General features: G+C 39.0%; 6 protein-coding genes and 3 long non-coding RNA genes across 15 annotated transcripts; 3 read left to right on the forward strand and 6 right to left on the reverse strand.

Moving 5' to 3' along the window:
- Positions 1-28,743: 28,743 nt before the first annotated feature.
- LOC107760841 (prohibitin-3, mitochondrial) lies at positions 28,744-31,989 on the reverse strand. Of its 6 annotated transcripts, XR_001642478.2 has the most exons (4): positions 31,058-31,989; positions 30,090-30,152; positions 29,912-29,987; positions 29,234-29,823 (listed from the first exon to the last, which is right to left on the reverse strand). XR_001642478.2 is itself a non-coding variant. In XM_075224750.1 (2 exons), the coding sequence occupies exon 1, from the start codon at positions 31,899-31,901 to the stop codon at positions 31,062-31,064; it is 840 nt and encodes a 279-aa protein (XP_075080851.1). In that variant the 5' UTR covers positions 31,902-31,989; the 3' UTR covers positions 28,744-28,762; positions 31,058-31,061. The 6 variants fall into 6 exon arrangements, 3 of the variants coding, with proteins under 3 accessions (XP_075080851.1, XP_016434437.1, XP_016434436.1); XR_001642477.2 differs by having other exon boundaries at positions 29,234-29,987; XR_001642476.2 differs by having other exon boundaries at positions 29,912-30,152.
- Positions 31,990-34,466: 2,477 nt separating this feature from the next.
- Positions 34,467-40,405, forward strand: LOC107760842 (uncharacterized). Of its 2 annotated transcripts, none has more exons than XR_012696400.1 (3): positions 34,467-34,530; positions 35,757-36,288; positions 39,800-40,405. It is a non-coding gene; the product is annotated as an uncharacterized LOC107760842 (long non-coding RNA). The 2 variants fall into 2 exon arrangements; XR_012696401.1 differs by lacking the exon at positions 34,467-34,530 and adding an exon at positions 34,537-35,548.
- A 13,626-nt stretch (positions 40,406-54,031) lies between these two features.
- On the forward strand, positions 54,032-59,892 carry LOC107760843 (lanC-like protein GCL1). Its single transcript, XM_016578953.2, has 5 exons — positions 54,032-54,255; positions 54,535-54,725; positions 56,842-56,953; positions 58,198-58,668; positions 59,308-59,892. The coding sequence occupies exons 1-5, from the start codon at positions 54,073-54,075 to the stop codon at positions 59,647-59,649; spliced, it is 1,299 nt and encodes a 432-aa protein (XP_016434439.1). The 5' UTR covers positions 54,032-54,072; the 3' UTR covers positions 59,650-59,892.
- Positions 59,893-61,469: 1,577 nt separating this feature from the next.
- Positions 61,470-64,199, reverse strand: LOC107760840 (disease resistance protein RPM1-like). The gene has a single exon (XM_016578949.1). The coding sequence runs from the start codon at positions 64,197-64,199 to the stop codon at positions 61,470-61,472; it is 2,730 nt and encodes a 909-aa protein (XP_016434435.1).
- Positions 64,200-65,772: 1,573 nt separating this feature from the next.
- On the reverse strand, positions 65,773-67,345 carry LOC107760845 (uncharacterized). Its single transcript, XR_001642479.2, has 3 exons — positions 67,182-67,345; positions 66,973-67,035; positions 65,773-66,064 (listed from the first exon to the last, which is right to left on the reverse strand). It is a non-coding gene; the product is annotated as an uncharacterized LOC107760845 (long non-coding RNA).
- A 3,257-nt stretch (positions 67,346-70,602) lies between these two features.
- Positions 70,603-80,637, reverse strand: LOC142165734 (disease resistance protein RPM1-like). The gene is made up of 3 exons (XM_075224096.1): positions 79,584-80,637; positions 76,431-78,333; positions 70,603-71,434 (listed from the first exon to the last, which is right to left on the reverse strand). The coding sequence occupies exons 1-3, from the start codon at positions 80,635-80,637 to the stop codon at positions 70,603-70,605; spliced, it is 3,789 nt and encodes a 1,262-aa protein (XP_075080197.1).
- A 1,928-nt stretch (positions 80,638-82,565) lies between these two features.
- LOC107802042 (disease resistance protein RPM1-like) lies at positions 82,566-84,820 on the reverse strand. The gene is made up of 3 exons (XM_075224097.1): positions 84,797-84,820; positions 83,584-84,713; positions 82,566-83,487 (listed from the first exon to the last, which is right to left on the reverse strand). Exons 1-3 carry the CDS (start codon positions 84,818-84,820, stop codon positions 82,566-82,568), a joined length of 2,076 nt encoding a protein of 691 aa, XP_075080198.1.
- Positions 84,821-90,994: 6,174 nt separating this feature from the next.
- LOC142166215 (uncharacterized) lies at positions 90,995-93,230 on the forward strand. The gene is made up of 3 exons (XR_012696402.1): positions 90,995-91,239; positions 92,173-92,231; positions 92,870-93,230. It is a non-coding gene; the product is annotated as an uncharacterized LOC142166215 (long non-coding RNA).
- A 1,594-nt stretch (positions 93,231-94,824) lies between these two features.
- Positions 94,825-98,020, reverse strand: LOC107802041 (disease resistance protein RPM1-like). Its single transcript, XM_016625479.2, has one exon. It carries the CDS (start codon positions 97,915-97,917, stop codon positions 95,185-95,187), a length of 2,733 nt encoding a protein of 910 aa, XP_016480965.2. The 5' UTR covers positions 97,918-98,020; the 3' UTR covers positions 94,825-95,184.
- Between the last annotated feature and the right edge of the window lie 46,159 nt (positions 98,021-144,179).

The raw sequence follows: 144,179 nt of genomic DNA on the forward strand, positions 1-144,179 counted from the left end.
TAACAAATAAGCATGCATGGACAAATACAAATAATTATCAAAAAAATGCAACAAAATCCTCAAAATTGCACACAAAAGGAAAATTATTTTATTTTGAATTTTTGGGAGTAATTCTCATATAGGGCAAAAATCACGTGCTTACAGATGCCCCTCTTTGTCCGAAGACACGAAGAGTTTTCGTGCAAAGATAAAGTGAGTGATTTTTGCCCATCCGAGTACTCCGTGTGAAGCATTTTTTTTTTGAAAAAGATTTAATCGAACCTTTGCTTCAAAGGTTTCCTACATATCCCTGGTTAGAAGGGAATCAGGTTAAAATGTAATTCGGGAAGTTTTGGTAGCTGGGACTACCATGGAACTACAATTTTGCTGTTACTGCTGCTGCATGCTGTTGCTACTGCTTATCGATCTCCTTATTACAACGTGCCAAAAGAAAACAAGAAGTTAGACTAAACTAGGAATTACAAAATCTTATCTATCTTCCACTTGCTCTAGTTGCCTTGCTTTCTTGTCGGCTTGTGTTTCTTCTGGTGCTTTTCTTTCGAAAACTGCTGGGGATGACACTGGCCTTTTGCTTTTCTGAACACAAGTTTTATCATTCCGCTCTGTCTGCTGGGGACGCTGCTTCCTATATTAGAGCTTGTTATGCTGGGGATTTTTGTTGTAACCCTCCTCATTACTGACTTTTGTTTGATCTTGAAACGTATTCCCCTGTTCTGCAAATGGGCTCCTGACTCCACCTTGACTTTTGAAAGATGACACAACCTCCATTCTCCAGGCGGGCTCCTGACTTCTTCAACAATCTTAGAATTTAACGCCCTCCATTCTCCAGGCGGCTCCTGACTTCATCAACAACTTTGAAAATAAAATGCATTTGGCAATGATTTATGAAAATATATATTTTGGCAATGTTTATACAAGCAGGACCACTCGGGTTGAAATAAATTAAATGTCCTTTTGAGGAAGGATTAAATTCAATATCCTATTCGAGGACGGATAGACCCATCATATCCTATTCGAGGGCGGATGCACCCAAAATATCTTATTCGAGGGTGGATGAACCCAAAATGTCCTATTCGAGGGCGGATAGACCCATCATATCCTATTCGAGGGCAGATAGACCCATAATATCCTTTTCGAGGGCGGATGAACTCAAAATATCCTATTCGAGGGCGGATGAACCCAAAATATCCTATTCGAGGGCGGACGAACCCATCATATCCTATTCGAGGGCGGATGAACCCAAAATATCCTATTCGAGGGCGGACGAACCCATCATATCCTATTCGAGGACGGATGAATCCAAAATATCCTATTCGAGGGCGGATGAACCCAAAATATCCTATTCGAGGGCGGATGAACCCAAAATATCCTATTCGAGGGCGGATGCACCCAACTTCAAAACTTGAAATTGTCTTACCTTAAAACTTGAATTGATTTCCTCTTTCCTCCGAGAAAATTTTCGACAATGGCAGAAAATTTTCTGCCCCAGTTTTGGTGCTCTTCCTTGTGGCATGTTTTTTCGCCATTAATAAGATTTCCTTTTCCTGCTTCAAATCAAACAAAAATTTGTTAGTTTTAAAACATGGTGAGTGGTCGTGCCACTCCTGCTGGGGATGGTTTTTCCTTTTCTCCCTTCCCCGCTCTGTGTTTCATTACGCTATCAAAACTTGTTGGGGATTATTTTGCTGGGGATGAATTTTCCTTTTCTTCCTTCCCCACTCTATGTTGTCCGACCCTCTTGGAACTTGGTCGAAAATATGTCGGGGATGCTCCTACATCTCGATGATCTGTTGGGGGCCCTCTTGGAATTAGGTCCACAATTTCTCAACTGTTGTTTTCCTGTTTTTCTCCAACTTCCCCTGTAAATTTGGTCCTCTTGGGATCTAGACCCATTCATCATTTGGTCTTGCGACCAACTTCTTTTCGCTTTATCGCCTTATCTTTGGCCTGTCCTATTCGCATTTTGCTTTGCATCATTTTGGCAACTAGTAGTAAGCTCTGAAAATACTTTTCAAAAACAAACTGCTGGGGAGGCAAAGTCTTTAAATCAAGAAATGAAAAAGTGATAATCTCAAAAAATAGAAAAAGAAGAAGTCTTTCTGAACAAATGCTGGGGAAAAGGAAAGAAAAGAACTTATCTGAATGATATAACCGATCCCAACGATCATGTCGCGCATTCCGGATTAATCAACCCAGTCTATTTGTATCAATCAACCCTTCGGACGGCCTCATGTTGCTGGGGATAAACAGGCACCTAACTCTTTGCCAAATGCGGATCCTTTCCGCCAATCTTGTCTTGTCGCCTCATAGTGCCTTTCGAGGGATTTCCACTAATAAGACTCTCTCGTTTCTCTCAACTCCCGTTGTTTTATGGTGCCTGTGAAGGTTTTCACCGGTAAGACTCTCTCGTTTTATTTCTCTCATCTTTCGTCGCCTTATGGTGCCTGTGAAGGTTTTCACCGATAAGACTCTCTCATTTTATTTTATTTTTCAGCTGGGGATTAGAGTGTTGCCGATATGACTCTCTCTGCTGGGGATTCTTTCGGCTATCAATTCATTTCCAGCTTATGATCCTCTTCTCTGCTGAGGATCAGAGTGTTATTCCCGACTTCCATTTGCATGACTTGGCACTTCTCAGAGACTGATCGGGAGGTCTTTTTTGGACATCAATATGGGTTTTTGTGTATGGTTAAAAAAAAGGGTATCAAAAGTTCAAAATAATTTTGATGGGTAAAACAGTACAACTCTTGGAATCAAGCTTTCTTCCAAAATTACAAACACAACTTGTGCCCCAGTTTTTCTTGCTTGGGGATTTTTATTTTTTGCTACACTATGACCGAGCCGTGAGGCGCCTACGTATCCTTCTTTGAGGAATCAGGTCAAACGTAGCTCCCAATTCCCTTGTTTTTTCTTGTTACTTTTCTTTTGTCTTTATTATCATTATTTTTCTCTTCTCTTTTCTTTCATTTTTATTACTGATTCCTAAAGAGGGGTATGAAAGAATAAATAAGGCTCAAAAGGGGAAGCAAAGGTTAAAGTGTTTGGATAGAAGAAAGAATTGTCTCCGTCATTTCATTCTCCGATAAATGCCAAGTACAAACAAATAACAATTACAAGAAATCATACATAATATCTCGTAACTGCGTCAGAATTGATAGTCATGTCGACGCATTTCCCTTCGATATCTGTTAAACATAAAGCGCCATTGGGCTTGATTTTTTCAGATTGCGATAATCAACACACACCCTGATTTTTCCATCTTTTTTGGCACTGGCCACCACATTAGCCAACCAATCAGGATATGGAGCGACCCGAATAACCTTAGCATTCAGCTGTTTGGTTACTTCTTCCTTAATCTTCACACTCATGTCGGTTTTGAACTTCCTCAATTTTGCTTGACGGGAGGAAATGCCGGGTCAGTGGACAATTTGTGAACCACTAGATTGGTGCTTAAACCCGACATGTCGTCGTATGACCATGCAAAATGTCTTTGAATTCAATAAGTGCTTTGATTAGTTCTTCCCTGATGTTTGTTTCAATGTGGACGTTTATCTTAGCTTTCCTGATATCATCCGCATCCCCTAGATTGACGGCTTCCGAGTCATTTGAGTTTGGTTTGTTTTTTTTTTCTTTCCAAACTGGCTCAACTCTCTGTTAATTTCTTCGAAGGCTTCATCCTCATCGTATTCCGACTCATCATCACAATCTTGTACTATAAGTTCGAAATCAGATTGATTTTTTAGACTAGGTTGAAGATCCGTCGTGCATGTCATGTCATTAGAACCAGTATAAAGAGAACTGTTCAGAAGAGAAAAAGAAGAAGAAAAATTAAAACAAAATAAGGAATGAAGAAAAAAAAACTTTCACTTTATTAAAATACGGGAAAGCAAGGTTTCACACTTTGGCGAGCACAAAAAAAATCTGGATTACAACCCTGGAATAATCCAGATAACAAGAAAGAAAATCAGAGCCCACTACCAAGACTCCCTTCGTATAGGAAGAGGAGTTGCCATTCAATTGTTGATTTTTGCTTTCAGCCCCACAAACTGTACATCTGCCCCACTGGACCCTTTTCCCAACACCATAACTGGCTTGTCATCTACCTTATCCAACTATACCACCGCTTTTCCACTGGTCGACTTTTCTTTTGAATCGGCACGGATCATCGTCACTATTTGTAAGGGTTTCTTTATCTCCCCTCCTTCGTGCACTAGCTCGATCATGTGGGTTTCATGGTGTGCCGGCAACGGGTTCTGATTGATGTTGGGTGCCTCTGGTGTCTGAACCTCAATCTTGTTGGTGTCAATAAGATTTTAAACTGCATCTTTCAACTTCCAACACTTCTCGGTATCATGTCCGGGAGCCCCCGAACAATACCCACAGCTTACCGAGTGGTCCATATTTTTGGGAAGGGGATTTGGCAATCTGGGCTCAACAGGACTCAACAAGCCTAACTACCTTAATTTGTGGAACACAGCAGTATAGGTTTCTCCCAACTCAGTGAATATTCTCTGTATTCTTTCATTTCTGAAAGCCTGATTTCCCCGGAAACCTGCCCATGGAGGGTTCCTGTAGGCCCTTGGCGGCGGATAGGTGTTTTGTGGAGGTGGGTATGTATTTTGTGGATGTGGATATGTGTTTTGGGGAGCCGGCGCGCGCCATTGCGGGCGAGCCGGAGGCTGAGTGTATGTCTGGGCTTGGTGTACGGAGAAGTGTGGTTCTTGTGGCGGGTAGTAGGGTTGTAGAGGGTAATTTGGAGTGTGAGGGTAGTTTGGGTGAAGGGGTCTGGGTTGGTAGCGAGGGGAAGGACCTCTCGATCTGGACCAGTTGCCTGCCTCTATTGTCGCGACCTCTTCTCTCTTTTTCTTTCCAAGCGCACCTCATGTGCCGCTCTGAATGGCTTGAGTCATTGCCTTGATTGCTGAGTAACTCAGGATCTTATTGGACTTAAGTCCCTCATCTATCATAACTCCTATTTTCACTACTTCATTGAAGGATTTGCCAACTGACGTCACCAAATGACCAAAGTACGTTGGCTCTAGAGTTTGCAGAAAATAGTCCACCATTTCGTTTTCTCTCATTGGAGGATCAACTCTGGCTACCTGTTCTCTCCACCGGAACCCAAATTCCCGGAAGCTCTCCCGGGGCTTATTCTCAAACTTTAGCAATGTGAGACGGTCAGGGACCCTCTCAAGGTTGTACTGGAAGTGACCTGCGAAAGCCTGTGCTAGATCGTCCCAGGTGTACCACCTGTTCGGATCTTGTCTTGTATACCATTCCAGTGCTGACCCACTTAGGCTTTGGCCAAAGTAAGCTATCAGTAGCTCGTCTTTGCCACCAGCTCCTCTCATCTTGCTACAAAAACCCCGTAGATGTGCCACAGGATCGCCATGCCCTTCGTATAAATCAAACTTGGGCATCTTGAACCCTGCTGGCAATTGGACGTCAGGGAAAGGGCATAGATCCTTGTAGGCCACGCTGACCTGGTGGCCTAACCGTGCATGTTCCTGAAGGATTGCTCCAGGCTTTTGACCTTTCGAATCACCTCCTCATGTTCTGTGTTCTTAACCGGTTTCTCATCTTCCTCTGGTATCCCAAATTGGGGTGTATATGTGTATGGCTCAGGAGCTTTAAAAGTGGGTTCAGGAGGAAAATATTAGGTGTCGTGAACTTGGAACAGTGGTTCACTAGACGATCTTTGTAATGTGGCTGGGGGAGGTGCCACAAAGACAGGAACATTTGGTGGTGGAGGGTTCTGATTGGGTGGCAGAGCTTGGGGATCATAGGCATCTCTCCCCTGATAGTAGTGGTAGCTTGGAAAGCTTGTTGAAGGGCCGGGGGAAGGGTATTCCGGCGTGTGTCCCGGTGGGGGAATAGGAGTGACAGGTGGTTCGGGTCCCTTTTGCACCTTAGCCATGGCTAGCTGCATTTCATTCATTTCCAATCTCATTTTTTCCATATTGGCCATCACCTCCTTCAGCATCTGATGTGCCGTCTTTTCCGACTCAACACTATTTTCTGAGCCAGTCATGCTTTCTGGTATATGCCCTTTTGATCTTGTTTGATAATGGTATGGTGCCAGTACTCTTTAACAACTAACTGATATTGGAATTGGACAAACAACAAACTTGTTAGCGTTAGAGTTTTAACAGATATTGCAATTGCACGTTGGGGGATGCAATGTTCTAAGGCAGTTAACCATTTCTAACATGTTTTTGCTCCTACCGCATGCATCCTCCCGGCTTGTTTTATTTGTGCCTTTTTCAAGTGTTTCGGAAACCCTCTATTCCCTCTTTTTTTCTTTTTTCTTTTTCTCTCTCTCTCTCTCTCTTTTTCTTTTCTTTTATTCACTTTCTTTTTTTCCTTTTTAGCGGTGGTCGAACCTTATGTAGATTGCCTACGTATCATGTCCCCGCATGAATCAGACCTTGCGTAGTTCGGACCAATAAAAGATAAATAATAATAAAATATTTTTTGGAATTTTCAATTTTCATAATAAAACAAACTTGATTACAAAAGTTTAAAAACTGACCATACTAACAGACTTTGGCAAAAGACAACAAACGGTCTCAAAAATCAAATAACCCGCATACTCTAATCAAAGAATTACAAACTCAAAAACAAACAGCCAGATGCCTTCCCCTATATGCCAATTTTAACCAAATGGTTGTTTTTCAGACGTGGCCCCTTCTCAATTTCACATGAATTTTAAGGCCATGAGGGATTATTTTACGACCTTTCACAAACTTGTTTGTTCTTTTACAAAAATAGCCCTTCGACAACTGTGCGAGATAACTGGTCACAACCCAAAAGAATGACCAAAGATGGTCGTTTATGCAAAGTCAGCCTTCCGACGTCCCTTTCGAGAACATTCGGCTATTTTTGACAAAACGGCGTGACCAAACTTATTTATGACTCTTTTCTTGTTTTTTTTTTCAAATTAGAATAAAAGACTTGGTATTGCAAACACGGCCTTTCAGCGCCTCAGGGACGAAGATCTTAAGGCTGTGAGGGTCAAAAATCAAAATATAACCAAAGGTGGCTGTTTATGCAAAATCAGCCTTCCGGCGTCCCGTTTGGGAACATTTGGCTAATTTTGACAAAATTGGCGTCACCCGACATATTTATGACTCTTTTTTTTCGTTTTTCAAATCAAAATGAAAGATCCGGTAAACACAGCCTTTTTTAGCGCCTCGGGGACGAAGAATTTAAGGTTGTGTGGATAACCGGTCAAAATTATAAAAGAATGACCAAATGTGGCTGTTTATGCAAAGTCAGTCTTCCGGCGTCCCTTTTGGGGACACTTGGTTATATTTGACATGAGCGACATTACCCGACTTATTTATGACAAAAATTTGACATTTTTTTTGGCTATTTTTGCAAAGGAGATGTTGGACATCATCCGACTTATTTATGACAAGAATTAAAATTTTGACATGTTTTTTTTTGTGCTATTTTTGCAAAAGGGGAGGTTGGACCCGATGAGGGCTGCCTACGTATCTCACATCCTGTGAGAATCAAACCGGCGTAGTTCGGACAATATAAACTAAACTTGTAAACAAGACTCCTTTCTTTTGTTTTTCAAATAAATCAAACTAAAAAAAGACAATTTTTTTATTTTATTTTTTTCAAAATTTCGGCAGGGTTTTGACACTACTTGGACATTGGTTTTATTTTTCTAAAAATAAATAGTTATCTCCCTACACTGCTATTTTTTTTTCTTTCAAAAATTCCCGATTTCAGAAGCCGGTCAGCATGCGGATCTGAAGCAAATAAATGTGCAAAACAAACAGGATGCATCAGGATGATCTTTTTCATTTCAGGTTGCTTGTCCTAGACGGACCCAACCCATGTGTTGAGTCCCCTAAGTCAAATGCAACATGATGCAAATAAGCGTTCCTACTAGGGATCCGGTCATGAGGTTTTGTTATACTAGGTTTATCCTAGGTGTTTGTTCTAGACCTGACTTACCCGAGTGGACAACTCGAGCCGAGGATGGGAACTGCGTACTGGTAACCAAAAGATCATCCGATTTTGCAACTCCTCCGAATCCTCGTTCTATTTTGGAATAGGACACTAACAGAAAGAAGTCACGACCAGCGTACACTCCTCAAGAGAGAGAAGAGAGGGATTTCGTAGCAGTTTATATATACAGTTCAGATAATATCAAAGCGGTAAGAGTAACATTTTGCACATTTAGGCTAAAACATGTAATAAAATCATATAATAAATGAAGCCAAATAATAACAATTATTCTAAGCTCGAATTTTTGAACCCTGAACCAGAGATTCTGGGTTACCTCCCCAGTAAATATTCAGTCCCCTAAGTCAAATGCAACATGATGCAAATAAACGTTCCTACTAGGGATCCGGCATGAAGTCAAGTTATTCTAAGTTCAACCTGGGTATATGTTCTAGACAGTGTACCCGAGCGGACAACTCGAGTTGAGGAAGGAGCTCCTTTCCGGGAACCAAAAGGCCAGTCCGAACCTCTTTTATTTCAGGGTATGACACTAACAGAATAGGGAGTCTCAACCAGTAAGCACATCCCCGGAGGTAAGAAGAGAAGGGTTTCGGCACAATTTATATACAATTCAGATAATATCAAAGCGGTAAAAGCAGCATTTAGCACATTGGGGCCAAACATGTAACAAAATCAGATAAAACCAAATATAACAATTTATCTAAGCTCGAATTTCTAACCCTGAACCAGTGGTTCTGGGTTAAATCCCCAGCAGAGTCGTCAGAGCTGTCACACCTCCTTTTTCGCCCGCGTCGCCTCAAAAGGGCGCGTAAGGGAGTTTTTTCCAATTAAAGGACAATCAAAACGGGATTTATTTATTTATTTTAGAGTCGCCACTTGGGAGATTTATGATGTCCCAAGTCACCAGTTGAATCCCGAATCGAGGAAAATATTGACTCTGTTTACAATCTGCGCACCAGAAATCCGGATAAGGAATTCTGTTAACCCGGAAGAAGGTATTAGGCATTCCCGTGTTCCGTGGTCCTAGCACGGTCGCTCAACTGTCATATTCGGCTTGATTATCTAATATAATACATGTTGAACATATGTGCGAATTTTAACTTTTAACCGCTTTTATCATTATTATTATTTTAACAGAGAATTGCAACATCGTAAAAATATATCTCGAACCACGTCACATCAATGTACCCGTGGCTATCGACATATTTCGACTCTGTTGAGATTTGAATTTGGGTCACATAAATGTGCACCCGAGTTTAAGAAAATAAATTGTTAAAGGCGCGCCTAAAGCGACTAGCGTATCATTATTTTGGGTAAGGCCGTGAAATTTGCTAAACGACCGATCCCGAAGTCTATACAATTATTAACCATTTATTGAGGGCCCCGCAACTTGTGCGTTTTATTGGGTGAGGCTCATCTCATTTATTTTAAAAGGATAATCCTAAAGTGCCTACATTTTTTCTATTAAATTTGTCTCTAAAAAATGAAAGAGAAAAGGTCTTAATTTATTTACATGCTTACGAGTTGTTATAGTCGGGTTCCGAACGCAATTTGTTAAATCAGAATGTAAGCACAATATGGACAGCCCGTTGGCCAACGTGGACCCAGGCCCAACGTGTATGGCACAAAACTGGACCTGGGTCATCTCATTCACATGTTACTACCTAGTTACATTATACTAGGCATGCTCACAGTTTGTCAAATTAAAAAAAAATTGGCAATCTAATTTTAATCCTAAACCATTTACATGCTGAAATTAACTAATAGTATCTAGCTAAACAATATTCCTACAAGTTCCGAAGTGGTCTATTCGTTTAATGAGCTAACTTTTGAATGTTTAAGAATAGTCTAAATCAGCTAACATGTTTTTTGAGATATGATAATCATCAAATAATAACGAACTATCTGAACAGAGTTACTACACCATTTATTTATTTTTTAGCAATACATAGACAGTTCGTCCACTAAGCTACTGTCAGATGTTCCATTATATATTAAACAACTACATGATTCTGATTAGAGGAAACTAAATAATGTATATACACTTCATTTCATATTCATGCTTCATGTTTCAGCTTACAGTAACCAGTGTGTTAGTCGTGTACCTGATATTGGAAGTAAAAGAAGAGGAAGATCAGCAGAAATGCACAACAGCAACAACAATAGCAATAGCAAATTGAACACCTAGGGACAGATCTTAAAACCAACAGAGATGATTCCACAACCAGTAACAGATTCAAGAATAACCCAACAGCAAACAATACCAGAAACCCAAGCTAAAACCCAAGAATTCAATGAAGCAGCACTCCAGAACCAAAAGAAAACCCAAGAAGACCAATCTAAAAATCAGTAGTACCAAATACAAACCACAGAAGCAGTAACAATATTCTGATTCTCAGTAGTAAAGAAAGGCTTTTCTTTCAGTTTTTAATTCTCAAAGACTGAATTTTTTAAGTTCTGACAAATCAGTTTTCTTTTCAACTTAAGCTCTGAATTTATGATGATCAAATTCTTCTCCCTCAATTATGTCCAAGTCTGCTCTATTTATGCCTCATCAGATCCCTTAATCAATTAAACAAATAATAAAACAATCCACTTTCTCTTACCCACTACTACATAAAAAATGCAATTATTATTTTATTTAATCAATTTTTCTTAAACCCCGTAATCCTACTATGTCTTGTTCCCCATTATTGATTAAACAAATGCATTATTCCCCACTACCACATGTCTTGTCCCCCACTATATTATTTTAATATTATTAGCTTAGTGGACAGAGCACTCAAAATAAATAATTGTTCAGATTTTCAATTCCAAAAATACCCATCTGAAATTACTGAAATTACCATTTTACCCCTGGAAATACTGTAATTTACCATTCTAACCCCATCAGCTATAACCAATTTACCTAATCAATTCTAACCAAAATACAACAGCTATAACCAATTCCTAATCAAATTTCATGAACAAACTTAGGCTAGAAACTCAATATTTTTGACTGAACAATATTTTTAACAACAAACATATTTTCAGATTCAATAACAGTAACAAATTGAACATAACAAATAAGTAGATTCAAATATCTAAACTCAATAATCAATTGGACTTCAAATTAAATTAACAACATTACAACCAACAATTTCTATATTAAACTAAACAAGAACATAAAACAAACTGAAGAAATAATCAAAAAAGATAAACAACAAACAAGAAAAGAATCAAACATATACTGATTTCAGATCCGAGAATATTAAACAAAATACGGACAGAAATGAAACTTAAACCAACTAACGGAAATGACCAACGACGAACTCGAACGAAAACGGAAAACTCAAACCAAGACTGCCAACGACCTAACGGATCTCGACTTCAATGAAAAACCCACCTTCTCTTTTAACCTTGACGAACTCAAACTGGACCTCACCGAACGACGAACAACAACGGACTCAAACAAAAACCAAACGAAACCTTGACAGAACTTCACCAGACTTTAACCGGACTGCTTCGCTTTTCCTCCGTGTGTGTGCGTGTGGTCATGGAAGCAGCATCAACTATGTGTGGTCGTTCATGGTTGAGCCGGGGACGAAGAAGAAGGAGCAGCAACGCAGCAGCACTGTTGCTCGTTAATGGCGGACGGGGGAGGGCAGCAGCAATGGTGGTTTGGACGTGACGACGACGATGAGGCTGCTGGTTGGGCGAAGCTAGAAGGGTCGTTTGGAGGGTGGTCGTCGTGGTTGAGCTTAGGACGAAGAAGAAGGAGGAGCAACGCAGCATCACTGCTGCTCGTTAATGGCGGATGGGGGAGGGCAGCAACACTGGCGGTTTGGACGTGATGACGACGACGGGGCTGGGGATGATGGAGTTGGTTCGTTGCTGGAATGAGGAAGAAAACGATGGTGGTTTTGGCAGTGGTGAGCGGAGGAGGGAGTAGGGGGTGGTTTTGAGAAGGAGAAGAATAGAGGGGGGTAGTTTAGGTTTTTTAGGTTTAGGTTTTCCAAAAAATGAAAAATGAAAAATGGAAGAAGGGGGGTTGGGATTTGTTTGGGTTATGGGGCGGACTGGGTCGGGTCGACCCAGTAGGAGTTTATTTGGTTTGGGCCTGGTTGATTTAAATATTTTTGTATTTTTTATTAATTTAACAAATAAGCATGCATGGACAAATACAAATAATTATCTAAAAATGCCACAAAATCCTCAAAATTGCACACAAAAGGAAAATTATTTTATTTTGAATTTTTTGGAGTAATTCTCATATAGGGCAAAAATCACGTGCTTACACAGCCCGATCCAAGAGTATCCTCACAATACAGGCCCTTGGCCTTACTCAGTCAAAATTCACATAAACCCCTGGGGCAATAGTAAACATGATGCTCAGGCCAAAATATTATTTAAAATACCATTTCAAGTGTTAGAGCAGAGTAAACATGGCTGAGTTTTGAAAACAGTAGAAAATAACATGACTGAGTTCAACTATATAATCAAACAGTGAGGAAATATCAAACAACAATCCCCGAAGGGTTCAATTAGCTGGCACTAGGCCCAAAGATGGCATTCAGACCAAATAATGATGATAACAATTATTTTTCAGTTAGATACGCGGTAAAATCATCAATCGGGATAGACCAAGTCACAATCCCCAATAGTAAAAGACCCCACGCTCGTCATCCAGCGCGTGTCTCACCTCAATACAGCACTACAATGTGCAAATCCGGGGTTTCAAACCCTCAAGATATCATTTACAATCATTACTCACCTCGAACCGGTGAAATCTCTAGCTCGCGACGCCTTTGCCCCTCAAATCGGCCTCTACGTGCGTCGAATCTATCCAAAAATTAGAACGAATACGTCACAATATGCTAAGGGAACAAAACCCAAGCGAAAACAATCAATAAAGGGCACGATTCCCGAAATTACCAAAGCTCGAGCCCCGGGACTGCATCTCGAAATTTGACAAAATTCACAAAACTAGAGTCCTTATGCTCTCACGAGTCTAACCATACAAAATTATCCAATTCTGATACCATTTGGCCCTTCAAATCATCATTTTACATTTTTGAAAGGTTTCACCATTTTCTTCCCAAATTCCATTCCAAATCACAGACTAAATTATGAATTCAATGATAGATTCATGTACTCTAGCCAAATCTGAGTTAGAATCACTTACCCCGATGAATTTCTTGATAAACCTTCGAAAAATCGCCAAAATCCGAGCTCTCTAGGTCAAAATATCAAATAAAACCCCAAACCTCGTATGTATAGAGTACCCCTCAGATTCCAGCCACTGGGGGCCGCATCAAATCGACCGCGGTCCGCGCTAGCCAGTGCGGTCCGCGCAAAAACAACCGCGGCCGCATAGGCCTTCCTCTGCAGTGATAGACTTTAGTATTTTGACCATAACTTTCGCTACAGATATATAAATTGAGAAATCTTTAACTTTCTGGAAACTAGACACGAAGAGATACAACTTTCGTTTTTAAAACACCTCAAAATTCCTTATAGATCAAAAGATATGAGCTTCCAAAGTAGGACCAGCGGGAAGGTTCTTCACCGCGGCCGCGCCCACTTTTGTGCGGTCCGCGCGACGCCTACCGCGGCCGCAGACGCTTTTGTGCGATCCGCACAACACTCACCGCGGGCGCACTTATTTTTGTGCAGACCGCGTGAGTGAGTTCCGAGGCCTGCAGCCCCTGTGGACCTACTACGACTATGATTTTTGCACTAAAACATCCCGGAACCTACCCGGAACTCCCGGAACTTCAAACCAATTGAACCAACACATCCCATGACATCGCTCAAACTTGCTCAAAACTTCGGAACGCTCACAACAACATCCAATCACCAATTTAACATAGGATCCAAGCCTAAGAACTCTTAAATTATGCTTTCGCTCAAAAATTCTATCAAATCTCGTCCGAGTGACCTGAAATTTTACACACACATCCCAAATGACACAACGAAGCTACTACAACTCTCGGAATTTCATTTCGACCTTTATATCAAAATTTCACCTATCAATCGGAAAGCGCCGAAATCTCAATTTCGCCAATCCAAGCCTAAACCTGCCACGGACTTCCAAAATGCATTCCGATCACACTCCTAAGTCCCAAATCACTTAACGGAGCTAACCAAAGCATAAAATTTTTAATCCGAGATCAAATACATATAAGTCAAATCTTGGTCAAACCTTTCAAATTTTAAGCTTTCAACTGAGATTGTTCTTCCAAATTCATTCTGATTAACCTGAAACCCAACACCAACGATTTACATAAGTCATAATACACCACACGGGGTAAGTCATGCCCGAGAACTGGCGAGCGAAGTGCAAAAGCTCAAAACGGCCGGTCGGGTCGTTACAAACATACTCTTTATTTAATACGACCCCACTATACATACCGATCTATATATACATTGAGATTCACCGACTATATTTCAACTGTTCAGCTATATACAGTTAAACCTCTCTTAGCCTCATTTGTTCCAGATATTTTTGAATGTTCTAGCGAATTGTTGTTATATAAAATATATATTATAACAGAACATGAAATTTGATTCCGGAAAAATTTGGATTTTATAGTGAAGTGTTGTTATATAAGAATACAGTTATAGAGAGGTTTGATTGTATCATATTTTTGCAGATATCAGAGTTTTTTCCTTTGTGTTCCGTGAGAGCTATTAGAGCAAGATCTACTTGTTGAAGAAATGAATTAAAACAATAACAAAAATATTACTAGTAGAACTTTCATAATTCCTGAAGAGATGATTTACTAATAGATCGAAGGATAATTAAGTCATTCGATTCAATAGAAGAAAGTATTATGGTCGATCCAACAACAACAACGTATGCAATAGAAATAAGCGGAATAAAGAAAATTGATGATAAAATTTACGGATAATTTCAGAGACTTGCCTCCAAGTTTTGCTCAATCACCATGATTTTCTTTGTGGTTCACGATATTACGCCTACCTCCCTTATTTTGATTTTCTTGTAACTATTCTTTAAATCAATTTAAAATAAATATAAATAAAATGCAATTTGATAGATTTGCCTTTTTTAATATTAATTTCTTTAAAATCATTTTCCTTATCATCATTTTAAACTCTGTAAATTCGATTGCCACGAAAAACTAGCAATTAATTGAAGCTTAGATCTAAGCTTGGTTCTCCTTTTCCAAATCCTACTAGATTTCGTTGTCCAATGGTTGAAAAAATTCATTTTCCTTATATATACACGTCTTTCATGAATGAGAAGCATATAAGACTCAAATTTGACGTCGTTAACAAGCAATTTTGGAAGATTTATCTCTATATGTTGAATCCCTTTTCTTCCCAGTTCGTGGATATCCTTACTAAAATATTTTTCGATCGTTCTCATCAGCTTTGTAACGAACCGACCGGTCATTTTGAGCTCTAGCGCATCAATCGGCGGTTTGAGGCCATTGGCAGCTTTACTTCAGGTATTATGACTTGTACGCGTGGTCGGAATTAAATTTCGGGAAGTTCGGAGATAATTTGTTAAGGAAATTCTCATTTCGGAAGCTTTAAGTTGAAAGAATTGGCTAAGATTGAATTTTTGAGTAAACGACCTCGGAATCGAGATTTGAATCCAGCAGATTCGTATGGTGATTTTGGACTTGGGCATATGTCCGGATCGGGTTTTGGATGACACGGGAGCGTTTCGGCGCCTATTGTGGAAGTTAGCCTTTTTGGAAGAATTTCATAAATTTGGCTTGAAGTGCATTCCAATATTATCGATGTCCGTTTGAGATTCTGAGTCTGAGAATAGCTTCGTATGGTGATTCTGGTATTGGGAGCGCGATCGGAAGTAGATTTGGAGGTCCGTAGGTCATTTTGGAGTCATTTGGCTAAAGTTAGGAATTTAAAGGTTTTTGAGAAGTTTGACCGGAGGTGGACTTTTTGATATTGGGGTCGGATTCTGATTCTGGAAGTTGGAGTAGTTCCGTAATGTCAAACATAACTTGTGAGCAAAATTTGAGGTCAATCGAACGAGATTTGATAGGTTTCAGCATTGAATGTTGAAGTTTGAAGTTGTAAAGTTCATTAAGCTTGAATTGCGTTGTGACCCGTGATTTCGATGTTGTTTGATGGGATTTGAAGGCTCGACTAAGTTTGTAATGTGTATTGGAATGTGGTGGTATGATCGGATGAGGTCTCGGGGGTCTCGGGTGGATTCTGGATGATTAACGGATCAAAATTTGGAGTTGAAGAATAATTGAGGCGGTTGGCATCTGGTGTAACCGCACCTGCGAGCTTTCGGTCGCAGGTGCGGAGCCGCAGAAGCGACCTAGAAGTCACAGAAGCGGAGCAGGGACGCCCAGGTGAAAGACCGCAGGTGCGGAGCCTTGACCGCATCTGCACAAGCGCAAAAGCGAAAAGAAAGGTCGCAGGTGCGGCAATGGGCGCAGGTAAGAAGGAGCATCCGTAGAAGCGGACACGCAGAAGCGGCAATGAGTCCTCATGTGCGGAAGTCGCTGGGCAGAACGCATTAAATAACGGTTTGGCCATTTTTGCTTATTTTCTCCATTCTTGGGCGATTTGTTGGAGCTTCTTGAGAGGGGCTTCCACCTAACAACTTGGAGGTAAGTTAATCCTACTTATTATGAGTTAAATACATTGATTATGTGTAGATTGTAACATGAAAATTAGTAGGAATTGGATTTTGAGGAAAAATCTAGAAAATTGTATTTATGGATTTTGACCACGATTTTGGACATGAAATTTGGGATAGGTTATATATTTGAGTTCGTGGTATCATGGGTAAACTTTACGAAATCCAGGCTCGTGGGCCTGAGGGCGATTTTGTTAACTTTTCGATCGGGGTTAGGAATTTGTTATAAAATCAGATTATAATAAGTATTGAACATGTATTAATGAGTTTGCATAATTATTGGCTAATTTTGGAGCGTTGGCATCAGTTTGAGTCGTCGGAAGGGCTTGAGAGCCGGTTTTGAAACTTCGGAGTGAGGTGAGTCTCCTTTCTAATCTTGTAAGAGGGAATTAACCTCATATGTGAAATAATTAAATTTGTACTCCTATTTGTGGGGGGCTACGTACGCACGAGGTGACGAGAGTCCGTGCATAGCTACTAATATGTTTAAGTTCGGGTAGTCTAGGACCCAAAAGCATGCTTTACTTGTAATACTTGAAACCTTGTTGTCAATTTAAAATGCCTAAGTCATATCGAATTGGTAAAAGAATTTCTAAAGGAATTAAATATTATTTTCTAGACCGTTAAAGAGAAGTTGCCATTTCTTTGGTAATTATTTCCCTGATGAATTCTTGATTGACTATTTGGTGTGTTTATTTATATTTGACCGTGTCATATGTATGATTCGCGAGCGAGGCAATAGATGCATTTATGGTTCGCGCCACTCGACCCTCTAGCAGTGCACATTTTATTATTATATTGGATCGGGCCATACGACCTCGACATGATTTGCGCATGCTTGTATTGCTTGACTTGCAAATTTAAAAATAAAGATATTGCCTCCCTTGCTTGAGATAAATGTGTAAATGATGAAAAATGAATTTGGAAATTCCCTATTAATAAAAAAATTATTTACTTGCTTCATGCTATTGAGTTACAACTGTTTTTATATAAATCCTCGATTTACTATATTATCGGTATAGCATTGGACCACTAGTAAGTGTCGAAGTCGACCTCTCGTCACTACTTCTTCGAGATTAGCGGGATACTTACTGGGTACACGTTGTTTTCGTACTCATGCTACACTTGTTGTGCATTTTTGTTGCACATGTGGCCTAGTTTGGCGCAACGACATGGTTGATGCAGAGACTAAGGTGAGTTGCACTTCTCGAGACGACCCTCAGCCAGCAGAGTCTCCTTCAGAATATTGTATTGTATTTTCTCTACTGTCCAACTTGTATTCCGGACGGTTATTGTATTAAATTGTTTCCTAGAATTGCTCATGCACTTGTGACACCGGGTTCTGAGATAACTATGGGATTATTCAATTTTTAAGTTTATTAAAGACATCATTAATTATTCAGTGAATTTCATTATTTATTGTTTAATGTATAAAAGAAATAATTTCAATAAATATTAAAATGAGAATTTAATTAACTTTTTGGTGTTGGCTTGCCTGACAGTGATGTCCGGCGCCATCACAATCCTTAGTGGATTTTGGGTCATGACAAGCTTCCTTTTTGGGGAGTCGTTCTTATTAAATTTGACGTCGGCCGCCGGAAACTATTGGGTTGCCGCAAAAAATGACGTCGCCGATGAACTGATAAAGGTACAGATGAAGAGAAGCTACCCGAGATCTTTCAGAAGTAATTCATTTACTTTGTTTAATGGGAAAGACACGTACAGGCCTAGTTGGTCAAAAGAATGGTAATAAGCTTTACACATGTATCTATATTTTAATCAACTAGTAGTGTAAGTTCATTTTTAAGAATTTGTTAAGTAAGTTGTGGTGATAATGTTTATTGATGGAAAGAAATTAATATTAAAAAAGGGCAAATCTATCAAATTGTACTTTATTTATATTTATTTTAAATTGGCTTAAAGAATATTTACAAGAAAATCAAAATAAGGGAAGTAGGCATAATATTATAAATCATAAGAGAGGTTAGTGTGATATGGGCGAAATTTGGAGGAAGGTCTCTGAAATTATCCGTTAATATTAAGATCATTGTCAACAGGATTAGACCCCTCATATCCAAATTGAAAAATGTGGTCCTTTATAAATTAAAGTTTCCCTAATAAAGCTAAATTTTCCTGATACATCACACTTACAATGGCTCGTATTACCACGATATCAACCTCTATACATCAATATTAATTGAAAAAAATACCCCTTTCTTTATACCAACTAGTAGAATTTGACAAGTACTTAGGCTTCCCTATTTTCCACAAAAGACGATTAAAATTGAATTTCAATTAATCCTTGATAATATGAACTCCCGATTGGCAGGGTAGAAGACCAAATTTATGAACATGACTGGAAGAACTACTCTTGCTAAGTCCACTCTAAATGCCACCCCAAACCCAGCCATGCAATATATCCAATTTTTCCTTTCTATTACAAATTCTATAATTGATATAATTCCAGCTTTGCCCCTCTTAAAAAAGAGAATGAGTGCTTGTCGGATGTTATTTTTGAGGTTTTAATTTGCAACAAAAGCAAAGAGTGGATAATTTATAAAACATCATTAGATCTAGTCCATGTATTAATCTTATTATTTTACTAAGAAATTAATTTTCTTGGAGTTTTCTGCCTCCTCCTTAAAACGGTAAGCTTTATATTTGATTGCTTATCTTTTTTTTTTTTCCTTACATTATCTTACCTGGGTGTTGTTTATATTTTATAAAAGTGAGCCATTATGCCGTATGCCATAATCCTTTTTACTGATACAATTATGTGGTCTGGGGATGCAATTTGAACATACAATTTGTTGTTGGAATACATACATTTTAGTTTGAGAAATTACATTAATAGAAAAAAGGTTGGAAAGATATCGACTGTGCTCATAATTGATGTCGATAAAACTTGACAAAATGACAGAGTTAACTTACTTATTACTTTTAATTAAGCTTAAACTCTCTCAATATTTTATTAGTTGGATCGTTGTTGTAAATAAAACAATCCTTAAGATGCAGAAGATTGATCTAACAAGTGAGGACAAAAGAAATATTTCATAGAATCCCAATAATGACTGACACTCTAAGTTTAAGTAGGCAACATCCTTTAAATTCAAACTTAGCTTCATATATATCCCACAAACTCAAAAAAATTTCATAACCATTTACTCATCAACCTCTTTTTCACCTATTTTCGTGGTTGTTCAGTCACATCTTTCGACCGAACAACCTTATTTACCAAAGCATTATCACGCCACTTCATAGTTTAGCGATTCAACCATTTTTCTTTTTTCGCATATAAAACATCAATCACTGATTTGAAATGAATGTATCTTATATCATTTGTTTCTCTCTGCTTGTACAATATTGATCTTTTTTGAGTTTGTGGGATATATATATATATATATATATATATGAAGTTTAGTTTGAATTCTCTATATGCAAAACTCAAAAACTGACCAAGCTGAACAAAAAAAGAAAGTAACCAAATATGCCACTTTTTAACTAACCCAGTTAACAAAGAATGAGGCGAATGCATGGATACTTGTATCCAACATAAACTCAGCCAGCACACACACATATACACAAAAGCACATACAAAAACGCCTGTCACTATATTTATATTGTCCTATTTTTAGCATGATAGTCTACATATTATTTTGGATAACCTTATCTGAATTTTTTTAATTTTCGGATGCGGATCCAAAACTTATAGTTAACGACGAAGAGATCTCGTTCATCCTAGCACACTTCTTGATGTTCAAAAGAATGTCTGAAGATTTCATATAGTAATTACAACAAAAACAACAATCCAGTGAAATTTCACAAGTGGGTCTGCGACCGGTAGGATGTACTCAACCTTATCCCTACTTTAGAAGGGCAGAAAGACAGTTTTCAATAAACCCCTTACCAAAATAATATTCACGATAATAAAGCGGAATAATAATGTAGCACCGAGATACGGTAATTAACAAGAATAAAAGAGTAACAATGACACCAAGATTTTTACGTGGAAAACCCTTCTGAATAAGGGGAAAAAACCACGACCCCGAGAGGAGCAACTGATATCACTATAGTAAGGAATTTTACACTTTGTAGGTCGGAGATAAATACTCCAAAGACCACTACAACACTCAAAAGAAATAACCCTCTTTTGATATTCCCACCTCACTACAATATCGCTCACTCTCTATTTTCCTCACAGACTATTTTCTTATACCTTGTCTGTGAAACCTCACTCTTTCTTTCTCTCTTTGTTGGTGTGTAGAAATGAGAGTTGAAGCTCTCCTTTTATAGCCAAAGCTTCACCCTCTAAAGCCTACAATATTTGACAATTTACACACACTTTTCACAATTCAACAAAGTTGGCTACCAAACCAAACTAATTCAACAAGGTTGACTACCAACCAAACCAAGTCAACAAGGTTGGCTACCAAACCAAAGAAAACTCTTATTAGGCACATGCCTAATATTTCTTCAATGAGATGGACATCATCAATCTCCCCCTCCAGTCTCATTCATCCAGAGGAGGAAGCACTGTCTTCTAGTTTGAGTGCATGCCGACAAGTTCTTTGCATAGCTCGAACTTGTTCCTTGGTACCACCTTGGTCAGCATATCTGCAGGATTCTCATTTGTAGAAATCTTCAAGACTTTTAGAGATTCATCATCTACCATTTCTCGAATCCAATGATATCTCACATCAATGTGTTTAGTCCTTGCATGGTACATAGAGTTCTTGCTAAGGTCTATTGCACTTTGACTGTCACAATAGACGACATACTCCTTCTGATGCAATCCAAGCTCTTGAAGGAATCGCTTGAGCCATATCATCTCCTTGCCAGTTTCTGTAGCGGCAATGTACTCTGCTTCAGTTGTTGAAAGTGCAACGCACTTCTGCAACTTAGACTGCCATGATATAGCTCCCCCTGAAAATGTAAACAAATATCCAGTAGTGGATTTTCTGTTGTCAATGTCACCCGCCATATCAGCATCTGTATAGCCCTTCAAGATTGGATCAGATCCTCCAAAGCACAAACAATCTCCCGTGGTACCTCTCAGGTACCTGAGTATCCACTTGACTGCTTCCCAATGTTCCTTTCCAGGATTTTCAAGAAACCTGCTGACAACACCAACTGCGTGAGCAATATCAGGTCTAGTACATACCATTGCATACATCAAGCTTCCGACTGCTGAAGAATAAGGAACTTTAGCCATGTTCCCTTTCTCCTCCACTGTTGTAGGACACATCTTCTTACTCAACTTTAGATGACCAGCAAGAGGTGTGCTGACTGGCTTAGCATTCTTCATGTTGAAGCGTTCTAGTACACGTTCAATGTACTTCTCCTGAGATAGCCACAACTTTCTACTTGTTCTCTCTCGAACTATCTTCATCCCTAGAATTTGTTGTGCTGGGCCCAAGTCCTTCATATCAAATGACTTGGACAGATCTCCTTTCAACTTTGCTATCAACCCCTTGTCTTTTCCTACAATTAACATGTCATCCACATACAACAACAATATAATAAAGTTATTCTCAGAAAATCTTTTGAAGTATACACATGGATCAGAATAGGTCTTTAGGTATGTTTGACTTTTCATGAATGAGTCAAACTTCATGTACCACTGCCTTGGTGCCTGCTTCAATCCATAAAGACTCTTATTCAATTTGCACACCATGTGGTTCTTTCCAGCTACTTCAAATCCTTCTGGCTGCTCCATATAAATCTCCTCTTCCAAATCTCCATGAAGAAATGCAGTTTTCACATCCAACTGCTCCACTTCAAGATCTAGGCTAGCTGCTAAGCTCAAAATTGTTCGAATAGAAGTCATTTTGACAACAGGTGAGAAAATTTCGTCAAAATCAATACCTTTCTTTTGTTCGAAGCCTTTAACCACCAATCGAGCTTTGTATCTGACCAGCTTGCCATTTCCATCTTTCTTGAGTTTAAAGACCCATTTGCATTTGAGTGGTCTTTTACCCTTTGGAAGTTCAACCAGCTTGTATGTGCCATTTTTCTGTAGAGATTCCATCTCTTCTTGCATAGCTTTCATCCACTGGTTCTTTTCTGGATGGGACAACACCTCCTTAAGACTTTCTGGCTCCCCCTCATCACTGATGAGGACATACTCTGTGGAAGGGTACCTGCATGACTCTACCCTTGGCCTCTCTGATCTCCTCAGAGGTTGAGGTTGTTCTTCTCCCTGAATGGGGTGCTCCACTTCCTCGACACCTTCATCAAGTTGCTCCCCCTGCTCAATAACCTCACCAGGTTGCTCCACCTGCTCGGCAACCTCGTCGGTTGTACTTTCTGCACTTGTGGGATTGTTAGAAGTAGAAGGAATAGTAACAAAGTTAGGAATTATACCATTCTTCGCCTTTTCTAACATGTCAGCAGCAGTTTCAACTTCACTTTCTCGGAAGACTACATCTCTGCTTCTGATGACCTTCTTCTTTACAGGATCCCACAGTCTGTACCCGAACTCTTCATCTCCATATCCGATAAATATGCAGGGAACAGATTTATCATCCAGCTTTGTTCTCTGCTCTTTTGGTACATGTGCAAAAGCTCTGCAACCGAACACCTTCAGATGCGAGTAGGACACCTCCTTGTTGGTCCAAACTCTCTTTGGGATTTCAAACGCCAACGGAACTGATGGACTCCTATTGATCAGGTAACAGGTTGTTTGAACTGCTTCACCCCAGAATGACTTAGGCAGTTTAGCCATTCTGAGCATGCTTCTCACCTTCTCCACAATGGTGCGGTTCATCCTCTCGGCTACGCCATTGTGCTGTGGGGTTCCAGGAACTGTCTTTTCATGTCTGATCCCATGACTTGAACAATACTCTTCAAATTCCCTTGAAGTGTACTCACCTCCATTGTCACTTCGGAGGCGCTTTAGCTTTCGACCCGTCTCCCTTTCTACTAGAGCATGAAATTTCTGGAAAACTTGAAACACCTGATCTTTGGTTTTCAAAATATAAACCCATAATTTTCGTGAAGCATCATCAATAAAAGTAACAAAATATTTGTTACCGCCCATTGATTCAATTTCCATTGGGCCGCAAACATCAGAATATACTAAATCAAGTATATTCAATTTTCTTTCAGACGATGTCTGAAATGAGACTCTGTGCTGCTTACCAAATAAACAGTAGTCACAAGGTTTTACAGTTGTACCTTTGGCATAAGAAATGAGTGATTTCTTGGCAAGAATCTTCAATCCCTTCTCGCTCATATGACCCATTCTTTTGTGCCATAAATCTACAGAAATCTCATCTTGTGCCGCGTTCAATTCACCTTGGCATATTTCTGCATTTGTCCTGTACAACGTGCCACGAGCAACTCCCTTTGCAATCACCAATGATCCCTTAGTGAGTCTTCACTTTTGATTTGCAAAATAACTCTCGTATCCATCTCGGTCTAAAGCAATTCCCGAGATCAAGTTCATCCGCAAATCAGGTACATGCCGCACATCCTTTAGAACCAATGTGCATCCGACATTTGTCTTGATACAAATGTCACCAATCCCCGCAATCTTTGAGTAACTTGTGTTACCCATTTTCACTGTGCCGAAATCACCTGCTACATATCTGCAAAAAAGATCTCTTACCGGTGTGGCATGGTGAGATGCCGCTGTGTCAACCACCCATTCCGACTCTGGACCTGACAGGTGCATGCATTCCTCTTCCTCATTTATAAAGAGGACAACATTATCATTATTTTGCACCATGGCGGCTGTGTTGTCGTCATTCTTCTGGCCACTGGTTTCACCTTTGCCCTTCCTTGGATTTGGGCAATCTCTTTTGAAGTGACCTGATTGATTACAGTTGTAGCAATTTCTGACTCTTGATTTGGATCGGTTCTTTGACTTCCCACGAGCTCCGGATCTACCATAGTTGTTCGAACTCCTTTGATAACTCCTGCCTCTACCTTCTGTGATGAGAGCCTGTCCTTGATTTTCAGGCTTCTTTCTCATCTTCTCATTGAGTAGAAGAGCCGATGTGACATCTTTCAACTCAATAGTAGTCTTACCGTGCAGGATGGTTGTTGCCAAATTATCGTACGAAGATGGCAATGAGTTCAATAGCAAGATGGCTTTATCTTCTTCCTCGATTTTCACTCCGAGGTTGGCAAGCTGTGTGATTATTCCGTTAAACACATTTAAATGTGACAAAAAATTCGTACCTTCACTCATGTGTAGGGCGTATAACTGCTTCTTCAGGTACAATTTATTTGTCAGCGTTTTGGACATGTATAGGCTTTCCAACCTTGTCCAAATTCCACGTGCAGTGTCTTCATCAATGATGTTATTTACCACATCATCTGATAAGTGCAACCTAATTGCACTAGCAGCTCTTTCATCCAAGTCAGCCCAATCCTCAGCTTTCATGGTATCAGGCTTTTTGGAATCAACATCTAGAACCTTGTGTAATCCTTGTTGGATGAGCAGATCTCTCATCCTTCTTTGCCATGTTGAGAAACCGTTATCTCCGTTGAATTTTGCTACCTCGTACTTTACTCCAGACATTTTTATTTTTCACAAAGTATAGTACTACAGACAGTGAATAGTATTTCAGTGAACGAGCAGAACCTGTGCTCTGATACCAGTTGTTGGGAATAAACCCCTTACCAAAATAATATTCACGATAATAAAGCGGAATAATAATGTAGCACCGAGATACGGTAATTAACAAGAATAAAAGAGTAACAATGACACCAAGATTTTTACGTGGAAAACCCTTCTGAATAAGGGGAAAAAACCACGACCCCGAGAGGAGCAACTGATATCACTATAGTAAGGAATTTTACACTTTGTAGGTCGGAGATAAATACTCCAAAGACCACTACAACACTCAAAAGAAATAACGCTCTTTTGATATTCCCACCTCACTATAATATCGCTCACTCTCTATTTTCCTCACAGACTATTTTCTTATACCTTGTCTGTGAAACCTCACTCTTTCTTTCTCTCTTTGTTGGTGTGTAGAAATGAGAGTTGAAGCTCTCCTTTTATAGCCAAAGCTTCACCCTCTAAAGCCTACAATATTTGACAATTTACACACACTTTTCACAATTCAACAAAGTTGGCTACCAAACCAAACTAATTCAACAAGGTTGACTACCAACCAAACCAAGTCAACAAGGTTGGCACCAAACCAAAGAAAACTCTTATTAGGCACATGCCTAATATTTCTTCAATGAGATGGACATCATCAGTCTACATATTATTTTGGATAACCTTATCTGAATTTTTTTAATTTTCGGATGCGGATCCAAAACTTATAGTTAACGACGAAGGAGATCTCGTTCATCCTAGCACACTTCTTGATGTTCAAAAGAATGTCTGAAGATTTCATATAGTAATTACAACAAAAACAACAATCCAGTGAAATTTCACAAGTGGGTCTGCGACCGGTAGGATGTACTCAACCTTATCCCTACTTTAGAAGGGCAGAAAGACAGTTTTCAATACACCCTCGACTAAGCGGCTTTTAGGATTCTCCTCCTCTCAGTTTGATTTTTGTGCGTGCGAAGTGGGAACCGGAGGGGGCTTTCAGCTTTGTGGGTCGATTCCGGGTTCTAAGTCTGATTGGTTATTAAGTGGGCCTGATAACAATTTTACTTTTAGTCAAGTTATATATTTGACCGGTAACCGAAAATAATTATACTATTTTCTAGCCAAATATATAAAAAAATATATACTGATATACATATATTATATATTAATATACGAAACATATATAATTTGCTGGCTATTATTTTTGGGAGCATCAGTACAACTGTATAATGTATTTTTCCCTTTTACACTTTGGACGAAACTGGTCCAATAAGATGCAGCAACTCCTTGAACATTTTAAACTACTTTTCCCCTTTAATAATTTCCTCTTCCACATATTCGCTATTACTTTTTCTTTTTTCTTTTTTGGGTTTAACAATCAGGAGATTATAAGGCCAGCTTTTGCCGGTAAAAGTTTGTTTTGTTAAATACATAGATGTCACTAGGGTTACTTGTGGGGCGGATTGAGCGGTTATTTACTCTTAACAGTTTGGCTTATCGGTTATCGACTTTTAAATGTATTAATCCGCTAGCCACCCGATAAGATATCAGGCGGATTGGTATCGGTTTAGCTTTTATCGGGCGGTTATTGAGCGGTTTATCGGCCTAATTCAATCAAAATAAAATAAAAATTTTAATAGTGGGAAAGTAAACGTTAAAAGTTCCAAACCAAACACCGAAACACATGTTTTGAGTTCTGAAAATGAAAAAACTCAAAATCAAACCAACCAGAGAAAGATGCAAATACTGTTTTGGTCTCTCGTGAATATCTCAAAGGCTTGTGTCTGAACGCATAGGTACAAATGAAGAAAAAGACAAACCCATTAGTATTTTCTTTTACTTCAAATGGGGATTTTTGACCTTTTATAATTAACACTAATAGTAAATGGACATTGGCCTTAGTTCATGTGAAAGATTTCCAATTGGCTGTTGTTAAAACAAATGTTTGTCATACTTAGAATTCTAGGATGCCTCAAAATCCAGGCAAAGTTGATGAAGTAGTAGTGTAACTTGTGTTGTTATCTTGTTTCAGACAACAAATTTGTCTTTTGTCACAGTTAGATGACTCCTTTTATTTGGTTTTCTTTTATTCTAATTCACTTTGATAGAGTACCGGAGGAAGAAAGGTTTTTGATTATTTAGTAACATATGGATAAAAATAAATTATATATATATATATATATATATATATATATATATATATATGATATATATATATATTCTTAACGGGTTAACAGATTATTCGTTAAGAAAATTGAATAATCCGCCCCCAACCGATAAGCCGTTAATAAAAAAAATTCAATCTGTTCCCCGTCCGTTAAACCGTTAACTCGATACCAATAAACCATTAAGCTTCGATTTCGGTTCGATTTTCGGTTTCGATTTGGTTTTGAACACCCCTAGATGTCACGAGAGAATTATTTGAAGTAGCTAACTTCAACGGGAACTAAACTCTAGCTTTTAATTTCAACACTAATATATCAATGGACAAACGATTGGTTTTATCATTAGTTTGGATATGTTCAATCTACCTTTACTAGGTAAGGGTACGGTTTAAGTACACATTACCCTCCCCAAAATCCCCTTGTGATAATATACTGGGATTGTTGTTTTTGTAGTAGTTTGGATATGTTTACCAGTTAATGGCCAAATTGGTGAAGTGGAGAAATGTCTAGTTGCAAATCTTAACAATGGGACTTCAATTGGTACTTAAGAACGCCTTTTTAGTAACTTTCAAGAGGTCGTTTGGTTGGAATACGATTTATACCGATATAAGTTATGTCGGTATAAGTTATATTGGGATAAGTTATGTTGGGGTTGTTGTTTATTCATTGTTTGGTATGTTGTATTAAGAATGACAATTGCATAATTTCTAAGAAGAAGGCATAAGTTATACCGGTGCTAATTACCCCTTCTTCTATAAGATATAAGTTATTCCAGTGTTAAAATTAACACCAGGATAACTTATACTTGATTTGCTAACCAAACAAAATATTAAGGTGGTATTAAATTTTTACACCACCCTTATACCTTTTTATACCTCATACCAAACGACCCCTAAGAGTTATGAGTTTTGCTTGATTTCGATATATGTTCCGAGGAACATCAATTCTGGTCTCGTTTAGCTAATCATTGGTCCATTGAAATCAGCTTCTTAATTTGTGTATTTGAATTTGATTGTGTAAACTCAAAATTGAAGACGTTATATTCACTGGAGTTACATTGTGAATCAAGGTGCTTATCTTATTATATATGCTTTGCTTTGCTTTGCTATGCCATTTATTTTCTTTTTAATTTTTCCTTCATTACTTTGGTTTTAACACAAGAACTAGATTGAGGGCAAGTGCATATTTTTCTCTTCCCTTCCTAGTTTCCACATGGGGTTATTTTTCTCCTGACCACCCGTGTCCAGGGCTCCTCCCCTGAATACTGTTGATTCAAACTACGAACAATATCAAAAAAGAGCAAGTCTCGTCCGGACTTTATACAACTCTACCTGGTGATTAAATTCTGCTTTAGTTGATGCGAAATGAGCAGATTATTTGATAGGTCTTGCCGGTATGAAACCTACTCTTCCAGAGTGAAAACTTGTCATCCTATTGTCAAGATTTTTAATTTAGTTTAGAGTCGAGTGATGAAGCACATGATTCTGCCATTAGTGAGAAAGCAAAAGGCAAGTAAACTCTATAGCCCTAAACTAAAAGAGCATGTCAAGTTCATTCAGCTTGAGGGATAAATTAAGCGAGGAATTGGATAGCACTACATAAATATGAGGTGCGACCTCCTAAACTAGTTTGCAAATACCATCGGTGTGTAATAGAACACTAAAATGTGCTGGAAATAGAAAAACAACACTCATAAAGATCCTCTCCATGCTAGGGAACAAGGAAACAATTGAAATCACAAGGCAAATCACAAGCAACATTATTTGTATATTGTAGCTTATCCTCCTTATTAAAGGAAAAAAGGAATTGCCCCCATTGTTGTTAGAGCTAAAGCTACTAACGTAGAAGGCATCAACGCTTGAATAGGTGACTTCCTCACCTGATTGAAATCCTCAGGAGTGATTGAATACCTCAAACAAGAAAGATTAAGCTGACATTGTATATAACAAGTATTTGGTGAAGCCACCAAGCAAACACAAGACAAAATACTGCAGACTGTAGCATAATCACAAAACTATACTTTGATCATTGCTACAGCTTAAACCTCTTCCAAATATCTTTGGTTCTAACGGAAGCAACATCTCCTAGAGGACCTTACAACTAGTATATCTGCCCAATTCACCAGTGCAAAAATAAAACTTTGAATGCAATACAAAAGAAATATCCCCAAAAATTGTTCATGAAAATTAGTTTCAAGGATTATTCAGCAGATTGTGCCCACTTCTTTTTCAACCCCACCAAAGAAAAAAACAAAAAACACAAGCTGTAGTTTTCTGATAAAAATTCAGCAAAAACTCCAAAAAGGGCAGCCCGGTGCACTAAGCTCTCGCTATGTGCGGGGTCCGGACCCCAAGGGTCTATTCTACGCAGCCTTACCCTGCATACCTGCAAGAGGCTGTTTCCACGGCTTGAACCCGTGACTTCCTGGTCACATGGAGACAACTTTACCAGTTACGCCAAGGCTCCCCTTCTGAGCAAAAACTCCAACATTCCTAAAATTAACTAAAATTAGTCCTTGCTTGCTGTTAATAATAAGTCCTTACCACTCAATGGTCCAAGGGAATAAACTGGTGGTCTTACATATTCACTCCATTTCTCTTCCATAAAAGTCAACTTTTTCCCTCCACGTGAAAATGGTTTATATATCCCGAAGCACCTTTCATTTAGCCATTCACATATGCCATAAGTCAGTAAAATACATGAATCTAATCAATTTGCACTAAAAGTAGGACCTATTGTAAGGATAAACGAACTATACCCCAAAACTGAAATGAAGCCATTACTTTGGTCATAATCGGAAGAACAGATGAAGGTAGACTACCTGTACAAAATTTAGAGTCATTGTAGAGCTAAAATGAGCTAGTTAGACATAACCAGAGTAAAGCAAATAAAGCAGTCAACTTGCACTAAAGCTGGGACCTATTGCAAAGCAAATTTGTGTTACTTCTCCAAAGGCTACCATGATACTATCATCTCGATTCCCATGTTAACCATTAGTTTGCTCTTAGTGATTAAAAGGACTAGCCTAATTATTCCAAAATTGATCAATATGACTATACTCGGCCTCAAATTACAGAATCTCTCGCATTGATGTAGATGATCTATTCACTCTCACTCTATAGCAATTCTCGCTAAAAGACATTCTTAAGGATTTGCTTATAAAGCAATTAGTTACATCAGCATTAAAATTCCTTCCTTATCAGTGTGCTAGCTTCTACCTTATTTTAGAAGTATAATCTCTTTGATCATAAGAAAATAAGTACAATCTCCATCTTTCGTGCTCTTTTCATGACTGCTGAACCTATAACCATTGCAGCTCTACTTGATCGCAAACTCAGCTATATTTAATAAGCATTCAACAGATCAAAAATCCAGACAAGCTTAATGTATCAATGTGTAGAAGCACCAAGTTACTGCATCGCAGCATTAGAAGCTAGGCATATAACAAAAGAACAAGGACATCTGAGATTTTAAGCCTTCGCAAAATAGATGGAACTGGAAAAGGATAACAACCTCAGAATTTGAATTCGAAAGTAAATATCCCAACATTACCATACAATTGATGAAACAAAAGGCACAATTTCGCAGCTTTCTGGAAGAGAAATGTCCTTATTTATTCCTCCTGATTCAGCATGTTTAAACCGTGACTATCGAAGCAAATTAAATTGTACGATATGAACTACATATAACACAACATAAAGCAAGTAGCAAAATCAAATTAGTTACCTATTCAACGTGAGGCATTGAGACCGAGAAGCATGTTGCCTTGCTTAGGCAAGTAAGCCACGTTCGGAGTCTTAGCCATGGTAGCAGCAACTTCCCTAGACGCCTCGATTCTCCTGAGTTCAATTAATCCCATACCAGCAGCTGCAGTGGCATCCGAAATCAACTTAGCCGACTCACTCTCTCCCTCGGCCCTAATAATCGCTGCCCTCCTCTCTTGCTCAGCCTTCATCACAACAAACTTGGACCGCTCCGCTTCCTGCTGAGCCACCTGCTTCTGCTCCACAGCTTTAGAGAACTCCGCACCGTATGACAAGTGTGTAATTGCCACGTCATCGAGCACGATGTTGAAATCCTTAGCACGTCGGATCAAGCTCTCGCGAACTAAAGCTGATACTTGTGGACGCTCCGTGAGTAACTGATCCGCGTTGAATTGAGCTACGACGGCTTTCAAAACCTCGTTGCCGATCGAAGGGAGGACTTTCTCGTCGTATTCGAGACCTAGGGTTTTGAAAATGGCGGGAAGGCGTGAAACTTCGGGGCGTGAGAGGACCCGGAGGGTGAGGTGGACCATCTGGAGATCCTTTGTGCCTGAAACGGAGGAAAATGTGTGGGGCCTAGTACGGATATCGAATATGAAAGGCTTTTGAAGCCATGGGACGAGGAAATGAGTTCCTTCGCCGACGGTATCGTCGATGACTCCACGGAATCTGTCGAAGAGGACGGCGCGTTGTCCACCGTCGACGGTGTAGAGGGAGGAGTTGAGAACCGTGGCGCTGATGCCTAGACCGAAGGCGGCGCGTGCAACGTTCGTGAGGAATGATACTGCTGCTTGGCTGCTACCCATTTTTTTGGTTTTTCACTGCGAGATTTTGGGGTTTTTTGGGGAAGATGTGAAGGGTTTTTGCTGAAAATGGAGTAAAACCCTAAACCCTCAATAACAACGGGTAGGGTCCGGAACAACCGGGTCGGAGGCCCAGCACGTAAGCGCTGTCTATATTTTGGTTATTACAAAGAATATCCACTAATTGTTCAAAAACAAATCACATTCATTTGCGCCTTCTATGCTTATTTTAGCATGATTGTTAGTTAGAAACTTTTTTCTATAATCTAAAAGTTCTTTTCCATTAATTAAAGGGATATGGATCTTGAGATGATTTGAAATGAAGAATATGATCATTAAGGATTTATATAGACCGTAATTTATTTGACATTGAAAAGTATTTATTGTTACAAGTAAAGGGGTCAAGAGAGGAAATTGTGAGAAGAAGTATTTTAAATAGATAAGCAATCAACCTTTTCATCGCCATGTATTGTTATTATATATATCACAATAGCTCGTAACTATACAGTGGTTGGTTTAAGGATATGTAAACAACTAAATATTGTTGTGATTAGCTTCAAAGTATCAGTGATGAATACCTAATGTTGTTTTAATTTATCACGAAAGAGACTAAGAAGACAATCAAATAACTTCATTAATTGAAGGCAAATCTAAAAATTGCATTAAGTAATTTGGGCGAAGCGATAATTAAGTCATTTGAGGACTTTCCAGAAACTTGATTGTTTTCCTTATTGCACAAGCTTTATAGAATTAACATTCATAATTTTCAGAAACGTATACTACCTCTTTTTTTTATAACTCAAATTTAGTCTGCAAGACAAAAATTACCCTTATAAATAACAATAATCAACCCATGATATTTTGGATACGGAATATCTCCCGCCTTTCATCTTTTCAGAATTTCACTCTTGAAAACACATAACATTCAATTGTTTCCTTCCTCAAGAACTACATTAAAGAATTCTTGAAAAAAAATAGGTATATGTGGACTTCTTACACTTGTAAAATCAGCTTTATAAAAGAAAAATATTTCTGACTTTAAAAAATGTACCATCGCAATTGATGGCTATTATAGCTCCATCAGGATGCTTTAGGTTGCTCCAAAGAAATTTGCGATGGGACACCTACCACAAAGTATGATTGAGTGTTTAATAATATTTATGTAATTCTTTAAAGTACTTATTAATATGGGATACACGTGCAAACACGCGGGCCCAAGAACTATTTTAAGTAAAAAGACATTTGGGGCCTGGCGATGGAAGTTTGAGCCCTATGTATCGAAAACCTAGCGAGCTCAAAGACTTTCGGCCCAATTTCCAATTGCTCTTTAGAGGTTTTATCCCTTGACAAAAATGAGTTCCTTTTTGCTCTCTAAGGATGACTTTATAAAATTAGTGGCCTAAAACTAAATTTTAATAAGACGTCTTATATTTTTTTTATTAGCACGCATACATATACATCTATTGAAGAGTTAGTATTGTCGCTTTATTCATACTTGTTATTTGTAATATAACATTCTTAAATAACATGAAAACTTTCACTTCACATAATATTATTATTATTATTATTATTATTATTATTATTTGTATTAGTGAGGGATAATTTAAATAGATAAAATGTTAGACATGTATTTACAGTATGTTACTTTTGATATTGTTGTAAAAATATATTTACTAATATGAAGATTTAAGTAGTTTAATTCAAAGTTCTAAATATTTTTACTTTTAAAGAGTAGACAATCTTTTTTTTTTTTTTTTAAATTGAAATCTTTGTACTTTATTAAAAAAAGTTAGTGCCTAAATCAAGTCTTTACTATTTTTCTACTAGAGCCATTTTTCTATCCCTACATTCTCAATAAAATTTCATAGAGCCACAATTAAGATAAGATAATAATAACAAGTACATTAAAGGCACTGACTATGTCATTTAGTTACCAAATATAAATAAAGCTGGTTGAATAGCATGTTCAAGGGGTAGTGATCTGCCAATTGTTAATCATCAATTAAGGGCGGTTCAACAGAGCTGGTGGCCTAAAATCAAAATATATTTGAAGACCTTAAAATGTCTTTCATAAAATTAATATAATATTGCCACAAAAAAAAATCCTACTTGCTTTAATCTAGTGGTGAGAGATTAACGTATGATGTGTGAGTTAGGCGCACATCATATGGTATTGAAGTCTCACCTATCCAAAAATGGTAGAGGGGTGATCTCATTATCCATCTTGTTTTGAACCTTGCGACATTTGTTTCAGAAATTTCTTAGTTTAAAAAGATGAGACACAAAAAAACTTATTTTTGATGTATGGATCAATTAAATATGACAAAAGTAATAATTAGTTGAGAGAATTTGAGTTGAAATTAGAAAGTAAAATCGTGAGAAATATAAAAAAAGACTACATATAAAAGAGGAAAAATAAAATTGATGAGAATATAAATTTATTTTTTAATTTAGCAAGAGAAAAATTTATCTTATTAATTCAATCAATCTGCCAAAATTAAAAATATTAAAATCTGAAATTTCTTATTAATAATTATATCAAAATAATATCTAAAATATTATAATATAGTAGTGCTTGCCCTAGAGCCGCCCATTGTTGCTCTCCATTTCTTCCTCCGGCGAAATCTGATTTGTAAGTTCCCCTTTTCATCTGTCTTTATATTTCCTACTAATCTCTTAGCGTCACTTTTAATTGTCAATTACAGAAACTGTGAAATGGGTTGTAATGTTCCGTGTGTGTTTGCTCTCACTGCATAAATGAAACACGAACTCCAAAATTTGATACTATCTTGTGAATTCTACAATTTAATTTGCTCTGTTGTTTGCTTTCTCGTGATAATGGCTGCACATTAGTGATCTCTCTTTTTTCTTTTTCCGGAAAGTAGTAATCTTTTCTACATATATTTCTCTTAGAAGAAGGAAAAAAGAGAAAAGAAAAGCCACAAATATGACCTTTTTTTACTATGGTGTGTCCCAGCCAGCTTGTGTTAGCATAGAGGCAAAGCCAAGATTTCAAGCTTATGGGTTTGGGTTCTAATCGTTATAAGTTACTGGGTTCTAAATAAATAATTTTCACATATTCAATAGATTTTTTAAGGCAAATATAGAGTTCGAACCAAAGCTTTCTAGCTCCGCTCCTGGTCACACATAGACTATTATACTGCTACCTCCCACAAGTATAGGTGACGATAAAATATGAAATTCTTTTGACTTTGTTGTGAGTTTTCAGCTCTTCTGTGAGAGTCATGAATTTTATTATTAGAGTAATTATTCAGCTACAAAGATGAATAGTTACTATATTACATTGATGAATATCTAATAGTGATATGTGTACTTTTCTTTTAGCTAATTTTGGGGTACTTTGAAGAATCTAAACAAAGTACCTATGCACGACGTTTTGACACGGTAAATGATCCATGTAACATAACTAGTTACTGGAGTGTGATTGGATCGTCTGGCTAGTGTTATAAAGGATAAACATGTCATTATAGAACATCATCCTTATTTCCGCTACTCAATAAGTTAAATGGGGTACTGCATCTGAAACTACTAATTTGGTGGAGAGTGCGTCATCTTTTGCTCGTCATAGACTTGATATTCGGAGAACCAAGAGATATTTGGATCTATATTCTGAAGAGTAATTAATCCTTGTATGTGCCCATGTCAATTGAAAAACCTTGATTTTGTTTATTCATCTATTAACTGCTTCTCAATTAAGGGAATATTTTGTCAAGACATAAGTGTGAAAGTGAATTTATTTCCTAAATTTCGAACCATTATGTACTTGTTAGATTGTTTGGATACAACTATACATGACACACATGATGTTTTATATTCACATGTCATTCCTCTGTGAAGAGCTAGTTGGATCTGGTGTCGGCGCCAAGAAACACTATTCAGTTCTGGGAATTATAAGAAAAACGGATGCTGAATAAATTGATCCAAGAATAGATCTCATTATTGGTATCCTTCTTTATATGATGAATCCTCAATAGAGCTACTTCTATCTTTTACTAAGGAACTTTTGACTCCACAAATCTGAAAGCAACAATATAGGTGGAAGACCTCATTCTTCGTTGTGCTCGTTGCTATCCTTCTATTTCCTCATCTTCAATTTTTAACATCTTAAACACATATTCGGTTATTGAGGGTTCCACCATGCACCCAAGGGTGTTACCTAGTAGTCGATGAAGTGGGAGGACAATTGTGAGGTCTCAAGTTCAAATCTCAGCGGAGGCAAAAACACACTAGGTGATTTCTTCATATTTGTGTAGCCCTTGGTGGGAAGAGTTATTCGGTACTTGTGCCGGTGGGAAGTAGCAGGTACCTGGTGAAATAGTCGATTTGCGCATAAGCTGGACCGGGCAACATTGTCATCGAAAAAGAAAAGGTTCGAACTTATAGTCTTGTAGCCCCTTTCTCTATGTTCCAGAAACTTTTCCTTTAGCCACTTTTATTTGGCAGGTAATGGCAGTATTTGGTTAGCAAAGTATTTTATTTTGCATCTTTTGTGAAAATGCTCATTCTTTACCACAGCTTGAAGAGATTAAAGTGAGTATTGTATGATTTTTTTGTCTTTGTTTTTCCCAAGATTATTTTGTAAATGACATGGAAGCATAAAAAAATGTATACATACAAAAGAGAAGATAGTGGAGAGCTGAAAAGGAAGAAGGTGTTGCATCAACTCTCTCACCAACACTAGATCTTGCAAACAATTTTCCTCCTAGAAAGCCAGAGCAGATATCTTTCTTATATATGCAATTTTCTATCTTCGGATTAACTTACTTTAATTTTGCAAACAATGTTTGCTCTCACTGCATGAATGAACCATAGACTCCAAAATATGACACTATTTTGTGAATATTACAATCTAATATGCTCTATTGTGTGCTTTCTCGTGATAGTAGCTGCAAGGTAGTAAATTTTTTCCCCGGAAAGTAGTTATCTTTTCTACATATATTTCTCTTAGAAGAAGGAAAAAGTAGAAAAAGGCCACAATTATGACTTTTTAACAATGGTGTGTCCCGGCCAGCTTGCGTCACACATAAACTATTACACTGCTAGCTCCCACAAGTATAGGTGCCGAAAAAAATATGAAAATTTTCTGACTTTGTTACGAGTTTTCAGTTCTTTTATGAGAGTCATAGAATTTATTATTAGGGTAATCATTCAGCTACAAAGATGAATAGTTACTGTATTACATTGATGGGTATCCATAGAGGTATGTGTACTTTTACTTTTGCCAATTTTGGGGTACTTTGAAGATTCTGAACAAAGTACCTCTACATGCCTCTTTGACACGGTAAACGATCCATGCAACGTAACTAGTTACTGGAGTGTGTATGTCCAGTTCTTTAAAGGATAAATATGTCATGATAGAACATAATGGATATTTCCATTAGTCAATAAGTTAAATTGGTCACTGGATCTGAATCTACTAATTTACTGGAGAGTGTCATATTTTGTTATTCATAGACTTAATTTTCAGAAAAGCAGAAGATATTTGGATTTATATTTTCAAGAGTAATTAATCCTTATATGTGCCAGTGTCAATTAAAAACCTTGATTTTGTTTTTCATCTATCAACCTTAATTGTTAGATTTTGATACAACTATATATGCCATGATGTTTTGATGTGGTTCATATGCGAATAACTAGTTGGATCTGGTGTCAATGCCAAGAACGACAGAAACACTATTCAGTTCTGGGAATTTTAAGGAAAAAACGGATGTTGAATAAATTGATCCGAGAATAGATTCATTTATCGGTATCCTTCTTTATATGATGGATCCTCGATAGAGCTACTACCATCTCTTACTCCGGAACTTTTGATTCTTCACTAATCTGAAAGCAACAATATAGGTGGAAGACCTCATTCTTCGTTATGCTCATTGCTCTCCTTCTAGTTTCACATATTCTTCTATTTTTGACATCTAAAAAACACATTCGGTTCTTGAGGGTTCCACCATGCACCCAAGGGTATTACCTAGTGGTCAATGACGTGGGGGGACAATCGCGAGGTCTCAAGTTCAATTCCCAGCAGAGGCAAAGAAACACTAGGTGATTCCTTTACATCGGCCTAACCCTTGGTGGGAAGAGTTACCAATACTTATGATGGTGGAATAGTCGATGTGCACATAAGCTGGACCGAGCACCATTATCATCGGAAAAGAAAAGGTTCCAACTTATATTTTTGTAGCCCCTTTCTCTGGGAGGTTATGGTAGTATTTTGTTAGCAAAGTTTTCTTCATTTCGCTTCTTCTGTGAAACTGCTCATTTCGTTGGAATTAGGGCTCATTGTTGTACCACAGCTTGAAGAGAAGTGAGTATTTTATGATTTTTTGTCTTTGTTTTTCCCAAAATTACGGTAATGAGTCGGAAGCATACAAAAACATATACATATAAGAGAGAAGATAGTGGAGATATAGAAAGGAAGAAAGGTGTTGCATCAACTCTCTCACTAAGACTACATCTTGCAAACTATGTTCTTCCGAGAAAACCAGAGCAGATATCTTTCTTAAATATGCAATTTTCTATTTTCAGATTAACTTACTTTAGTTTCTGAAGAAATTGTCCTCAAAATACTAATTGCTCATGGCTCTTAAGTTCATTCATGAAGTCTTAGCTTAAGGTCTTGTTGACTACTATATTCCTTTCTCCCCTCACCTTTTAAGGTTTAATTATGCCTCCTTTTTGCATTTTCGTTTTTCCTCTGTACAAATCTCAAGCACTTGTCATCCATTTCATAAATGGAAATGTGTGGGGGTTAGGGTGGGGGTTGGGGTTGTTGCTACCTTCCTCTTTCCCACTTCAATTGTGCCATTGATACTCTTTGTTCATTTTGCGGTTTGGCTGATCTGTTGCTTGCCCTTTTCTATGCTTCTTGCTCTTAACTTTTCTATTCACTTCATTCCAAGTCAATATCTTTTTGTTGCAAAACAAGTGCAAAAATATATAACAGGCATCTTCTTTTTGCATTTCATTTATGTTTTCTTTATGAGAAAAGCAAAAACAGTTCATTGACAACCAAGCCCTCTCTAATTAGGTGAACACACGATCTTGCAGCTTAACAAACCTAAGGTTACTCTGAGTCTATTTTTTTTTTTATTTTTTTTTTTGCATTTGGTCCAATATACTCTAACGAGTCTTTTAGTCTTGTTAGAGACTTATATGCCAGTAACATGTAGAGAACCTCTCATGCTAGAGAAGTTAAATTTTTTAAATATAGGATTGACACGGGATCAAATGGAACTACATGAATATTGAAAATTATATAGTTGTGCCCACCTAGATTAGAATAGAGGCATTGTTGTTTTGTTGTATTCTCAAGAAGGATTCTGGGTGAAATCATTAACATGAAAATAGAAAGGTCTTCGATGCATGAGCAGTTTGCTCCTAACAGCTTAGTACAGTCAAGGTCCTCAGGAAGGCCTTATAACACATCAGGCTACCACTCATTCTTTTGGTGCAACACTGTATATTGTCTTTACGGTCAAGAAATGTTTTGGCGCTATGGGCTGAATGTGGACGTTGTTGAGTATTAGATAAAGTTTTCACGGAAGACACTGGGGATTTTGTAGGCGCAAGGACTGGCAAGGTTTTTGGAGGTCTACCGTGCTTTTTATTGTTTGTTTTCTGTGTAGTAACTCATAGATATATTTAAATAAAAATACATTTCTCTGCCTGTGTTTTTAGCTACATTAAACTGTTAAGTGGTAAATCTTGTCAGTGTTTTGGCCCCTTCTAACTTGCAAAGGTTCTGTTGAGCTTTATTATTGAGTCAATTTTTGTCCTTTTCGTATATTATTAGGGCATTTTGTTGAATTTGGCACAATGTTGGGTTAGAAACTCCGCACAAGATATTATGTTTTGACCCGATTTTATTCTGGTTGATGCTGCAGGGATAAGGACTATGGCATTAACTTATATTAAATCATTGCGAAACGTTAGCTTCCCCAAGGAAGTTATTCAAATAGGAGGCTGCAGAACATTTGCTGTTGGCGGTGGTAAGAAGAAGGGTGGAAAAGGTGGCGGAGCTTCAGATGCTCCAAAGGCATCATCGATTAGCAAAGAAGTCAAGGCCAGTACAGTAGTCGGGGCGAATATTCTTAAGGATGGAGCAGATCCAAAAGTGTTGGCCGACTCAGAATACCCGGATTGGCTGTGGCACCTACTGGATAAACGCCCGGCACTTAGTGAACTAAGGAGGAAAGATCTCGAGTCTCTCCCTTACGATGACCTCAAACGTTTTGTCAAGCTGGATACCCGAGCTAGGATCAAGGAAAATAATTCTATTAAGGCCAAGAACTGAAATTTCCGCAGGAAGTGGTGTATGTTTTGTAGACTCCAATGCTTAGTAATAGGCTTTACCTGGAATTATAAGTTGGTCTGCTGTTATAGAAGACATTATTTAAGATTGAGTAGCAGCTTTTTATCTGCTTTGTTCTTGATTTCCTTAAGTTCCTGCTCTACTATTTTGAACATGATTGAATTTTGATATATTTTTCGAAGAATAAGTTCCTTAGGAATCTGGAATAAATTACTCTGATCTTAATAGACTAACGGTCCACATGAGATCTTTAATCTGATTAAAGTTCGATTTTACAACTATCAAAAAGAAAAAGGATAATATTTTCTTTCAAAAGATTGACATTATTTTTTTATTAGTTCATTTAAAAAGGATTGATACCTTTCAATATTTCCTTAATTAGAAGTATTTATAGCCACACAAATGCTATGGTAGATATAAGACCACAAGTTAAAAATTATACAACCACACAAATACTATGGCTTATTTAAGATTTATATCTCGAAACTCAAAGTCTTATCTTGTTTATGTCAAGTGAAACTAGGGCAAGCTAATTATTATATTGTACATATGTTGCTCATGTGGTATATTATCATCGTAAGCCAAGAGAAGAAGTAAGGAAAAAAGAACACAAAGATAATTTTAGTACTGATTAAATTATTTTTAATTTGGCGTCAAAGGACGTGTGTAAAACAAGTACACCACATATGATAAAGATTAAAGTTCATGTTTACTTCGAGATTACGATTTTTCCACGTGATTTAGTGCCCGTAATTCTTTATTGTTTATTTACTAAGTATAAAATAATTAGTGATGATAGGGTAGGAGATGTTTAATACGATAAATGTGTTCATACATTGTATTCACTTTTTTGTACGTTGATTTATCAAATATTTTCACTATTTGATTTTTTTCCCCAACATAAGTAGTATTTTTTTGTGCGTCAACTTTATCGTATATTTTCACCCTTTAAGTCATCGTCCTTAAGATCTGGTAACAAGGACTCTTCTTGTCTTTTTTCGAAAATTATTTTCATACAAATATAAATTTTGTAGTTTACTTTTCCAATTTCATCACATGAAATGCATGATGTAACGTATCAATTTGACACCTCAAACCCGAAACATAAGGCTACTTTATAAATATCCCAATTCCCACCCACCGTACTTTCATCACGTGCCTATTTCAGTGTATGGTATCCTCTCTCGAAATGATTACACCGTTTTCTAAAATAGCCCCACACGCCTACAACTTTATCATATTCAACAGATTAATAAATCCGTATGATCACGGAGAAATTCAAAAATAGCTAGATTTATAACTGGTCATTCAAAAATAGTTCAGTTTCAAAAGTAATTGAAATTTAGTCACTTTTCATGTAAAGATAAATTTGAGCGAAAATACTGTTCAAAACTCGAAAAATACGCCAGTATATTATGCTGGAGTTCCAGCATAAGTATACTTGAACTCCAACATATTATACTAGAGTTCCAGAATAGGTATGCTTGGAGTTCCAGCATAAGTACACTAGAACTCCAGCATAATATACTGGAGTTCCAGCAAGTATACTGGTCCAGCATAATATAGTGGAGTTTGGAGCACCGGGACTCCAATCTCCAGTATATTATACTAGAGCCAGCAAAGTATACCGGTCCAACATAATATGCTGAAGTTCATACACAGGTGCACCGAACTCCAGTATATTATTCTGGACCGGTCTCTGTTGCAGCAAAATAGTGGCTATATTTCATTGACTTGGTAAACGCGGACTATTTTTGAATAATCAATCCGAAAACTGGCTATACCGTGCTATTTTTACGTATGATCAATGCTTACTGGTTTCCTCGTGGGTAGGACCATTCAAAACTGAATCATAATCATTAATCAAACCGTAAAAATAACTTATTAGCTTATTTGTTTTGGATTATTGGTGTAATAATTAGTGAACAGATTAAAATTTTATAATTAACGGTTTAATAATTTGGGGGCGGATTACTTAATATTCTTATTGGGTAAACCTTTAACCCGTTAAAAATTTCCATATTTACACTTTTTACCCCTATTTATATAAATTAATATTTGGAACCTTAAATCCCTAATTTATCAAATCTCAATTCATTTCTTTTCTCTTCTCTCTATCACCTAAATCCCTAATTAAAATCTCCCAATCTCGTATGTATGATTGGTTATGAAAATGGTATTTAAGTGATTAGATAAGTTAAAAGCAAAACAACATTGTTTGACCAAAAGATATCAAAACGTTTTTGATTACATCAATTAATGATAATGATGAGGTAAATCTTAGCCAAGCATAATAAACTTCAGATCTGAAAATGAGTTGGAAAATAATGAGTAAAATAAAAATAAGAGCGGTCAATCTTTATCGATGTTTGTCATTTCTTCTTTCATGAGATAGAGATGATGACCAATCACGCATCCTTTTTGGAAAGAAACAGAAGGAGAAAGTAAATAGAGGGAAAAAAGCCCATTCTCTTCGAGAATTCCCCTCCTATATATAGTCCTGGGACCCTTGCTATATTCCTTGGCCGATGTGTCTTCACACTGCGACCTTTTTGTTGTTACTTGAATATTATTTTTAACTTGACGTATATTGTAGGTACTTAGATTGAAGTAGGTCATGATGTCTCTCACTATCCCGCCACTTAGGCGGGATCCTAGCTGGGTCGACTATTATGGTCAGATTTTGACCTATACAGTTAGTCTTTCCATCCGTCGGGGTTGTCTATTGATGGGCCCGGCGGGCCGATTATGATTCTGAACACTTAGGAGAAATCTGACTGTTCGCGCCTTGGGCGTAGTTTTTAGGTCGGGGCAATGGCACGACGCTCTAACGATGCCTTTGGACTGTTGCGACCGTTCGGAATCAAAGCGTTGTTCGTGGATACTGCCATTATGACACACGTTTTTTGGGGATTGAACCGTTTCATGCCCTATCAGTTTTGATTTTCGACTCTTGGGTTTCCCGCTTGGGGAATTTATGCCCCTATAAATAGAGGAAAAACACCATTCGATTGGCACACTTTCTTGCCTTTGTTGAAAGAGTTTTGCAGATCTTCCTCTTTTCGGATACTTCAAATTTTTTATTCTCTTTGGTTAGCCAGAAATTTTCGTCCCAATCTTTTCTTTTTTCTTAATACTTTTGTCCTATTAAATCGATATAAATGGTTGGTAGTTCTTCCCGCACCGACAATCCTGCCGCAACTCCGGTGCTGGAAAGTGATATTCCTACTCCTGAAAGAGGGGAAGTGGTAGAGGATGAGGGGGTTCCGATGGTGGCCGAAATATTGCCTCACCCTGGGAAGCCGTGGAACGATTTCCACAATCCTGCCGGAGAAGAGCCGGAACCTGCTCCCTCTGTTATGACTGAGGCAAGGATTGCGGAGCTGAGGGCCAAATGGGGGATCCGTCACCATGTTGAAATGATGCCGGCAGTGGGAGATAATATTATACATTTCGATCGTCCAGGATATTGTGTGTTCTATGCCTATCCCTTTATTGTCGGGCATACGCTTCCTCTCCCCCTCTTGGTGGTAGATTTTTGCCGTTTCTACGAGGTGTGTCCGGCTCAACTTTCACCATACTTGTATAAATTGTTCCTTATGCTGCTCAAGTTTACGGAGTTTGCTGGTCAGGAGATCATTCTGAGACATATGCTCAATATCTTCGCCCCTCAAATCATTCGAGGCACGATGATCCACATGCGCTATCGAGGGACAAAGAATCTGGTGGTAAAGATGGACGACAGGGCCAACCGTCGCTTTTATGAGAACTATTTTTATGTGCGGAATGAGCACCTTGTGGCGGATCCTGCGGGGTTTCCCGAGAGATGGAATTTTGCACGTAAGTTTTCGTATCTGTTGTCAAAATAATAGTCGACCGCTTTTCTTCGAGCGATATTGAACTATTTTTACTTTTGCAGTCGCGAGATTACCTCTTGCGCCTGTTGACTATATCCACGAATGGGTGAACTCCATTCTTCCTCATACGGCGGGAGTTCGCGAATGGTCGTCCTTCTATGAGAAATATGGACGTAAGCCCCTTACTGGTAAGTTGTTTTACCGTAGTCTCTGTTTTCCACTTTGCAATTTGACTTTGTTGCTTATATGACATTTATCATTAGCAGGGAGAGTGCACGAAGGGAGAGGGCTCCTCCACTTGCATTTCGTCAGTCGACAACCTCTGCTCGGACCGTACCAAGGCCTGCTACCCAACCTACGGCGAAGGCTGCTTAAGTTGAATCTGTGGCTGTAACCGTGTGCACGAAAACTATTATTCAATCTGGGGTTTCGAGTTCTATTATATGACCAACGGGGGAGTCTTCCTGTGCTGAGGATGGTGAGGGGCTATTAAAGAGACGACGAGTGGAGTCTGAAATGGCTCCATCAGCCATGGTATGTTCAGAAGGCGACATCTCCTTGATGGAGTCTGAGATGGGAAACTATGTTAACCCGTCTGCAGAGGTAGAGACGGTCATCATGACCAACCCATCTACAGAGACTCCGGCCATTATAGGTGACCAACAGACCACTGCGATAGGGAGTCGGAGTCCCGAGGCCGCTGTTGTTACTTTGGGCGGGTCTTCGTCTTCTGGACCAGGTTGTGCTTCTTCTTTGGCCGTAGGGAAAAAGGCGTCGTGGTCGATGACTACGAATCTAAGTCTAATCTTGATCCTGATGACATCAGCATGTTTGAAGAGGGCCTTACTCGTGCGGTGGTACATGCGGGAGATACAGAAGACCTGGTATCGCAGTTTGACCTTTTGTGTTCTACTGCCGAGAGTGAGGCTCTCAAGGACGTCCGTGATGTTGATTTGATGCATGAAGTGGCCGCTATGGGACTAAAGGTAAGTTTCTCCTTTCTTTTATGTTCTTTTCATCTATGACGATCCTGGCCTTAACCCATTTTTTCATTTTTCAGCCGTACATGGTGGAGATTGAGAGTGCTCATAGGGCCGACACTCAGGCCAATATTTTCCTGACGATGTTGGAGAAGTATCGGCGCTACCGCAACAAGTGCCGTAAGATGCGCAAATGGTTGAGAGCGAACGCCGGTGATCGATCCCTTTGTGAGGAATTGGAGAAGAGGGATCAGGAGTTGATGCAGGCTATTCGCAGGAGTAACAAGCTCGAGGAGCAACTCCGTGAAAAGGACAAAGAACTTGAGTTGGGTAAAGGGGTTGCCGCAGAGTGCGGTCAATGCAGTCCGAGATAGATCATAATGCCATTAGGATCGAGGCGATGAGTGTGGAATGGGTGGGAAAGTTAGCCAAATTGGAGAGAAAGGTTTACAAGTTGGAGAATATCGAGAGTGCATGGGCGTCGGCTTCAGCGAGGGAGGTGACTTTAGAGGATACCATCCACGTCCTTTAATCTGAACATGAATCTGATAGGGCGACGACGATGCTTAGGGAGGCGAGGATCGAAGAATGTATTGGTGAAATCGACTAGGAAGCTTCGACTTTGGGGGACCGGGTCGCTACTCTTGAGGCCTAGAATGCGCAATTGTTGGCCCAAGTCAAATCTGCCTCTGCCGTTGTTCCTCGTCATCTACACGAGCTTTGGGTACATGTCTAAGCCTAGGAGGACATATATAAGAGTTTGTGGGAAGTGGGTAGTATTTCTGAGGCTGCATATGAAGGAGCGCGAGTGAAGGCACAAGAGGCTCGTGTTAACTGTGGATATGATCTTGCGACGTCGGAGGTCGACGAGGATGTTGATGCTGAAGAGAGACTTCCTGGAGATGGTGATGAGCGGTGATGACGCTGAGTGAGAAAAATTATTCATATTTGTTTGTGTTGTTCTCTTTGTTTTTGGTTTGTTGTCTTTGTGTTGTTATATTTTCCTTTGGACTTGCCCGATTTCAGCGGTGCGTAATTTGTGACTATTTGCGCGACTGCTTTAAATAAAAAGAAATTTTCATTGGTATATGTCTTTTGCACTTCTCTTCCTTTTGCTTTTCATAACTTTGGCGTGAAATTTTGGCTTTCCGTATGGCGAATTCCTGACTTTTAGGGAATTTAATTTCAGCCGGACTGAGTAGGACTTCGTCGTGTGAGTCCGAAAAGAGTCTTGTTTGATCTGCCTATTTGGGCGAGGTCGACATGTGACTTATTACTTTATGCAGATTCACTCTTGATTCAAAACAAGATTATTTAATGTATTCGTTATTTTGGACAAAGCCAGTCATGACTTGGGTCGTCCAGGTGGGACCAAACTATCATTGGTTCGAGCGTATTTGCTTTTTTTTTGGCAATAGCCCTTGGCCTTAAGGGTATTATTTCGAACTTTCGTTGAAATGTTAACCCGTCGTTGTTCGATCGAGGTCGAACTCTTCTCTTTGGCGATAGACCTTGGCCTTAAGGGTGTTATTTCAAACTTTCGTCAAAATGTTAACCCATCGTTGTTCGATTGAGATCGAAATTTTTTCTCTGGCGATGGCTCTTGTCCTTAATGGTGTTATTTCGATCTTTCGTCGAAATGTTAACCCGTCGTTGCTCGATCGAGGTCGAACTCTTCTCTTTGGAGATGGCTTTTGGCCTTAAGGGGGTTATTTCGATCTTTCGTCGAAATGTTAACCCATCATTGTTCGATCGAGATCGAACTCTTCTCTTTGGCGATGGCTCTTGGCCTTAAAGGTGTTATTTCGATCTTTCGTCGAAATGTTAACCCATCGTTGTTTGATCGAGGTCGAACTCGTCTCTTTGGCGACAACTCTTGGCCTTAAGGGTGTTATTTCGATCTTTCATCGAAATGTTAACCCGTCGTTGTTTGATTGAGATCGAACTCTTCTCTTTGGAGATGGCCCTTGGTCTTAAGGGTGTTATTTCAATATGTCATCGACATGTTAACCCGTCTTTGTTCGATCAAGATCGAACTCTTCTCTTTGGCGATGGCTCTTGGCCTTAAGGGTGTTATTTTGATCTTTCGTCGAAATGTTAACCCGTCGTTGTTGGATCGAGATCGAACTCTTCTCTTTGGCGACGACTCTTGGCCTTAAGGGTGTTATTTTGATCTTTCGTCGAAATGTTAACCCCTCATTGTTTGATCGAGATCGAACTCTTCTCTTTGGCTGTGGTTCTTGGCCTTAAGGGTGTTATTTTGATCTTTCATCGAAATGCTAACCCGTTGTTGTCCGATTGAGGTCGAACTCTTCTCTTTGGCGATGGCTTTTGGCCTTAATGGTGTTATTTCGATCTTTCGTCGAAATGTTAACCCGTCGTTGCTCGATCGAGGTCGAACTCTTCTCTTTGGAGATGGCTTTTGGCCTTAAGGGGGTTATTTCGATCTTTCATCGAAATGTTAACCCGTCATTGTTCGATCGAGATCGAACTCTTCTCTTTGGCGATGGCTCTTGACCTTAAAGGTGTTATTTCGATCTTTCGTTGAAATGTTAACTCATCGTTGTTTGATCGAGGTCGAACTCGTCTCTTTGGCGACAACTCTTGGCCTTAAGGGTGTTATTTCGATCTTTCGTCGAATGTTAACCCGTCGTTATTTGATCGAGATCGAACTTTTCTCTTTGGCTATGGTTCTTGGCCTTAAGGGTGTTATTTTGATCTTTCATCAAAATGTTAACCCGTTGTTGTTCAATTGAGATCGAACTCTTCTCTTTGGCAATGACTTTTGGCCTTAAGGGTGTTATTTCGATCTTTCGTCGAAATGTTAACCCGTCATTGTTCGATCGAGGTTGAACTCTTCTCTTTGGTGATGGCTCTTGCCTTAAGGGTGTTATTTCGAAGTTTCGTCGAAATATTAACCGGTCGTGAGTCCTAGTTTTTTTTGGAGAGTTTCGGGTATCCTCTAGGGGAGTCCCAGTTTTGCTCAACCTCTGCGTTTCCTAGGCGAGTCCCAGTTCGCTTGATTTTGTTTGCATCGGAGAGTGTAATGTCGGAGGGTATAAAATGTTTCTATTTTGCTCACGTTCGTTTCATGCATATATTGGAGTTTCCCTGTCTAGTCCTTTCGCTTTCCGGTCTAGAGATGTCCTTGGCAGGAGGGACGATGAATTATACTTTGAACTCGGTGACGTCTCCCTCTTCGACTCAGTCCATAGCTCCCCGGGAAAACCCTATTGGGACAACTCCTGGGTGAGGGAGAGAGAATACGGCTTAAGGGGCGTCATTTTCTTGAAGTTGGAGTGTCAGGTGGGCGGTATTTTAGTTATTTTGTAGTAGTTTCCCATTCTCTAGTTGAGATATTCCTTTGCTCACTTGCCCGCGTGGCACTTGTGTTCCTGTTTGAGCAAACAACAGAAGGTGAGCCAAAATGATATTTTTCTTACCCCGATCCGATGAGTCGGTGAATGAGGGTGGATCTATACTATTGCTCGCTTTGCCTGGCGTTTAAATGGTTGATGAGGTGGTGGTTTCTAAATTCGGTGGCCGTATTCAGCTCTCTTTCCCCTTTTTTTTTGTGTTCAAGATCCATGTGGGTTGGGCTCGCCTTAGCTTGTTCATGGACCGCCTGGTGTGTGGGAGAGGATGTTGGTTGTAACTTCTACTTGTATGTATCATCATGATCTAGATTAGCACACGAGGTTTACTTACCGCTCTTTTTGGTAGGTGATTATGTTTCCGGTTTTTGATCTGGAAGAGACTAGGAAATTTGACTAAGAAATCCCCATAGACGACGCCAAATTGTTTGACCAAAAGATATCAAAACCTTTTGATTAAATCAATTAATGATAATGATGAGGTAAATCTTAGCCAAACATAATAAACTCCAGATCTGAAAATGAATTGGAAAATAATATGTAAAATAAAAATAAGAGCGGTCAATCTTTATCGATATTTGTCATTTCTTCTTTCATGAGACAAAGAGGATGACCAATATGGCATCCTTTTTGGAAAGAAACAGAAGGAGAAAGTAAAGAGAAAAAAAGGCCCTACTCTTCGAGAATTCCCCCTATATATAGTTCTGGGACCCTTGTTATACTCCTTGGCCGATGTGTCTTCACACTTCGACCTTTTTGCTGTTACTTGAATATTGTTTTTAACTTGACGTACACTGTAGGTGCTTAGACTTAAGTAGGCCGTGATGTCTCTCGCTATCTCGCCACATTGGCGGGATCCCAGCTAGGTCGACTACTGTGGTCAGATTTTGACCTATACAAACATTCTTAAGCTAAATTGAAGAAGAACCCGAGTGCAGATCGCCTTAAGCTTTGTTAGCTGAAGATCGAAGTGGAAAATCAAGGTCAAGCTAAACAACTGTAAATGCATGACAAAGATTCAATCAACTGGATAGGTATCTATACATACATCCGTGGAGATGTGATGCTTTACTCTAATTTTTTCCTTATCTCTAATTCTTAACTTTTTCTTATTGTCTATTTGATTTAGCTGATAAATTGCTCGATAACCGCCCGATAATCGCTAATCCCTTTCCAATCTGCCCGTTGTCTTATTGAATGACTAGCGGATTACTACATTTATTAATCGATAACAGATAAGTCAAAACGTTAACGTAAATATCCATGCGACCCGCCCGATAAGCACCCCTACTCGTGGGGCAAGTGCCCATTCAATTTTATTTAAAATTTTGGATTCAAACTTTAGGAATCGAACCGCCTATACTAAGGTGCATTTTTCTCTCCATATTTTTCTATGTTATATATATTATCCCTCTATCATAAATATTGTATTTGATTTTGATATTTACTTACCTGATTAATTTAAATTTATAGTGCATAATATTAACTAAAAAGAAAAAGTATCACGAATTCTCAATTTCTAAGACTTAAATTTAAAACTTCTAAATAAGAAAGAAGTTATCTAGTTCATCGCGTGCCTGGAAAAGAAGTTGTATTTGATCAAATATCATTGCCTTAAGAAACACTATAAGTCTCATTTTGTTAAGATTAAGCCGTGTTAATTTAAATACACATCTTAAGACTTTTTATTTTGAACACACATCTGAATATTAAGATCAAAATACTAATTCCTACATATATATTTTTCAACTTATAAAGCTTATCTTTAATTTTTTTAAAAATTAATAAATATAAACCCTAAATAAAATACTAATGAATTTAATACTATATCAACAAAATATTTTGAAAAATAATATTGTAACTCGTGAAAGTGATGTCTAACACTGATGGATTAGGTGGCAGTGGTGTTGTTTAATGTGGCGGTCATGAATAATAACTAGTAGTGATAGTGGTTGGTAATAGTGATTAAGGAAATGGTCGATGATGACAACTAATAATTATGGCGGATGATAGTGGTGGTTGACGATATATTGCAATTGCTAATGGTGGTGATCCTCGGTACATAGTCATTATTGATTGCGAGGTAATAATGGCTGAGAATAGTAATCGTAAACGGTGGCTAGTGGTGATTCCTTGAACCGAGGGTTTATCGAATGACTTCTTTACCTCCTCAGGGTAGGAGTAAGGTATGCGTATACCCTATCCTCCTCAGACCCCATTTATGGGACTCAACAAGATTATTATTGTTGGTGGCTAGAGGTGATGATTACTGACTGCGACAACTGAGAGCGGTGAAGGTTGACTGTGGTGATTGAAGGCGATCACAGTAGTTGATAATGGTCGGTGCGACAACGGATAGTGGTTAAGGTTTTAAGTCTTAATTTTTTAAATTTATTCAGACCCATTAAGTTATCCTAACATAAAAGAAATAAATACACTTCTTATGTGTGGTCTGATTCTTTTTCGTAAATTTAACACGTGAAGGAAGTAGATGACACTAATAGCCTGTTTGGCCAAACTGGAGAAATCAGCTTATTTTGAGAAGTGCTTTTTTCAAAAGTGCTTTTGAAAAAAGTACTTTTGGAGAGAAGCAGTTTGTGTTTGGCTAATCAGTCTAAAAAATACTTTTGAGAAATAATTTGTGTTTGGCCAAGCTTTTTAGAAAGTGCTTTTAAGTGTCAAATTACGAATAATGACATGAATAGATGTATTTAATAATTAATATTATAAGTAAATAAATAATCTCAAAATTTTGTTATTACATGAAATAATTAAAACAATTCATTTTATTTAAGTAAAATATGAAAATAAAATTAAAAAGTACTTAATTCTTTTAATATAAGTTTAATATATTAAAATTCCTTCAACAAATATAAAAGCATTCACCCCTAAAGTCACTATATATTAGAAAGTTTTTCTAAAAATAATAAAAATATTTATAAATTAATATCTTAAGTATTAGGTTTAAGGGTTATTTTGGTATATACTATATTTTATTAAGGGTATTTTAGGTAAGAAGAAAAGCCAAAACTGATTCTGCTTCTGCTTTTGGAAAGAAACTACTTTTTTCTGCTTATCTGAAACTGCTTCTGCTTCTTCCCAAAAGCACTTTTTTCCCCAAATAAGCTTGGCCAAACACCTCAAGTTAGAAAAAAAAAAGTATTTTTGGCCTCTTGAGAAGCTTGGCCAAACATGCTCTAAGACAATGCAGCAAATAAATTAGGCCCAAGGAACCCCCATCGAATGTTGCCCAGGTGGCACGGTGTCACCCTACCTGTTGTCCTTCATGTAGGACCCACTGCAAACTCTTGCAAAGGGCCTAAAATGCCCCTTTACTATATGAAATAGGACAAGCTAGCCCTCCGTTAAAAGTTGATCTCTTTCTACCCTTGCCGTCAATAAATGGGCTCGTATATGCCTTCCATCACTAACGGAAGACTCGTAAAGCACGTGGAATATATGTGAGGGCAAGTTAGACCTATTTCGAATTGTACAGGGGCATATATGAGGCAGTTATAATAGTCATTTTTCAAACACTTCACAATTCCATATCAGTTTACTTAGACATCTATTTGACAATACCAAACTAAATATCACAGCAAATAAACTAAGTCATAGACACAAAAATTCAAATGAATGGCAATAACTTCATAAATCCTAGTAGCTCAAAGAGGTCGAATCATAACAAAAGACAATGTCGGAATGTTCTAGTAGCTCAAAGGGGTCGAATAGGAGGTGTCATTACGGACTTACTGCCAATTATTTCATGGCATGGACACCTTTAAATGCTGGGAGAAGGTTTTTCAAGTGCCCGAAGCATGAGGTAAGTAAATTTTTAATGGGTTCTTTTAATTATTCCGATTTGCTTGTAAATTTATTTTATTTATTTTTGGTTTTTAGGATGAAAAATATTTCTATTGGGAATGACAAGATGAAGAGCTTCCTCTTAAAGTTTCAAATCTCATACGTGGTTTAAAGAAGGAAAAGGAAGCTCTAATCCGTGAAAGAAATGCTCTCCAAAGAAAAATTTGATCTTGAGAATGTTATGATGCTCGTCGATCATGGAGGAATAGAAGCCTTGAAATTGGAAAGAAATGTTCTAATGAAGAAAGTGACCGATTTAGAGTACTTAGTTGTGCTTGATACTAAATTTCAGAAGAAGATGTGAATTTTCATGTGTGTGATATTGTGATGTCTTGTTATGTTCTTTGGATTAATGGGAAATGATATGTAATGTTAGTGTTATTGTGGCTTAATTGTTATCTTTTATTATGTACTGAAGCTTTTATGTTTTTGTGCAAGGATTTAATGCAATCATTGCCGTTCATTTGTTGTGTCTATGACTGAGTTTATTTGCTATGATAATTAGTTTGGTGTTGTCAAATAGGTGTCTAAGTAAACTGATATGGAGTTATGAAGTGTTTGAAAAATGACTATTATAACGGACTCATATATGCCCATGTACAATTCGAACTAGGTCTAAGTTATCCTCACATGTATTCCACGTGGCTTTATGGATCTTCTGTTAGTGAAGGAGGGCATATAAGAGCCCATTTGTTGACTGCAAGGACAGAATAGAGACCAACTTTTAACGGAGGGCTAGTCTCTCCTATTTTATATAGAAAATGGGCATTTTAGGCCCCTTTCCGTAACTAAAATGTGAGTGATTAAGACTAGGGGTGTTCATAAAAACCCGAAAAACCGACCCAAACCAAACCGACCAAAAAAATCGATACTTTTTGGTTTGGTTTGGTTTTGGTTTTGAATTTTAAAAATTGATCAAATTTTGTTTGGTTTTAGTTTTAATCAGAAAAAACCCGAACCAAACCGACTATAGGAGTAACTATTTCAAATTTATTATTACACTTATATATATGTATATTATTATACAAAGTTTCAAAAAATTTATGGTAAATGTTAATAGTTTGCACTTTTATTATAGTTCTTTACCTTTACATTCTAGTTTGATTGGTAGTTTTCTTTTGTTTAGTGTAAGAATCTATTTCGTGTTAAAAATAACATATTTTTAATTGAGTCCTTAAATTATTCATCACTATATTTTGGTAAATAATAGATTTCTCAAAGGGCAATTGATTTGATAGTGTTACATTGAAAATGTGGTCGCCAGAATATGTGTTTGGTAGTGTATGTCTTATATTTAAGAAAAAATCGACAAATAATCGAAAAAATCAAAAAATCGACATAAATCGAATGGAGAAAAATCGGCTTAATTGGTTCGGTTTGATTCTAATATTTGAAAAACCAACTTACTTGGTTTGGTTTCTTTTTAGAAAAAAATCGATCCAAACCGAACCATGAACACCCCTAATTAAAACATTAGGCCCATGGAACCCCATGGAATGTTGCCCAGGTGGCACGGTGTCACCCCTACCTGCTTTCCTTCATGTAGGACCCACTGCAAACTCTTGTAAGCCTCTAATAGCCGTACATCTTCACAAAAACCAACGCTCTGATTTTGATTACTCATTAGCATTACCGCTGATTACGTGGCACGTGTCCACCGCATCACAGTGCCCCCTTTTCACCTTTCCCCTGCAACAAAACGTTTATAAAAGAAGAGCATAATTTCTCAGTACCTAATTTTTTTTGTTTTTGTTAAGAGAAAGAGAGAATATGTCGTCTTCGGTAGTGCAGTTTGCTTCACAGGAAAACAGTAGTAATAGTAGTAGTAACCATCAACATGATCAAGATGGAAATGAACGGCTTGATTCTGATCACCATAACCATCCTACGGCTCACAATGTTTCCCTCCCTTCTGAAACTTTTCTCCAAGCTGCCATCTCTCTTAAAGACCAGGTACTGTGACCAGAAAGCTTATGAGTTCGGGATTTTAGTCATTTTAAGTTATTGGATTCTAAATTAACTATTTTTCACATATTTGATTTGAGCTACTGTAACGAAAACGGAAATAAACCAAAATCAAGGAAAACGAAAAAGCTTTTAATGTTTGTTTTGCTGAAAAAGAATGTTTTGTTTTGCCGGAAAGTTCCTGGAAAGTTTCGAAGGAATTTGCTGTATTTTTTAGTGTGCACGGCGTATTTTAGCACTGTAATGCTAACTTTGGTGTGAATTCAGGTAGTAGAAATGACATGGAAAGGAAATGGAAGGAGTGCCGGTGGCGTTACGGATCCGACGGTATATACAGGTTTGTTAGGAACGGCGTTTACCTGCCTGAGGTCATACGAGGCTACCGGTGATCCGAAAGACTTGGAATTGTGCTCGGAGATAGTTGACGCGTGTGCAGAACTTGCACGTACTGTCACGAGGTTCTTACTTTTTGCTCTTTTCATTTTGTTAAATCAATTTAATCCTAATACGGAACTAAATGGGTAATTAATGGATGTTAATTGGGTTTAGTAACGTTTAAAATTGCTCTGGAATATCTTTTTTTTAAAATAGAAACAAGATTGCTTGAGGAGTTGGTGTAGGCCGTAGGGCCTCTCTGAGCAAATAATTGCTCTAGGGATGTACGGAAAGGCTGAATACGGAGTTGCTACTGAGTTTTCAATCTTGCTTTTTATGGTGAATTGATAATGACGAAGCATGCTAGGAAAAAATGTACTGTACTTACTCCCTCCGTTTCAATTTTTAATTTAGAACAAGAAGTTTAAGAAAAAAAAATACTCACTACTGTTCAAAATAAGTGATTTTTTGGTCTTTTTTTTGTGGTCCAAAATAAGTGATTTTTTCAGATTTCAAGAATGAATTAATTATTTTTTTCCTACATTGCCTTTGGAGTAATTAATGTTAAGTATGTGTTAGGAGTGTTTATGTGAAGAGATAATAAAGGTTAATATGGTCATGCTAATTAATGTTAAAAGGTGAATTTCTTAACATGTGTGAAAACAACCATAAAATTACTTATTTTGGACCGGAGGAAGTATGATTTTTGAAACTTGTGGTCTTAAAAGTCTAAAGGGTAAAAGTTTTATAGGGCCATACATTTGTGTGTTACAAAAGCTTTTCATTAAGAGTAAAATTGATAAAATGAAGAGTTCAAAGTTAAAATTATTTTCAAATTTAGAAATGTGTCATTTGTTTTGGAACAGACTAAATGAAAGTACCTCAAACGGAGGGAGTATTATTTTTTTTGTCCCCTTTTTTTAAAGGCAATAAATATTTATTCAACAACTAAGCCAAAATAGAATTAAATAGGGGAACATTTCTGGTCTAGTATAGAAAATATTATATGTCCTATTTTTTATTTTTTTTTTATTTTCGTGTTACTCATTTCTATTTGCTGGTCCAAACATGTGACAGACTAGTGTCATGACCCGCCACATCATCATGCCATGTAGGTGCCACTTGACATATATTTTTGCCATATGGAATGGTTACATAAGTTAGGGATTAGATCTTGGTGGAATATTTTAGAACTATGGAGAATTTCCTTGGAAATGTTCTAGATATTTATGCACTTGTAGGAAAGTTCTAGAGAAATATAGAGGTTTCCTTAGGAAGACCCTAGAACCCTATAGAATTGTTAGGAAAGTCCTTAGAAGATTCTAGCTACGTAGAATATTCTAGAGAAGTGACTTATTTGTAAATACGGAAGGACTTGTAGAACAATTATTATTTACATACTAGCCCCTAGGTGATTAGTATAAATAGGGGGCATTCGTTTGTAATTCATCAACCAAGCAAAACAATCAAATTCTCTCTACTACAAAAGCTTCCTTTAGCAATTCTCATGTGTTCTAACTTTTCTTAGCGATCTTGAGTGTAGTAAGGCTGACTTGACAACGTGAGCAAGTTGTGCAAGATCGTGAGCGAGTTGCCAAGTGTCGCACGTATACTTAGTTACAACATCAAATATGTTTTTTTCCAAACAAAGTCATAAGAGAATTTAGTTGAAATGAAATAATGTTTTCTTTATCAAAAATTAAATATTGATGACTGGTCCCTTAATGACAAGTATGGTTTATTTTTATGGTCATCTGGAGAAAAAAAGGAGGAAAAGAAAAAAGAAAATAAAAGTGAACAACTGGGGTATGTATAATGTTTTACAGGATTTAAAATTAAGGACAAAAGAATCACATCTGGGATGATACTGTAGTTTTGTCTTGCAAGAATTGTCTCCATCATTCTCTAGAGCTTGAAAATCAGATGCTTTTTTGTACAGAAATATCGACTTTAAGATTTCTCAAAAAACATGTGCTAAAAAATTGATGTAGATGTATAACTTGGAGCAATCAAGTCTATATCTTTGTGGAATGGTACAATATTTGGCACATACCCACTGTGATTCTGAAAAAAAGCTTTATGTGCAAGTCGTAGTGGATTCTTTTACCAAATCTTTATTGAAATTTGAAGGTCGTTAAATATCTAATAGTACTTCAAATAAAGTATTTCTTACTATCTTTTTACTTTTTTGGGGACCAGGCATGTGACTTTTCTGTGTGGAAGAGGAGGGGTATATGCTCTTGGTGCTGTTGCTGCCAACTATTGTGGGGACCTATACAAACGAGATTTGTATTTGAACCATTTCCTTGAGGTACCAGCAAACCTTATTATGATTTCCTTGAGGCAACAATACTTGTTTATATGAAAAAACTTCTTTAACTATCCAACGGGGCAGTTCATTGATTTCATATGAGTTGCTTCACTGAATATGGGGATATACGTACATAGAGTAATGGTATGTGATTGTAGTTATCTTTCATTGATCTACAGCCAGGGACGAGACATGTGGCCTGTCTTTTTCAACTAAGGGAAGCTAGTGTTAGGGACCTGCAAATTTGATACAAATTGTTCTGAGATATGTTTGGCCAAAATATTATTGTATAATGTATCATCGTAATTTCTCATTTTATCTAGGAGACCAAAAGTTTGTGAATGGTGTCACATCCTACTTGTTGAGGAGTGTTCATTGTGTTGAATTATTTCTTAGCTATGATGATGATTTAGCTCAGAGACCTGTTGTTGCTTAGAGTCATTTGCTTTTACCTATCGAGTAAAGATATCGTTTTGTTTCATGAAATTTGTTAAAAGGAGCTTGTCCTCACCATTTATCTACTCCACAACATTTTATTGAATCGCAAAATGACTTTACTGGCCACTTTTAGCGGAAAATTTAAAGTGAAGATTCGTTGAACTGCTCTTCATTGAACTGTATATCAACAACACATTGATATAACCAATATCAGCAATATAGCTTACTTGTTTATAGATTCTTGTTTAACTTTAGGATAACAAGTTCATAAGACAACTGCATAAATTATGAGTTTCAAGAACAACTATGTTCCTTTAAGTCATCAACTATTTGTAAGTTCAAGAAGTTATTGAAGGGATATTACAGTTTGCACAGCCTACTTCACATAATAACAATTATGCCTTAGTTCCAAACAAGTTGAACTATTTGGGGTCAACTATATGAATTCTTGTTGACTCTTCACTTAAGCTTATCTCAGTAAGAAAAAAATTTGACCTAGTGATGAGGAAAAAACATTTGTTAAATCCATGCTAGCGATAAAGTATTCTATATCTGCTTGGGCAGTCAGCTAATAAAATATGCTTGAGAATCCTCAACATTAGCACTTGTTTGTTCTCGATATGGAAGCACATACTGTCAATTGTAATTGCTTCAGCATCTAATGCAGTGATGAATTTCTTAATGTTAATGTTTATTACTTTAGCCTATATATCATATAAGTCCAGATATCCCTCTGCTACTGCAGTAGTTTAGCTCAGCCTTGCTCGGAGCAACATTTAAATCTTTCTCCAATTTGTTATTTTCAGGTGGCGCAGGAGAGAGCCCTTCCTGTTGGACCTGAAGATGGAGGTTTTGGAATGTCATATGATCTCCTTTATGGGCGAGCTGGCTTCTTGTGGGCAGCATTATTTATCAGGAAATACCTAGGGGAGGAGACAGTGCCAGATGAATATCTCATGCCTGTCGTCGAAGCTATATTAGAAGGAGGGAGAGCAGGGGCAACTGATAACCCAGCGTGCCCTCTGATGTATAGATGGCACGGGACAAGGTATTGGGGCGCAGCTCACGGCCTTGCTGGTATTCTGCACGTGTTACTTCATTTTCCGGTCTCTCAAGAAGATATTGAAGATGTTAAGGAGACCTTAAGGTACATGATGAGCAACAGGTTTCCCCACAGTGGCAATTATCCTGTCAGTGAAGGGAATCCAAGAGACAAGCTGGTTCAGTGGTCTCACGGTGCTACAGGCATCACCATTACTATGTGCAAAGCATCTGAGGTTAGTACCTATAATACTCGAGCAGAGTTTTTGGTTGTTCGGTAGAAGTTATAATCAGTGATGTATTCAACGAAAATACTTAACCTAAGTTAATAATGACAAGCATGTTCGTATTCCCTGTTCTTTCAAACTCGGTTTTCCAAGCTTCTCCAGACCAATACGTGGATTTCTCATAAGGTTCTGAGATTGTAAAAGTGGGGAAGCACCTCGTCTCTTGGGATCCTCCGACCCCAAGTGTGGAGCTAGGTGGATGCAGAGGTCTATATGAATTCCTTTTGCCAAAAAATTGTATTATGTACATAGGGTAACAAACCTCCTTTTGCGTTTATAAATTGTTGATTCTTTGAAATAATGAAGAGTGGCGGTAAAAATGTGGTGTAAAAATTGCTTTGGCATTGATTAATATTTTAGATGCGACATTGTAGCATTTTAGGTGGGTCAAAAATTGCTTTAGGTCTAGGTGTGGCATTCATGTATTTTTTATTTTGAATCTTTTTGTTAGAATTCCTAACTCTGCTACTGCTCCGACCCCTATTGAAAATCCACAAAGATAAAACAAAAAGTATCATATTGTCACAATTTGGTGAGTCTGAGTTGTGAGAAACGAAGAATGACCTCAGGTTTTCTCTTGTGCTGCAGGTACTGTCAAATGATAGGGAGTTTCGTGATGCTGCCATAGAAGGTGGAGAGGTAGTGTGGAAAAACGGATTGGTGAAGAAAGTAGGACTTGCTGATGGTGCGTCTGGAAATGCTTACGCCTTCCTTTCACTCTTCCGTCTAACCGGTGAAAGCATATATGAAGAAAGAGCAAGATCTTTTGCAAGTTGCTTATATCACAATGCGAGGACAATCATGAACGAAAGACATCATAATGAAGCAGATCATTCCTACTCTCTTTTCCAAGGATTAGGCGGCGTTGCTTGCTTCTTGTTCGACTTACTTACGCCTGAAAATTCCAGGTTCCCAGGCTACGAACTCTAATCTTTGGCTTGTTTGAGTTTCAACAGATGGGTTTACAGGAAAAAAAAACCATGTACTCTGGTAGGTTAATCGTGCAAGTTTACATGGTCAATTAGGAGGTGGGAAATGGAGTTTCTTGCTTGCTTCCTGGCGTGAGCAAATACTAGTAAGCTATGTGATAGTATGTTGTATATATTTGACTTTCATTTAACACTTTTTAAGAACTCTAATATGGAGATGCAATGGCCACCATGCTTCATTGTCCATGACCCCTTTTTACATACTCTTACCTGCCCTTCTGCTCCTCCTTTGATTTAGTGGTTTGTTTTTTCAATAATAGCTTGAAAGTACATGAACTTTTGAATAGGAGGACAATAGTTAATGCGAATTATTATATGGTAACGCGAATAACCAGGTTAAGGATAAAGTTGCTTCTAAATGATTACACCTGAAAATGAGAATCTGAACCTAAGAATGAGAAATGAGAAGTAAAGAGTTATTTTTTGAGCTCCATTGATAATCTTCAGGAGTCTGAATCTGAATTAACAAAGAAACATGGTGCTAATCAGTAAGACTTTGTTTCTCTTCTTTTGCATAATTCCAGTCCTATCTGTTAGGACCGAAAAAATCAGGTGTCATGCGGAAGCTAGCAAAGCAAACCTTGAACGACGATAAACCACACAACAAAGAGAAATATACTAAAAAGAGACACAAATATTTAATGTGGTTTGGTCAACTGACGTACGTCCACAATGGAGATGAGCAATCCACTATATAAAAAGAGAGTATAAAATATCGAGAGAACAACCTCACGAAGAGGCAAACACAAGTGACACACTAACATTTGTCCCGTAAAGTTCTCCCCCTTAACACGACTCTCAAACCCCTTATGGCTACATTGTGGATGCTACTGAATGAGAAGGAAGGATCCTCAATTTATAGAAGTCCAAACCTTTTCCTACAAGAAAAAGACTGGCCAAATATGAAAGATTTGTAATTTCCTTCTAGGAAAAGAAAAACTCAATTATGGTAAATATGTTGTCATTTCCTTCATGAGATAGAAAAATCAATTATGGTAAGAAAATCTGGATAAACGCCTAACAATTCTCCCCCTTGACCTGAATTTTTTTACAAAATAAACTTGATCCACCTTTTTCATATAGCCTTCAACAGGCCGCATCTCCAAATCTCCACCATTAAGTTTGTCTCAACGTGCGTAGCACACTAGTCAAATTTCTCAGAAAAAAATCACGATAATCGTCAAAATATGTTGCGGCTAGAACTGAACCCGCCAAGATGAACCTGTCTTGAACTTCGCTCTGATACCACTTGTAAGGACCAAAAAAATTAGGTGTCATGCGGAAGCTAGCAAACCAAACCTTGAACGACGATAAACCACACAACAAAGAGAAATATACCAAAAAGAGATAAATATTTAACGTGGTTAGGTCAACTGACCTACGTCCACAACGGAGATGAGCAATCCACTATATAAAAAAAGAGTACAAAATATCGAGAGAACAACCTCACGAAGAGGCAAACACAAGTGACATACTAACACTTGTCCCGTAAAGTTCTCCCCCTTAACACCACTCTCAAATCCCTTATGGCTACATTGTGGATTCTACTGAATGAGAAAGAAGGATCCTCAATTTATAAAAGTCCAAACCTTTTCCTACAAGAAAAAGGACTGCCCAAATATGGAAGATTTGTAATTTCCTTCTAGGAAAAGAAAAACTCAATTATGGTAAATATATTGTCCTTTCTTTCACGAGATAGGAAAACCAATTATGGTAAGAAAATCTGGATAAACGCCTAACACTATCTATCTTCCAGTTTTTCTACAAGTCTACTATCTGAACTCTAGGAATATTAGCAATTTTCCAGTAATCCCCACTTTGACTGTCCTCAAGCTGCAAAGTCATCAACATCTTTTCAGAAACATTTTGCAACACAAGACGTTGAAGCTTGCTTAAATGCTCAATCCCAAACGGAAACTCCTTCATTACCATACAGTTGCGCAGTTGAAGCTCCTCAAGAGAAGGCATTGCTCCTTCTTCCACTTTAATTATTCTCAATTTCCTGCAGTGCCAAATATATAATTCTCGCAGTTTCTTGAATCCGCCTGCCCCGAACCTCAACTCTTCGCCCTCATAAGCCGAGTCTAGCACAAGGTTTACAAGGTTGGGCAAATCTTGAAGAGTTTCTAGTGCATTGTCCTCTAACTTGCTCAATTTTAAATGAACTGTGGCCAAGGCTTCAAGAGATGTTACCCATATTGGAAGCCTCTCCAAACGCCCTTCGAAGGTTAATGTTCGAAGGGATGAGTGCGTAGAACGAAGGGGATAGTGCAAATCAATAATGTCACTCACCCCATAAGATGAGATAGATAGTTGTTCAAGATTGATCAACTTGTCAAGGGAAGAACAAAGATCCCTTGTGTGTTTTCTTCTCAGCTTCGCGATCTCTAACTTTCTTAGTCTTGTTAACTTTCCCAATTCAATCACTGTGCTTGTAGTGGCATTTATAAGAGTCACCACTTCTAAGGACGCAAGGGTTTCTATGTTCTCAGTAGCTGAAAAACCATGCAAAAAACCAGCACCACGTCGATAAATGAGGACATGGCGAAGATGTTGAAGCCTTGGAATCTCAACAGGCAATTTGTTTACTGATGTCTCCCTTAGGTCCAAGAACTCGAGGTTCACAAGCTTCTGTATTGATCCTGGGAGATGTTTTATCTTAGTGCTCTTTAAGTTCAAAAACTTGAGATGTACTAGTTCAAAGACTACTTTTGGTATTTTTACCAATGGGGCTTGTGTCAAGTCTAAGACCTTGAGTAGCTTGAAACTTCCACATAACAGCTTCAACAAGAATGAACTAGTGACAGAATCTGGTGAACCGAACGTTATTAGTGAGTGAAGATGCTTAAACCGATCAATATTTTGTATATCGTTTGCCAATTCATCAGTGATTACCAGATGTCTGACTTTGTGAGGCCTTCTTTCTTCCCCATTAGCTATAGTTACCATGGCACTTTCCCTTGACTTAGAAAGAATGATTTCATACCACAGGTTATGAATGCTGAATATTGCTAACCTTCCATCAGGGTATTTTTTAGCAACTTGGATCAAGCTTCTGTTTGCAAGTTCATTGAGATAGCTTCCAGCAACTTGTGCAATTGCCTTTCCTTCTCTTTCAAGAACAAGTCCTTCTGCTGCCCAGAGTCGAGTCAGTCTCATCTTATCGATGACATGATATCTTGGAATTATGCTCAGATAAGTGAAACAAGACTTGAGATAGAAAGGCAAGTCTTGATAACATAGATTGAGTATCCTTTTCATGTGCTCGGCTTCACTATAACTACCTTGTAACTTGTCAACAAGGCTGTCATAGAACATCTCCCATGCCTCTTTTCTTTTCCCTTTAGTAGCCAAAGCACCAGCAATCACCAAAATCACCAGTGGCAGACCTCTGCATTTCTGTATAATGTCTTTGGAGATTTGCATTAAGGATGAAGGACATAATAGGCTGCCTGAAAATGCCTTTCTGCAGAAAAGAATCCAAGATTCTTCTTCAGCCAAAGGCTTCAAATTATAAACATGACTACCAACATCAGTTTCCACACAAATGGTATGGCATATATCAGCAAAACGAGATATGATGATAATCCTGCTGCCACAGCTTTCTCTAGGAAATGCACATTTGAGAGCTCTCCAGGTGCCAATATCAGGGAAATCATCAAGGACAATTAAGTACCTTGATGACTTAAAGAATAGTTGAAGGAATTGTGCCAACATGTTAGCATCCATGGCTTCAAGTGCTCGACGGGAATGGTCATCTTGTGGATCAAGCATGCTCGTGAATAGCTCCTTAACATCAGAAAATTTTGGAATATCAATCCACAGAGTATGATGATTGAAATGCTTGTTGACTGTTGCATCATCAAAGATTTTCTTGACTAGGGTGGTTTTCCCTATACCTCTTGTTCCAACTACACAAAGCAATTTCCATTCTGGATCATCAGAAAGAACCCACTCGAGTAGTACTGATTTATGATTTTCAACACCTATAAGATCTGCATCATCAACAAGAAGTACTTCTTCATGGTTATTACACCATGTAATGTTGCTACTTTCTGCACTTGTTATAACACCATATTTCTGAAGAAACGTTTTATGTCCTTCAGAAATGACGATGATTCGGGCCTTTATACTTTCCAATGCTTTTAAAATATTATCATTTTGAGCTTCAAATAACTTCTCAGACATTAATGAATGATGGAATTTTCTCCATGGCCATGATACCTTTTCTGGAAAACTGTTGCACATGACAATATGATTTTCAAGAATGTCTTGGACATCATGTGCAAGGTCTAGTACTTGCTTGATCCATACTTGTAATTCACCATCTTCTTCTTCTTTAGCATCAGCTACTCTTGAGAAAGTCCTCATTTGTTCAAATGCATCCCTGATATGAACAATTTCTTGCTGAATTCCATCAAGAAATTTTTGTCCGCAATTGAGCAATGTTGAAAGCTGATGTATCAAATAAGATATAGCACTCTCTGCCATTTTTTTAACTCAGTATATAGCTTCTTTTGCAAATTTGTGCAAGATGTTGGTATAATTTATGGTGGACTTTGGTGATCAATCTATACAGATCAAATTTTGAACTGGTTTATGCTCTAGAACTGCGTTATGTAAATGATTATTGCAATGTGCAAGCTTATGAAACATTATCCTAGTTATGACTAATTCACTACTACTAGTTGGAGGATTTTTCCTTTTCTATATTCATGCTGTATGAGCTGACTTTGAACACACTTAACGTGGCAGCAATTTTGCACGGTTGGTTCATTGACTATGGCCGTATAGAGACATCTACTGTCAACTTAAATGTTCACTCTAGAATCTCCGTTCTAAGCCTCTGATTGCCTTTTTTTCACTCAGTGTATAAATTCTTTGAAAAATTATCCAAGATGTTGATGTAATTAATGTTGGACTTTCGAGACCAATTTATACTAGATCAAACTTTGAATCCGTGTAGGGACTAGAATTGCGTTTCACAGATGATTATTGCAAATTGCAAGTTAAGAAACATTTTACCACTTCTTGCTATATTTTTTAGTATATTATGTTTTAGTTATTACTAGTTTACTAAATGGACTATTTCTCTTTTCTAAATTCATGCTGTATGACTTTTAACACACAGAACGTGGTAAGCAATTCGGCAATTGATTCGGTCGACTACTGGCTGTCTAAAAATACTGATTGTCAACTCAAATGTTTACACCAGAATCTCCACACTAAACCCCTTTTGTTAGTCCGGAGCAATCGTGGTATGCTACAAAAATTGAACTAGGAGATGTCTACCGTGAAGGAATCAATTCTATTATCTTTGTGGGGTCAGTAGTATAGCATAAAAGTATGCAGCAGAATTATATGGCATCAGTTATACGTGGTCTAGATCATCTTTTATTCTATGGGGAGCCCACAGTGATTCTGGAAAAAGTTGTACGTGTGAGCCATAGTGGAATTGGTTCTGGTTGTGAGTTTGAAGCTATAGTTTTTAGTCTCTATAATTCTTTACCAAGTCTTTATTTTGGGGTAATTAAGTGTCTAATAGTTCAAAAATGTCTTATCTTTGTTCTTTATGTGATTTTTCTATGTGAAAGAGGACAAGTGTATGCTCAGGCCTGATAATTGTTGTTTAGGTATTGTTCCTTTTGTTTTTACTACCAAGAGGATATTTTTTTTTTGTTAACAAGAAATTTGTTAAAAGACTTAATTTCACTTGGAGTAAAGCTGAATGTAAGTGACACTTCCTTATTGAGATTGGTAATCGAAGATAATGCGAATTTAACAATGTCTGTTACTAATCGGTTTCTCTCTGCAGTCAGCAAATCTTCATTTTATTCTGAGAGTGGTTACAGGCTGAAAACTTTGAAGAGCTTTTCCAAACAAATGACTTGTACTTAGTTAAGGCTGGTCGTGTCACGACCCATTTTCTGAACAAGCCGGGACCGACATTCGATCACTAAACATGACCGAGCGGACCATCTCCGCTTATCAAATCTATTATAATCTCAAACTTTATATGCCACAAAACACTACTGTAACCAAATACTTTTAAATGATTTAAATATATAAAATAAGCCAACTTCAAAACTTTATTCGTAGTAACCAATAAAATGCTGCTAAGTTATTATCAAAAATATCTGAATCTTAACCCAACGACTATGTCTATGAAGCCTCTACTGATAAACTGACGCACTGCTCAGGACATGAGATTTCCTGGTCAGTTCTCTAAGTAACAAAGAAATAACTAAATAAAGATGACTCTAAGGAATACTCCACGAACAAAAGCGGAGCTCACCAATAGCACCGGAAGAGAAGGAAGTCCTAACTCGTAGCCTGCTCGCCTGCAAATCCAGTTCCTACGTTGTACCGCAGATCAACGTAGGTTCCCAAAAGAGAACGTCAGTACCATCCATTGTACTCAGTGAGTCTCAACAACAGGGGGCGAAACTTTAATAACATATACATTATGAGCAAAGGTTCTAAATGCATGTAAAACATAAAACTTATAAGAATAATTCTAAAATAATTGCATAATAGCAGTTCATGAATATTCTAAAAGAAATTCTTTTCTTTTTCTTACTCATAAAAAAAATACTTCACTTTATACTTTGGGAGTTCCAACTATCCTGCCTTAATTCTATCTCAGTCACCGTGTGTTCGGCACGGGTTCGATCCCAACCTGATCGAATAGGCCCAATCCACGAGGTGCCACTCACTTCATGGTTCTCAGCGCTCATGTCTCATACCTTAGTATGACTAAGTAAATTCTCAGCAACGAGACCCTCGGCTCATGTGCTCCCTACTTTGGCACAAGTAGTTTCAGGAAGTCAACGCCTTGGTCAGGACCCTAGGCCTGGACGATGACCCCTTCTCAGAATAAAGGATACCCCCAAAAATCTTTTCTTTCTAAAACTTCTTCTTGTGACTTTTCAAGTCTAAATCTGTTATACATACTCATACTGGTATCCTTAAATGTAAGACATGACACAAGAATGAAATAAACATTCAAAAGTATTTATAAAGGTTCTTGATCTTTCATGAGTTTTCAACATGAAAATGGCATATAAGAATAATATAAAAATCTGAAATTTATGCATATAGATCCAAATAATCATCTAAACTTTAGCTAGAAAATAATTCTAAGCTAATAAGTACTTACTACTCCCATTAAGTATATATTAACTCTTTTATGCAATTCATCAAACACCTTGTGTGCGTGCTTTTGTGAGTTAAACCACTTTAGTAAAGAGTTATGTCAACTCACCTCAATACTCCTTGAGCCGATACGTAGACCCCAGTCCAATTTATACCCATCAAACAATTGATTCTACAACAACCAGTGCATTTTAATTAATTTCAAAGTTTCAGACCTAAACATAGGATTTACTGTTGATGCAGAGAAAGAAAGGAATTAACTATTTAATCTTACCTATTACTACTGTAGGGTAATTGACAATAAGAAATTTTATATACCTGAGTGCAAGAATTAGTGAATTGTAAAGAACCCTAGAAATTGGATTGTCTGAGTGAATGGTCGCGGGAACTTATTGCTTCGTCTCTGCCCTTAGTCTAATTATTGAATTGTTGCTTTGTATTTTTTTGAAACCCACTTCCTTTGCCCCCTTTTCGTGCCAGGCTTTAAGCCTTTTTTTCTTATCTTACGTCCAACCTATTCTATGGGCTTTAAGCCCAATTTTAAGTCTTTTACTTTTTTTTTTTTTAACTTAACTAATAATTAATGATACCCACTTTTAATAAGTAATAATATTAAAATTGTTAATATTTTTCTAATTGTATATCCAATTATTTAAGTATGTGTGTACACACACATATATATATTTACTATAGGCAAGAAAAAAATAATAATAATATTTTAATTATATAATTAGCGTGTCTTGAAACTTTTATTAATATAAGGAGCGTTACAGGTCGGGACCAAATCCTCCTTGTAAAGAACTTATAAGATCGTAAGGGGTAGCATTTGCTGGATCAGTTCTTTCTTGCCTCCTGGTGTGAGCAAATACTAGTAAGGTATGCACCACGGTCTTGTATATATTTGAAGTTTATGTCACCGCCTTTTAAAGAACTGGCCGTCCTTTTCTGTGGCCCTTTTTACCTACGAACTCATGCGAGTTGTGGTTTGTTTTTGCCAATAATTGCATGAAACTGCATGAGCTTCGAAATAGAAAGTGTATTATTTCTTTTGAATCCTTCAATATATTAAAAAGAAAGATGAATATGACTTATTATATGGTAAATACGTACTTCTAAACCAAGGAAAAAGGAGCTTCTGAAATTATCAGACATTTTGTTTTTACGTGCAAATTATTTGGTAGCTCAGTCTACAAAAGTTATTGCTTGGATATTTTGTGGAAGCATTTTTTCCCATTTGAACTAGGAGATTTTAGAAAAACCCAGTGTAAGAAGAGAAGAAATGTCTGCAACTTTACAAGCTCAGTTCAGGTAGTATATGAGGATAGGAGAGATGGACTGAAAAAGAAAATGTAGACAGCTGAATGGACATGAATCTTGATCGTACTATTAACTGCTATGAGAGCGGGTTGTTGAAGGAAGCTAGGAATATATTGCAACTGGTGCAGGGTGACACAGGTTTAAATGATCGACTTGGGATTGCAACAGATAAAAATCACATTGTTGAGGCAAGTCAAGTACATGATGATCCTACAACAACAATGCACATTTCCAATACAGAGCTAGCTAAAATGGTAGAGAATGCCCAAGCAGCTATGATGATGAACACAACTCCAAAAAATGGGCAACCACAACCTTTACGCAGTAACACGTAGCAGCAAAATTCCAAGAACATTGGTGATCGTCTCACTATTTCGAAGGACATTTTTCGTGTTGATAAGCAAAAGGCAGAGGCACACAGTTCAAATGCACCTACAATGCATTTTTCCAACCCTCAAGTAGAACAAATCATCAAAGATGCTCAGAATAAAATGATGAAAAATTCTACTGTTGTGAAACAACCTGTGGTCACTTTGAACACCTCCGTATATGATATCCCTTCTCAATCTGCGGAGTCGTTTGGGGAATTAGAAGGTGAATCTAGACAGTTTATGTTGTCAACGGGGAATAACAACGAGGTTATACAAACAAACGTGAGGCTTAAGGCTATTACATCTAAACTGTGGCAAGATCAACGAGACGAAGATGAAGAGGAGGACTGGGGCGATGGTTTTGCAGGATACTCAGCTGAAGAAGGTGACGAGGAGGTGGATCAGGAGAGTGCAGGTGAGGAGCTTGACTCTCTAGTTAAGTCAAAGTCTCATGGGAAAATTGCAGCAGTCCCCACGAGCAAATTAAACCTCCATGCTCCTGCATTTGTTCCCAGAATGTCTCCTAGTGCTGCAATTCAAAATGCCCCAGCTGGAATTTTGCCTCAACATGTAGCAACTTCTTCCAAGCAGCTTACTATAGGTGCTAAGAGCTGTTCCCCAAATACAAGTCCAAGTCAAGCTGCAACAGCATGTACAAGGCAAACTGTTAAAGCTGCACATCCTACAGCTGATCGGGCAAAAACTGGGCAGCAGCAACTGGTCACCACTAAACCAGTTATTTCAGAGGAGGAGAGAAAGCTTTTGGAAGCTATGGTAAGTTCCATACCTGTAAATCCTATTACATCTAGCACAGGTCCTGTAGGTAGGAATAACAACAAATTACAACACATTGGACAACAACAAAGTAAGGCAATGGTGGCAACCGGAGAATCTGCCTTGGTGTCACTAGATACGATTCAAAATGAACCACAACCTGTGAATTTAGGGAGAGAGTTTTTTGAACAAGGAGAAGAAGATGCAATGTTACAACAGTGTAGAGAAGAGGCGGCAAGAAAAGGGGATTTATCACCAATGCATAGTGGAAAAATTTGCAAATCTCATACAAGGAAGAATAGTTGGGATGACAAGGTTAGTGATTTTTTAAATGTTAGGCGAACCTCCAATGAGAGTTGCCAAACAAAAGAAGGCCGCCCCAACTACATCAACAAAGTCCAATCGTTCAAAAAAGAAATCATGAATTTTGAATACATCTTGAAGAATTGGGATTGTGATGAAAAAGAGTTACAAATTGAAGAAATTACAAGTTCGGACAAGAAGGGACAACATTTTAATTCCTTCATCATTTTATTCTACCATTATGTTAGTATACTCATTTGTAATATCATCACAGAGTATGTTATAAACTCTGTGATGATCATTAAATATTTGGTTCTTTCCAGTTCTTTCTTTTTACATGCTTGTTAGTAAGCGAGGCTTTTTATTTGCCTCAATAGGATTAGTAAGGTAAGGTTTAGCCCGGTTTGTGTTGCCTTGGTCCTATGCCTTTGGAAAATATCCACACGGTTATGAGATTATATGCCCTCGTGAGACGTTGTCGACAGCTACACCATGAATCCTCTACATGAGGCTGTCATCATAAGGCAGTGTGAGGCGCAGAGGAGTGATTATATAGCCAAGGCATATGGGTAACAATACCGGTGTTATTGTCCCCCTTATTTGTACTTTTCCTATTTGTTGTATTTTTCTGTTCTTTTATTAATAAAAAACTTAGCCCTAGGCGCTTGCCTAGCGGATTGCCAAAAAAACAAAAAAACATTTAATATTTATATACATATATACATAAAAGAAAAGTTTGTAATTTTTCGGCGGAAGGGATGCGAATGAACTCCCTTCCGCCCTCCGTCCCTGTTTGTGAGTCAGGAAGTTCAGAATGAGAAACCCAAAGATAAGAAAATAAGAAGTAAAGAGTACTAATATTTTGAACTACTATAATCTTAAAAGTTTGAATCTAAATTATCAAAAACATGTTACTAATCTCTTCTCTTGCATTATCTCATTCCTAATAACCTTTCAGCTTTTCTGCAAGTCTTCTAGTCTATATGAAGTCCGTGAATATGAGCAACTTTCCAGTAATCCCCACTTTGACTGTCCTTAAGCTGCACAGTCATTAACAACTTCTCGGACATTTGTTCCAGCGAAAGATACTGAAGCATGCTCAAATGTTCAATCCCTAAGGGCAACTCCTCCATTAATCCGCAGTTGCGCAATTGAAGCTCATAAAGAGAAGGCATTGCGCCCTCTTCCACTTTAATCTGTCTCAGTTTTGTAGAGTGCAGAATACGTAAGTCTTTCAGTTTTTTGAATCCACTTGCCCTGAACCTCAATTCTTCGCCTTCATAGGCCTGGTCTAGCACTAGTTTTACAAGGTTGGGCAAATCTTGAAGACTGTCTAGTGCATTTTCCACTAACTTGCTCCATTTTAGATGAATTGTGGCTAAGGCTTGAAGAGATGTTACCCATTGTGGAAACCTCTCTAGACATCCTTCGAAGAGCAATATTCGGAGGGATGTGTGTGTAGAAGAAAGGGGATAGTGCAAATCAATAATGTCACTTACCCCATAAGATGAGATTGATAGTTGTTGTAGATTTATCAACTTGTCAAGGGAAGAACAAAGATCCCTTCCATGTTTTCTTCTCAGTTCCGCGATTTCTAATATTTGTAGTCTTGTTAACTTTCCCAGTTCAATCACTGTACTTGCAGTGGCATTTATAAGATTCACCATTTCTAAGGACACAAGAGTCCCTATGTTCTTAGGGGCTTTGAAACCATGCAAAAAATCAGCACCCCAGCGATAAATGAGGACATGGCGAAGATGTTGAAGCCTTAGAATCTCATCAGGCAATTTGTTTACCAATGTGTCCCTTGTTGCGGAAGCCAAATGTATATAGTGTGAATAAGTCACAACTACTATACCAAAAATTATGACAGCCACCAAATAATAAATAAGACAATAAAGCAACAATAAAGGGAACACCAGAATTTACGAGGTTCAGCTAATTTTGCCTACTCCTCGGACACAACCAATATTTTATTTCACTCCAAAAATACAAGTGAAATAATACTAAAGAGAGAAGATACAAATGCCTTAAACAGATGAGAAGACAAATGAGAGGTGTGTCTCAATCCTAAACATTAGGCCTTCTTTTATAGGGGAAAAATCCCCTCCAAACTTAACTACCAACCAATGTGGGACTTTGGCATTTTGCCAAACTTCAACAAATCTCCACCTTGGCAAAATTCCACATTTTCAATTCTCTCTCAATAACAAATTTTGGTTGTGTCTTCATCTTCAATCTTCAGTGTTCAACAATGTTGATCAAATCCAAACAATGTTGAAACTTGACCGCAGTCACCACCTTTGTCAGCATATCAGCAGGATTCTCTGTAGTATGAATTTTCTTCACCGTGACTCCACCTTTTTCTATGACTTCTCGTACGAAATGATACCGAACATCAATGTGCTTCGTCCTTGCATGATAAACTTGGTTCTTCGCTAATTGAATAGCACTTTGACTATCACAAAAAATTGTGATACCTTTTTGTTCAACACCAAGCTCCTTTAGCAATCCTTGAAGCCAAATTGCCTCTTTCACAGCATCTGTAATAGCCATGTACTCTGCCTCTGTTGTAGACAAAGCAACTGTTGACTGCAAAGTAGACTTCCAACTAACTGGTGCCTTTGCAAAAGTAAACACATAACCAGTAGTTGATCTTCGTTTGTCCATATCACCCGCAAAATCTGAGTCACAATATCCAACTACAGACTGATTGTCTTCCTGCTCAAAAACTAACCCGACATCTACAGTATTATGAATATACCGTAGAATCCACTTCACAGCTTGCCAATGCTCCTTCCCTGGATTGTGCATATATCTGCTAATAACTCCAACAGCTTGTGAAATGTCAGGCCTTGTGCAAACCATTGCATACATCAAGCTACCAACAACATTTGTGTATGGTACCTTTGACATATACTCTCGTTCAGCTTCATCCATTGGCGACATAGTAGTACTTAGCTTAAAATGGGAAGCAAGTGGAGTACTAACTGGCTTAGTCTTGTCATCTATGCCAAAACGTTGAAGTACTCTCTTCAAATATTCCTTTTGAGATAAACAGAGTTTCTTTGAACGTCTATCTCTAATTATCTCCATGCCAAGAATTTTCTTTGCCTCACCCAAATCCTTCATCTCGAACTCCTTCTTCAGTTGAATCTTCAACTTATCAATTTCTTCCAAATTCTTGGAAGCTATCAACATATCATCAACATATAGGAGAAGATATACAAAGGAACCATCTTTAAGCTTGTGCAAATACACACAATGATCGTATTTGCTTCTCTTGTACCCTTGCCGCAACATAAACTCGTCAAATCGCTTGTACCATTGTCTAGAAGATTGTTTCAATCCGTACAACGATTTTTCAAGTTTGCACACCATATTTTCTTTTCCAGCAACTTTGAATCCTTCTGGCTGAGTCATGTAGATTTCCTCCTCCAAGTTTCCATGTAAAAACGCAGTTTTTACATCCATTTGAACTAGTTCCAAATCCAATTGTGCTACCAAAGCCAACATAATTCTAATGGAGGAATGTTTTACAACTGGAGAAAACACTTCATTATAATCAATTCCCTCCTTTTGAGCATATCCTTTGGCCACCAATCTTGCTTTGTAGCGAACATCTAATTGGTTAGGAAATCCTTCTTTCTTTGCAAATACCCATTTGCACCCAATTGCTTTCTTTCCCTTCGGGAGATTGGCCAATCTCCATGTATGATTCTGATGAAGGGACTGTATTTCATCATTCATGGCAATCCTCCACTTATCTTCTTCTGAACTTTGGACAGCGTCTTTGTAAGTAGTAGGAACATCATCAGCTACAATTGAGGTTGCACAAGCAACCGTCTCTATGAGACGAACAGGTTTCGTTATTGTTCTTTTGGCCTGCTGGTTGCTATTGATTCAAGTTGTTGTTGAGATTCCTGAGTTGGAATCTCCTCTACTGGCTCTCCTTCCAGAGGGTAATCTTCATTTGTTTCCTCCTCTGCTTCTTGTGTAGGAAAAATAAATTTTCCCTCAAACTCCACCTGCTTAGAAGCACCTTCATTTTGTTTGGTATCTTTTGTTACCTTATTTACCATAGCAAATTCATCAAAGGTAACATCTCTGCTGAACATTACTTTCTTTGTCATAGGACACCATAAGCGATATCCTTTGACTCCAGAAGTAATTCCCATAAAAATAGCCTTCTTTGCCCTTGGATCCAATTTTGACTCCGTCACATGATAATATGTAGTTGAGCCAAACACGTGCAAAGAGTTATAATCTACAGCAGGTTTTCCGTACCATTTTTCAAATGGTGTTTTGCCATCAATAGCAGCAGATGGTAGACGATTAATGAGGTGACATGCATATGTAATTGCCTCAGCCCAAAATTCTTTGCCCAAGCCAGCATTGGACAACATACACCGTACCTTCTCCAGCAAGGTCCGGTTCATACGTTCTGCCACTCCATTCTGTTGTGGTGTATGTCTAACAGTGAAGTGTCGGATGATGCCATCATTTTCACAGACCTTATTGAAATGATCATTTTTGTATTCACCTCCATTGTCTGTGCGAATACACTTGATTCTCCTGCCTGTCTGATTCTCCACCATCATCTTCCATTTGAGAAAAATTCCCAACACTTCATCTTTGCTCTTCATTGTATACACCCATACTCTTCGGGAAAAATCATCAACAAAGGTTACAAAATAGTGCTTCCCACCCAATGAAGGTGTTTTGGAAGGACCCCAAACATCAGAGTGTACATAATCCAAAATGCCTTTAGTATTATGGATCGCTGTACCAAATTTAACCCTTGTCTGTTTCCCTTTAACACAATGCTCACAAAACTCCAAGTTGCAAGCCTTTACTCCTTTTAACAATCCTTGATCTGATAGAGTTTTCAAGGATTTTCCTCCAGCATGTCCCAAGCGCATGTGCCATAGCTTGGTTGCTTCTGCCTCTTTGTCGTCACTGGATGTTACTGTCGCTGTCCCAATAACTGTACTGCCACGATAGCGGTACATATTATTATTCTTCCGATTAGCCTTCATTACCACTAGTGCACCGGAGCATACTCTCATCACTCCATTTTCTGCAATGATTTTGAACCCTTTTGATTCTAGGGCTCCCACAGAGATGAGATTCTTCTTCAAATCCGGTACATATCGAACATCTATCAATGTTCTGATCATTCCATCATGGTTCCTTAATCGTATTGAACCAATGCCATATGAGGTAAGAGGGCTGTTATCCGCTGTATGGATGACTCCATATTCTCCTTCTTGAAATTCCACGAACCAGTCCCTGTTGGGACACATATGATAGCTACAAGCCGAGTCCATCAACCATATGTCTGATGATGTTGATGACTCTGTTGTAACTAATGAGAAGTCTGAATCATCACAATCAGCTACATTTGAATCCATAATAGCCTTTCCATTGTTATGTTTGGCCTTATTCTTCAACTTCGGACAGTCTTTCTTCCAGTGCCCTTTTTCTCGACAAAAGGCACATTCATCTTTGCTGGGTCTGGATCTTGACTTGGATCTTCCCTTCTTTGTCCTCGTTTGATTTTGAGGACGACCCCTCACAAACAGTGCTTCTCCTTCTCCGCCCTTCTGTTTTTCTCGCTTTCTTTGTTCATAGCTGTACAAAGCTGAACAAACTTCTCTGAGAGAAATTTCGTCATTTCCATGGAGTAGAGTAGTTTCAAGGTGCTCGTACTCATCAGGAAGTGACGCCAACAACATTAAGGCCAAGTCACCATCATCATAAGTTGTATCCATATTTTGCAAATCTGTGACCAACTTATTGAAACTGGTGATATGTTCATTCATCGTGGTACCAGGAACATAGGTGAAGTGAAACAGTCTCTTCTTCATGTACAATTTATTTTGACTGTTTTTCTTCAAAAATTTATCCTCCAGTGCTTTCCATAATTTACTTGCAGAAGTTTCCTTTGTGTATGGATATTTCTGCTCTCTAGCAAGGTAGGATCGAATGGTACCGCAAGCAACACGGTTGATAATTCTCCAATCTTCTTCTCCAATAACATCTGGTTTCTTTTCTTCAATGGCCAGATCTAGCCCTTGTTGAAAAAGGACATCTAGAACCTCGCCTTGCCACATCCCAAAATGTCCGGACCCGTCAAATATTTCGACCGCAAATTTCGCATTTGACACAATTCTTGTCATAAGCGAAGATGCCAATGATGGCGTATTGTTGACACTTGATGTAGATTCTTCTTGTTTATTGTCCCCCATATTTGACACAAATATTATTTAATAGCTGACGACACAAATCAAGATTATTTCCTTTCTGATGTAGAAGATCAGACTAAGCTGCAACTACAGAGCATACTCAGACAGAACCTTGACTCAGTTACCAAGATAAATCTTTTCTGATGTGGAAGATCAGACTATGCTGCAACCACAGATCATACTAAGACAGTACCTTGGCTCTGATACCAATTGTTGCGGAAGCCAAATGTATATAGTGTGAATAAGTCACAACTACTATACCAAAAATTATGACAGCCACCAAATAATAAATAAGACAATAAAGCAACAATAAAGGGAACACCAGAATTTACGAGGTTCAGCTAATTTTGCCTACTCCTCGGACACAACCAATATTTTATTTCACTCCAAAAATACAAGTGAAATAATACTAAAGAGAGAAGATACAAATGCCTTAAACAGATGAGAAGGCAAATGAGAGGTGTGTCTCAATCCTAAACATTAGGCCTTCTTTTATAGGGGAAAAATCCCCTCCAAACTTAACTCCCAACCAATGTGGGACTTTGGCATTTTGCCAAACTTCAACATCCCTTAGGTCCAAGAACTCGAGATTCTCAAGCTTCTGTATTGATCCTGGCAGATGTTTTATCTTAGTGTTCCTCAAGTTCAAAAGCTTGAGATGTACTAATTCAAAGACTTCTTCTGGTATGCTCACCAGTAGGGCTCCTGTTAAATCTAAGACCTTGAGTAGCTTGAAACTGCCACATAACGGCTTCAACAAGAATGAATTAGTGACAGAATCTGATGACCTGAACGTTATCAGAGAGTGAAGATGCTTAAACCGATCAACATCTTGTATATCATTAGCCAATTCATCAGCGATTATTAGATGTCTGACTTTGTGAGGTCTTTTTGTTCCTTCCCCATTAGCTATAGTTGTAACGACCCTTTCCCCCGACTTAGAAAGAATGGTTTCATACCACATGTTATGAATGCTGAATGATTGTAGCCATCCATCAGGGTACTTTTTGGTAACTTGGATCAAGCTTCTGTTTGCAAGTTCATTGAGATAGCTTTCAGCAACTTGTGCAATTCCCTTTCCTTCTCTTTCAAGGACAAGTCCTTCTGCTGCCCATAGTCGAATCAGTCTCTTCTTATTAATGACATGATCTTTTGGAATTATGCTCAGATATGTGAAACAAGACTTGAGATAGAAAGGCAAGTCTTGATAACATAGACCGAGTATCTTTTTCATGTGCTCGACTTCACTATAACTACCTTGTAACTTGTCAACAAGGTTGCCACGAAACAAGTCCCACGCCTCTGTTCTGTTCCCTTTAGTAGCCAGTGCACCAGCAATCAACAAAATTGCCAGTGGCAAACCATTGCATTTTTCTACGATGTCTTTGGAGATTTGCATCAAAGATGGAGGACATAACAGGCTGCCTGAGAATACCTTTCTGCAGAAAAGAATCCAAGATTCTTCTTCAGACAAAGGCTTCCAACTATAAACATGACTATCACCACCAGTTTCTGCACAAATGGCATGGCATATTTCAGCAAAACGCGATATGATGATAACCCTGCTTCCACGGCTTTTACTAGGAAATAAATATTTGAGAGTCCTCCATGTGTCAATATCAGGGACATCATCAAGGACAACAAAGTACCTCAATGTCTCAAAGGTTTGTTGAAGGTACTGTGCCAACATGTTACCATTCATGGTTTCAAGTGCTCGACGGGTATGGTCATCGTTTAGATTAACCATGCTGCTCAACAACATGTCCGTAACATCAGAAAACCTTGGAATCTCAATCCATATAGTTCGATTAAAATTCTTACTCACTGCTGCATCATCAAAGATTTTCTTGACTAGGGCAGTTTTCCCTATACCTCTAGTTCCAACTATAGAAAGCAATTTCCATTCTTGATCATCAGAAAGTAACCAGTCAAGAAGCATTGATTTATGATTTTCAACACCTACAAGATCTGCATCATCTTCAAGAATTACTTCTTCATGGTTATTGCACCATGAAATATTGCTACTTTCCACAGTTGGTATAGCACCATATTTCTGAAGAAATGTTTTGTGTCCTTCAGAAGTGACGATGATTCGGGCCCTGACACCTTCCAACATCACTAGAAGATTATCATTCTGAGCTTCTAAGAACTTCTTAGACATTAATGAATGATGGGGTTTTTTCCATGGCCATGATACCTTTTCTTGAAAATTGTTGCACATAACAACATGTTTTTCAAGAATGTCTTGGACATCATGTGCAAGTTCTTGTACTTGTTTGATCCATACTTGTAATCCAGCATCTTCTTCTTCTTTAGCATCAGCTACTCTTGAGAAAGTCCTCATTTGTTCAAATGCATCCCTGATATGAACAATTTCTTGTTCAATTCCTTCAAAACATTTTTGTCCACCGCGGAGCCAAGCTGAAAACTGATGTACCAAATAAGATATAGCACTCTCTGCCATTTTTTCCCTCAGTATATAATTTCTTTAGCAAATTTAGTGCAAGATGTTGGTGTAGTTAATAATAGACTTTCGCGATCAATTTATGTAGATCAAAGTTTGAACTTGTTAGGGAATATAACCGCGTTACGCGAGTGATTATTGCAAATTGCAAGCTTAAGAAATAGTATCCTAGTTATTAGTATCAATTTTGCTACAACTAGTGGGAGGATATTTCCTTTTTTTCAATTCATGCTATATGAGCTGACTTTAAATACACTTAACGTGGCCAGCAATTTGGCACAGTTGACTAAGGCAGTATAGGGACATCGATTGTTGATGTAATTGATGTTTGACTTTCCTGATCAATTTATATAAATCAAACTTTGAATCAGTCAAGGTACTAGAACTGTGTTTCACAAATGATGATTGCAAATAGCAAGTTAAGAAACATTTTACCAGTTATTACTAGTTTTTTATTTAATATTTTACTTTATTATATTATTTTTGTAGTTATACTACTACTTTTTTTTTGGCAATCCGCTAGGCAAGTGCCTAGGGCTAGTTTTTTATTAATAGAAGAAAAGAAAAATACAACAGTTAGGAAAAGTACAAATAAGGGGGACAATGGCATCGGTATTGTTACCCATATGCCTTGGCTATATAATCACTCCTCTGCACCTCACATTGCCTATGGCAGCCTCATGTAGAGGATTCATGGTGTAGCTGCCTGCAAAGTCTCACGAGGGCATATAATCTTATAGCCGTGTGGATAATTTCCAAAGGCATAGGACCAAGGAAACACAAACCGTGCTAAACCTTACCTTACTAATCCTATTGAGGCATAAAAAACCTCACCTACTAGCATGCATGTAAAAAATAAGAACTAGAAAGTACCAAATATTCAATGATCATCACAGAGTTTATAACATACTCTGTGATGATATTACAAATGAGTATACTAATATAATGGTAGAATAAAATGATGAAGGAATTAAAATGTTGTCCCTTCTTGTCCGAACTTGTAATTTCTTCAAGTTGTAATTCTTTTTCATCACAACCCCAATTCTTCAAGATGTATTCAAAAATCATGATTTCTTTTTTGAACGATTGGACTTTGTAGATGTAGTTGGGGCAACCTTCTTTTGTTTGGCAACTCTCATTGGAGGTCGCCTAACATTTAAAAAATCGCTGACCTTGTCGTCCCAACTATTTTTCCTTGTATGTGCCTTCTTTATTTTTCCACTATGCATAGGTGATAGGTCACCTTTTCTTGATGCCTCTGCCCGACATTGATTTAAGATATCATCTTCCTCCCCTTCTTCATATATATCTCTACCTACCAATAGTGGATTTGGCATGTCTTGAGAAACACCCTGAGTCATCAATGTATTGCCAGCTTGTGCATTAACCAGACTTGCCTTACTTTGTTGTGATTTGTTCCTGCTCATATTCTCATGACCAGTGCTTGAAATAGCAAGATTTAAAGCTTTTTTAGGATCAGAACTTACCATTGTATCCAAAAGTTGTCTTTCGTCTAACGAAATAACTGGAGCAGTGGTTACGAGCTGTTGCTGCCCAACCTGTGAAATTGTTACTGTTTTGCAATTACCAGTAGGAGTCCTAGCTGTAGCGTTTGGATCATTTTGTTGTTGCTGTTCAATAGGACTTGTATGGATACCTGACGTGGGCTGTTTGGTCGATGTTGCACCTATATGAGTTGCAGCTGGCGTACCTTGCCTTGTAGATGTTCTTGCAGGAGCACTTGTTGTCACAGTTTGGAACTGCCCAGATGTTGGTGTTCCTGTTTTTGTTCGATCACCATTAGGCTTTGTGTTTGAGGTGTTGGGATTAATTTGCTGCTGTTGCACAGTAGTTGTAGGTGTTCCAGCTGCTGCATTTTGAAAAGCTGGAGATGAAGGATTTCTGGGAACGAATGCAGGAGCATTGGAGTTCAAATTGCTCGTTGGACTTGCTGCTGGCACTCGTTCAGATATTACCATCGCTAAGGAATCAATCTCCTCACCTGCACTCTCATGATTAGCCTCACGATCAGCCTCTTCTGATGAATAGCCAGCAAAACCATCTCCCCAATCCTCTTCATCATCATCCTCCCGTTGTTCTAGCCAAAGTTTAGACTTGATAGCCATCAACCTCAAATTTCCTTGTATAGCATCATTGTTATTCCCCGTTGATAACATAAGTTGCCCAGTTTCACCTTCAACCTCTCCACAAGATTCCATTGACTGAGAAGGAACCTCAAAAACAGATTTGTTTAAGGTGACCAAAGGTTGTTTGACCATGGGATTGTTCATCATCATATCTTTTTGAACATCTTTAATGATTTATTCAACCTGTGGATTGGAGAAATCCAATGTAGGTGCATTGAATCTGTGTGCCTCTGCATTAGAATGTATCTGTTGTTCTGGACTGCCTGGAGATTTATGCATCCAAGATTTTGTAGCTGCCTCGCGATCACACTGTTGGATAGTCGTCGCAGTATCATCCAAAAAAGGTTCGTGCATCAGAAACTGCTGTATCCTCTTTCTCTCCTTATTTACCACTTGTTCCTGGTCGTTGCCTAAGGCATCAAAAGAATTAGTAAATTCAACTCCTTGCTTTTGCGCCAGCTGCTTCACTTTTTTATTTCTTGGAGATCCTATTTTGCTGGACACCATTGTCCAGTTTTCAGCCTTTTTCCCATGAATGTTATCACTCTTTACACCTTCCTTAGAAGCGTCATTAGTTCCAGCCTGTAAACCTGCTGATTTTGTATTTGCAGCAGTAGGTTTATCAATCTTAGACACCACTCGATCAACAATTTTATTCAACTCAGGAGTATCAGTTTTGTTTTCTAGAATTGCACCAGCTTGGCCTGCATAAAGAATCACATGTGCATTAATTGTTTGACGCTCAACTTCATCAGATTTTTGCTTATCCCCTGGTCCTTTAGTAACCCCTGCTGAAGCACGAACAGATATAGGAACTGTAACAGGATTCAATTCCGTTGATACCCTAGCACGAGCTGCAGAAACTGGAATTGTAGCAACACTAGAAACATCTGCTATTTTCTGCCCTTGCGCTAGAGTATTTTGCCCCGTACCTGTAGTGATAAGATTAGTATTCTGAGGCTCAATCTGATCCCTTCCTTTACCAGGTTGCCCAGCCTCCAAAACTACATATACACCAGCTGCTTCACCCTTGGAATTCATATCTCGATCATGAACAACTGAACCCTTACTTCCACCAGTTTTTTCTAATTGCACAGCATCTCGAACACCTGTAGCATCTGCTCTTTTACTCAAATCATCACACACTTGCTGCCTAGTGTCTAGTTGGAGCATTTATCTTCTTTTTAAAAAAAAAAATAATTCATGCTATATGATCTGAGAAGGTGAGTCTTGGCGTAACTGGTAAAGTTGCTGTCATGTGACCAGGAGGTCACGGGTTTAAGCCATGGAAACAGCCTCTTGTAGAAATGCATGGTAAGGCTGCGTGCAATAGACCCTTGTGGTCCGGCCCTTCCCGGGATCCCGCACATAGCGGGAGCTTAGTGCACTGGGCTGTCCTTTTATGCTATATGATCTGACTTTTAATGGACTGAACATGGTAAGCTATTTGGCACTTGATTTGGTCAATTACTGGCTGTCTAAAGTACCCATTGTCAACTGGAGTGTTCCTTGTGTGGAATTATTTCTTAGCCATGTTGATGATTTAGCTTGTAGTCCCGTTAATGACAGCTGACTGGTACATGGATCTTTAGTTGTAAAAGTGGCATCATGTACAGATATGCAGCCAGAGGCAGACCTACCCTTTGGGTAGGTGGGTCACCGACTCCCGGTAACTTTGGAAAAAATATATGTATATATGTGTATATATCTTAAATAACAAGTATATATTTTGATTGACATCCTAAAATTCAAATCTTAGGCAGCATTAGTCGATTTGGGGGACTCAACTTGACTTTAGTGTGCTGCCTGGGTTCAATTCCGACTCTAGCATTTGCTTTAATATTTATTCGACAGTGACGCCTTTTCCACTTTCGAATCCTGAGTCCGCCTCTGATGACAACAAGTTGTTCATTTGATTAATGAAATTCATATGGGAAAAGGCATTCATGATACAACCGAAAGTCCAGAATGAGAAACATAAAAATGAGAAAACAAGAACTGCTAATAATCTTACAAAGTTATATACCGAATTATCAACTTTGTTTCTCTTTTCTTGCATCATCCCATTCTTATCTACCTTACAACATTTTCACATGAACTCTAGTAATATGAGCAATTTTCCAGTAATCCCCACTTTGACTGTCCTTAAGCTGCACAGTCATTAACAGCTTTTCAGAAATTTCTTCCAGCAAAAGATAACCAAGCTTCCTCAAATGCTCAATCCCAAAGGGCAAATCCTCCATTAATCCACAGTTGCACAGTTGAAGCTCTTCAAGAAAAGGCATTGCACCCTCTTCCACTTTCATCTGTCTCAACTTTGTAGAGTGCAAAATGCATAATATCTTCAGCTTCTTGAATCTACCTGCCCCGAACCTCAATTCTTCTCCTTCAAAGGCTCGGTCTAGGACGAGTTTGACAAGGTTGGGCAAATCTTGAAGAGTTTCTAGTGCATTGTCCATTAACTTGCTCCCTCTTAAAACAACAATGGCTAGGACTTGAAGAGATGTTACCCATTGTGGAAACCTCTCTAAACGCCCTTCGAAGACTAATGTTCGAAGGGATGAGTGTGTAGAATGAAGGGGATAGTGCAAGTCAATTATGTCACCCACCCCAAAAGATGAGATAGTTAGTTGTTGAAGATTTATCAACTTGTCAAGGGAAGAACAAAGATCCCTTCCATGTTTTCTTCTCAGCTTTGCGATGTATAACATTCTTAGTCTTGTTAGCTTTCCCAATTCAATCAGTGTGCTTGTAGTTGCATTTATACGATTCACCATTTCTAAGGACACAAGGGTTCCTATCTTATTAGGAGCTTCAAAACCATGTATATAACCAGCAGCAAAGTGATTGCTGAAGATATGGCGAAGTTCTTGAAGCTTTAGTATCTCGACTGGCAATTTGTTTACCAATGTCTCCCTTAGATCCAAGAACTCAAGGTTCTCAAGCTTCCCTATTGATCCTGGAATATGTTTTATCTTAGTGCTCCTCAAGTTTAGACACCTGAGATGAATCAATTCAAAGACTTATTCTGGGATTTTCACTAATTGGGCTCCTTTTAAGTCTAAAACCTTGAGTAGCTTAAAACTGCCAGATAACAGCTTCAACAATAATGAGCTAGAGACAGAAGCTGATGACCCGAGCGTTATTAGAGTGCGAAGATGCTTAAACTGATCAATGTCTTGTATATCATTAGACAAATGATCATGGATTACTAGATGTCTGACCTTGTGACTCCTTTCTCTTGATTTGGAAAGAATGAATTCATACCACAAGTTATGGATTCTGAATGACTCTAACCTTCCATCAGGATGCTTTCTAGCAACTTGGATCAAGCTTCTGTTTGCAAGTTCATTGAGATAGCTTTCAGCAACTTGTGCAATTGCCTTTCCTTCTCTTTCAACGACAAGTCCTTCTGCTGCCCACAGTCGAATCAGTCTCATCTTATCGATGACATGATCTTTTGGAATTATGCTCAGATATATGAAACAAGACTTGAGATAGAAAGGCAAGTCTTGATAACATAGGTCGAGTATCCTTTTCATGTGCTCGACTTCACTATAACTACCTTGTAGCTTGGCAACAAGGCTGCCGTGAAACAACTCCCATGCCTCTGTGTTCTTCCCTTTGGTGGCCAGTGCACAAGCAATCACCAAAATTGCCAGTGGAAAACCGTTGCATTTTTCTACGATGTCTTTGGAGATTTGCATCAAGGGTAGAGGACGTACTAGGCTGCCTGAAAATACCTTTCTGCAGAAAAGAATCCAAGATTCTTCCTCAGATAAATTCAAACTATAAACGTGACTATCACCGCGTGTTTCCACACAAATGTTATGGCATAGTTCAGGAGAACGCGATATGATGATGATCCTACTGCCACAGTTTTCAATAGGAAATGTACATTTGAGAGCCCTCCATATACCAATGTCAGGGACATCATCAAGGACAATAAAGTACCTTGATGACTCAATGAGTTGTCGGATGAACTGTGCCAACATGTTAGTATCCATGGCTTCAATGACTCGACGAGAATGGTCATTGTTTATAGTAATCATGTTCTTCATTAGCTCCTTAACATCAGAAACCCTTGGAATCTCAAGCCACAGTGTATGATTGAAATGCTTTTTCACTGCATCATCATCATAGACTTTCTTGACTAGGGCGGTTTTCCCTATACCTCTACTTCCAACTACACAATGCAATTTCCATTCTGGATCATCAGAAAGAACCTAATCAGGCAGCATTGACTTATGATTTTCAATGCCTAAAAGATCTGCATCATTATGAAGAACTACTTCTTCATGGTTATTACTGTTGAATGACAGAAATCCCACATCTGAAATACCAATTTTGGTTGGTACTTCACCCTATAAAAGGAGGCCTAATGTTTAGGATTTAAACACACCTCTCATTTGCCTTTTTATTTTCTTAAGGAATTTGTATCTTCTCTCTTTAGTATTATTTCACTTGTATTTTTGGAGTGGAATAAAATATTGGTTGTGTATGAGGAGTAGGCAAAATTGGCTGAACCTCGTAAATTCTGGTGTTTCCTTTATTATTGTTTTATTGTCTTATTTATTATTTGATGGCTGTCATAATTTTTGGTATAGTAGTTGTGACTTATTCACACTATATACATTTGGCTTCCACAACAATTGGTATCAGAGCCAAGGTACTGTTTAAGTATGCTCTGTGGTTGCAGCATAGTCTGATCTTCCACATCAGAAAAGATTTATCTTGGTAACTGAGTCAAGGTTCTGTCTGAGTATGCTCTGTGGTTGCAACTTAGTCTGATCTTTCACACCAGAAAGGAAATAATCTTGATTTTTGTCGTGAGCTATTAAATAATATTTGTGTCAAAGATGGTAGACAATAAACAAGAAAAATCTACATCAAGTATCAACAATACATCATCATTGACATCTTCGCTTATGACAAGAATTGTGTCAAATGCGAAATTTGCGGTAGAAATTTTTGACGGATCAGGACATTTTGGGATGTGGCAAGGCGAGGTTCTAGATGTCCTTTTTCAACAAGGGCTAGATCTTGCCATTGAAGAAAAAAGAACAGATGTTATTGGAGAAGAAGATTGGAGAATTATCAACCGTGTTGCTTGCGGTACCATTCGATCCTACCTTGCTAGAGAACAAAAATATCCATACACAAAGGAAACTTCTGCGAGTAAATTATGGAAAGCACTGGAGGATAAATTTTTGAAAAAAAATAGTCAAAATAAATTGTACATGAAGAAGAGACTGTTTCGCTTCACCTATGTTCCTAGTACCACAATGAACGAACATATCACCAGTTTCAATAAGTTGGTCACAGATTTGCAAAATATGGATGCAACATTTGATGATGGTGACTTGGCCTTGATGTTATTGAGGTCACTTCCTGATGAGTACGAGCACCTTGAAACTACTTTACTCTATAGGAATGACGAAATTTCTCTCAGAGAAGTTTGTTCGGATTTGTATAGCTATGAACAAAGAAAGGGAGAAAAACAAAAGGGCGGAGAAAGAGAAGCACTAGTTGTGAGGGGTCGTCCTCAAAATCAAATGAGGACAAAGAAGGGAAGATCCAATTCAAGATCTAAATCCAACAAAGATGAATGTGCCTTTTGTCGAGAAAAGGGGCATTGGAAGAAAGACTATCCGAAGTTGAAGAATAAGGCCAAACATAACAATGGAAAGGCCATTATGGATTCAAATGTAGCTGATTGTGATGATTCAGACTTCTCATTAGTTACAACAGAGTCATCAACATCATCAGACGTATGGTTGATGGACTCGGCTTGTAGCTATCATATGTGTCCCAACAGGGACTGGTTCGTGGAATTTCAAGAAGGAGAATATGGAGTCATCCACACAGCGGATAACATCCCTCTTACCTCATATGGCAGTGGTTCAATACGATTAAGGAACTATGATGTAATGATCAGAACATTAACAGATGTTCGATATGTACCGGATTTGAAGAAGAATCTCATCTTTGTGGGAGCCCTAGAATCAAAAGGGTTCAAAATCATTGCAGAAAATGGAGTGATGAGAGTATGCTCCAGTGCACTAGTGGTAATGAAGGCCAATCGGAAGAACAATAACATGTACTGTTATCGCGGTAGTACAGTTATTGGGACAACGATAGTAACATCCAGTGACGAAAAAGAGGCAGAAACAACCAGGCTATGGCACATGCGTTTGGGACATGCTGGAGGAAAATCCTTGAAAACTTTATCAGATCAAGGATTGTTAAAAGGAGTAAAGACTTGCAACTTAGAATTTTGCGAGCATTGTGTCAAAGGGAAACAGACAAGGGTTAAATTTGGTACAACGATCCATAATACTAAAGGCATTTTGGATTATGTACACTCTGATGTTTGGGGTCCTTCCAAAATACCTTCATTGGGTGGGAAGCATTATTTTATAACCTTTGTTGATGATTTTTCCCGAAGAGTGTGGGTGTAAACAATGAAAAGCAAAGATGAAGTATTGGGAATTTTTCTCAAATGGAAGACGATGGTGGAGAATCAAACAGGCAGGAAGATCAAGTGTATTCGCACAGACAATAGAGGTGAATACAAAAATGATCATTTCAATAAGGTCTGTGAAAATGATGGCATCGTCCGACACTTCACTGTTAGACATACACCACAACAGAATAGAGTGACAGAGCGTATGAACCGGACCTTGTTGGAGAAGGTACGGTGTATGTTGTCCAATGCTGGCTTGGGCAAAATTTTTGGGCTGATGCAATTACATATGCATGCCACCTCATTAATCGTCTACCATATGCTGCTATTGATGGCAAGACACTATTTGAAAAATGATATGGAAAGCCTGCTGTAGATTATGACTCTTTGCACGTGTTTGGCTCAACTGCATATTATCATATGACAGAGTCAAAATTGGATCCAAGGGCAACGAAGGCTATTTTTATGGGAATTACTTCTGGAGTCAAAGGATATCGCTTATGGTGTCCTATGACAAAGAAAGTAATATTCAGTAGGGATGTTACCTTTGATGAATCTGCTATGGTAAATAAGGTAACAGAAGATACCAAACAAAATGAATATGCTTCTAAGCAGGTGGAGTTTGAGGGAAAATTTATTTTTCCTACACAAGAAGCAGAGGAGGAAACAAATGAAGATTATCCTCTGGAAGGAGAGCCAGTAGAGGAGATTCCAACTCAGGAACCTCAATAACAACTTGAATCAATAACAACCAGCAGGCCAAAAAGGACTATAACGAAACTTGTTCGTCTCATAGAGACGGTTGCTTGTGCAACCTCAATTGTAGCTGATGATGTTCCTACCACTTATAAAAATGCAGTCCAAAGTTCAGAAGAATATAAGTGGAGGATTTCCATGAATGATGAAATACAGTCCCTTCATCAGGATCATACATGGAGATTGGCCAATCTCCCGAAGGAAAAGAAAGCAATTGGGTGCAAATGGGTATTTGCAAAGAAGGAAGGATTTCCTAGCCAAGTAGATGTTCGCTACAAAGCAAGATTGGTAGCCAAAGGATATGCTCAAAAGGAGGGCAACGAAGGATATCGCTTTTTTTATGGGAACGAAGGCTATTTTTATGGGAATTACTTCTGGAGTCAAAGGATATCGCTTATGGTGTTCTATGACAAAGAAAGTAATATTCAGTAGGGATATTACCTTTGATGAATCTGCTATGGTAAATAAGGTAACAGAAGATACCAAACAAAATGAAGATGCTTCTAAGCAGGTGGAGTTTGAGGGAAAATTTATTTTTCCTACACAAGAAGTAGAGGAGGAAACAAATGAAGATTATCCTCTGGAAGGAGAGCCAGTAGAGGAGATTCCAACTCAGGAACCTCAATAACAACTTGAATCAATAGCAACCAGCAGGCCAAAAAGGACTATAATGAAACCTGTTCGTCTCATAGAGACGGTTGCTTGTGCAACCTTAATTGTAGATGATGATGTTCCTACCACTTATAAAAACGCAGTCCAAAGTTCAGAAGAATATAAGTGGAGGATTGCCATGAATGATGAAATACAGTCCCTTCATCAGGATCATACATGGAGATTGGCCAATCTCCCGAAGGAAAAGAAAGCAATTGGATGCAAATGGGTATTTGCAAAGAAGGAAGGATTTCCTAGCCAAGTAGATGTTCGCTACAAAGCAAGATTGGTGGCCAAAGGATATGCTCAAAAGGAGGGAATTGATTACAATGAAGTGTTTTCTCCAGTTGTAAAATATTCCTCCATTAGAATTATGTTGGCTTTGGTAGCACAGTTGAATTTGGAACTAGTTCAGATGGATGTAAAAACTATGTTTTTACATGGAATCTTGGAGGAGGAAATCTACATGACTCAGCCAGAAGGATTCAAAGTTGTTGGAAAAGAAAATATGGTGTGTAAACTTGAAAAATTGTTGTACGGATTGAAATAATCTTCTAGACAATGGTACAAGCGATTTGACGAGTTTATGTTGCGGCAAGGGTACAAGAGAAGCAAATACGATCATTGTGTATATTTGCACAAGCTTAAAGATGGTTCCTTTGTATATCTTCTCCTATATGTTGATGATATGTTGATAGCTTCCAAGAATTTGGAAGAAATTGATAAGTTGAAAATTCAACTGAAGAAGGAGTTCGAGATGAAGGATTTGGGTGAGGCAAAGAAAATTCTTGGCATGGAGATAATAAGAGATAGACGTTCGAAGAAACTCTGTTTATCTCAGAAAGAATATTTGAAAAGAGTACTACAACGTTTTGGCATAGATGAAAAGACTAAGCCAGTTAGTACTCCACTTACTCCCCATTTTCAGCTAAGTAATACTATGTCGCCAAAGGATGAAGCTGGACGAGAGTATATGTCAAAGGTACCATACACAAATGTTGTTGGTAGCTTGATGTATGCAATGGTCTGTACGGGACCTGATATTTCACAAGCTGTTGGAGTTATTAGCAGATATATGCATAATCCAGGAAAGGAGCATTGACAAGTTGTGAAGTGGATTTTACGGTATATTCATAATACTGTAGATGTTGGGTTAGTTTTTGAGTAGGAAGGCAATCAGTCTGTAGTTGGATATTGTGACTCAGATTTTGCGGGTGATCTAGACAAACGAAGATCAACTACTGGTTATGTGTTTACTTTTGCAAAAGCACCAGTTAGTTGGAAGTCTACTTTGCAGTCAACAGTTGCTTTGTCTACAACAGAGGCAGAGTACATGGCTATTACAGAGGCTGTGAATGAGGCAATTTGGCTTCAAGGGTTGCTAAAGGAGCTTGGTGTTGAACAAAAAAATATCACAATTTTTTGTGATAGTCAAAGTGCTATTCAATTAGCGAAGAACCAAGTTTATCATGCAAGGACGAAGCACATTGATGTTCAGTATCATTTCGTACGAGAAATCATAGAAGAAGATGGAGTCACGGTGAAGAAAATTCATACTACAGACAATCCTGCTGATATGCTGACAAAAGTGGTAACTGCGGTCAAGTTTCAACATTGTTTGGATTTGATCAACATTGTTGAACACTGAAGATTGAAGATGAAGACACAACTAAAATTTTGTTATTGAGAGAAAATTGAAGATGTGAAATTTTGCAAGGTGGAGATTTGTTGAATGGCAGAAATCCCACATCGGTGAAGTACCAATTTTGGTTGGTACTTCACCCTATAAAAGGAGGCCTAATATTTAGGATTTAAACACACCTCTCATTTGCCTTTTTATTTTCTTAAGGCATTTGTATCTTCTCTCTTTAGTATTATTTCACTTGTATTTTTGGAGTAGAATAAAATATTGGTTGTGTCCGAGGAGTAGGCAAAATTGGTTGAACCTCGTAAATTCTGGTGTTTCTTTTATTATTGCTTTATTGTCTTATTTATTATTTGGTGGCTGTCATAATTTTTGGTATAGTAATTGTGACTTATTCACACTATATACATTTGGCTTCCGTAACAATTACACCATGTATTAATTGTTACAACCCATGTTTTTGTACGTGAAAGTACGTCGTAAGTCCGTTGATGTAAGCTCAGAAATGAGATCCTCCTGGAAAGTATATAAAGTGATTTTACGTCCCATATTTTTTTCCAAGCCTTTGAGAGTTAATATTCAAGTATAAATGTTTATAAGGGTACATGTTGTTACACCCCGTACTTTAGACGTTACTATCATTATAGGATTGTTTAATGTAAACTCAAAAAGGATGAAATCTTTCTACAAGGATAAGAAAGGTTTGCCGAAGTGTTAAGTAAGTTAAGATAAATATGAGACTTGTTAACCATGATTTAAATGATTTTAAAGCCATGATATGACTATATATGATGTTTGTACATGAAGTGTAAAGTTTGAGAAAAATCGGATTTAAGTTGCGGAAAAACCGACTAAGGATTTGCCTTGTAATGGAGCTTATTGAGTAATAAATTTCGTATGCTATATGAGGTCTTTTTGGGACATATTATATATCAAATTTAAGGTCTTGGAATGTATTTTCCAACGCTCTTAACCGTTTGCTCATACGACATCCGAATAAAAAGATATAAGTATTTGAAAAAGGGCCAATGAGATGGTGCCAAGTAGCACCTTTTGACTTTTCAACCAAAATGGATATTTATCTTCCTATGTCGTCTCTTTCTTCATAATTCCAGAGAGCTCGACCAAATAATACCCCTAACCTCACCCTTAAGCTTTCCACAAGGTTATCCAACAAGATTATCGTCCGAGGCACGAAATCACGAAGCAATAACACTAGAACGATCCCCACGACGTAAGTATCACTATATAACCTTTCTTTTTCTTTGTAGTTTCAGTTTTGGAAGGTATTTTGAGGTTAATAAAAATGCCTAATTTCTGGTTTCAAGCTCTTAAACATCAAGGAAGATTGATTAATTTATTTCATAATAGTTAGAACTCATGGGACGGTGATCGGAAGCCGTGAGTTCGAGTTATTTGATTTGTAATGGACTATTTTGTGGGCTGTTTCGTGTAGCTTTTGGTCTATATATTTTGCTGCTATTTAATGGAGTTTTTGGAGGATAAATGTTGTGGAGAAACACCACGTAATGGCAAAATTATGGATTAGTCATTCTTTGTAATATTTTCGGGGTGTTGGACACTACTATAGTTGTTGTTTTTGGTATGAATTGATTGGGGTGTGTTGGGTTGTTGTAAGCTAAATATAATATTGATTTCGACTTGCATCTTCTGTATGAGGTAATTATATTGTGTTCCTACAGGTTCTTACGGTTATCTTGGCATTGGTTAAGTTAAATGGATGAACTAGACATGAACTATTGAATAAAGTTGCTAATTAAGAATAGTTGGAGTTGTGGATCATTTCCTTTGTTATGGATATATGGTATAAGGCTGGAATTATTGATGAATGACTTTATTATCATGTTAAATGATACTATTAAGTTAAAGTAAAAAGTCTATAAGGGATGATATGGGTATACAAATTTCAATTGGAGCTTGTCGCTCATCGTAAAATAGTTATGACTTATTGTTGTTTTATGGTGTCTTGTTATTGATAATTATGTATTGCTGGATTTCTCTGGTAATTGTTGTTGGTATATGATATTGGAAAAGGCTCTTGTTATAGGGGAAATGATGCCCGAATTTATATAAACGAGCTACAAGTTTAAGTTGCAGACTTAGCCTCTATTCAACACTGATTTTGAATTTCCTTATGCAAAGGTAGATTGAGTTGAGTTGATGGACGAGTAGCTTGGGAGGTATTAAGGACTCACCATGGTTAAGGTATGTTAAGACACTTCCTTATTTCTTTTGGCATAATCTAAAGTGAAATGAATACGCTATTTCATAACGGATCTACTCCTAGAAACTAAGGTTGCTCATGTTGTTCTTTCCTTATAAAGTTATTTTAAGCAAGTATGTATGATCCTTGAATCCTATAGAAGCTCATATTGATGGTATGATGTCCATAATGTTAATCGAAGGTGCAACGACTTTAAGGCACTCCAAAAGGTTTAGAACATGATTCCATGAGTCTAGCATGCATTATATATAACATCTATTTTACTCTACCGAGCCGCGCTATAGTAGGCCGGGTATGACACCTATTGTGCAACCACTGATCAGTTGGATTTACCGAGCTCCACGTGGCCGGGTACGTTTTTACCGAGTCCTCTTTGAGGTCGGGTACAATATGATGATGATGATGCCCACATAGGCTTATGTTTTTAAAGTTTATGTATATATATGTATTATGCATTTCATGTCAGTAGCCTCTAGAGGCACTCATATGTTACAGGTTGTATTTCCTCTATCCCTCTTTACATTAATGTTCTTGTTTATGCTTTCCTGCCTTACATACTCGGTACTTTATTTGTACTGACGTCCCTTTTGCCTGAGGACGCTGCGTTTCATGCCCGCAGGTCCCGATTGATAGGTTGACAGTCTTCCTCGTAGGTTATCAGCTCAGCGGATGTGTTGGTGCACTCCACTTACTCCGGAGTTGCCTATTTGGTCAGTATACTTTGGATATGTATTGATTGGTATGGCGGGCTCTGTCCCGACCTTTATGATTTTATGTACTCTTAGAGGCTTGTAGATAGATGTGAGGTTTATGGATACTTGTATGGCCTTGTTGGCCCATGTGTTGAGTTTACAAATGGTCATGTCTGCCTTATAGGCCCGTATGTCACATGTATAAGTTTGTATATCATGTTGGGTCGTCATATGTTGAGTATTCCCTTACGTTTTATTCTTATTATCTCATAATGGGTTTCTGGCTCATTTACTCAAGATAGTATAATAAGAAAGATATGTTATGTTGGTACTCGGTTGAGTAAGGCACCGGGTGCCGGTCACGGCCCTTCGGTTTGGGTCGTGACATTAATGTTGCTACTCTCAGCACTTATTGTAACACCATATTTCTGAAGAAATGTTATATGTCCTTCAGAAATGATGACGATACGGACTTTGATGCCTTCCAATAACATTGAAAGATTATCATGCTGAGCTTCAAATAACTTCTCCGACAATGAAAGATGGGATTTTTTCCATGGCCATGATCCCTTTTCTTGAAAATTGTTGCACATAACATGTTTTTCAAGGATGTCTTGGACATCATGTGCAAGGTCTTGTACTTGCTTGATCCATACTTGTAATTCTTCTTCTTCTTCTTCCGCATCAGCTACTCTTGAGAAAGTCCTCATATGTTCAAATGCATCCCTGATATGAACAATTTCTTGTTCAATTCCTTCAAGACATTTTTGTCCACCATTGAGCAGGGTTAAAAGCTGATGTACCAAATAAGTTATAGCACTCTCTGCCATTTTTTTCACTCAGTATATAGTTTCTTTAGCAAAATTTATGCAATATGTTGGTATAATTTATGGTGGACCTTGGCGATAAAACTTTGAACTGGTTTATGCTCCGGAATCGCGTTATATAAATGATTATTGCAAATTGCAAGGTTAAAATATATTATCCTAGTTACTACTAGTTTACTAATACTAGTTGGAGTATGTCTCTTATAATATATTCATGCTATATGAGCTGACTTTGAACACACTTATCGTGGCCAGCTATTTGGAGGTTACTTCATTGACTATTGGCTGTCTAGAAACACTGATTTTCAACTTGAATCTTTACACAAGAATCTCCGATATATTACTCCTCTAAAATAATTAACATAAGCATGTTGTGCAAACTTTGCTATAGTATCCTAGCGACATTTTTCTCATCCCGAATTGAAGTCGTATGGTCTATATTTGCTGATCTTCAAGCTCGTAGAATAATTACTCAATACTTATGTGTTAAGTGTTGTTGAGTGATGAGAAAAAAATTATTTGCTAAATCCTTGCCCGCAATAAGGTATTCCATACCTGCTCGTGTGGTCAGTTTAATTATTCACCATCGGCAAGGTTGACAAAAGAGAGGTTCTGATACCATCAGTAACAGTCCTACCCGCTAGTGATATTGTCCGCTCTGGGCCTAGGTCCGCACGGGTTTAAAACACGTCACTAGGGTCTAAGGCTTGTTAACTTATATACCCAGCACCTCTCTTGTGTTTTGCCAATGTGGGACACTGTCTAAAGTCTAGGGTGTTACAAGGGCAACAACAGTGCTAGATGAATACTAGTAAGCCAAGCAACGCGATCTTGTATATATATGATGCTCAATCTACCAAAGTTGTTGTTTGGATATTTTCTGGAAGTATTTTTTCATCCATTTGAACTTAGGAGATTGTAGAAAAATCCAGTGGAAGAAGAGAAAAATGAATGGAAACTATACAAGCTTAATTCAGTTGTATATGCTGAGATGCCAGAAAAACAAACGTAGATAGCTGAATTCTACATGAAAGTTAAGTTGTAAAAATGATACTATTTACAGTTAAAGAAAATCGTATGGAAAAGGCGTTCATGATCCAAGAGAAAGTTCAGAATGTGATACCTAAGAATGAGAAAATGAGGAGTAAAGAGTAACATTTAGAACTATTAATAACCTGGGAAATTTATAAATTTAATTATCAAAGATAAAATGGTACATTTCAATGGGACTTCTTTTGCCTTTTCGTGAATCATCCCATTTCTATCTGCATTCCAGCTTATTAACTGGAAACAACCTCTTGCAGAAATGCAGGGTAAGGCTGCGTACAATAGGCCCTTGTGGTCCGGCCCTTCTCCGGACCTCGCGCATAGCGGGAGCTTAGTGCACCGGGCTGCCCTTTATTCCAACTTATTAACTACGCTTCTATGTGAAGTCTAGGAATATGAGCAATTTTCCAGTAATCCCCACTTTGACAATCCTTAAGTTGCACAGTCACTAACAACTTCTCAGAAATTTGTTCCAGCGAAAGATACTGAAGCTTGCTCAAATTCTCAATCCCGAAGGGCAACTGCTCCATTAATCTACAGTTGCGCAGTTGAAGTTCTTCAAGTAAAGGCATTGCACCCTCTTCCACTTTGATTTGCCTCAGTTTTTCAGAGTGCCAAATACATAATTCCTTCAGTTTCTTGAATCCAACTGCCTTGAACCTCAGTTGTTCGCCTTCATAGGCCCGGTCTAGCACCAGTTTTACAAGATTTGGCAAATCTTGAAGAGTGTCTAGTGCACTGTCCATTAATTTGCTCCATTTTAAATGAACTGAGGTCAAGGCTTGAAGAGAAGTTACCCATTGTGGAAACCTCTCTAAACGCCCTTCGAAGACTAATGTTCGAAGGGATGAGTGTGTAGAAGAAAGGGGATAGTGCAAATCAATAATGTCACTCACCCCATAAGATGAGATACATAGTTGTTGAAGATTTATCAACTTGTTGAGGGAAGAACAAAACTCCCTTCCATGTTTTCTTCTCAGCTTTGCGATGTATAACATTCTTAGTCTTGTTAACTTGCCCAATTCAATCACCGTGCTTGAAGTGGCGTTTATAGAATTCACCATTTCCAAAGACACGAGGGTTCCTATCTTCTTAGGAGCTTTAAAACCATGCAAAAATCCAGCACCACGTCGATGAATGAAGATATGGCGAAGATGTTGAAGCTTTAGTATCTCACCAGGTAACTTTTTTACCAATGTCTCTCTTAGGTCCAAGAACTCGAGGTTCTCAAGCTTTCCTATTGATCCTGGCAGATGTTTTATCTTAGTTTTCCTCAAATTTAGAAACTTGAGATGAAACATTTCAAAGACTTCTTCTGGTATTTTCACCAATGGGGCTCCTGTTAGGTCTAAGACCTTGAGTAGCTTAAAACTTCCAGTTAGCAGCTTCAACAAGAATGAATTAGAGACAGAATCTGACGACCCCAGCGTTATTAGAGAGTGAAGATGCTTAAACCGATCAATATCTTGTATATCGCTAGCCAATGGATCAGCGATTACTAGATGTCTGACTTTGTGAGGCTTTCTTGTAATTTCTTCACTATTAGTTATAGTTGCAGTTACCCTTTCTGCTGACTTGGAAAAAATGATTTCGTACCACAAGTTATGAATGGTGAATGAATCTAATCTTCCATCACAGTACCTTTCAGCAATTTGGATCAAACTTCTGTTAGCAAGTTCATTGAGATAGCTTGCAGCAACTTGTGCAATTGCCTTTCCTTCACTTTCAAGGACAAGTCCTTCTGCTGCCCACAGTCGAATCAGTCTCATCTTATCGATGACATGAAATTCGGGAATTATGCTCAGATATGTGAAACAAGACTTGAGATAGAAAGGCAAGTCTTGATAACATAGAATGAGTATCCTTTTCATGTGCTCGACTTCGCTATAACTACCTTGTAACTTGTCAACAATGCTGCCATGAAACAACTCCCACTCCTCTTTTCTTTGCCCTTTAGTAGCCAAAGCACCAGCAATCGCCAAAATCGCCAGTGGCAGGCCTCTGCATGTCTGTATAATGTCTTTGGAGATTTGCATTAGAGATAAAGGGCATAATAGGCTGCCTGAAAATGCCTTTCTGCAGAAAAGAATCCAAGATTCTTCTTCAGACAAAGGCTTCAAACTATAAACATGACTATCACCACCAGTTTCTGCACAAATGGTATGGCATATTTCAGCAAAACGCAATATGATGATTACCCTGCTGCCACAGTTTTCGATAGGAAAGATACATTTGAGAGCCCTCCATGTGGCAATATCAGGGACATCATCAAGAACAATAAAGTACTTTGATGACTCAAAGATTTGTTGGATTAACTCTGCCAACATGTTAGCATCCATTGCTTCAATTGCTCGACGGCTATGGTCATTTTTTGGAGTAATCATGTTCTTCATTAGCTCCTTAACATCAGAAAACCTTGGAATCTCAATCCACTGTGTATGATTGAAATGCTTTTTCACTGCTGCATCATCATATACTTTCTTGACTATGGCGGTTTTCCCTATACCTCTAGTTCCAACTATACAATGCAATTTCCATTCTTGATCATCAGAAAGTAACCAATCAAGAATCACTGGTTTGTGATTTTCAATTCCTACAAGATCTGATTCATCAACCAGAACTACTTCTTCATAGTTATTACACAATGTAGTAATGTTTCTATTCTCAGCACTTAGTGTGACACCATATTTCTGAAGAAATGCTTTATGTCCTTCAGAAATGACGATGATTCGGGCTTTGATGCCTTCCAATAACATTGAAAGATTATCAGTTTGAGATTCAAAGAAGTTCTCAGACATTAATGAATGATGGGGTTTTTTCCAGGGCCATGATCCCTTTTCTTGAAAATTGTTGCACATAACAACATGTTTTTCAAGAATGTCTTGGACATCATGTGCAAGTTCTTGTACTTGTTTGATCCATACTTGTAATTCAGCATCTTCTTCTTCTTTTGCATCAGCTACTCTTGAGAAAGTCCTCATATGCTCAAATGCATCCCTGATATGAACAATTTCTTGTTGAATTCCTTCAAGAAATTTTTGTCCACTATTGAGCAAGGTTGAAAGCTGATGTACCAAATAAGATATAGCACTCTCTGCCATTTTTTTCACTCAGTATATAGTTTCTTTAGCAAATTTAATGGAAGATGTTGATATAATTTATGGTGGACTTTGGTGATCAATTTATATAGATAAAACTTTGAACTGGTTTATGCTCCAGAATCGCGTTATGTAAATGATTGTTGCAAATTGTAAGCTTAAGAAATATTATATATCCTAGTTATTACTAGTTTACTACTACTAGTTGGAGTGTTTCTCTTATTTTATATTCATGCTATATGAGCTGACTTTGAACACACCTAACGTGGCCAGCAATTTGGAGGTTGCTTTGTTGACTACTGGCTGTCTAAAATTTTGGTTGTCAACTTTGGACAATACGAGTGGCATAAGTTATTTCTTATAAACATGCTTTCGAGAAGAAAGTCGTGATGAGTGCTGACAAGCCATTCAAGTTTTGTGGTATATAATATGTCCAAATGGTAAATAAGAATAATTACAGTATTGCATCCTTCATGTATGGTGACTAACTATCTTTCTATAGGGATAGACAACATTAACCATATTTTAATTAAAAAATTCATATGGTAAAGTCTTACTATTATCTTTATGTATTTGGGAGTTTCGTTTAACTTTCTTGCATAAATACATGGGGCAGAAGTATTAAATGTATCTAGTGATATTTTAGCTAGCTTGACAAGGATTTGCTTAATAAGGAACTTGTGCATATACTATTAGGGGTCGTTTGTTAGAATGTATAAGAATAATGCTGAATATGGTATATTAGTAATGCTGGTATGAATTAGTTATGCTTGCATTAGCTATGCTGACATTAGTTATGCTGACATATTTCTTATCCATTGTTAGGTTTGATGTATTAAGGCATTACACAATTTTTAAAAGAATTATTTGTTTACAAAAATACCTTCATAACTAGTCCATCTCTTTATCTTTTTAAAAGAAACATATGTTGAAGAATGTTTTTATATGAAAAAGGTTTTAAAAAAATTATTTGATATGTCTACCTATATTGTAGTATAGAACTGAATATTTATTTATAAAACAGAAAATATGCTAAGTATTTATTTATTTATTTACTAGGGATATAAGATATAATTTTATTTCCCACTTTCTTGGATTATTTCAAACTTGCATTAATATAATAGCATTTTCAATCAAACATAAATTTTGAAGGATGATTTTGTCTTTAACTAAGCTAATGCATGCATTAAAACTCATTGCAATGTTAATACCATGGTTTCTTATGCATTAGTTATGCATAGGATAATACCAAATAGGGTGTATAACTAATGCATGCATAACTAATGCATAGGTTCAAAAAGTTACCAAACAATGCATTATTAATACACAAAACTAATGCATGCATTAGTTTATCTAATGCATCCTACCAAACGACCCCTTAGTGTAGTGTTGTACGTCAAGTTTTTCTTTTAAGTGGACTAAATGCGCTCAAATATAGCAAAGTTAGAGGGCGATTAGTTCTCAAAGTAATATATGAAAGACAAAATTAGATCTACCAATTGGGCAAATCCGAAATCCAAACCAAAATCCGATTTTTTGAATTTTTGGTTTTGGATTTTCGGATTACGGATTGGATTTTGGATTTAATTTTTAAAATTTTGGATTTCGGGTTGGATATTGGATTTGGTACTTCGGATTTTTGGATATCCGAAAATCCAAATTTTTTATACTTTATATTTAGTCCATTATCCATATGCCAATAGTAATAAGTTCATACCCTACCCATTAGATGTTATCTCATATATTCAATATTAATTACTAAGTTACTATCAAAATACTTTTTATTTAGACATGATTTTACTATTGCTACTTCTTATCGACCATATTAGTGTCTTTGTTGTATTTTTTGATAATAATTTCATTACTTGAATACTTTATTTGGATGATTGCGATAAGAATGAGGAACTTTTTAGGCAATTAACATGAGTACTCCATTTGGATATTCTTTTTTTGTACAAAGTAGAAACATCTTAACTTTTACGCTCAAAACCGAAAATTCATAATATCCAAACCGATTAATCTGAAACCGAACTTAAAAAATCTGATTCAATCCGATCTTATTTGGATTGGATTTGGATTGTCGTTTCTTCGATCCGAAAATCGAAAATCGAAATCGAAATTCTCATATTCAATCCGAACTGTCCGAATGCCCATCACTGCTACCAATCTCCAGGTTTCATCAAAGCTTGCATTTGGTTTCTAAGGGGAGGAATTCAAGATCAGTTTCTGGAGGGAGGATTGCAAGATCAGTTGCTGATGCTGATGTCCAAACTCAGGTTGCTGCTGGAGACGGGGGCGGAGCCAGGGCGGCCCTTCCATAAAGCAACTAAAGCAACCGCTTTAGGCCCCATATTTGTGGAGGCCTCATTTTATGTTACATCTAATAGACTATGTATAAGTTTCAAAAAAGGTTCTGTGAAGTGAAAATGTTTGATTTCTTTCTTTAACAAATATAAAGAAGAAGGATTTGCAACTGCTATGATTTCTACCAAAGAAATTGCACTTGAAATGAATATCGAACCCTAATTTCGTAAGAAACGTGTGATATATAGGAAGTAACAATTTGATGTGAATGTTGATAAAGAAATCTCAAAATCTTTCGAAGGGTCCTTTAGAGTTGATTACTTTTATACATAATAGATAATACTATTTTTTCACTTCGAAATAGATTTGAACAATTTAAAGCATATGAAAATATTTTTGGTTTTCTAGTTGGCAATAAAAATTAAAATCACTTGATGTTAGAAATTTGAAAAAATATTGCCTTAATCTTGAATGTTCCTTAAAGCATAATAATCAATTCGATATTGATGGTTTAAATTTATTTTCTAAATTAAGAGTATTAAGGAAAATAGTACAATTAGAAGATTACAGTTTAATTGATGCACTTAATCAAATAAAAAGATTTAATTCTTTTTCAAATACCTAAATTTCTTATAGAATAATGTTAATAACTCATGTTACCGTTGCTTCATCAGAAAGAAGTTTTCAAAATTAAAATTGATAAAATCTTACCTAAGAACAACAATGTCACAAAAAAGGTTAAATGTATTGGCTATATTGTCAGTTGAGAAATACTTATTAGGAGTTACTGATTATAAGAAAACCATTAATAACTTTGCATCTAAGAAAAGCTAAAAAAAAATAGACTTGAAATAAATAATAAAAAAAATAAAAAGTTAAGGCCCCTCAAAAAGTTTGGTTTTAAGTCACAAAATTCGTCAGGCCGCCCCTGAGCGGAGCTAGAAGCCTGGATGCGATTTCGTTTGAATACAGTAATTTTTGCTCAAAGAGTGTATTTGTGAAGAAATTCATTAAGTATGTACAAATATTAAATTTAGAACTCAATTATTAACACTTGAAGTCCTTGTTTCCAAATTCAAAACTCATACAGTTAGAAATTCTGATTCTGCCGAGGATATCATCAGGTTCTTGCAGACAAAGAGGTTCTTACAATGGGAACTAATAGTAACCATCTTTTAAGACTATAGTCTCCTTAGAAATATCAATTTAAGAAACAATTTCTATTTATCGAAATAGTACAGATTCTTGAATTTTATTCTTAGGAAAGGATATATTTTTTTAGGGAAATTAAGCTATGCCATAAACACACTCGTTTGGACTCTCAAAAGTGCGAAATGCCATTTACTTAGTAATAGAGCTGTCAATATAGGCTTGGCCCGTTGGGCCACCCCAGTCTAATTCGTGATTTAGCAAGGTTAAGCTAGAATATTTGGAGCCCATTTAGAATCAAGGCTTTTAAGCTGGCCCGAATAAGCCCGTAGCCCGTAAGACTTGACTGAGGCTGGGCTGGGCCAGCCCGTGGGCCTAAAAAAATATGTATTTAAAAAATATAGATATAAAAAGTATATATATAACACTAAAAATAACAAGAAAAGTATCTCAAGCTTAAAGTTTATTAAGCTCATCATATTAAAAGATCAATGTTTTAAAATGTTAATTAGTTTTTAAAATTTAATTATACTTAATATTTAACTAATTAATATTGCATGAATTAAAGATGTAGATGAAAGTGAAGATATTAAGACAACTTTCTCACAAGCAGATTCAATGTGTTTGATCAAGATGATGTGTTGGATATTTCATAAGCGTCATGAACGTTCTTTTGAATAGTTTGGTTTGAGTTTTGACTTTTAGTGAATGAAATATAGTCTTGTCTTTTACTTTTTTAGTGTTTATTGTGATATATTGGAACAGTATAAAAAATTATTAAGTTTTGTGAAATTTTTCCATTAAGATTTTTTAACTTTTAAATATTTATGTTTTTTTAGGTTAGAACTTAAAAAAATATAAAATTATATTTTAAAAATTGATGGACCGGCCTGCCCATATTGACATTAGTAATCCATGCAAATACTTTATCGAGTGGCTTATACTATTGGACAGTATTGTTTTACATGGGAAGGAAAAGTCAAATATTTCTCTCAAAATAGACAAACGTACGTGCGTGTGGCAACCGCCAAAAACTCTATATAAATATAAAGTTGGGAATGAAAAAGCTGATATGTCACTCTCTAAAGCCAAGAAATCTACTTATCTATTTTCTCTTTTTTTGGGGTTTTCTCTATTTTTCCCAACCATTTGAAGTAATGAATTCGTTTAGTTAATTAATCTAATCTAATAACTGAAAAAAATTTCATCAATTAATTGTATGGAAATTAAAACGGTAATCACCTTAAATGCCTTTTATAACCGACACTACATTTATCATCCACACTCAAATAGTAGGAAAGGATCTTAACCAAGATACAGTTCAAATTGTAATTATATATATATATTATTATAAGTTTTCTTCTATAACTATTAATTCTAACAGTTTTCACCTCAACAACTTTTTTTCCTCTTTCTTTTTTCCCATCTCGTGCAACAGATCTTTTTTTTTTTTTTGGCTTATAACACCTGATCGACATAGTAGGCTATTGAGATGGTAAGGCATTAAGTTGTGATGAGATATTATTATTTGAAATTAGTTTGAGAGGTACTAATTACCTACATATATGAAGATTTCGTTACTGGCCATATCTTATAAGAATAAAAGAATTGGTGAGTACTTCATTTAGACGGTTTGATTAATAAAGGTGTTTACCTTCATTTCTTTTGATTTACTTAAGATGTAGATTTAGTTGTTTATAACATAGGAAAGTAACTACATAATTAAATGTTGATATGATATACAAATTGTCTGTATACATTTTGTGCCTGTAGATCCTCTCCACGTAAGATTTGAAGGAAAATCGCAAGTAATTAACTTATCCGTTTGACGTAAGTAATTCCATAATTTCTTTTGGATTTCTTTGCGGTGGAAAAACCTTAAAAAAAAAAAAAAAGATGATGCAATTGTAGATTGGTAGATAAGTAATTACTGGGATTCTTCTTTGCTTCTTGTACCCAATGAAAGCATGTTAACATATATATAGTCCAATAATTTCAGATATATGTCGAAAAACCTTAGCTTGGCAGGGATTAGACCCACAAATAAAATAACTGTGTCCATTCTTCCAGTTTCTTACAATACATAGTGGTGCAATAGGCTTCTGAAGTTTTATAAATGCATATTATAGTTGAAAATTATAAAAATAAAGAATTCACTTTTCATTCAAAATTCTTTAGCTGATTATTTCTTTATGTAAGTATTATACAAAAAATTATGGCTAGTAAATTTACTTTAGTAGATTATCTATTGATGAATAAATATTTTAGCTATAATTTGAACTTTTGATGGTTTTTTTGTTTTTTGGATAATTGTTGCAAAGTATTTTTTGCTGTTTATGTTACTCTCATCTTTGTGTTCCTCTATTGCACATATTCACGAGACAAGGATTGTACCAGATTACAACAGGCTAAAAAAACATGCAATTCTTCATTTGTTGAATGACTAAACCTTGCTTGAAAATGAAGAGAAAAGATTTCTTTTAGTAAGTTGAAGAAACAAACTCGTGTTTTGCGAACTTCTTCAACTTCTTGCAGAGTATTAACAATACATTTTAATTAAATGTTGAATTAACAACAACATTTTGATTTTTTCTACTCAAAGATGTGAAATTAAATGGCTTTGCTTATGAATTTGAGTGGAACTTACAAGAGATATTGGTAATTATGCACTATCTTGTAGCTTGTATTAATTTTAAAAAAAAATAAAAAAATTTAACTCAATCTGAATACTTGTTATTTGCACATTGCCTGATTTGCATGCGGTTCACATTTCTACCGTGTAGTGTTCCTTTCCTTATACCAAGAAAAGAAACATTTTCCTACCATTGAGATTATTCATATCACAAATAATATGGCCTGATTTTACGTTACACTGTTGGATTTTTCTTAGGGATGAAACTTTGAGAATTATAAAAAGTGAGAAGAGGCATGTGTATTCCTAAAATTACTTTCCTCATCCATACAACATTTGTATACAGAGAGGAAACAATTATACCAAAATAAATATATATCATTCATTATTCAGAGAAGTCTATATTTATTAGAGTTTAATAATTTTAGTATTAGATTATTTACGTCATACACATGTATTAAACAATGAGTTTATTGAAATTCTTTTTATAACCGTGCGAAGCACGGACAAATTTAAGTGTTTCAATAAAAGAGTACTTAGGATACTATCATGAATGGTTAGCATCACCCATATAATTATGGTCATGTGTCCTTCGAAACTTGGTTCGTATAATTTGATGGAAGCTTATTGTCATTTGTCAATCTAGTGACTAGTGATTTCATTATCAGCTTATCATGTCATGCCAGTTGTTTACTGACAACAGTGTTTTAAAAGGCATCTTCGGGGCAAGTTCCGGGCAAGTCTTGGGGCGAGGCGCATCAAAAATGTCCGAGGCAATGGTGGGGGGTGAAAGTCTCAAGAGGCATACGCTCAGCAATTTGAGGCGTACGTTCAGGTATTGAGGCACGTTTTTTCAGTGAGGCGTAAGCTCAAAAGACTTTTTCAAATTAAAATAAAATTTGCTGAATAAATCCTTAATATAATACCCAAGTTCTCAAAAGTTAGCTTGTTTACTCAAAAGTTTTAAAAAGAAATTGAAATATCAAATTAAAAAGTCAAGACCTAATTTATGATTTTTCCCAATTCTTTATCTTGTCCTCTAGTATGTTACTTTCTCTCAAGAGCAACGAACAATCAATTTTTCTTTTGCAAATATAAAGAAACTCCATTATCCTCCATAACAGCAAGTTCAAGGTTCAAATTGTAGGTTAGTCATCTTTTTTGTTCCTACTTGTATTTGTAAGTAGCGTATAATGGATTATAGGGGCATTCAAGAATTTTTGTAAGCGGTGTCGAAATTTACAGAAAACTAACTTTGATTATCATATTTTTAGACAAGAAATAGCCTTAGTCTAAGGGTTTTGTTGAGTCTTAAGTTAGAAAAAGTTCTGAGTTTAGTCCTACTTTAGAATAATTTTTAACTACAAAGGCTTTCTCAAATATTTGCAAAAGAAAAATATGCTAGTTGGGGTTTGAACCTTTGACCTTTAAAAGCAAATTTAAGCAAATAATCATCACATCAAGACACAATTTAGGTCAACTAATGTCATTTTACCTACTTATCCGTTTTCGTACGGTATTAGTACATATATTTAGTAAGATTTTCCAACGAAGCGGTGCCGCGTGACACCGCTTCGGTAAGCGTGCATCCGCCCTTATTTTGACTAGCTTTCAGTGGGGATGGAGCACATCTATATATATATATTTCTTCAATTATTATGCAATTTTACCTATTTAAAAATATTTACTATAATCATATTATTTTATGAAATATTAAAAATTAATTATCCATGGGGCTTATGTCTCGCTGAGGCATATGTAAAACTCACGCGTTTTAAAACACTGATCGATCATTCTAGTTTTGGTCTCTTTGGGTGTGTTTGGTATGAAGGAAAACATTTTACGGAAAATATTTTCCAATTTTTCCATGTTTGGTTGGCTTAAATGTTTTGGAAAATATTTTTCTTATCAATTAAAATGTTTTCCTTATCAAGAGAAGGGAAAACATTTTTCAAAGCTTCTTCTCAACCTTCCCCACCCCACCCCCTCTCCAAAAAAGGTTTTTTCTTTTTTTCAAATTTCAGGTTTTCCGTTACCACCCACCCTACTCCCCTCCATCCCCCCCCCTCCCCAGCAAAAAAAATATTTTTTTACTTTTTTTTTTTGCAATTTCAAATTTCTGTTTTTTTATTTTTCTGCACCACTCACCACCCACCCCAACCCCCACCAGCCCCTCTCCCCGCCGCACAAAAAAAAAAATTTGGAATTTAAATTTCTGTTTTTTTTTTGTTTTACTGCCCCCAGCCCCTCCCCCTGCCCCCCCCCAAAAAAAATAATTTTAAATATATTTTTCAGTTTTAGTTTTATCTAAATTATTTATGAATACTCTTGAGAAGTCATTTTCCTTAATTTGCGTACCAAACATCGAAAAATGAATAAGATTACTACTTGTTTTCTCACGGAAAATGTATTTTCCGTTATACCAAACAAACCCTTTGTCTTCTTGTTGGTTTCCAATTTTCTAAGTTTCTTTAGTACACATACTTTCGTAATTCATCGATGTAACCTACTTCATTCACACCTAAAATAAAAAATATAAAGTAGACGTTCATAGAACAAAAGGATACTGCATCTATTTTGTGGTGTCATTATGAATAAATATATTTAGAGTTCAATTATTTTTAAAATGATCGAAAATTTAGAGCAACAAATAGTTTACTCTCTCAAATAATATTTGTTTAACTCAAAAAATATTAAAACCTTTTTGAACAAATCAATCGATGAAGGGGTAAATCTTTGCTGAGTATAATAATCTCTAGAAAGAATGATAGATAAAGAGAAAGCGGGTCACAAGATTTCTTACACGATCTACTTTAATGAAAATCCTTTAAAAACCTTCTCATTCGTAAATAGTAATGCAGCTCATATTCGGATCCCCCTTTTTACAAGGTTACTTCCCTCTATATATACAAAGAGTGAAACTCTTCTAAGCTGTAAAAGACAAATTACAAGGAATATTCTTGATGTCCCCTAATGGGTCTACACTATTGCAAGGGTCGTACAATCTCTTGTTTGCCTTAAGGTTGTCTCCCTCAGGACATCGATTCAAGGAGGCCCCATCATTCGTCGTACTCGTCGTTGGTCGTGATTGTTCAAATTTGGACTCATACAGTTAGTCCCTCCACTTGTCGGGTTGCAACTGGGTGCGTCCCCGATGAGCGAATATCATGCATTCCTATGGAGAAATTTGATCCATTGAGATGTTACGACGTGGCCCGTGGGGGACGGTCAGCGTGCTTAGCAAGACACCGGGTAATACACTTCACCGGGAAATGATGTCATCTTCACGTGCGTCATCATTGCGCATGTTTTCAAGGCAGGAGTTGATGGCTTGATGCTTCGATTCTAGTACTGCTCTGTGACCCTCCGCTTTGATTCTGGTGCCACCCAACCCTATAAATAGGAGAAGGGTTTGTTTTTTCGAAAGTTCTAGGCCATTTCACTCTTGATAACCTCCCTTATTCCTCCGAGCTTGCCTTGATACCCTTCTGCTTCTTCTTCTTCTTACATTATTCATTCGCAGCTTCTTCCTCCTCTTTTTTTGCACTGATGCTCCTTTGAACGACAACATGCCAAGATCTCATCGTTCTCATGAAGGGGTCCCTGAGGCCACCCCATTGTCCACGGCGCCCCCTTCAGGCGGTGAAGATACAGTGGTAGAAGAGGGTGACAATCCCCCTATAGTGGAGGAGTTATTACCGAGACACCCCATGTCTCGGAGTGACTTCCTCAAAGACCCCCCCCTCCTACTCCTGCCCCCGTACTTTCTGAGATGGATCAAGTTCACCTTGACGCTCTTCGTATAAAATATAGCATCCCTGCTTACATTGACATGAATCCGGCGGGGAGAGATTTTGTAGATGTCCACAGGCCTGGGTACTGCGCTTTCTATGAGTACCCTTTCGTGATTGGCTACACTTTTCCTCTCTTCCCCTTAGCGGAAGAGTTCTGTAGGTTCTACCAAGTTTGCCCGGCACAACTTTCACCGTATACCCTTAAGGTGCTCATACTGTTGACCAAGTATGCGGAGTTGGCGGAATGTAATGTTTCTATCCACCACCTTTTGCACCTGGTCTCACCTAGATTCCACAGAGGCACCATGGCACAAAAGGGTTGGTAGTCGGGACAGACAACCGAGCAAGTCGCAAGTTTTGGCACAAGTACTTCTTTGTCAAAACCGAACATATTGTCTCTGACTCTGCCAGGTTTCCGGACCGATGGAATGAGACTCGTAAGTGTCGTCACTCATTTTATTCTTCCTTCGTCTGTATTCATTATAAAGTTTATTCGCTTCTCGCTTGCAGCTATGGGACGTCCGCCCCGCCCTATTGCGGGCATAAGGGATTGGGTAGCTTGTTTGTTATCCCACACAGCGGAAACCCGTGATTGGCCTTCCTTCGTGAAGCATTACGGCCTTAAAGTTCCAACTGGTGAGTGTTTTCCCTTTACCCCTTTATTGGTTATATATCACCGTCCATTAATTTGACTACTTCGTGATGGTAGGTCGAGGAGCTTCCAGGCGGAGGGCACCAGTTCCCGTATTTTGATAGGCCGTTACCACCGCGGACACGCAATTTATTTTTAGTGAATCTGTTCGAGAGAGTCGTCCTCAACCTACTCAATTAGAAGGCCCCTCTCGGGTCGTGGTCGTGAGGGAGAAGGCTTCTTTAATGCCGCCCCCTACCTTTTGGACGAATCCTCCAATGGGGACGAGCCATTATCGAGAAAAAGGAGGAGAATAGAGCTCGGGAAGGGTATGGCTGTCGACACTAATAGAAGTAGGGCGTCGCTGACAACACCTGTTCCCACATTTATGGTCGATGCCATATTATAGGGGAGATCTCCTCACACAGAGGGGGTTTGTTTAGGAGCCGACTCCGTACGCTCTGCCGGGGGAGGCGCATCATCCAACATTGGAGGTTGTTGTGTTGAGGGCTCAGGCTCAGGCTCAGATGTCGACCCAGAGGAAGTCAACGAGTTTGCAGGTTGTCATACTAATGTGGAGGTCAGAGCGGAGGGGTCTGATCATCACATAGTCATCCCCGAGGACTATAACTTATTGTCGAACTGTGAGCAAGTGGCATCCGTTTTAGCTCCTCTATGTGCTGCCCCTGAAAATGAGGTGCTCAGGGCAATGAGTGACATGGAATTATCTCAGAACGTCGCTGGTATGGCTTTGCGGGTAAGTTCCTTTCTTCTTTTTTTCGTCGTTGGGCTTGTACAGCGATTGTGAAAATGTATTTTATTTTTAACTTCCCTTTTTCTTTTGTGCTAGACCCTCATCATGGAGATCGAAAGCGAGCGTCGGGAGAAGAGGAGGACGGCCGTATATGGAAATATGTCGTCCAAGTATCATCGGTATCATGCTAAGCTTCGCGCGATGGCCGATAGTTATAATCAAGACCCTGAATTTCAATTGTTTCGCAAGAGGCTCAAACAGAGGGAAGACCAACTAGAGCGCAAGGTCAAGGAGTTGAAGGAGCGGGATGAGGATCCCATGAAGGTTGTCGCTTGCAATAGTAAACTTGAGGCCTCCCTTAGGGTGAAGGAGGACGAGCTTGAGTTGAGCAGGGGGTGATGGCCAAGAATGTCGATTTACAGGCACGAGTGGCTGGTTTGACCGCTAAATTGAGTGCGAAGGCGGTGGAGATTGAGGGGCTTAAGGGCGAGCTGGACGTTGGTGTTGATAAGCTGGAGACAGCTATTTCTGAAACGGTGTCGTTGGAGGATGCCTCTATATTTGTAGGTCGGAGCTTACTAGAGAGAGAAAGGCCTTTAATCTTAAGGTCGTAGGGCTTGAAGGGCGTGTTAAAGAGTTGGAGGCGGAGTTATCTATATTGAATGGGAAAGTGGCCTCGCTAAGAGCGGAGGATGTAACTCGACGTTCTCAACCTTCCACGTCCCATGCTTCAGCCGATCCGGTCGTGCCTTGTTGCTTATATGATTTGTGGGTTCTTGTTGAGGCCCGACTTGACATGTACAAGGTTTTCCATGCCAAGGGGAGGGCAACTGAGGCGGAGCTTTAAACCGTGCATAACAAAACTCGTGCAGTTTGTGAGGCGTATGGGTACGACCCTCATACTCCTGATGGAGATGATATCAACTCGGATGAGGCAAACCGTCTTGCTTCGGACTCTTGGTACGAAGAAGCTTACCCTACCGGGGATGATGTGTAATATTGTGTTTTCTTTTTGCTTTGGGGCTTTTGTGGGAGGGGGCATGCTTGAGCCCATTTTGTAAGGGCCAGTGTAAATTATTTTGATGCAATGTAGATTTTATTTTGTCGATGGGTGTCACACCTCCTTTTTACCCGCGCCCACAGGGGCGTAGAGGAGTTTTTCCAATTAAAGTACAATCGAAACGAGATTTATTATTAAAATTCAGAGTCGCCACTTGGGAGATTTATGGTGTCCCAAGTCACTGGTTGAATCCTGAATCGGGGAAAAATATCGACTCTGTATTACATTCCGCGCACCAGAAATCCGGATAAGGAATTCTGTTAACCCGGGAGAAGGTGTTAGGCATTCCCGAGTTCCGTGGTTCTAGCACGGTCGCTCAACTGTCATATTCGGCTTATTTATCTGATTTTAATACATTTTTTTAACCTATGTGCAACTTTTAACTCTTAGCCGCTTTTATTATTATTATTATTATTTTAAAAGAAAATTGCAACGTCGTGAAAACATATCTCGAACCACGTCACATCAATACACCCGTGGTTATTGACACATTTCGACTCCGTTGAGATTTGAATTTGGGTCACATAAATGTACACCCGTGTTTAAGAAAGTAAATTATTAAAAGACTCACCTAAAGTGAATAGCACATTATTATTTTTTTAGAAGGCCGTGAAATCTTGCTAAAACGGCCCATCCGAAGTCTAATTAATTATTAACCATTTATTGAGGGCCCCAGCTTGCGTTTTATTTGGCGAGGCTCCTCTCTTTTTTATTTTAAAGGGCAATCCTAAAATGACTACATTTCTATTAAGTTCGTCTCTAAAAGAAACTAGAAAAGTCCTTATTAATTACATGCTTTGACAAGTAGTTATTTGATTACAGTAGATGATAACGGTAATTTACACTCGAATTCGTAAAAATGGAGAAATGTTTCGTGCCTTTATTCTTTAAGTAAACTGCTAAAGCTGAAATTACGAAGTGCATACAATGTTGTCAAGATATTCAAACTAACCATTCTCCAAATTCATTTAAACTACCATTCCTAAAATTTATTTAAACTGTTGGAATTAACGGTTAAGAAATGTTATCAACATGGATTCAAATATTGGCCTATATACTGCCTAACGGAATCAAAACACTGCCTATTTAAAATCTGCTTCAAATACCCAAGAAAGCTAAAGATGAAATATGGCAATTAATCCCTTAACTTATTTGTTCATTCTACAAATTACAGGTTTAACTACATGGAATCTGTAGCTGACAACTACAAACTATAGTTTGAAAACTAAACAGCTCCTGTTAAATACAAGATTACGTCATGCATTCCAGTTGAGCTATAAAACTAAACTATACAAATACACATATCTTATTAAACTATAAATACAACAGTAATTTATCAAAAATACCCTAGCATTTCATTTTTTACTTTCATATCTTACAGCCACATCAGTATTGATTCGAAAGTGTACCTGGTATTGAAATAAAAGAAAAGGAAGGTGAGAGATCAGCATGGCAGTAATAGATGCAGCAACAGCAACAACAACCTAGAAACAGATTAGAACCAGTAGAAATCCAGCAGACAACCAATGGAACAGTTTTAACCAATAGCAAATTCAGGACCACAAGTTGCAATTTCAGAAGTACCAAATAGCAACACAGATACACCAGAAACCCAGGAATAAAACCAGAAATACCACCAGCAATCACATGCAGAAATAGAATGTATTCAGAAATGCGATAGAACAGTAGATTTTCCGGTTTTCAAACACTCAAAGAAAAGAAGCTTGAAGCTTCAATGATACAGTAGCAAATTGGCACTGATTTTTAACAGTGGAAGAAAGACTTCACTTTTCAGTTTTTTTTTATCTCTCAACCCTCTCTTTTGACTTTCTCCAATTGCTGAACTTTTAGGTGTTTAAAATTCAGCCTATTCAACTCTAAAATTACTAAATTCTGATGATAAAATCCAGCAGATTTTTAACTTGAACTATGAATGTTTTCTCTTTCTTCAAAGTTCAGCTTTCATTCACTCTTAAACTCTCCCAAAATTCCTCTCTAATATTATTCAGAAGATAGCTTTTCAGTCTTCTTCCCTTTTTTTCTTAGTTCTCTTTCTGCCCTTTTTTTAGTTCTCTTTCTCAAATTCTCTCTCTCTGGTTTAAAAATCAGTCCGCAACACACTTTTATACAAATCTGTCCCCCTCTCAAACATACTGCCCGACCCTTTTCCTTATTCAAATCAGAATTTTCCTTCAAAAATCTGATTTTTTCACTTTAAATCCCACTAAGGAAGCTTTTCCTTATTTTCAGCCCCCTCCATTCCCTTTTGTTCCCCATTAGTGTATTAATTAATACCCCACTAACAAAGCACTAATACTAAAATATAATCCTAACTATTTCATTCCTAAATCATCCCTGAAAACCACTTAATATTACTGCCTCCTAATACCATTATTTAACTGTATTAAAACCTTAATTCTGAAATCTATTTAACTAGCAATTAGCCAAAGCTAATTTGATTAACAGCTATAACCAATTCTCTTAACAAACTGAATGATTAAGGTTGAGTTCCCCTTGAATCTCATGGACTGAATTTGAATCACAACATAGAACTCAACAGAATCATTATAACTGAAATTGAAACTAAACCAAAAATGAGCATGAATGCAGGTAACATGAATGCAGGTTCATTGTCAGCCTATTGACAATGCCCTGAAGCTAAATGTCCATAGATCAAACATACACAACATTCGACCTTAAATTATTTTACGAAACTACTGGTAAAACTAGACTTAATCGATGATAACTGATTAAACGATTGCCTACAACAATTGACAGTAATTACCCAGAAATAGATAATCAGGCCATGACAAGAATAAGGTTTTATAATAAAGCTAAACTAATCGACGAATTTATTCGAATCGACTACACAGCCTATAATTAACAACAAACAGAAACAAATCCGACCAAATAAAAGGTCTGAGGGAGAGGAACTGGACAAAAAGTATTTGAAAAACCAAAAAAAAACTAAACTAAACAGATAAACAGATACAAAACGGAACCAACTGGAAAAGACAAATACCTCAAGAACTCGGACACTAGACAATCTTGACTTGAACTCTGACTCGTACCCTTTTTTGAGGTCGAACGGACTTTAATCGAAGTGTTCTCAACTGAGAACACCTCGATTAAGGTCTATTAGACCCCAACCCTTCATTTAATTGGACAGACCCCAAGGTTCTAGATTTCTAGGGTTCATACAGTCGATTTGGGGATTGAATATTTCTGGTTAGATTCGAACCAAACCAAGCTTGGTTTGGTTACAAGTGAGGTCAGGGGAGTAACTGGTATGAATTTGGGGTGGTTTGGCATGGATTGGGTTTTGGCTCGAATCTTCAAATGAAGATTCGAGAAGATGGGGATTGATTCGAGCCAAAGGAGTAGTGGATTCGTAACCAGGGCATTAAGGTGGATCTATGGTGTTAAGGAGGTGGCTGGCGGCATAGTTGCCGCCGGGTTTCAGGCGAAGGGGAGCTATGGTGGCTAGGGTTTGGGGGAAGGGCTTCGTCTCTGAGACGATGATGAACAAGGCAAAAGGGGGGTGTTTGGTTTGGGGGGGCTGGGGTAGGATATTAAGTTTATATAGGGGAAGGGTGGTTTGATCTTGACCGTTGGATCAATCACAATCCACGGCCTGGATCAATTCACTTAAAGGGGACGACACCATTTGGTCTTATTCAGAGACTGGGTCAACCCGGGTCGAAATGGACCGGGTTGTGAGGGAAGCTTGGGACCGTTGGATCAATGGAGATGGATGGTTTAGATTGACATGCCTGAAACGGCGCTGTTTCAATTATGCAGGGGCTGAACTGGATCGTTCGATCCAGTTTGATCAACGGCTCAGATTTGAGACGCCAATACGGCGTCGTTTGAGGTTATCTAAGATTAACTGGACCGGGCACCATCAAAACAGCTCTTGCCCTATACTATGTCATTTGGTGGTCTTTGGGTTGACAGACCTGGGTCGGGTAGGGCGTGTGACTTTTGGGCCTGAACTCTCTTTTAAAAACTGGCCCAGTCCGAATTTTCTTCATTTTTTAAACTCTTTTCCTTTTCCTTCTTTAATTAAATTTAAAAACATTTCCTAATTAAATTGTAAAATCAAAAATAAAACTACACAAATATTAATTAACACTTACAACAATTAACACACAAATTAAAATCTTAAAATAAAATCACACAATGACAACAAATAGAATAAAATGCATATTTTTGTGATTTTCCTTTTAGAGCCAAATGATGGTTTAATTAATTCCTAAATGCATGATTAAATCCTAAATATGCATGCAACATGTTTTTTTTTCAATTAACTACAACAAGGTAAACATTTACGGACAAAATACAAATAATTATCGAAAATGCCACGCAAATCTTAAAAATTGTACACCAAGAGAATTTTGTTTTATTTTTGATTTCTTTTGGAGTAGTTTTCATGAAGCAAAAATCACGTGCTCACAGCTGCCCCTCTTTGTCCGAAAACACGAAGGGTTTTCGTGCAAAGATAAAGTGAGCAGATATGAGCGATTTTTGCCCGTTGGAATACTCCGTGTGAAGCATATTTTGAAAAAGATTTAACCGAACCTTTGCTTCAAAGGTTTCCTACATATCCCTGGCTAGAAGGGAATCAGGTTAATGTAGTTCGGGAGGTTTTGGTAGCTGGGACTACCATGGAATTACAATTTGGTTGTTACTGCTGTTGCATGCTGTTGCTACTGCTTACCGATATCCTTATTACACCGTGCCAAAAGAGAACAAAAAGTTAGACTAAACTAGGAATTACAAAATCTTATCTATCTTCTACTTGCTCTAGTTGCCTTGCTTTCTTGTCGGCTTGTGTTTCCCTCTGGTGCTTTTCTTTCGAAAACTGCTGGGGATGACCCTGGCCTTTTGCTTTTCTGAACACAAGTTTTATTATTCCGCTCTGTCTGCTGGGGACACTGCTTCCTACATTAGAGCTTGTCATGCTGGGGATTTTTGTTGTAACCCTCATCATTACTGACTTCTGATTTGATCTTGAAATGTATTCCTCTGTTCTGCAGGCGGGGACGCTCCTGACTCCAACTTGACTTTTGAAAGATGACACAACCTCCATTCTCCAGGCGGGATCCTGACTTCTTCAACTTAAAAATATAACAACCTCCGTTCTACAGGCGGGCTCCTGACTCTAACTTAAAATTTAACAACCTTCGTTCTACAGGCAGGCTCCTGACTTCTCCAACTTAAAATAAACAACCTCCGTTCTACAGGCGGGCTCCTGACTTCAACAATTTCTTAAAATAACACCTCCATTCTCCAGGCGGGCTCCCGACCTCAACAATACCTTAAAAATAATTCAGCCTCCATTCTCCAGGCGGGTTCCTGACTCTAACAATTTCTTAAAATAACACCTCTATTCTCCAAGCGGGATCCTGACTCTAACTTTTTCTTTTAACAACCTCCGTTCTACAGACGGGCTCCTGACTTCAACAATTTCTTAAAATAACACCTTCATTCTCCAGGCGAGCTCCTGACTTCTTCAACTTCTTAAATGTAACACCTCCATTCTCCAGGCGGGCTCCTGATTTCCATAGCAACTTCGAAAATAAATCAGCCTCCATTCTCCAGGCGGGCTCCTGACTTCAACAACAACTTAAATGTAACACCTCCATTCTCCAGGCGGGCTCCTGATTTCCATAGCAACTTCGAAAATAAATCAGCCTCCATTCTCCAGGCCGGCTCCTGACTTCAACAACAACTTAAATGTAACACCTTCATTCTCCAGGCGGGCTCCTGACTCCAACTTGACTTTAATGTAACACCTCCATTCTCCAGGAAGGCTCCTGACTTCTTGAACTTCGAAAATAAATCAACCTCCATTCTCCAGGCGGGCTCCCGACTTCAACAACAACTTAAATATAACACCTCCATTCTCCAGGAGGGCTCCTGACTTCTTCAACTGCTTCCTTCAAAACTGGTGTTTTATTCCTTTGAAAACTATTGGGGATAACACCGATATTTTATTTCACCAATATGTCATTTTCCTTCTTCAAAGACTATTTCCTTTAAAGCTGGTGCTTTCACTTCCCTGAAACCTACCGGGAATAACACTGCTGGGGAATTATCTTCCTTCTTTTAACAATGGTGGGGATGATATTGATTCAAAGGTCATTGCTTTTACAACTTTGGGTTATCTTGCTTCTTCCAAGATTTTTTTTCTTTTAAAACTTGTATCTCCCTTCTTGTATACTGCTGGGGATTTCACTTCCTTCAAAACTTGTGTTATCTTCTCTCTTTCCCAAATGGCTATCTGATTTCAAGAAAATTTTTGTAATGAGAGAAAACTTTCTGCCCCAGTTTGATAATCTTCTTTGTGACCCTGTCTTCCTGCTGTCAATAATATTTCCTGCTTTAAATCAAAGAAAAATTTGTTAGTTTAAAACGGGGCGAGTGGTCGTGCCACTTCTGCTGGGGATGGTTTTTCCCTTTTCTTTTCCCTGCTTCGCTATAAAACTTGTTGGGGATGATATTGTTGCTGGGGCTAATATTCCTGCTGGGGGATTGTTTTTCATTTCTCCTCCTTCCCCGCTCTGTGTTGTCCGACCGTTGTGGAGCTTGGTCGAGAATCTGTCGGAGTTGTTCCTGTATCTCGCAAATCTGTTGGGGATCCTCTTAGAATTTGATCCCTAACTGTTGTTCTTTCTGTTCTTCTCCGACTTCCCTGGAAATTTGGTCTTCTTGGGATCTACACTCATCCGTCATTTGGTCTTGCGACAAACTTCTTTTTGCTTTGTCGCCTTATCTTTGGCCTGTCCTATTCGCATTTTGCTTTGCACCATTTTGTCCACTGGTAGTAAGCTCTGACAATTCTTTTCAAAAACAAACTGCTAGGGAGGTAAAGTCTTTAAACCAAGAAATGAAAAAGTGATGATTTCAAAAAAATAGAAAAATAAGAAATCTTTCTGAACAAATGCTGAGGAGAAAGAAAGAAAAGAACTTATCTGAATGATACAACCGATCCCAACGATCATGTCGTGCATTCCGGATTAATCAACCCAGTCTATTCGTATCAATCAATCTTTCAGACGGGCTCATCCTGCTGGGGATAAACAGGCATTCAACTCTTTGCCAACTGCGGATCCTTCCCGCCAATCTTGTCTTGTCGCCTCATAGTGCCCTTCGAGGGGTTTTCACTAATAAGGCTCTCTCATTTCTCTCAACTCCCGTCGTCTTATGGTGCCTGTGAAGGTTTTCACCGATAAGACTCTCTCGTTTTATTTCTCTCAACTTGCGTCGCCTTATGGTGCTTGTGGAGGTTTTCACCGATAAGACTCTCTCATTTTATTTTATTTTTTTCAGTTGGGGATCAGAGTGTTATCGATATGACTTTCTTTGCTGGGGATTCTTTCGGCTACCAATTCATTCCAGTTCATGATCCTCTTCTCTGCTGGGGGGTCGGGTGTTATCCCCGACTTCCGTCTGCATGACTTGGCACTTCTCGAATACTGATCGGGAGGTCTTTTTTGGACATCAATATGGGTTTTTGTGTCTGGCTAAAATCAAAAGGCTCAAAATAATTTTGATGGGTAAAACATTACAACTCTTGGAATCAAACTTTCTTTCCAAAATTACAAACACAAACTTCTGCCCCAGTTTTTCTTGCTTGGGGATTTTTATTTTTTGTTACACTATGACCGAGTCGTGAGGCGCCTACGTATCCTTCTTGAGGAATCAGGTCAAACGTAGTTCCCAATTCCTTTGTTTTTCTTGTGACTTTTCTTTTGTCTTTATTATCATTATTTTTCTCTTTTTCCTTTTCTTTCATTTTAATTACTGATTCCAAAAGAGGGATATGAAAGAATAAATAAGGCTCAAAAGGGGAAGCAAAGGTTAAAGTGTTTGGATAGAAGAAAAAAATTGCTCCGTCATTTCATTCTCCGATAAATGCCAACCGCAAACAAACAATTACAATCAAAAGAAATCATACATAATATCTCTTAACTACGTCAAAATTAATAGTCATGTCGACGCATTTCCCGTCGATATCTGTTAAACATAAAGCGCCATTGGATAACATTCTGGTTATAATGAATGGTCCTTGCCAATTCGGGGCGAACATGCCTTTTGCTTCGGCCTGATGTGGCAGGATTCGTTTCAACACCTGCTGCCCCACCTAAAATTTTCTGGGTCGTACCTTCTTGTTGTAGGCTCTTGCCATTCTCTTTTGATATAACTAGCCATGACACACAGCTGCCAATCTCTTTTCATCAATCAGGTTCAACTGCTCCAACCGGGCTTTGACCCACTCGTCATCATCAATCTCAACTTTAATGACAATCCGAAGGGATGGAATTTCAACTTCCGCCGGTATTACTGCTTCAGTTCCATATACCAACAAATAAGGGGTTGCACCTACTGAAGTCCGAACGGTAGTGCGATAACCCAACAATGCAAATGGTAATTTCTCATGCCATTGTTTGGATCCTTCTACCATCTTCCTCAGTATCTTCTTGATGTTCTTGTTGGCTGTTTCAACCGCTCCATTCACCTTGGGATGATATGGTGTGGATTTATGGTGTGTAATCTTAAACCATTGACATACCTCTTTCATCAAATTGTTGTTAAGGTTAGCACCATTATCCATGATGATCACTTTTGGGACCCCAAATCTACAGATGTTTTGGGAGTGAACAAAATCCACCACTGCCTTCTTGGTTACCGACTTGAAAGTTTTAGCTTCAACCTACTTAGTGAAATAGTCGATGGTCACCAGAATGAACCTATGACCGTTAGTAGCTGCCGGCTCAATAGGTCAAATGACATCCATGCCCCAGGCAACAAATGGCCATGGCACTGACATTGTATGCAATTCTGTCGGCGGTGAATGAATCAAATCTCCGTGTATCTGACATTGATGGCATTTTCGCACGAAATTGATACAATCACGCTCCATAGTGAGCCAATAATACCCTGCTCGAAGAATCTTCTTCACCAATACATATCCGCTCATATGTGGCCCACAAACTCCAGCATGTACCTGTGTCATAACTGTCGTGGCTTGACCGGCATCTATACATCTCAGCAATCCCAAATCTGGGGTTCTTTTGTACAACACTCCTCCACTGAGGAACAATCCACCTGACAATCGCCGAATGGCTCTTTTTTGATCTCCGGTGGCCTGCTCTGGTATATCCCCATCCTGAGGTACTCCTTGACGTCATAAAACTATGGCTCGCCATCCACTTCTTCCTCTATCATGTTGCAATAAGCATGCTGATCACGAACCTGGATGTGCAACGGGTCAACATGAATTTTATCTGGGTGGTGCAACATCGATGCTAAAGTGGCCAATGCATCGGCAACCTCATTATGAACTCTTGGGATGTGTCTGAACTCCACTGATCGAAATCGCTTGCTCAGATCGTGCAAACATTGTCGATATGGTATGAGCTTCAAATCCCGTGTTTCCCATTCGCCCTGAATCTGATGCACCAGGAGGTTCGAGTCTCCCAAGACCAAAACGTCCTAGACATCCATGTCTGCAGCTAGTCGCAGACCCAAAATGCACGCCTCATACTCAGCCATGTTGTTGGTACAATAGAAACGCAGCTGAGCTGTAACAGGATAATGACATCCTGTTTCAGAAATAAGTACCGCTCCTATTCCAACTCCCTTCGCATTTGCGGCTCCATCAAAGAAAAGCTTCCAACCTGGTTCCTCAGGTAATTCCAACTCATCTATATGCATTACTTCCTCGTCAGGAAAATACGTCCTCAACGGCTCGTATTCTTCATCAACAGGATTCTCAGCCAAGTGATCGGCCAGCGCTTGGGCTTTCATGGCCATCCTCGTCACATAGACGATGTCAAACTCCGTGAGTAATATTTGCCATTTTGCTAACCTCCCTATGGGCATAGGCTTCTGGAAAATATACTTTAGTGGATCCAAGCGTGAAATGAGATAAGTAGTATATGAGGACAAATAATGCTTCAATTTCTGGGCCACCCAAGGTAGGGCGTAACATGTCTTCTCGAGTTGAGTGTACTTAACCTCATACACTGTAAACTTCTTGCTGAGATAATAGATGGCTTACTCCTTCCTTCCTATAATTTTGTGTTGCCCCAACACGCAGCCAAACGAATTCTTCAGGACCGTTAGATAAAGAATTAACGGTCTCCCCGGCTCAGGTGGAACCAACACAGGTGGATTTGATAAATATCCTTTGATCTGGTCAAATGCCTCCTGACATTCTGCCGTCCATTCTGTTACGCAATGCCTTCCTGATGTTCTTTGGAAGGGCAACGTAAGGCTAAGCAACCGATGTCAGTGCGGTTGCTGTCCGCCAATGAGGTCCTCGCCGCACGCTAGACTAGATTGTCAGTGCCGTGCGGGAAAACCTATGTCGTGAGCAATTGCGGAAACTGAGAGAGAATTGGGTTTTGAATGATAATGATGATTTTATTGATGAATGAAAATGCTGATTACAATGATGCGATGTCGAGGGGGAGAGACACCAGAAAATGCTTGCTTGAAATGTTTGATTGTTTGGTCCCCCTTAATAATGCTTAAGAAAAATAAACGAACATTACAAGACTAGTCCTAATAAAGCTGTAGAAGCACACTGAAATGAAAATGATGTAAACTAGCCTATGATTACAATGAAAAGGACTTAGATTATTACAAGGTAAAACTAAGTCCGATGGCAGCATCTTTGTCTTGCGGGTCAGGGTCTGCGCGCGCGTTGTTGTGGGCGCGCGCGACACTTGATGTGCTGGCCTGAGGCTGGGCACTGGTGCTTGGCATCAGGGTCTGTGCGCGAGGCGCTGCTGGAATGGGCCTGCAGCTGGGTGCTGGCAAGGCATCAGGATCTGCGCGCGCGACATTGTCAGGGCACGCGGCGCTGTTGTCATTGGCCAGCCCTTGGGCACTGGCGAGAGGCATCGGTGGGGCGACAGAGGCATATGCGCGCTTGTCACTTGGCGCAGCCAAGACCACGGGGCTGACCATGGCGCTAGGCATTGTGAGGCTTGCTAGGCCGCCATAGGGCGCGGCCAAGGGGTCATGGGGCATGTCTGGAAAGCAGCCCATGACATTCTCCACCACCTGAGTTGGCGCCGTCCTCGGAGCCTTATGATGATGATGATGATGATGATGATGATGATGATGATGATGATGATGATGATGGTTGTTGGATGGGAGGTCTGCGCCCCTCTGCTCTGTGAGCTTGCTGTTGTAGCGACGCAATGATTCCATGCGGCTAACATGGAAGACTGGATGGATCTTCCACCAGGATGGAGTTTTTACCTGGTATGTAGACTTCCCAATGCATTTTTCAATGGGCAGGGGCCCGATGTATTTTTGTTGCAGCCGAGGGTCATGGGTCCTTTCTGCAAACAAGTACCGCTTTGGGATGCATAGCATTACTTTGTCCCCTGGTTGATGTTGGGCAAAGCAAAGCTTTTGTTCGGTGAACCTTTTTGCCCGCTCTTGGGCTTTGACGAGATAGCTCTGCACTATCCCCATGTTGCGCTCCCATTCGCTCGAGAAGTTGGCAGCTCGAGGAGATTTCAGCATGGTTGATGCATTCACCGTTTGCGGGAGAAGCGGTTGTTGTCCGGTAACAATTTCAAAAGGGCTTTTGTTTGTATGATGGCTCTTTTGAGAATTGAAACACAGTTGAGCAGCATCCAGGAGCTTCACCCAATGCTTCTGTGATCCGGTTGCAAAGTTGCGGAGATATTCCTCCAGCATATCATCGAACCGGTCTGTCTGGCCATCCGATGGTGGATGGATGTCTGAGTTGAGACTCAATGTTGACCCAAATCACCTGAAGAGATGGGTCCAAAAGTTGCTAGTGAAGCGTGAGTCGCGCCTACTAACAATGTCTTTGGGCAGGCCCCAATGTTTGACAATGTGCGAGAAGAAGAGTCGAGCTGTATCTTCTGCTGATGCATTTTGCGGGGCTGCTATGAAAGTTGCATAGGTTGAGAATTGATCTATGACAACCATGATGGATGCAAGATTACCGACTTGGGGCAATCCCGTGATGAATCTGAGGGAAACACTTTCCGATGGTCTCTAAGGGACATGTAATGGCTGCGAGGGTCCCGTCTGTGATGAGTGATCCGACTTGTCCTTGTGGCATGGCTGACAAGTCTTCACACGATGAGGAGCGTCACCAATCTTTTGAGGACGATGACATGATGGCTGATTGTTGCTGCGAAGGGTAGCCGGAACTAGGGGTTCATGTCTGTCGACTACCTTCTCCAACTGCATGGCCGAGATGTTTTCAGCGGCCATCTTTATGGGAAAGCATGGTATGGTGCAGGGCTTGGCCCCGTTTTCTCCCAACATCAGGAGCATGTTGGCATATGGTATCGGTATGGTGTTGGTTTGCCTCATGAACTCCAAACCCACTATGATGTCGAAGTCATCTATGATTGCGATGCGCAGGTCGATGCTTCCTTTGTATGGGCCAAGTTTCACTGGGACATTTTTAGTTGTTCCACCCAATGTTTGGGGTGGTGAGTTGATAGCCTTGACGCGACCTTTGCTCTTTTGTACAACAAGACCTAGGCGCTCTACTTGCGTTGATGACAAGTAGTTGTGGGTGGCACCCGTGTCTATCAATGCGTGAAGGGGCTTGCCATTCACTTTCAATTCGATGAACATTAGGGTCCTCGCTTGTTTAGGAGGCCTCTCGTCCATCTTTTCTTTCTCTTTCTTGGTGATCGAGACTGATGTTTTCTTAGGAGGACATGCACTGGTCCCCGCTAAGGCATGTGGGATAGAGCCAACAATTGCATTGAAGGCGCCTACCTGGTTGTCTTCTGATGTGTCTGATGCGTCTGACTCATCCTCGACAGCCTGATGAGCATTGACCTTGATGTTTGGGCATTCATTGTTCCAATGTGCCCCGCCGCAATGACGGCATTTTGAGGGAGGCTTTCTCCCCTGATTGTTGTTGATGGATGCAGGACTGTTGCTGTTGAAGGGAGGAGTCTTAGTTTTGGATGCACTCCGATCTCCCCCACTTTTGCTTGGGCCACCATTGCTGGGATGGTGCCCGTTGAATCCCCCTCGGACAGACGGCTGGGGCCTGTCGTTCTGAGTTCCCAAATGATAATCGCCAAGGCATTCTGCAGCTTGAATGGCCTTGGGCAGGGTGTCTACCCGTTGTCTTTGTAGTTCCATACGGGCATGAGGTTTCAAACCTTCTATGAATGCGAAGAGTTTGTCTTTGTCCCCCATGTCGCGTATGTTTAGCATGAGTGCGGAGAATTCGCGCACGTACTCCCTCACTGATTTGGTGTGGCGGAGGTCCCGTAGCTTTCTCCTTGCATTGTATTCCACATTTTCGGGGAAGAACTGCAGGCGTATGGCTTACCTTCAATTCATCCCATGTCTGAAGAGTATCTTCACCGGCCTTGATGGCTTCGTATTTGACCCGCCACCAAAGTTTGGCATCGCCCTGAAGATACATGGCAGCAGTCGCTACCTTTTTGGATTCCTCCAAATGGCCCACGGCATCGAAGTATTGTTCGACGTCGAAGATGAAGTTTTCCACTTCTTTAGCATCCCGGGATCCGTCATATGGCTTTGGCTCCGGTATCTTAAGCTTTTGTGGAATGGGGGTGAGGTTTGCTGCACCCCTGATGTGATGGTCGCCTTCTCGAAGTAGGCTCTGTAAGGCAGCATTGACAACATTAAGCTTGTCTGTCAAGTCGTTTATGGTTTGCTGCATGGCAGTTAGTCTGTCTGCCTCCTGTTGCTGATGGGCTAAATCATCGGCACGCTCCTGTTGGAGGTCCTCAAATTTGCCATGAATATTGGCAGTTTCAATGGCTGTCGTTTGTCGGTCGTCATCAGAGTCACGACTGATGTTTGCGATGTCACTTTCGGCCTGCCGCATTCGGCGGTCCAGGTCGTCCAACCTTTGCACTAGGTTGTTGTTTTGATCAGGCACCGTATCCACGATGGGTCGTAATCGGTCAACCGTCTCTTCTAGGGATGCTAGACGTTCCCCATGATTTACCATGGTCAGAAATGGTGATGATGGCAAATGTTCCCTCGTCCGATGTCGAGCCTAGGCTCTGATACCAACTGTTACGCAACGCCTTCCTGATGTTCTTTGGAAGGGCAACGTAAGGCTAAGCAACCGATGTCAGTGCGGTTGTTGTCCGCCAATGAGGTCCTCGCCGCACGCTAGACTAGATTGTCAGTGCCGTGCGGGAAAACCAATGTCGTGAGCAATTGCGGAAACTGAGAGAGAATTGGGTTTTGAATGATGATGATGATTTTATTGATGAATGAAAATGCTGATTACAATGATGCGGTGTTGAGGGGGAGAGACACCAGAAAATGCTTGCTTGAAATGTTTGATTGTTTGGTCCCCCTTAATAATGCTTAAAAAAATAAACCAACATTACAAGACTAGTCCTAATAAAGTTGTAGAAGCACACTGAAATGAAAATGATGTAAACTAGCCTATGATTACAATGAAAAGGACTTAGATTATTACAAGGTAAAACTAAGTCCGATGGCAGCATCTTTGTCTTGCGGGTCAGGGTCTGCGCGCGCGTTGCTGTGGGCGCGCGCGACACTTGATGTGCTGGCCTAAGGCTGGGCACTGGTGCTTGGCATCAGGGTCTGTGCGCGAGGCGCTGCTGGAATGGGCCTGCAGCTGGGCGCTGGCAAGGCATCAGGATCTGCGCGCGCGACATTGTCAGGGCGCGCGACGCTGTTGTCATTGGCCAGCCCTTGGGCGCTGGCGAGAGGCATCGGTGGGGCGACAGAGGCACATGCGCGCTTGTTACTTGGCGCAGCCAAGACCACGGGGCCGACCATGACGCTAGGCATTGTGAGGCTTGCTAGGCCGCCATGGGGCGCGGCCTAGGGGTCATGGGGCATGTCTGGAAAGCAGCCCATGACATTATTCTATCGCAACATCTTTCTTCAGTAGCCGAAAAATGGGTTCACAAGTCGCTGTGAGTTGAGCAATAAATCTGCTGATGTAATTCAACCTTCCCAACAGACTCATTACTTCTGTCTTGTTCTTCGGCGGTGGAAAATCTTGGATAGATTTGATCTTCGACGGTTCCAGTTCAATACCTCGCCGACTGACGATGAATCCTAACAACTTTCCAGATGGAACTCCAAATGCACATTTGGGCGGATTGAGCTTAATATCGTACCTTCGAAGTCTTTGGAAAAAATTCCATAGGTCTGCTACGTGGTCTTCCTGATGCTTGGACTTTATGATCACATCGTCCACGTACACCTCAATCTCTTTGTGGATCATGTCATGAAACATAGTAGTCATTGCTCTCATGTACGTTGCCCCAGCATTCTTCAAACCAAATGGCATTACCCGATAGTAATAAGTCCCCCATGGCGTAATGAATGCCGTCTTTTCCGTATCTTCTTCATCCATCAGAATCTGATGATACCCACCATAGCAATCTACAAAAGATCCGATCTCACGTCCGGCACAATTGTCGATCAAGATATGGATGTTGGGTAAAGGAAAGTTGTCCTTTGGAATCACCCTGTTCAGATTGCGGTAATCGACACACACCCTAATCTTACCATCTTTCTTCGGCACTGGAACCACATTAGCCAACCAATCAGGATATCGAGTGACCCGAATAACCTTTGCTTGTAGCTGCTTGGTTACTTCTTCTTTAATCTTCACACTCATGTCTGTTTTGAACTTCCTCAATTTCTGTTTGACGGGAGGGCATGCCAAGTCAGTGGGCAATTTATGACCCACTAAATCTGTGCTTAACCCCGGCATGTCATCATACGACCATGCAAAAACATCTTTGAACTCAATAAGTGTTTTGATTAATTCTTCCCTGATATTTGGTGCAATGTGGATGCTTATTTTAGTTTCCCTGATATCGACTGCATCCCCTAAATTGATGGCTTCTGTGTCATTTAAGTTGGGCCTGGGTTTTTCTTCAAACTGGCTTAACTCTCTGTTTATCTCTTCGAAGGCTTCACCCTCATCGTATTCCGATTCATTATCATAATCGACCTCTTGTATAGTTAGTTCGGAATCAGATTGATCTTTTAGACTAGGTTGAAGATCCGTTGTGCATGCCATGTCGTTAAGACCAGTATGAAAAGAACTGTTCAGAAAAAGAAAAGAAAGAAACAAAAATTAAAAATAAAATAAAATAAGGAATGAAGAAGAAACTTTTCATTTTATTGAATTATGGGATAACAAGGTTTCACACTTTGTTGAGCAATAATAAAAATAAAAAGGTATCTGGATTACAACCCTGGAATAATCGAGAAAGCAAGAAGGAAAATTAGAGCCAACTACCAGGACTCCCTCCGGGTAGGAAGAGGAGTAGATGTCCAATTGTTGACCTTGGCCTTAGGACCCACAAACTGTATGTCTGCCTTACTTGAACCCTCTCCAGCTTCTATCATGTTGACATCAGCGAAAATCCTTTCAAAGTCCTCATTCAAATCTCCATCTGGCCCGATCAGGGTTTCGAGAACTTCCGGGACTGGCAACTTTTTGCACCCTTATTTGACAAATGATCTGGACAGGCATGAGATTGGCTTAGGAAGGACCCAGACTCTTTTCTTCAACTTGCGGTCCCGCTTGACATCCACTGCGGTAGGCTTGAATCCCAACCCAAAAGTATCCAAGTTCTTTGGCAAAGAAACTGGTTGGACCATTCCCTGTAGATCAATCCCCAGACCTTTTCCTGGTACAAACCCGCTGTTCAACATCTCTGAGGCTATTATGAAGGTTGCAGCTGTGATTCTGGGAAGTGGAAGGCCCCCACCCTCAGGAATTTTGTCTACTGAGACTGCGTCAAAAACCTGATAAACCCATGGGCCCTTGTCATCGTTGGTTTCTATGAAGGGCACAATGGCATCGCTAACGGCATGTGTACCGTCATCCCCGTGTACCACAATCACTTGTCTATCCCATTCAAATTTAACCATTTGATGCAGTGTAGAAGGCACTGCTTTAGCTGCGTGGATCCAGGGTCATCCCAACAAAAGATTATACGACACCGCCACATCTATCACTTGAAATTCCATGGTGAACTCGACTGGACCAATGGTTAATTCCAGTACGATATCACCCACTGTGTCAGTACCGCCCCCATCAAAACCTCGGACGCAGACACTGTTCTTGTGGATCCTATCATCAACAACCTTTAGTTTGTTCAGAGTGGCCAAAGGACAGATATTGGCACTTGACCCATTATCAATTAGTACTCGAGTGACCACCGAGTCTTCGTATTTCACAGTCAGGTAGAGTGCTCTGTTGTGTATTGTACCCTCTACTGGTAACTCATCGTTAGAGAATGTCACTCGGTTTACTTCGAAGATCTTGTGCACTATTTTCTCCAAATAGTTCACTGAGAGCTTGTCCGGGATATGGGCTTCATTCAGAATCTTCATTAAGGCCTGAAAATGATCGCTTGAATGGATCAACAAGGATAGCAACGAAATCTAGGCTGGGGTCTTCCTCAACTGCTCTATAATTGAGTAGTCCTGTGCCTTCATCGTCTTCAAAAACTCCTCTGCTTCTTCCTCCGTCGCTGGCTTCTTTATTGTTACAGGATTGGCCCGTCTCAATTCTGCAGGAACAAAACACCTTCCTGAACGAGTTAACCCCTGGGCCTCACATACTTCTTCCACAACCTCTTTCCCCTAAGCATCACTGTCACTTGACTGTAGCTCCACGGCACAACTTTCTCATTTGTTATCGACAACTGCATTACTGGCCTGATAACAACTGGTTCTATGTGGACTCCCTTTACCACCAACACTGGTGTGCTTGATACTCCCTGCAGCACTGCCTTGACTGACTCTGGCTTCTTCGCAGCAACAGACGAACCTTTCCCCAATACCACAAATGGCTTGTCATCTACCTTTACCAACTGTACCACTGCCTTTCCACTGGTCAAATTTTTATTTGGACTGGCACGAATCATCATTACCGTTTGTAAGGGTGTTTTAAGTTTCCCTCCTTCGTGCACTAGTTCGATCATGTGGGCCTCATGGTGCACTGGTAACGGGTTTTCATTGATGTTGGGTGCCTCTGGTTCCTAAACCTCGATACTATTTGTGTCAATAAGATCTTGTACGGTAGTCTTCAACTTCCAACACTTCTCAGTATCATGTCCGGGAGCCCCCGAACAATATTCAGAGCTTACTGAGTGGTCCAGATTTTTGGGAAGGGGATTTGGCAATTTGGGTTCAACAGGACTTAATAGGCCTATCTGCCTCAACTTGTGGAACAGAGTAGTATAGGTTTCTCCCAATGGAGTGAATGTTCTTGGCTTCTATATCCTTTCATTCCTAAAAGCCTGATTTCCGCGGAAGCTTGGCCCGGAAGGATTCCTGTAGACCCTTGGTGGTGGATATGTGTTTTGTGGAGGTGGATATGTATGTTGGGGAGCCGGCGCACGCCATTGCGGGCGAGCCGGAGGCTGGGTGTAAGTTTGGGCGTGATGGACGGAGAAATGTGGCTCTTGTGGTGGATAATAGGGTTGTGGAGGGTTGTATGGATTGTGTGGATAATTTGGGTAATGGGGTCTGGGTTGGTAGCGAGGGGATGGACCTCTTGATCTGGACCAAGTACCTGCTTCGATTGTTGCGACCTCCTCTATCTTCTTTTTCCCGAGCGCACCTCCCGTGCCGCTTTGGATAGCCTGAGTTGTGGCCTTGATCGCCAAATAACTCATTATCTTGTTGGACCTGAGTCCCTCTTCAACCATGCCGCCTATTTTTACTACTTCATTGAAAGATTTACCAACTGACGTCACCAGGTGACCAAAGTAAGTTGGCTCCAACGTTTGTAAGAAGTAGTCCACCATTTCACCTTCCCTCATTGGTGGATCGACTCTTGCTACTTGTTCTCTCCAACGGAATCCGAATTCCCTGAAGCTTTCTCTAGGATTTTTCTCCTGTTTTAACAGTGTGAGACGGTCGGGGACGATCTCAAGGTTATACTGGAAATATCCTGCAAATACTTGTGCTAGATCATCCCAGGTATACCACCTGCTAGGATCCTGCCTCGTGTACCATTCTAATGCGTACCCGCTTAAACTTTGACCGAAATAAGCAATCAACAACTCATCCTTTCCACTGCCCCTCTCATCTTACTACAGAAACCTCGTAGATGCGCCATGGGATCACCATGTCCCTCATATAGATCAAACTTTGGCATCTTAAAACCTGTCGGCAATTGAACATCGGGGAAGGGACACAGATCTTTATAGGACACACTGACTTGTCTGCCCAAGCCATGCATATTCCTGAAGGATTGCTCCAGGCTTTTCACTTTACGAAGCACTTCGTCCTGCTCCGGATTCTTAGCCGGCCTCTCAATTTCTGCCAGGAGCTGAAGGTGAAGGGTGTAAGTGTATGGCTCGGGTGCTTTGAAGGTGAGTTCAGAAGGATAGTATTGGTTGTAGTGAACCTGAAACACTGGTTCATCGGATGATTTTTGCATTGTGGCTGGTGGAGGTGCCACGAAAACAGGAACAACTGGTGGAGGAGGGTTTTGTTTGGGTGGTGAAACTTGGGGATTATAGGAAGTTTCCCCTTGATAGTATTGGTCAATGGGGAAGCTCGTTGAAGGACCAGTGGAAGGGTGTTCCGGAGTCCGAGCTGGTGAGAGGGTAGGAGTAGGGGGAAATATTAGTGATGTTTATCCCCTAGCCCAAGCTAAGTGCATCCCAGTTATCTCTTGTCTCAACCTGTCTACTTCCTCCTTCATCATTTGCATCTCTGTCTTTTCCTCCTCAACATTTTTGTCCGAACCAGACATACTTTCCAGAATGGGCCCTTTAGATCTTGTGTGGTAATGGTAATCTACCAGAACGTTCTAACGAGCTAACTGTTTTGAAATCTCTTTCTCAGAATCAACAACAAACTTGTTAGCGTTAGAGTTTAATACATATTGCAAATTCACATTTGGGGAATGCAATGTTCCTAGGCAGTTTAACCATTTCTAACATGTTTTTGCTTCGACTGCATGCGTCATTCCGGCTTATGTCCTTTCTTTTATTCATTTTGCCTTTTCTTTTTTTCTTTTTTTTTAGTGATGGTCGAATATTATGTGGATTTCCTACGTATCATGTCCCCGCATGAATCAGACCGGGCGTAGTTCTACCATAAGTAAAAATAAAGACGCAATTTTGCATTTTATTACCAAAATATGTTATTACAAGCTACGCATTTGAAGAAAAATAAACAAACAAAATATAGACTCCACACTATTAACATTGTTTGATATGAAAAGAGAACAGAGGGGTAGACAACGGACTTTTAAAAATAACAAATGCAGACTTGAACTAGGGATACATTAGGGTCTTGAATTTTGGTGCCCGCGAGGCATCGTTCGGCCTTTTTTCCGGGCTTTGGCACCAGGCCTCTTTGCAAGCTTTTTAATTCCTCCATGATCTGGTGGACATAACCCATGACAGAGGCAAAAAGGGTATCACGGGGCATCTCCTCACATGTTAGGCACTTCGTGGTGATGTAGCGCCCAATCTCATCGATCCTACCCCTGATTCTATCCCTTTCCATACACAGCTGTTCTATTCGTTGATTCTTTAGTCCCAATACTTGAGTGTTGTCAATGAGCTGATCTTGGAACCTCTCCATTTGTTCTTCCATTCGGGCTATTGAATCATAGCAGCGCTCCCTGTCCGTTCTAGCCTCTCGGGCTTGTTTAAAGACCCGATCTCTGAGAGTGGAATTTGTTTCTCTCAATATTGCAATGCTCCCTTCATAATCCCTTCTCACTTGCCATAGGTTCTTTTTCCGTGCTGCTGTACCTTTTGCCCATCTGGCCCGCATTCTTGCTATGCTAGCCTTGGATATTTCCAAGTCTTTTCGGCTTTCAATGACCTGATTCCTTAACCCTGCTATCAACCTTTTATCGGACCGGCTTCTCCGTTGGTTGTCGGCATCCATTATGACTTGTCGGTTTTGAGCTCTAAGGGACTCATTGTCTTGGGCTGATTTCTTTTGGTCCCCTTCATCGGCCGCGGTCTGAATTTCTCTTTCAAATTGAAGATCTATGACCTGCTGCTTCAACTTGCCTATTGTGGTCCTGTATTCTTTTTCCTTTGCCAACGAGTCCCAATGCTCTTGTGAGGACTTGGCAAATTCTTGAAGGTGAGGTCTTTTAGCCGGCCTTCCAGACGACACTTCCCCTTCGTACCAAGCCTGATATCCGGGTGAAACTTCCCCTCTTACCCGATTCAGTACACAAGTATTTGCCTCCAAGTATTGACATTGGCTCCAAATTTGGCGGACTCTTGCTTAAGGAAACTGGCCATCGGAACTGATCTCAATCACTTGGGTGCTCAGGTCCTCACATTTCAGTACTATCTGACACCTCCCAAGTTTCCTCAAAACCCGATACGGCGCATAAGGTTGAATGTTCTTAAGTCCCATCAAGAGAAAATGGGGCCTAGCTACTGGCATATATATGACTTCGTCGATCGGTAACCATCCCAGTGTCCATTGTATTTGACTAGCGTTGAGGGTCCGGAAACATGAGGTCCACGCCGAGACTCCTTCAGGTAAGCGGACCTCATTAATTCTGGTTTAGAACTCCTCTATGCAGGTTTTCTCAGAAGATCCATGGCTCAGGAACTGGGCTCGGTGACATAGGTGTTCAGTCATCCACATTTGCAATAACAAGTTACACCCTTCGAAAAAGTTCCCTCCGGCTTTGCAGGCCGTGAGAGCTCGAAACATATCAGATACAATCATGGGCGCAGGCGTGCTGTCATCTTGAGTGAGCAAAGTACTGACGACCCCAGCTATCTTTATGTCAATATTCCCGTCTTTTCTTGGGAAAACTAAAAGGCCTAAGAATGTTATCATGAAAGCAACCCGTCTATGTTCATCCCACTTTCGACGGTTACTTTTGCTGCACAACTTGTTTTCTGGCTTGTCGAATCCTCCTATGTGGCCGTATCTTTGGTATATGAAGCTCAGAGTGCAAAAACCTTTCGCCAAGTCTGGGTTATGGATCGTTCTGACTATCTTTAACGAGTCCAAAAACCGGTGCACCGCTACGGCTCTTGAAGCAACCAGGTATTTATGCCTCAACGAAATCTCAGCACTGCCGACGTACCCTGCTATTTCCTCTAAAGTCGGGGTGAGTTCAAAGTCCGAGAAGTGGAAGACATTGTGCGCAGGGTCCCAGTAAGGGACCAGTGCCCTTATAAGATCCCCTCGAGGCCTGATACCCAACAAACCTGTGAGGCCTTTCAGATGTTTCTTGACTTCGTCTCGCCCTTCTTTGCCTAAATCATTCCACCATAGCCGCAACTGGAGGGGGATTTTATTCATGATTGAAAAAGGTTCATTTTGAGTCGTGCTCATTCTGCACATTTATTAATGTGATTAAACAAAAGAAAATTTATTTGACTCAAAACGATTTGATTATTTTTCATAAAAGAAAGACCAGATTTTCCGAACACGACCTTTCAGCACTTCAAGGACGAAGATTTTAAGGTTGTGTGAGTCAACCGATCAATAATAAAAATGACAGAAGTGGTCGTTTTTGCCAAGTCAGCCTTCCGGCGTCCCTTTTGGGAACATTCGGCTATTTTTGATAAAAACGGCATCACCCGACTCTATGACGAAAAATTAAAATTTTTGACATTTTTTGGGCTATGTTTTTGTAAAATGGGAGATTGGACCCAACGAGGGTTGCCTACGTATCTCACGCCCTGTGAGAATCAAACCGGCGTAGTTCGCCCCATATAAACTAAACTTTGTAAACAATACTCCTTTCTTTTCCAACAAATCAAACTAAATTTTTTTTTTCAAAATTTCGGCAGGGTTTTGACACTACTTGGACATTGGTTTTATTTTTCTAAAAAATAAGTGGTTATCTCCCTACACTGCTATATTTTTTTCGATTTTTTTTTCGATTTTTTTGTCAAAAATTCTTGATTTCAGAAGCCCGCATGCAGATCTGAAGCAAATAAATGTGCAAAACAAACAAGATGCAGCAGGATGGTCTTTTTCATTTCAGGCTGCTTCTCCTAGACGGACCCAACCCCTGTGTTGAGTCCCCTAAGCCAAATGCAACATGATGCAAATAAGCGTTCCTACTAGGGATCCGGCATGAAGTCAAGTTATTCTAGGTTCAACCTGGGTATATGTTCTAGACAGTGTACCCGAGCGGACAACTCGAGTTGAGGAAGGAGCTCCTTTCCGGGAACCAAAAGGCCAGCCGGCTTAGAAACTTTTCGAGCCTCTTTTATTTAGGGTATGACACTAACAGAATAGGGAATCTCAACCAGTAAGCACATCCCAGGAGGTAAGAAGAGAAGGTTTCGACACAGTTTATATGTACAGTTCAAATAATATCAAAGTAGTAAAAAACATCATTTTGCACATTTTAGGCTAAAACATGTAATAAGATCAAATAATAAATAAAGCCAAATATAACAATTCATCTAAGCTCGAATTCTGAACCCTGAACCAGAGATTCTGGGTTCGTTCCCCAGCAGAGTCGCCAGAGCTGTCACACCTCCTTTTTACCCGCGCCCGCAAGGGCATAGAGGAGTTGTTCCAATTAAAGTACAATCGAAACGGGATTTATTATTAAAATTCAGAGTCACCACTTGGGAGATTTATGGTGTCCCAAGTCACCGGTTGAATCCCGAATCGAGGAAAAAGATCGACTCTGTATTACAGTCCGCGCACCAGAAATCCGGATAAGGAATTCTGTTAACCCGGGAGAAGGTGTTAGGCATTCCCGAGTTCCGTGGTTCTAGCACGGTCGCTCAACTGTCATATTCGGCTTATTTATCTGATTTTAATACATTTTTTGAACCTATGTGCAACTTTTAACTCTTAGCCGCTTTTATTATTATTATTATTTTAAAAGAAAATTGCAACGTCGTGAAAACATATCTCGAACCACGTCACATCAATACACCCGTGGTTATTGACATATTTCGACTCCGTTGAGATTTGAATTTGGGTCACATAAATGTACACCCGTGTTTAAGAAAGTAAATTATTAAAAGACTCACCTAAAGCGAATAACACATTATTATTTTTTGAGAAGGCCGTGAAATCTTGCTAAAACGGCCCATACGAAGTCTAATTATTATTAACCATTTATTGAGGGCCCCAGCTTGCGTTTTATTTGGCGAGGCTCGTCTCTTTTATTTTAAAGGGCAATCCTAAAATGACTACATTTCTATTAAGTTCGTCTCTAAAAGAAACTAGAAAAGTCCTTATTAATTACATGCTTTGACAAGTAGTTATTTGATTACAGTAGATGATAACGGTAATTTACACTCGAATTCGTAAAATTGGAGAAATATTTCATGCCTTTATTCTTTAAGTAAACTGCTAAAGCTGAAATTACGAAGTGCATAAAAAGTTGTCAAGATATTCAAAACTAACCATTCTCCAAATTGATTTAAACTAGCATTCCTAAAATTTATTTAAACTGTTGGAATTAACGGTTAAGAAATATTATCAACATGGATTCAAATATTGGCCTATATGCTGCCTAACGGAATCAAAACACTGCCTATTTAAAATCTTCTTCAAATACCCAAGAAAAGCTAAAGATGAAATATGGCAATTAATCCCTTAACTGATTTGTTCATTCTACAAATTACAGGTTTAACTACATGGAATCTGTAGCTGACAACTACAAACTATAGTTTGAAAACCAAACAGTTCCTGTTAAATACAAGATTACGTCATGCATTCCCGTTGAGCTATAAAACTAAACTATATAAATACACATATCTTATTAAACTATAAATACAATAGTAATTTATCAAAAACACCCTAGCATTTCATTTTTTACTTTCACATCTCACAGCCACATCAGTATTGATTCGAAAGTGTACCTGGTATTGAAATAAAAGAAAAGGAAGGTGAGAGATCAGCAGGGCAGTAATAGATGCAGCAATAACAACAACAACCCAGAAACAAATTAGAACCAGCAGAAATCCAGCAGACAACCAATGGAACAGTTTTAACCAATAGCAAATTCAGGACCACAAGTTGCAATTTCAGAAGTACCAAACAACAACACAGATACACCAGAAACCCAGGAATAAAACCAGAAATACCACCAGCAATCACATGCAGAAATAGAATGTATTCAGAAATGCGATAGAACAGTAGATTTTCTGGTTTTCAAACACTCAAAGAAAAGAAGCTTGAAGCTTCAATGATACAGTAGCAAACTGGCACTGATTTTTAACAGTGGAAGAAAGACTTCACTTTTCAGTTTTGTTTTATCTCTCAACCCTCTCTTTTAACTTTCTCCAATTACTAAACTTTTAGGTGTTTAAAATTCAGCCTATTCAACTCTAAAATTACTGAATTCTGATGATAAAATCCAGCAGATTTTTAACTTGAACTATGAATGTTTTCTCTTTCTTCAAAGTTCAGCTTTCATTCACTCTTAAACTCTCCCAAAATTCCTCTATAATATTATTCAGAAGATAGCTTTTCAGTCTTCTTCCCTTTTTTTCTTAGTTCTCTTTCTGCCCTTTTTTTTAGTTCTCTTTCTCAAATTCTCTCTCTGGTTTAAAAATCAGTCCCCAACACACTTTTATACAAATCTGCCCCCCTCTCAAACATACTGCCCGACCCTTTTTCTTATTCAAATCAGAATTTTCCAATAAAATCTGATTTTTTCACTTTAAATCTCACTAAGGAAGCTTTTCCTTATTTTCAGCCCCCCATTCCCTTTTGTTCCCCATTAGTGTATTAATAATACCCCACTAACAAAGCACTAATACTAAAATATAATCCTAACTATTTCATTCCTAAATCATCCCTGAAAATCCCTTAATATTACTGCCTCCTAATACAATTATTTAACTGTATTAAAACCTTAATTCTGAAATCTGTTTAACTAGCAATTAGCCAAAACTAATTTGATTAACAACTATAACCAATTCTCTTAACAAACTGAATGATTAAGGTTGAGTTCCCCTTGAATCTCATGGACTGAATTTGAATCACAACATAGAACTCAACAGAATCATTATAACTGAAATTGAAACTAAACCAAAAATGAGCATGAATGCAGGTAACGTGAATGCAGGTTCATTGTCAGCCTATTGACAATGCCCTGAAGCTAAATGTCCATAAATCAAGCACACACAACATTCGACCTTAAATCATTTTACGAAACTACTGGTAAAACTAGACTTAATCGATGATAACTGATTAAACGATTGCCTACAACAATTGACAGTAATTACTCAGAAATAGATAATCAGTCCATGACAAGAATAAGGATTTATAATAAAGCTAAACTAATTGACGAATTTATTCGAATCGACTACACAGCCTATAATTAACAACGAACAGAAACAAATCCGACCAAATAAAAGGTCTGAGGGAGAGGAACTGGACAAAACGTATTTGAAAAACCAAAAAAAAACTAAACTAAACAGATAAACAGATACAAAACGGAACCAACTGGAAAAGACAAATACCTCAAGAACTCGGACACTAGACAATCTTGACTCGAACTCTGACTCGTACCCTTTTTTGAGGTCGAACGGACTTTAATCGAAGTGTTCTCAACTGAGAACACCTCGATTAAGGTCTATTAAGGGGGGTGTTTGGTTTGGGGGGCTGGGGTAGGATATTAAATTTATATAGGGGAGAGGTGGTTTGATCTTGACCGTTGGATCAATCACGATCCACGGCCTGGATCAATTCACTTAAAGGGGACGACACCGTTTGGTTTTATTCAGAGACTGGGTCGACCAGGGTCGAAATGGACCGGGTTGTGAGGGAAGCTTGGGACCGTTGGATCAATGGAGATGGATGGTTTAGATTGACATGCCTGAAACGACGCCGTTTCAATTATGCAGGGGCTGAACTGGATCGTTCGATCCAGTTTGATCAATGGCTCAGATTTGAGATGCCAATACGGCGTCGTTTGAGGTTATCTGAGATTAACTGGACCGGGAACCATCAAAACGACGTAGCTCTTGCCCTATACTACGTCGTTTGGTGGTCTTTGGGTTGACAGACCTGGGCCGGGTAGGGCGTGTGACTTTTGGGCCTGAACTCTCTTTTAAAAACTGGCCCAGTCCGAATTTTCTTCATGTTTTGAACTCTTTTCCTTTTCCTTCTTTAATTTAATTTAAAAATAATTCCTAATTAAATTGTAAAATCAAAAATAAAACTACACAAATATTAATTAAAACTTACAACTATTAACACACAAATTAAAATCTTATAATAAAATCACACAATGATAACAAATAGAATAAAATGCATATTTTTGTGATTTTTCTTTTAGTGCCAAATGATGGTTTAATTAATTCCTAAATACATGATTAAATCCTAAATATGCATGTAACATGTTTTTTTTGTTTTTTTTCAATTAACTACAACAAGGTAAACATGTACGGACAAAACACAAATAATTATCGAAAATGCCACGCAAATCTTAAAAATTGTACACCAAGAGAATTTTGTTTTATTTTTGATTTCTTTTGAAGTAGTTTTCGTGAAGCAAAAATCACGTGCTCACAATGGGTTGGTGCTCTTTGTAATTTCTATGGTATTCGAGATACCTGTCGTCAAGCTGTTGAGTCAATTTATCTTTTAGGTATGGTTGATTCCTCTTCTTTTCTTTGATGTCCATGACCATTGGGATGTTGCTACGTAATTTCTTCGAAGTAGGATCCCATCATGGTTCGAACGAGGTTGAACTCATGTTTCGTCGATGGCCTTGGCCATTGGGATGGTGCTTCGAACTGTCGTCGAAGTAGTATTGCGTCGTAGTTCGAGCGAGGTCGAACTATCGTCGAAGTAGTATCCTGTCGTAGTTCGAACGAGGTCGAACTCATGTTTTAGTCGATGGCCTTGGCCATTAGGATGTTGCTTCGAACTGTCGTCGAAGTAGTATCCCGTCGTAGTTCGAACGAGGCCGAACTCATGTTTTAGTCGATGGACTTGGCCATCGGGATGTTGTTTCGAAGTGTCATCGAAGTAGTATCCTGTAGTAGTTCGAACGTAGTCGAACTTATGTTTTAGTCGATGTCCTTGGCCATTGGGATGTTGCTTCAAATAGTTGTCGTAGTATCCCGTCATAGTTCGAACGAGGTCGAACTCATGTTTTAGTCGATGACCTTGGCCATTGGGATGCTGCTTCAAATTGTCGTTGTAGTATCCCGTCATAGTTCGAACTCATGTTTTGTCGATGGCCTTGGCCATTCCATGTTGGAGGTATGATAGTATTCCCGTAGGAAGGCACATGTAGACTTTATCCATGCAATGGAGATTCGATTATATTCTCATAGTGAGAAATATGTCGACTTTATTTATGCAATGGAGATTTGATTACATTCTTGTAGGAATCGCATGTCGACTCTGTACATACAATGGAGATTTGATTATCTATATCCAGTCCCTTCATTACTCCATACAATAGATAATGTTGATGGACGGGAAAACCCGGTTGGGACAAAACCCAGGTGAGGGAAAAGGAGTATGACTCAGGTGGCGCCTCCTCTCAGAAGTGTAAGTATTTGAGGTAGGTGACATTCCAGTTGTTTTGGAGTAGCTTTCCCTCCATTGTCTCTAATTGGAACGCTCATTTGTTTGCTGCGGACGTGATTTTGTACGGTCCGTCCCAGTTTATTCCTAGTTTTCCCTCATTAGGGTCTTTTACGGCTTGTGTTTTAGCCTTGAGGACGTAGTCTTCGACTTTGAGCGGTTGCACTTTGGCTTTCTTGTTGTAATAGCTTTCTATTTGTTGTTTCTGGGCCACCATTCTTACGTGGGCCATGTCTCTCCGTTCTTCGACTTCATCCAGATCTTGTAGTCTACTTTCATCGTTGCTTGGTCCGCTTTTATTGGAGTATCTCAGACTAGGCTCTATGACCTCAACGGGTATAACTGCATCAGTCCCGTAGACTAGTGAATATGGCGTCTCACCTATACTGGTTTTTGGCATAGTGCGGTATGCCCATAATAGTTTCGGTCGTTGTTCAGGCCATAGCCCTTTAACGTCCTCAAGTTTCTTTTTCAATATATTCAGTGTTACTTTATTGGAGAATTCGGCTTGACCATTGCCGGCAGGGTGATATGGCATGGAGAGTATTCGTTTGATGTGCCATTTTTTGAAAAACTCGATCGTTTTCTTTTCGATGAACTGAGGTCCGTTGTCACAACTGATTTCTTTGGGGATGCCAAAGGGCATATTATGTTTTTCCATATGAACGCGGTGACCTCTTGCTTACATATCTGAGTGTATGCACCTGCTTCCACCTATTTAGAAAAGTAATCAGTTAAAACCAAAAGGAAATGTACCTTACCTCGTCCTGCTGGAAGGGGACCGACTATGTCCATCCCCCACTATATGAATGGCCATGGTGAAGTGACGGAATGAAGGAGTTCCCCTGCTTGATGTATCATAGGGGTGTACTTCTGACACTGTTCACATCTCCTAACATAGTCCACGACTTCTTATTTCATGGTGGGCCAGTAGTATCCAGCGTGGATGAGGCATCGGACGAGGGCGCGGTTTTCCATGTGGTCACCGCAGTGCCTTTCGTGTACTTCTTCCGGTACTCACCTTGTTTGATTTGGCCCAAGACACTTGGCTAGGGGGCCGCCGAACGTTCTTTTGTAGAGATCACTGTTTACGAGGCTACATCTGGTTGCCTGTACCTGGAGCTTTTTGGCTTCTTTCTCATCTTGTGGGAGCATTCCATCCTGCAAATATGCTACGAGGTGGTTGCGCCAGTCCCAAGTTAGGTTTACAGAATGTACCTCGACGTGGTCTATTGCGGAATGGACAAGGGTGACCACGTTTTCCCTATTGATATTTTTGGTGGCCGCCGCTAGTTTGGCGAGGCCATCTGCTTCGATATTCTGCGCCATGGATATTTGGTCGAGGCGACATTCATCGAATTCTGGCAGTAGTTTGTGAATTTCTGACTGGTACTTTCGTAGTCTTTGTTCTTTGATTTTGAAAGTCCTAGTGACTTGGTTCGCCACGAGTTGAGAGTTGCAATGGAGGACGAGTCGTCGGGCGCCATATTTGAGGGCTAACTTCAAACCTACAATCACAGCTTCATACTCGGCCTTGTTGTTAGTCATCTCGGGGCATCGTATGGACTGGCGAATTACTTTCGCCTATAGGGACTTCGAGGATGAGTCCCAGTCCCGATCCCGAGGCATTAGAGGCATCGTCGGTGTAGAGGACCCAAAGGTCAGGATGTGTGGAAGTGCGGAGCACTTCCTGTTCTACTTCAGGCAACATTTCCACGCTGAAATCAGCGACGAAATCGGCGAGCACCTGCGACTTAATGGCAGTTCGCGGTTGGTATGTTATGTCGTGCTTGCTTAGTTCTATGGCCCACTTGTCCAGTCTACCCGATAGTTCGGGTTTGTGTAGGGTACCTCTTAGGGGGGAGGTTGTCACCACCTTTATGGGGTGACATTGAAAATACGGTCTAAGCTTTCGTGAAGCTATGACTAAAGCCAAAGCTAGTTTTCAAGGTGTGGGTACCTTGTTTCGGCATCGATTAAGGTTTTGCTGATATAGTAAATCGGAGATTGCGTACCTTTATTTTCACGGACCAAGACGGCGCTTACCGCGACTTCGGAAACAGCTAGATACACAAGTAGACATTCACCTGGGTCTGCCTTGACGAGTAGTGTTGGCGAAGATAGATACGCTTTCAGTTTTCTTAGGGCGTCGACGCATTCTTCATTCCATTACAGTCCGTGGTCTTTCCTTAGCACATTAAAGAATTTGTGACATCTATCTGATGATCGTAAAATGAACCTCGACATGGCGGCTATTCGTCCTGTTAATTTCTACACCTGCTTTTTGCTGGTCAATATTATCGGTATTGCATCGATGGCCCTGATCTGATCCAGGTTGACCTCGATACCCTTTTGTGATACTAGTAAACCAAGGAACTTTCCTGAAGTTATGCCGAAGGCGCATCTTTTAGGATTCAGTTTCATCCTGTGTTGCCTTAATATCTTGAAGGCTTCCTTCAGATGGCCAATGTGGTCCCTTTTCTTTGTCGACTTGACTAGCATGTCGTCGATGTAAACCTCCATGGTCTTACCGAGTTGTTCTTTGCACATCTTGGTAACTAATCTTTGATATATGGCCCCTTCATTCTTTAGTCCGAACGGCATTACCTTATAGCATTACGTTCCTCGGTGAGTGATGAAAGTTGTCTTTTCTTGATCCTCTTCAGCCATTAGAATTTGGTTATAATCGGAATAGGCGTCCAAGAAGCTCAGTAGTTCGTGCCCCGCTGTTGCATCAATGAGTTGGTCGATATGGGGTAACGGAAAGGAGTCCTTCGGGCATGCTTTGTTCAGATCGGTGAAGTCAACACACATTTGCCATTTCACGTTCTTCTTTTGGACCATGACCACATTGGCGACCCATTGGGGGTATTTCGACTCTCTGATGGAACCGTTAGCGAGTAATTTATCAACTTCCTCGCTAACCGCCTCATTAATGGCGGCATTGAAATTTTTCCTCATTTACCATACCAGCGGGTAAAGCGAATCGACGTTCAGCCTGTGTGTGGAGATATCCCTTGGGATTCCTGGCATATCTTAGTGGGAAAAGGCAAACAAATTGGCGTTGTTAGTTAAAAACTCACGATATTTACCTGGTTCTAATAGGTTGTGTCCAACATAAGCCTTTTTGTGCTATTGGTGTTGTCTAGTTGGATGGGATCGAGATCTTTTACGGTTGCCTTGCAAGCTTCTACGATGTCCGGGTCTTTGATGGCCTCTACTTGCACGTCGGGTTTGGTTCCCGACATGGCTGATTGATATGCCTCCACACTTGCCCCTTTCGTTTATTTGGTGTATGTGCAATCTTAGGAGATCCGATAACATTCTTGGGTGGTGCGTGGCTCGCCTCGGATGTTGAATATCCCACATGGGGTGGAAAATTTGATTACTTGATAGAAACTTGACGGGACGGCTCACATGACGTGTATCCATGGACGTCCTATGATGGCATTGTAGGCTGTTTCCTGATTTATGACGTGGAATGTCATTTCCAGGTGACCCCTCCTACCAGGACGGGTATCACTATTTCTCCAGATGTTTGCTCTACTGCATTATTAAAACCCGTTAGTGTTATACAATGCAGTATTATTTTATCCTCGAGCCTCATCTGCATGAGAACTCATGGGTAGACAATACACACGCCGCTTCCGTAATCCAACATTATTTTTTTACATCGGTATCCGCAATGCATAAAGTTATAACCAAAGCATCATAGTGAGGGAAAGACAAATTGTCGGTATCCGACTTATCGAATATGATACTGTCTTCGAGGTCGTCATACCGTTCATGGGAAACTATCCGTTTGAGTTTATGTGTGGTGGTGAATTTCACATGGTTGATTATCGCGTCATCGCCGCCGCCAATGATCATTTGTATGGTACGAGCTGGTGATGGTAGTTTTGGAGGTCCTTGAGGTTGATTGCGCCCTCGAGCAAAATTGGAAGATCTGTCGCTCAACAGTTCTTCCAGGTATCCCTGGTTTAACATTCTTACTACTTCTTGTCGCAGACCTATGCAGTCTTTGGTCTTGTGTCCTCTATCCTAGTGGAATTCACACATGATGTTTGACCTCCCTGTGCTCGGATCCGATTTCAACTTTTGCGCCCACTGCACCTCCGTGCTGAGCTTTTCCAGTGCGTACACTATTTCTGAAGGGAAAACACAAAAATTATGAGCAGATAGCAATGGAGGCATACCTCTTTCGTTTCAGGGGGTGCAGTATGTCGAGGTGCGGCATCTGCATGTCGTGGAGGAGGCAGATTGGATGTTCGGATATAACGCTGGTGCCTTTCTCGATTGAAACGTGGTAGTTGATCCCTTCGCTCGTTGTTGCGGCGATCTTTACTTGTCTAGGTCTAGACTGATGTTAGTTGCTGAAGCGGGCCGTTCAGGTCGTCCTCTTCTTCCCTCACTTTGGCGCAATAGGCATTGTATATCTCTTTCCACGTGGTAGGGGGTACTTCATGAGTCTACTGAGTAGCTTTTTCGTTGCCTTTGACCCGTTTCTGTATAGCCCATTTTAAAAGGCTGCTACTGCCATCCCTTATGACACGTTGGGTAGGCTCATCCTTACTTTTTTGCTCCTGCATACGCGGTGACGAACTTATCTGCCATCTCTTTGAACATTTATATCGATTGTGCTGGTAGTTGGGAATACCATGTCATCGCTCCCCCTGTCAGAGTTTCACCGAACTTTTTCAGTAGTAGACAGTACCTGTTCCTTTGATAAATTGTTACCTTTTACTGCGGCAACGTAATGGATTAATGATCTTCCGGGTCCGTGGTACCATCATATATTTTCAAATATGGCGGCATTTTGAATGTCTTTGGAATAGAATGGGGAGCTGCCCCTTTCGCTATACGGCTGCTCGACGAATCAGCCCATATCGCGTTTTGGTAACAACTTCGGGGCGCCTGATATTTTATCGACCCTTTCCTGATGTTCCTTCATCTGGTCGCGGAGTGTTTTGTTCTTATTTTCCATCTCTTCCATTTTTTTTAAGATTGTCGTAAGTGCATCGTCGCCAGCATCAGTAACAGTACGGGTGTTACCTGTTCGTGTAGTGTTTGGCTCATCGGTGGCAGCTGCAGTTTCTGCGGGTAACATGTCTTCGATACCTCTCTGAACGGGTTTCTCGAGCATGTTGCTCCAGGTACTCGTCAACCATTCTTCTAGTAGCCTCTTGATAGCTGGTGGCGCTTCTCCTACTGTGGATGTTGAGGTTTCCCTCTCGCGCAAGATCGTTAGATCCCCGTGCGGGGGAGGTGAGATCTCTCCCTCGGGTGTAACACTTGGTGTTGCATTTTCATTGTCTTCTCCACTGGCTTCGTTGAGGGAATTCACGAGGTTGTTTATGACACCCACCATTGCCTTTAGCCTCGCTTCT

Source organism: Nicotiana tabacum, chromosome 11 (assembly GCF_000715075.1).
Source record: "Nicotiana tabacum cultivar K326 chromosome 11, ASM71507v2, whole genome shotgun sequence".
NCBI classification, from domain to species: Eukaryota; Viridiplantae; Streptophyta; class Magnoliopsida; order Solanales; family Solanaceae; genus Nicotiana; species Nicotiana tabacum.

Bases quoted from the DNA above. Each gene is read 5' to 3' on its own strand.
- LOC107802041 (XM_016625479.2), bottom strand. From the start codon at position 97,917: ATGGCAGAGAGTGCTATATCTTATTTGGTACATCAGCTTTCAACCTTG.
- LOC142165734 (XM_075224096.1), bottom strand. From the start codon at position 80,637: ATGATGATGAACAATCCCATGGTCAAACAACCTTTGGTCACCTTAAAC. The intron at 78,334-79,583 runs GTGACCTATCAC...AAAAAATGGCAG, and splicing joins GGCAGAGGCATCAAGAAAAG to AGAGTGCTATATCTTATTTG. The intron at 71,435-76,430 runs GCAAAATGCCAA...TTCCGCAACAAG, and splicing joins CTAAGGGATGTTGAAGTTTG to GGACACATTGGTAAACAAAT.
- LOC107760840 (XM_016578949.1), bottom strand. From the start codon at position 64,199: ATGGCAGAGAGTGCTATATCTTATTTGATACATCAGCTTTCAACATTG.
- LOC107760841 (XM_075224750.1), bottom strand. From the start codon at position 31,901: ATGGGTAGCAGCCAAGCAGCAGTATCATTCCTCACGAACGTTGCACGC.
- LOC107802042 (XM_075224097.1), bottom strand. From the start codon at position 84,820: ATGTGGGATTTCTGTCATTCAACA. The intron at 84,714-84,796 runs GTAATAACCATG...CTGCCTGATTAG, and splicing joins GGGATTTCTGTCATTCAACA to GTTCTTTCTGATGATCCAGA. The intron at 83,488-83,583 runs GTTATCTGGCAG...GATTCATCTCAG, and splicing joins AGCTCATTATTGTTGAAGCT to GTGTCTAAACTTGAGGAGCA.
- LOC107760843 (XM_016578953.2), top strand. From the start codon at position 54,073: ATGTCGTCTTCGGTAGTGCAGTTTGCTTCACAGGAAAACAGTAGTAAT. The intron at 54,256-54,534 runs GTACTGTGACCA...GTGTGAATTCAG, and splicing joins CCATCTCTCTTAAAGACCAG to GTAGTAGAAATGACATGGAA. The intron at 56,954-58,197 runs GTACCAGCAAAC...TGTTATTTTCAG, and splicing joins ATTTGAACCATTTCCTTGAG to GTGGCGCAGGAGAGAGCCCT.